At 42.1% G+C, this 135,287-nt stretch overlaps 2 protein-coding genes across 2 annotated transcripts; both read left to right on the top strand.

Moving 5' to 3' along the window:
• Positions 1–14,346: 14,346 nt before the first annotated feature.
• Positions 14,347–86,525, top strand: LOC307131915 (uncharacterized protein). Its single transcript, XM_079825953.1, has 4 exons — positions 14,347–14,466; positions 74,433–74,569; positions 76,007–76,192; positions 85,481–86,525. Exons 1-3 carry the CDS (start codon positions 14,440–14,442, stop codon positions 76,095–76,097), a joined length of 255 nt encoding a protein of 84 aa, XP_079682079.1. The 5' UTR covers positions 14,347–14,439; the 3' UTR covers positions 76,098–76,192; positions 85,481–86,525.
• Positions 86,526–100,793: 14,268 nt separating this feature from the next.
• LOC307131221 (HHIP-like protein 1) lies at positions 100,794–133,605 on the top strand (the record flags this gene model as incomplete). The annotated part of the gene is made up of 9 exons (XM_079824744.1): positions 100,794–101,054; positions 112,462–113,108; positions 117,906–118,049; positions 122,234–122,562; positions 123,873–123,999; positions 124,096–124,241; positions 126,379–126,460; positions 130,905–130,987; positions 132,953–133,605. The coding sequence occupies 9 exons, from the start codon at positions 100,794–100,796 to the stop codon at positions 133,603–133,605; spliced, it is 2,472 nt and encodes an 823-aa protein (XP_079680870.1).
• Positions 133,606–135,287: the final 1,682 nt, after the last annotated feature.

Below are 135,287 nucleotides of genomic sequence, written 5' to 3'. Positions count from 1 at the left end.
GTAGTAGGCCTACACAAGTCAGCAAAATATATAATATTGTGCCACTGGTTTTTTGATATTTTAATCCAAAAATCTTACATATTGTACATCCCAACTGCATCCCAAATGTTTACAATGCATTGCCTGTCAATGACGTCATACCCACGTCACCCTCGATTTCCGCTTTTAAGACACTTTAATATATTAATGCCTAGGGCCCTATGTTAACCATCTGAGCACATGGGCTGAAGCTCTCTTAGGTCTTGTCCGAGTCCACTTTTGCTAGTTTAAAGGTGCACTATGTAACTTTTCCGTCCGCTAGAGGTCACCTGTTCAAAACAAAGGTGTAGTTTGATGACGGCATGTTTGATCGCAGACTCATGTGTCATGTGGTCTTCAGCTCACAGCCGGTGGTAAAGAATCGGGACAGGACTCGGGCAGAAATCATGTTGATGTGATTATTATCGTTACTGTAGTGAAGCAGAAGCAGGAGCAAGTGTTGTGGAGCTGAGGAACCGCTGGAGCGATTGTTAATAAGATGAACGCGACACACGCCTCGCGAGCAGCGGGACTTTTATTATGCCACAGTCGCCACTTCCGCTCCTCCGCTCATGAGTGTGAGGAAACGCAGCTCTGCTGATCATATTAGAGTCGTCTGAGTGTGTTGATGATGGGATGGCGTTACTCTGTGCGTTCTCTCAGCGGCTGCTGTGACACTTGTTCACACTGCAGTGAGAGGAAAGCGTTTCTGCAGAAATCGAGGGGAACGCGGATATGATGTCATCGACAGGCCACGCCCTCACACGTCCCGGTTCCTCGGTTAAAAGAGCATCTCACCATTTACAAATAGTGGAAACATTTGGGATATTGTAAGTACTCAACTCAACAAAATATAACACTGGCCTAGTGGTGTTTGGATATTTTACTGCAAAAATGTTACATAGTGCAGCTTTAACCACGGGAAAAATGGTCAGCGCAAAAGTGTCCAAAAGTGTTGTCCCTCGTCTCTTAATGAGTCATGGGTGTGCTTTGGGCGTTAAGAGCAATAAACCAATCAGAGCCTCATCTCCCTTTCCCTTTAAAAGCCAGTTGTGCTCGCGCCATGGAGGATTCACTATTTACATGAGAGTGGAATATAGACTCAATCAACCTGACCAGTCAGTTTAAATACATGTGTGTATTGCCCCGATTGGTCAAATAAGTAGCCACTTTCATTCGTCAATTCTGATCCATGCAATGACTATCCATTATGACATGTAGGCATTTTTATCTTTATGTACACAATAATAATCTTTTAAAATGTAATCCTTTTATTTTGAATATTTGGCATGTGTGTGTGCTGCTGTGCATCCCTGTGTGTGTAATAATCAGAGTGTGTGTGTGTGTGTTGTGCACCGCCTATAGCAGGGGTGGGCAACAGTTTTAGTCTGAGGGCCACAGTTACTTTGGCTAATTAAACGGAGGGCCACACTTTGGACAATTGCAATTGAACATAGTTACATGATTAAATCGTACAAATTAATTAAATGCAGATATGTATAAGGCTACAGTTACTTTGACTTTTACCAGCCTATTTCAAGGCCTGATATATATTTTTGCTAGGCCTGTCTGACATAGGCTACTCTAAGGTTACAATAACTGGATTTACTTAAAAGTATTCATTTACACTACCCTGCATATTGTTTAACTGTCATTCATACCAGCTGTAGCTATTCAAGATCGAAAACTATTAACAAAACTGCAAATGTATGTGTGCAGGTTACATTAACATACAGACTTCAGGCAATCTGGCTTGGAATTATCAAATTTAATTGGGGATACCTTCATCACTGAATGAAAAACATATTCAGCTTATTTCACTTGTTTTTTTGTAATTTCTTTTTTTAACATATGTTGTTTAAATCTTTTATAAAATATAACACAATTTAAGTGCAGATCAACTTCATCACGCGTATGTTTGCTTGAAAGAAAGAACAACATGGAATAGTCCTATGCGTCTCACAAAATGTAAATTTGATTTAGCTGTATCATCATCACCATCTACAGGACATGCATAAGAAATAGCAACATGAAACTGAACAATGTTGTTTAACTTTATACCATCAATGATCAATACACACTGATAACTAGCTTAATAAAAAGATAAGCCAGCGTCCCCAGTGAGTTTTTTCAAGGCGGTTCCTATTTTAGATTGTTGCCCCTTAATGTTTCCATGGCGATGCGTCATATTTGTCACGTGACACCGCACCCACAATAACACTGTATTACAGATGCATCGTTTTTATTCCGAGAATCAGGGTCATCAGTTTCCCGAAATACGTGCAAGAAAGTGGCCGGTGAACTGTGACAAGAATAGAGTAGACTTAAAAGTTACTTCCACTATGTTTGTCTGATATAATATCACTTCGGAAAAATTATATTTGAATAGATTGTTATTGCTGCTTCCACAGACATCGGAGTGTATTTTACAAACTCTAAAGGTATTGTTTTACTCGTGCTTATGTGTATTGAAATGTCTGAAACCTAAAATAAACATTATGAGGTTGAACAAAAACTGCATAGTTGTGATATATGACAGCGCTGAGGCTAAGCTCGTCCGTCTCTGGCTCAGCGCCAACCAACACGCAAAAGCACAGTTTGAATCCGGCAGTCATGCGACGTCACTGAACATTCAAATACCATGTGGGACCGAACTCTCAGGGGCACAGAAGTAAAAATCCCATATATGCGACCATAACGACCAAAAGCTTAAACATTTAATTTGTAATCCTGAATACAAAAATTCAACTTTCATCCAAATTGCCAGCACATCGAGCGCATCGCGGGGGCCGGATTGAAGCACTATGCGGGCCGGATCCGGCCCCCGGGCCGTATATTGCCCATGTATGGCCTATAGGCTCATATATAACACACCCTTTAAATAACACAAAAAATACTGCACTATTGACTTTAGAGCATGTGTGTGTTGGTCAATGGTCAGTTGTTTTCAGTTCCTCACAATAGCAACAATCCAACAATGCTCCTGATCACACCTGGTGTTCAGACCAGATGCCCATGGGGGAACAGATGAGCAGTGCATTTGACATTTAAACAACGAGGAGCTGGACGTGAACTTGAGAAATGCGTCCGGCTGAGATTAGCAGAACTCACTTGCGTTGCTCCTGGTTTCACAGACGGCTTAGATTAAGCCAGCATTAGGCCTTAGTTCAATAGGACATTTAAGTGTCTTTTATAAACACGCCTTAGAAAGAAAGAAAAAAAACATTACTGGTGTGCATCTTGAGACAAAACAATGGGCTTTATTCTGGACGTCACATGCACAAACAGGAAAACTGGTCTCATTGCGTCCGCTTGCATTCTTGATTTACTGCGAGTAACATGCTTGCCTCAACACTATTGTCAAGTGGCTAATAGCAGAACCAGAAAGAACAATAATACAGCATTTGCTCCACCACACAATACATTTCCAATTTAATTGCATGTTCATAGAACATACTTTTGGGGCTTTTTCTTGTGACAGAAATATCGATTGAGCTGTTAAGCAAGGGGGCAGAAGAAGTCGTGCGGGTAGTTGAACCAGCGAGTTTATAGATGACAAAAACTCCTTTTCTTTCTCATTTATCTCTGTCACACACATGCACACACACACACACACACCGTCGTCTACTCACGCGGGGTCAGAACACACACCTGCGCCTGAAGCTCTGGAGTCCTGTTCAAAAGCAGAACCGCTGAACGGGAGATTAAACCTGTTTGACGTGACATGACATCTGAATGAGCGCTGAGAAGGTGAAGCACAGGAGACCCGCAATACAGTCAGGAATGAGTATGTGCCCACAATGGGCTTAATCCTGTCCCTAATAAAAGAAATCTGTTGTCCACTGTTACATTATATAATGTTGAGTGTGTTTTATTGAATATTATTGAATTTGAAAACTATTTGTCCATGCATTAGTTGCAGTCTAGTGCTTAAAGGCACAGTATGTAAGTTTGGCTGCTAGATGGCGCTCATTCAAAACTACACAGGCGTAGCTTGATGATGCCGGATCATGGGAGTTATAGTCTTTATTTCCACTGCGGATGGAAAGCAATCCGACAGGACTCAGACAGAGATCATGTTCATCTACACTCACCTAAAGGATTATTAGGAACACATACTAATACTGTGTTTGACCCCCTTTCGCCTTCAGAACTGCCTTAATTCTACATGACATTGACTCAACAAGGTGCTGAAAGCATTCTTTAGAAATGTTGGCCCATATTGATAGGAGAGCATCTGCAGTTGATGGAGATTTGTGGGATGCACATCCAGGGCACGAAGCTCCCGTTCCACCACATCCCAAAGATGCTCTATTGGGTTGAGATCTGGAGACTGTGGGGGCCATTTTAGTCCAGTGAACTCATTGTCATGTTCAAGAAACCAATTTGAAATGATTGGAGCTTTGTGACGGTGCATTATCCTGCTGGAAGTAGCATCAGAGGATGGGGACATGGTGGTCATAAAGGGATGGACATGGTCAGAAACAATGCTCAGGTAGGCCGTGGCATTCAAACGATGCCCAATTGGCACTAAGGGGCCTAAAGTGTGCCAAGAAAACATCCCCCACACCATTACACCACCACCACCAGCCTGCACAGTGGTAACAAGGCATGATGGATCCATGTTCTCATTCTGTTTACGCCAAATTCTGACTCTACCATCTGAATGTCTCAACAGAAATCCAGACTCATCAGACCAGGCAACATTTTTCCAGTCTTCAACTGTCCAATTTTGTGCAAATTGTCGCCTCTTTTTCCTATTTGTAGTGGAGATGAGTGGTACCCGGTGGGGTCTTCTGCTGTTGTAGCCCATCCGCCTAAAGGTTGTGTGTGTTGTGGCTTCACAAATGCTTTGCTGCATACCTCGGTTGTAACGAGTGGTTATTTCAGTCAAAGTTGCTCTTCTATCAGCTTGAATCAGTCGGCCCATTCTCCTCTGACCTCTAGCATCAACAAGGCATTTTCGCCCACAGGACTGCCGCATTCTGGATGTTTTTCCCTTTTCACACCATTCTTTGTAAACCCTAGAAATGGTTGTGCGTGAAAATCCCAGTAACTGAGCAGATTGTGAAATACTCAGACCGGCCCGTCTGGCACCAACAACCATGCCACGCTCAAAATTGCTTAAATCACCTTTCTTTCCCATTCCAACATTCAGTGTGGAGTTCAGGAGATTGACCAGGACCACACCCCTAAATGCATTGAAGCAACTGCCATGTGATTGGTTGATTAGATAATTGCATTAATGGGAAATTGAACAGGTGTTCCTAATAATCCTTTAGGTGAGTGTATGAGCTAATGTATTCAAGTTTTATTAATGTTACTGTGGGATGAAGCACAGCACGGACCGAGAGCATGGGACATTTTATGGGATGTTATTATAATGTGTATATGCCACGAGCGGCTGCATCTTTTATTTTGCTGTTTGTGTTTACGTTTAACGTTCACCTCTTCCCTGAACTTGATATGAGCTACAGTTATGTTTAAATTACAATTTACATGATTTTATTTCATATAATGAAAGAGCAGTGAGTGCTGAATTACATACAGGTCACTTTATCTGACGAATTACAATTGAGCCTTTGCACAGAGCATTCTAATGAACTTCTGTATTCATTTAGTTATTCAAATGTAAGATGATATAAAAAAGACACTTTTGTTTTAAACTTTCATGTGAAAAAAAACATCAACACACTGTACATTAAAGATTTATTGTGAACTTTAGTCAGATTCATTGAAAAGAACTGGAGTGTGGCGATATCAGTGAGCTTGCACTGCTCTGACTGACAGCTTCAGTCCGTGATTAGAAAAGTTATTGTTTTTCATGAGACTTTGTGAGTACACTGACAACATTTTTTTTTAAACCATGTTTAATATTAATTCAAGAGCGAAACGTGTGAAAAACATACTACAGGAAATGGCTATTATGAGCCAATAAATGCTCCTCTGCCGCCATCTACTGGTTATAGTGGTCATTAGTGTCTTTTTTATTTTTTTTAATCAAATGTTGGATTTCCTACATCTTGAAAGTTTAGTTTTACGAATGGGGACAATCTCAGAAGGATGAACAAATAACATTTTTGGTCATTGGAATACAGTTCATAGATATGGGAAGGAGGCGGGAACCGGCAAACGTTCAACACGACTTTAATAAAATAAACAAGCTCCTCACGGACAACTGACGTGCACACACACATAACAAAACAAACACAACGTAAAATCCAGGCTCGTCCTTAAATGTAATCGCTCCTCCTTTATTCGTCCAAGCTCCTCCGTGAGACACGAGACTCATTATCACTCACAACCGGCCTCGCCCCGTTCTCACGGTCCCTCTGCCTCGCTGCTTGCCACAGTCATCACATTAAAAATAACATTGAACGTGCTGGAAAAATGTTGAGTGTCCAATTACAGGCACCTATACTTGGTAAACTCAGCCGATCTGCCAGTGATTTGATTTCGCCCTGCAGCTCAGGCTGGAAACCTGTACAATTTTCTATCCTGCTTCCGTTACACATCTGCGGGGACCAATCACAAACCGGCTTATCAACCTGGAGCGCTATTGGCGGGTTTAACACGATGACGATAGTGAAGCAGCTTTCCTGCTACAAAAGTTTCCAGCTATTTGTAAATCGTGAGAAATTGCTATTTTACCCGAGGAACCGGGACGTGTGAGGGCGTGGCCTGTCGATGACATCACATCTGCATTCCCCTCGGTTTCTGGTTTTATTCTGCAGAAACGCTTTCCTCTCACTGCAGTGTGAACAAGTGTCACAGCAGCCGCTGAAAGAACACACAGAGTAACGCCATCCCATCATCAACACACTCAGACGAGTCTAATATGATCATCAGAGCTGCGTTACCTCACACTCATGAGCGGAGGAGCGGAAGTGGCGACTGTGGCATAATAAAAGTCCTGCCAGCGACTGCATCATAATAAACTACCATTAACTACCATTTTACCCTACTATGGTAGTTAATGGTTGCTCCATCTGCTTGGTTACAAACATTCTTCAAAATATCTTCTTTTGTGTTCAGCAGAACAAGGAAACTCATACAGGTTTGAAACGACTTGAGGGTGAGTAAATGATGACAACGTTTTTTATTTTTGGGTGAACTATCCCTTCAAGCCTATAGTCTCAGATTAAAATGCATGTTTGAGCTGTTTTAAAGGTGTCATCAACTGACTTTTTAAAAAAATGTTATACTGTTGTCTGAGGTCAACTTATGGCGTTTGCGTGGTTTTTACATTCAGAAGCATCATAATGAATCAGTAATAGGCTATTTTCTGCCCTGGTTTTGAGGCTCTCTGAAAAACGCTCGGTTTTGATAGGCGTGCCGCACTGAAGACTTGGAAGTAAACACCCATGGCTAGGATTGGATAAGATTTGCATATTTAATGAGCTTCAGCTCCTCTCATGTGTGGATTGTTTTGAAAGCGTCTGGGGAAACGCTCACAGGACTCGCGAAATGCCTTCATCAAACAAACACAATGATTCATCTCTCATCCACCCGCGATTGATTGGAATGTTATTTTTGTATTGCCCGATCGGTGAATATAACCACGAACCGTACACACACACACACACACACGTGCGCGTGCGCAAGAAAGGAATGTTATTTAATTATTTAAGATAGCCCGTCAGTAGGCCGCTGATATGTTTTGGTAGCCCATCTGAAAAACACACAGTCCCGGGACGTTGGCCTTTGCGAGCACTGCCGTTACAAGTCCAAGTCTGATCACAAATGAACCAATAACAGCTTCTCCAGCCTGTGACCGCGTGCTATAAGAGCAGATATCAAACGATCTGTAACAATGCAATACTAACACATATAAAAAACATGTTTTACTCACATAAGTGTGTTGCACCGTTCCTGTCAGATCCAGAAGGCACAGCTTTGTGTTTTAATCTCAATATGTCTGCAAATCCAGTCTCGACCTGTGTCTTGTTTACAATCGATTCTGCGGTGAAATGAAGCGAACAAAAGCAACGTGAGCTGGAACCGGCATGTTTATTGCGCGACCCGTTTAGCTCCACGAGTCGGTGGGCGGGGCTTGAGGCGGCACTTCGGCATTCTATGACGTCAGTGGTCGACATATTGTGAGATCTCTCGTTTTCTGAGCCTGGTGTCAATAAAAGCTTTTCTTTGACTAACAAGGAAGATTTCAGCTCTGAAACTTACAGGTTATTCTTATATCACAATGAACTTTAATATATCAAAAGCTTAAGGGAAAGTTGATTTCTCAATTCATCACCCCTTTAACTGAAGGCAAGACATATCTTAAAACATATCAGTGCATTGTTTTGTCTCAAGATGCACACCAGTAATGATTTTTATAAGTCACGTTTATAAAAGCTACTTAAATGTCCTATTGAACTAAGGATAATCCTGGTTTAATCTAAACCTCATCTGTGAAACCTAGACATTAAAGCATCAGAAATCGAGGGTAATGCGGATCATTGACAGGCGGCCCTGGTTAAAATAGTTGATTTCTCGGGATTTAAACATTATTGGAAGCATTTGGGATAATGCAAGTACAACAAAGTAACACTGTTCTAGTGCTTTTTGGATATTTTAATCCAAAAAGATTACATATTGCGCCTTTAAACCAATAAGCAAACTAATAAAGGGTGACAAACGTCTAAAGTTTGTGTTGAAATGACATATACTCTGCTTTCTACAGTGCTCTGGGGCAGAAAATGTGAGTTTTTCTCTTTCCACTGATCGTGATGCATCTGTTCTCATCAGCCTCGAGCAGATCCTCAGCTTTTCTTATCACTTAATAAAGCAAACGTTCAAAAATAGCTTCAGCCAGAAGGTTAATCATATTTAACATTTTGACGTGATTTCAGGCTTGGAGCAATAAGACGTCTGTGAAGGACAGATTGCATCAAAAAGAATAATAATTCCTTCTTGCCCAGAAGAAGCTTTGTTTCATAAAATAAAAGCATCACTGCACATTTTACATACGTAATAATTTTTCATATATTGGAGTATTTCTATTTTTCTGTGCCATAACATGGACTCAGGACTCAGTACTGCTCGACAGAGACATCTGAATATCTCTAAATGCTATGTATTTAATAATTTGAAAGATTTTGTAATGTGATGTTCTGGCCTTTAAAGAGGAAAAGAGGACATTCATAAGGTGAATAATTCAGTAGAAATGTCATCTTGGATGATGAATCGTGATAAGGTGAAACTGGGACTGTTTGAAGAGCCGTTCTTAAACATGGCTAAACTATTATTATCATTATTACTTATTATAGTTGTTTTATTATCTGTAAGCTTACTAACCGTTTGCAGTTTGCACATAAATTATTCAAGAGTTTCAGGACAGCATTTGGTAGGCCTAAAATAAGCCACCTTTTGAGCCTAGTAATGTCCATAACTCAGAAGCACATAATGTAAAAATATATGGCTATACATGCGCATAAAAACTCTTCTCATTACTGGTCATTGCATCATTTGAATGCGTGAAATGATGCAACGTTATTTGCTTACGTCCAAAAAATTAAAAAAGCATTTGTGCGTCATTAAACCTGATTGTGAAAACCGACGAAGAGAAATTGTGCCAAAATATCTGTGAAATTAATGGAGAATAAGATGAACCTCCCCCATCTGATATTGTGTTGTATAATATCAAAGTTATTTGTCTATTTGTTAATGATGGATTTGTGGACACATTAATGTTTTTTATATTTTGTGGAGTAAAAGTTATAGATTATATTTTGAAGTAAAAAGTTAAAGATTGGACAATTGGTGTAAGATGAGCCACCAGAATTGTCACAGAAGGCCCCAAGTGGCATGTTGTTACTAGTGTTATTATTTTTAATTGTAATAATTGTTGTAATTAATGGGGTTATTATTCAGTATTCACATGAATTAGATGTTCATTTCAGACATTTCTACATGTCTTTGTGACCCCCAGGTAGGGGGCCAACTTACCCCAGGCCAGGGTAAGATGGCATCTTTGAATAATTGCACATTTTATTCTATAACATTTAGCAAATGTTTTTATTTATTTCCTATAATAACACATTGGCTGATGCATCATCATCATCCTGCAAATGCTAAACTTATATAATATAAGTTATATATGTTACAATTTTAAAGTAAATGCACATTGCTCTTAAAGGGGACATGTTATACCCCTTTTCACAAGATGTAATATAAATCACCCAGAATGTGTCCCCAGAATGTGTCTGTGATGTTTCAGTTCAAAACACCCTCTAGATCATTTATTATAACTTACTAAATTTGCCCCTATTTGGGTGTGAGCAAAAACTTGCCGTTTTTGTGTGTGTCCCTTTAAATGCAAATTAGCTGCTTCTCCCCGCCCCCTTCCAGAAGAGGGCGGATCCTTCACACGAGCTTCGGATACTCTGGGTGGGTTCCATTCGACCATAAGTGGACTGCAAAGTGGACTTCACTGTGTATTCCGCCATCTTAAGTGAGATTCCAGTCCAAAGGGAGCGAACATGTTCAGTTCAAAGGGCACAGCGAACGGCATAGGGAAGAAGGGAACGTCGATACATCACTTCACAGGAAGTGGAGAGGGAAAATCACCCAACTGTCATTGCACGTCACCTGCTCTGCGATGGAGTTTATGTATGAATTTGAATATTCATAGCTAGTTATTATACAAATTAGAGTATTTATGAATGGTTATGGCAATAACTGTTACATTCGCATATAACAAAAAGTATTGCTATACGACGATACTCCATATGTTGTCCCACGGTGAGTCATTTTTCCCTATTGCACCAACACAAAATATGAGGGTTCCCCCACCTGCCAAATCCCACTTTAACCACTGCGCATATTATATTTTATGAATATGTAAGCTGAGACCTGTCATTTTTTTATATTTGACTTTATTTACTCAGGAATGTTTTCTATGTAGCTGCACTTGGGAAAGAAAGCGCACGAGATGAGACTGCTACAAAAGATCATTGTTTTTTTTATTCACAAAAAACAGCAAAATACAAAACTCTCGTAGGGGAAAGAGAGTATACACACACATGTAATTACAAATGTAGTCAAAATACAAAAGTTAATTACTAAACAGAAAACAACAACAGAAAAAAAAGAAGTCATTGTCAAAAAGGCTATTTTTTATTTTTTTCCCCTTCTTTTCCTTTTTTCCTTCTCTTTTTTGACTTTATACACATAATTCTGACTTTATACACACAATTCAACTCTGACTATCACACAATTCTGACTTTATACACATAATTCCGACTTTATACACACAGTTCAAATCTGACTATCACACAATTCTGACTTTATACACACAATTCTGACTTTATACACACAATTCTGGCTTTATACACACAATTCTGACTTTACACACACAATTCTGACTTTATACACAGTCCAAATCTGACTATCACACAATTCTGACTTTATACACACAATTCTGACTTTATACACACAATTCTGGCTTTATACACACAATTCTGGCTTTATATTACACAATTGAAATCTGACTATCACAATTCAAATCTGACTATCACGCAATTCTGACTTTATACACGCAATTCTGACTTTATACACAGTTCAAATCTGACTATCACACAATTCTGACTTTATACACGCAATTCTGACTTTATACACACAATTCTGACTTTATACACACAATTCTGACTTTATACACACAATTCTGACTTTATACACACAATTCTGGCTTTATATTACACAATTGAAATCTGACTATCACAATTCAAATCTGACTATCACGCAATTCTGACTTTATACACGCAATTCTGACTTTATACACACAATTCTGACTTTATACACACAATTCTGACTTTATACACACAATTCTGGCTTTATATTACACAATTGAAATCTGACTATCACAATTCAAATCTGACTATCACACAAATTATTTTTTTCCGTTTTTTCCTTTTCTCCCCTTCAACAGACAGACCAAAATAGTGCAGTAATAAACAATCTAGTAATAAACAATCTAGTAATTCCATAAGTCCAGAAGTGAAATAAAAATGTGTAAATGTATAGGTGTGTGGGTGTGAGTGTGTGTGTCAGTGTGTGTGTGCATAAGCAAATTAACCATGAATTATTTATTACCATACCATAAAGACCATTGATTAAGAATATATACATAGTGAACCATATCAAAATGTATTTCATATTGAATGACAGGTGCAGCTTCAAATCTGTTCATAGTCAATAAAGGTATATGTAAACGAATAAAACGAATGGACAGTGTTTTGATTATACTTTTTAGATACATACTGTGTGTTTTGTAAATGTATATGGTTTTAATTTGAAAGTAAAGTAAATTAAAACATACATTTATGTTATATCATAATTTGCACGACCCCGTTTTTGCCTTTCTTTGATGACGTTGCAATGCAGGGCGTTCCGAATGAGCGATTATTGTCAGCGAAGTCCACTTCAGCTGAAATACCGTACTCAGGGAGTAGGGAGCAGTGCACACTGCAAAGGGACCTTGCCGAATGGAACGCTCTGTCAACAACAAAACAGGCTAATCTCACTCAGCCAAAATGTCAGAAATAAGCAGTTGTGGAGCAGCCGTACATGTTTGAACCGCAATAGGACACACATGAGACACTCAGGAAGACGTTGACACTTTTAGACGCTCCTGGACGTTTCTGAATGGGTAGTGGATGCTACGTTGATTCAACTCATCAACTAGCATGTGCCCTCATGTGGGAGAAATGGAGGGTTTATATTTTGCGTAGAAGACCAGATTTGGTGTGACTGTTTTTCCTGTAACTGTGTCAGTGTAATTCTGTAATATGTACACCCTGTGTTTATTGTTCATTATGTTTGTCATATACACAAATTCTTGTAAAAAAAACTAGCATGTACCGTCATGTTAAAGGACAACTCCAGTGAAAAACGAACCTAGGGGTAATTAACACATGGTTACCGAGTAGATCGTTCTCTGGGATGCGTTTTCATGAAAATCGAATGTAAAGAGTTTTATCTCTAAAAACAGATTTGTGTTAATTACCCCTAGGTTCATTTTTCACCAGAGTTCCCACATGAAAAAATACTATAGTATATTATAGTAAAATTACTGTAGTAAATACTATAGTGTTTTTGAACCGTACTATAGTAAATATACTACAGTAAATTAACAAAGTGTAGTAAATACTATACTACAATTTACTGTAGTATCTTTACTATAGTATGGTTCAAAAACACTATAGTATTTACTAGAGTAATTTTACTGTAATTTTTCTATAATATACTATAGTATTTTTTCATGTGGGTTGTCCTTTAATCTATAAATTATTGCATAGGTGTTTGTGTGGGAACGTGACACATCACCTGACTATGCAATGCATAATAGATAAGTGCATTTATGAATTACGCAGGCGGTAACGGGACAGCTCTATTCTCTGTGAATACAGCCAGAGATTATGGTAACTTTAGCCATATTAGCCGTACAGCTAATATATAAAATTTTACCCACATTCCTTAAAAAATGTAATTAATTCACAGTGTCCTCAGTGGCTCAGATGCCGGAGTCTCGTGTGTTCTTTGGTACATCCAACAACAGAACATTAGTAATGTTTTTGTTTTGAATACTCAAGCTAGTTGATAGGGCGAGTAAACAGAAATGGCGTCTCTGTGTTTTCACTCAGGGGTGTGTCTATGCTAAAATGGCAGATCATCAACAGTCATGGCCGGGGTTATGTAGGAGTAGGGGGAAATATGAAATGAGAGACTAATAATTATTGATGGGGATTATGAAAAAATGTAGTGTGTGTGGAATTACCATTAGGCTGGTTGTTTACACACACATCTGAACATCTTATAAAAGTGAATTTTGCATAATAGGTTCCTATATTTTGCATATAGATGCATGTTACCTAAACATTAATGAGTAAATGTTTGTAATATATTGTGATTCTGTTGATTTACTAAGGGATTGGAGAGATTCGGGTCATTAGTAATCAAGGCTATTTTTAATATTTCAGGGGGTTTTATCATCAGTGTTTCATAACTATCAGCAAATGTAAACTCAATAGGCTAGTTTGGTTTCAAACACACATTTGTGTAATTGGGCTTTTGTCTCAAAACCTTATAGTTACTGAGATATAGGCTAGTCTTCTGTGCTGATATGCTAATTAAACTAGCTTCCACTATAATTCAAAATGCACAAAGGAAAATAGTTTACAGCCCAAATAGTTGTGGCAGTTCAAGTGTCAGTGTGTTTGACTGTCAAAGGAAAAAAAGTTGCATAAATAATTCTGCGAGGGTGGCGTGCACGTGCATGCCTGCAGCTGAATTCGTCAGCAGAAGCGCGCCGGGCAGCCACGCGCGCACAACAGCGACAGTCAGCGACGCGCGCGAGCAATAGAGTTCAGCTCATCTCAACGCAACAACAACACATCACATCCACAGACGGGAAACACCTGGATGGATATATCACTCATGGCAGCACAGGTAGGATTAACGTTTTGGTCATGCAATGGTTTTCTGTGCGTAACTGAGAGTAATTAGTGGAGTCCCAGATTTGCTGTGGAATTGCGTGGTGCGACACTGCTCGTTTGGCTTAATCATAGCAGTGTGTTTCAATGTAGCGGAACTTTTGGTAGCTGATGTTTGAGTGTTTTAAAACTACATTATTCGAGTTAAAGGGAGACACTTTCAGACTTAGGGTAATAATGCATTTCAAATAGACTTTAAAACATAGCCAAAGTAAAAAAATGTAATCAATAACATTTAGAAAATTGGGGATATTCTGAAGAGTATCAGTGCAGTTTGCAATAGAATGAAAGGGGACCCAAACAAATGCCTTCCATTAATTCATTAAGTAGTTTCAGTTCATTTGTTTTAAATTGAAACATAATACATTATGAATAGTACACCTGGAAAGGCTCAATGAGTGTCATGAAGCATCTGGTGATGATGCTGATTAATCAACCTGCTTTTCCTTGGGCTCTTTATTATCAAGTGTCAGAATGCTAATTATAATTGGTTACCGGTCACATCTGTTCCCCAACTCATACAGTCCCGGTCAGAGATGATAATGCATGAATCTGAGTATATGTTTGGTGTATAAGCTTTCCACTGATGTAAGGTTTGTTAGGATAGACAATATATGGCAGAGATACAACTATTTGAATATAATCTGGAATCTGAGGGTGCAAACAAATCTAAATATTGAGAAAATCACCTTTAAAGTTGCCCAAATGAAGTCCTTAGCAATGCATATTATTACTAATAATACATTTTTGATATATTTACAGTAAGAGATTTACAAAATATCTACATTGAACATGTATTCTTATTTCACTTATTTCTGTGCCATAGTTATTATATTGATTAATAATAGATAGCTAATCTGTGTGCTTTGTACATGTGCATTTCAGAAATGCATAACATGTACAAATCAATTTAAATTGTAATGTTGATGCATTTTCTGTGAAGCTGCTTTGAAACGATATGTATTGTGAAAAGCGCTATACAAATAAATTTGAATTGAATAGAACATGATCTTCACTTAATATCCTAATGATTTTTGGCATGAAAGAAACATTTATAATTTTGACCCATACCATTCAGAGAACTTAGCTGGTAGATGTGAAACATTCGTAACACTAACTATGGCAAGCTGGGACCCACTTTATATTAAGTGGCCTTAACTACTATGTACTAACATTTTAATTAATTATTTAATACAATGCACATATTGTGTACATACATGTCTTTACATTGTACTTACATTTTTAATACATACCTGCATGTAATTACATCTGTAATTAATTTCTTTAAACTTACCCATACCAGCACACCTGTCCCTAACCCTACCCTTAAACTTACCCACACCACCACACCTGTCCCTAACCCTACCCTTAAACTTACCCACACCACCACACCTGTCCCTAACCCTACCCTTAAACTTACCCATACCACCACACCTGTCCCTAACCCTACCCTTAAACTTACCCACACCACCACACCTGTCCCTAACCCTACCCTTAAACTTACCCACACCACCACACCTGTCCCTAACCCTACCCTTAAACTTACCCACACCACCACACCTGTCCCTAACCCTACCCTTAAACTTACCCATACCACCACACCTGTCCCTAACTCTACCCTTAAACTTACCAAACCACCACACCTGTCCCTAACCCTACCCTTAAACTTACCCATACCACCACACCTGTCCCTAACTCTACCCTTAAACTTACCCAAACCACCACACCTGTCCCTAACCCTACCCTTAAATTTACCCACACCACCACACCTGTCCCTAACTCTACCCTTAAACTTACCCATACCACCACACCTGTCCCTAACTCTACCCTTAAACTTACCCACACCACCACACCTGTCCCTAACCCTACCCTTAAACTTACCCAAACCACCACACCTGTCCCTAACTCTACCCTTAAACTAACCAAACCACCACACCTGTCCCTAACCCTACCCTTAAACGTACCCATACCACCACACCTGTCCCTAACCCTACCCTTAAACTTACCCATACCACCACACCTGTCCCTAACCCTACCCTTAAACGTACCCATACCACCACACCTGTCCCTAACCCTACCCTTAAACTTACCCATACCACCACACCTGTCCCTAACCCTACCCTTAAACTTACCCATACCACCACACCTGTCCCTAACCCTACCCTTAAACTTACCCACACCACCACACCTGTCCCTAACCCTACCCTTAAACTTACCCACACCACCACACCTGTCCCTAACCCTACCCTTAAACTTACCCACACCACCACACCTGTCCCTAACCCTACCCTTAAACTTACCCACACCACCACACCTGTCCCTAACCCTACCCTTAAACTTACCCACACCACCACACCTGTCCCTAACCCTACCCTTAAACTTACCCATACCACCACACCTGTCCCTAACCCTACCCTTAAACTTACCCACACCACCACACCTGTCCCTAACCCTACCCTTAAACTTACCCATACCACCACACCTGTCCCTAACCCTATCCTTAAACTTACCCATACCACCACACCTGTCCCTAACCCTACCCTTAAACTTACCCAAACCACCACACCTGTCCCTAACCCTACCCTTAAACTTACCCACACCACCACACCTGTCCCTAACCCTACCCTTAAACTTACCCATACCACCACACCTGTCCCTAACCCTACCCTTAAACTTACCCACACCACCACACCTGTCCCTAACCCTACCCTTAAACTTACCCATACCACCACACCTGTCCCTAACCCTACCCTTAAACTTACCCACACCACCACACCTGTCCCTAACCCTACCCTTAAACTTACCCACACCACCACACCTGTCCCTAACACTACCCTTAAACTTACCCACACCACCACACCTGTCCCTAACCCTATCCTTAAACTTACCCATACCACCACACCTGTCCCTAACCCTACCCTTAAACTTACCCATACCACCACACCTGTCCCTAACACTACCCTTAAACTTACCCATACCACCACACCTGTCCCTAACCCTACCCTTAAACTTACCCATACCACCACACCTGTCCCTAACCCTACCCTTAAACTTACCCATACCACCACACCTGTCCCTAACCCTACCCTTAAACTTACCCATACCACCACACCTGTCCCTAACCCTACCCTTAAACTTACCCATACCACCACACCTGTCCCTAACCCTACCCATATCCCACCTCAATATCAGCAAAAGTGTTTTGCAATACAGTATGAACACAATAAGTACATTGTACTTATTTTTTTTGTAAATACATAGTAGTTAAAGGGTTAGTTCACCCAAAAATGAAAATTCTGTTATTAATTACTCACCCTCATGTCGTTCGACACCCGTCAGACCTCCGTTCATATTCGGAACACAAATGAAGATATTTTAGTTGAAAGCTGATGCTGAGAAAGGCTTCAGATTGGCCTCCATTGGCATTCAGTACATTCACACTTCCAAGACCCATAAAAGGCACTTAAAACGTCATTATAAAGTCCATCTCACCACAGTGACTCTACAATAATTGTACGATGCGACGACAATAGTTTTTGTGCGCAAAAAAAATCAAAATAACGACTTTATTCAACTTGTTCTCCTCTTCCGTGTTTGCCTCCACGACGCATGCGCGAGAATATGACGTAGCGCCGGGGTTCGGTAATCCATGAAATCCACACTTTAGTCCCATTTTGAGAACTACGCCGAGACCTAAAGCTCGATCAATGTAGAATTCATCAGCTTAGACACGCGCGTCTTCCTCTGCTGTAAACTAATCGCTTCTGGGTCATGTGTCCGAACGCCGGATCTGCGTCATATTCTCGCGCATGCGTCGTGGAGGCAAACACGGAAGAGGAGAACAAGTTGGATAAAGGTGTTATTTTGATTTTTTTTGCGCACAAAAACTATTGTTGTCGCATTGTAAGATTATTGTAGAGTCACTGTGGTGAGATGGACTTTGTAACGACGTTTTTAGTGCCTTTTATGGGTCTTGTGAGTGTAAATGTACTGAATGCCAATGGAGGCCTATCTGAAGCCTTTCTCAGCATCAGCTTTCAACTAAAATATCTTCATTTGTGTTCCGAATATGAACGGAGGTCTGACGGGTGTCGAACGACATGAGGGTGAGTAATTAATGACAGAATTTTCATTTTTGGGTGAACTAACCCTTTAAGGCCACCTAATATAAAGTGGGCCGCAAGCTGTGCAACATTTAATCCTTAAAACGTACTAGTATCTATTTTCATGCTACTAGTACACATTTTTTAGATACAAATATCTATCCCATTAAGTACTAGTGCTTATTCATGAGCTACTAGTGCTTATTCATTATCTACTAGTGCGTATTCATTATCTACTAGTGCTTATTCATTATCCACTAGTGCTTATTCATGATGTACTAGTGCTTATTCATTATCCACTAGTGCTTATTCATGATCTACTAGTGCTTATTCATTATCTACTAGTGCTTATTCATTATCTACTAGTGCTTATTCATGAGCTACTAGTGCTTATTCATGAGCTACTAGTGCTTATTCATTATCTACTAGTGCTTATTCATGATCTACTAGTGCTTATTCATTATCTACTAGTGCTTAGTCATGAGCTACTAGTGCTTATTCATGAGCTACTAGTGCTTATTCATGATCTACTAGTGCTTATTCATGAGCTACTAGTGCTTATTCATTATCTACTAGTGCTTATTCATGAGCTACTAGTGCTTATTCATGATCTACTAGTGCTTATTCATCTACTAGTGCTTATTCATGATCTACTAGTGCTTATTCATTATCTACTAGTGCTTATTCATGAGCTACTAGTGCTTATTCATGAGCTACTAGTGCTTATTCATGATCTACTAGTGCTTATTCATTATCTACTAGTCCTAATTCATGATCTACTAGTGCTTATTCATTATCTACTAGTGCTTATTCATGAGCTACTAGTGCTTATTCATGATCTACTAGTGCTTATTCATCTACTAGTGCTTATTCATGATCTACTAGTGCTTATTCATTATCTACTAGTGCTTATTCATGAGCTACTAGTGCTTATTCATGAGCTACTAGTGCTTATTCATGATCTACTAGTGCTTATTCATTATCTACTAGTCCTAATTCATGATCTACTAGTGCTTATTCATTATCTACTAGTCCTTATTCATGATCTCATGAGCTACTAGTGCTTATCCATGAGCTACTAGTGCTTATTAATGAGCTACTAGTGCTTATTCATGAGCTACTAGTGCTTATTAATGAGCTACTAGTGCTTATTAATGAGCTACTAGTGCTTATTCATGAGCTACTAGTGCTTATTAATGAGCTACTAGTGCTTATCCATGAGCTACTAGTGCTTATTAATGAGCTACTAGTGCTTATTCATGAGCTACTAGTGCTTATTAATGAGCTACTAGTGCTTATTAATGAGCTACTAGTGCTTATTCATGAGCTACTAGTGCTTATTCATGAGCTACTAGTGCTTATTCATGATCTCATGAGCTACTAGTGCTTATTAATGAGCCACTAGTGCTTATTCATGAGCTACTTGTACTCATCCATTATCTACTAGTGCTTATTCATGAGCTACTAGTGCTTATTCATGAGCTACTAGTGCCTATTCATTATCTACTAGTGCTTATTCATTAGCTACTTGTGCTTATTCATGAGCTACTAGTGCCTATTCAGTATCTACTAGTGCTTATTCATTAGCTACTAGTGCTAATTCATTATCTACTAGTGCTTATTCATGATCTACTAGTGCTTATTCATTATCTACTAGTGCTTATTCATGATCTACTAGTGCTTATTCATGAGCTACTAGTGCTTATTCATTATCTACTAGTGCTTATTCATGATGTACTAGTGCTTATTCATTATCTACTAGTGCTTATTCATGATCTACTAGTGCTTATTCATGATGTACTAGTGCTTATTCATGATGTACTAGTGCTTATTCATTATCTACTAGTGCTTATTCATGATGTACTAGTGCTTATTCATTATCTACTAGTGCTTATTCATGATCTACTAGTGCTTATTCATGATCTACTAGTGCTTATTCATGATCTACTAGTGATTATTCATTATCTACTAGTGCTTATTCATGATCTACTAGTGCTTATTCATGATGTACTAGTGCTTATTCATGATGTACTAGTGCTTATTCATTATCTACTAGTGCTTATTCATGATCTACTAGTGCTTTTTCATGATGTACTAGTGCTTATTCATGATCTACTAGTGCTTATTCATGATCTAGTGCTTATTCATGATCTACTAGTGCTTATTCATGATCTACTAGTGCTTATTCATGATCTACTAGTGCTTATTCATGGTCTACTAGTGCTTATTCATGATCTACTAGTGCTTATTCCTTATCTACTAGTGCTTATTCATGAGCTACTAGTGCTTATTCATGATCTACTAGTGCTTATTCATGATCTACTAGGGCTTATTCATTATCTACTAGTGCTTATTCATGATCTACTAGTGCCTATTCATTATCTACTAGTGCTTATTCATGAGCTTCTAGTGCTTATTCATTATCTACTAGTGCTTATTCATGATCTACTAGTGCTTATTCATTATCTACTAGTGATTATTCATTATCTACTAGTGAATATTCATTATCTACTAGTGCTTATTCATGAGCTACTAGTGCTTATTCATTATCTACTAGTGCTCATTCATTATCTACTAGTGCTTATTCATGAGCTACTAGTGATTATTCATTATCTACTAGTGCTTATTCATTATCTACTAGTGCTTATTCATTATGTACTAGTGCTTATTCATTATCTACTAGTGCTTATTCATGAGCTACTAGTGCTTATTCATGATCTACTTGTGCTTATTCATTATCTACTAGTGTTTATTCATGAGCTTCTAGTGATTATTCATTATCTACTAGTGCTTATTCATTATCTACTAGTGCTTATTAATTATCTACTAGTGTTTATTCATGAGCTTCTAGTGATTATTCATTATCTACTAGTGCTTATTCATTATCTACTAGTGCTTATTCATTATCTACTAGTGCTTATTCATGAGCTACTAGTGCTTATTCATGATCTACTAGTGATTATTCATGATCTACTAGTGCTTATTCATGATCTACTAGTGCTTATTCATGATCTACTAGGACTTATTCATTATCTACTAGTGCTTATTCATTATCTACTAGCGCGATCCCTCAAGATGGCGGCGCGAGTAGTTCGCGAGGCTCCGGGTCTCTCCAGATTCTGCAATTTTGCGGTATTTTTCCTGCTCATCTCGGGTCTGTTCGTTCAGAATAGTTGTGCCTTAACATCGTACACCCGTGGTGAGATTTTGGATATTGGTTTGCGAATTTCCGACAGTTTTATGGACAATCTTCGACTCCTTCCTGAGATCGCTAGAACACCCGAGGCTATGCACTCTGCCCGGCCGGGCGGAAGTGCTCGCAGGCGGCGCCGAGATCGTAAACAAAGGCGGGGAAGACGCGGTGGTCTGAGAGCTAAGCTAAGGCTAAAGCTAAGGCTTACCCCACATCGGCTCTCTTTACCCAGTATTTTCCTTGCCAATGTACGGTCGCTAGTGAACAAAATGGAGGAGATTCGACTCAGCATCACACACAGCAAGAAACTTTTGAACTGTAACGTCCTAATCTTCACGGAAACCTGGCTAAACGGCGGAATACCGGACACCGCTATTGAGCTAGCGGGATGCCACACGCTCCGGGCGGATAGAACATTAGATGGCTCCGGTAAGACCAGAGGTGGTGGATTGTGCATTTACATTAACAAAGCCTGGTGCACAAACTCTGTTATTGTTGGCAGTCATTGTTCAGCTAACCTGGAGTTTCTCATGGTTAAATGTAGACCGTTTTATCTGCCGCGAGAGTTCACTTCCACCATTATAACTGCAGCCTATATTCCCCCGGATGCTGATGCCAAGCTTGCTATGAAAGAACTTCATGCAGCCATCAGTAAACAACAGACTGATCACCCGGAAGCTGCTTTTATTGTTGCAGGTGACTTTAATCATTCAAACTTAAAGTCAGTGCTACCCAAGTTTCACCAGCATGTTTCCTGCCACACCAGAGGAAACAAAACCTTAGACCACGTGTACACAAACATGGCGGGAGCTTACGTTGCGACACCCCTCCCCCACCTGGGACAGTCAGACCACATCTCTTTGTTCCTCATCCCCAAATATTCACCCCTCATCAACCGTGTGAAGCCATCAGTGAAGACCATCAAGGTGTGGCCTGCGGGGGTTGATTCCACACTCCAGGAAAGGTTTCTACACACAGACTGGAGTATGTTTGCTTCTCAAGCCACCAGTGGCGCTCACACGGACATTGACTCCTACACCTCCTCTGTATTGGATCATATCAATACCACCATTGACAGTGTTACAACCCAGAAACAGATCACCACATACCCAAATCAGAAGCCATGGATGAACAGGGAAGTGCGACTCCTGCTGAAGTCACGCAATACTGCCTTCAGATCAGGAGATGCACAAGCCTACAGCGCATCCAGAGCAAACCTGAAGAGGGGCATCAAAAAGGCCAAGCACTGCTACAAGCTAAAGATAGAGGGTCACTTTTCCAACTCTGACCCTCGACGCATGTGGCAGGGCATCCAGGCCATCAGTGACTACAAACCCACCCACTCCACCCCCGCAGCCACTGATGTCAACTTCCTGAACGAGCTAAATCACTTTTACGCTCGTTTTGAAAGAGACAACAGAGAAACTGCCACCAAGCTCAAACCCTCAGCTGACCCACCAATCACACTCTCCTCCACAGATGTCTGCAAGTCACTGAGCCGGATCAGCGCGCACAAGGCTGCTGGACCAGACAACATCCCTGGTCGTGTTCTCAGGGCATGTGCGGAGCAGCTCGCTGAGGTTTTTACAGACATTTTCAACCTGTCTCTTGCCCAAGCAGCTGTACCTTCATGCTTTAAACGCACGTCCATTGTGCCAGTGCCAAAACACTCTAACCCGAGGTGCCTTAATGACTACCGCCCTGTAGCACTCACACCCATCGTCATGAAGTGCTTTGAGCGGCTGGTCCTGGAACACCTAAAAGACTCTCTACCATCCACATTGGACTCACACCAGTTTGCCTACCGCAGCAATAGGAGCACAGAGGATGCCGTTTCCATGGCACTGCACTCTGTGCTCACTCACCTGGACAATAAGAACACTTACGCACGCATGCTGTTTGTTGACTTCAGCTCAGCATTCAACACTGTCATCCCAACCAAGTTAATAGCCAAACTTGGAGACCTGGGCATCAATACCTCAATGTGCAACTGGATTTTGGACTTCCTAACTGACAGACCCCAGAATGTTCGTTCAGGATCCACCTGCTCCACATCCATCACACTCAACACTGGTGTACCACAGGGCTGTGTGCTAAGTCCGTTTCTCTACTCCCTCTTCACCGCCGACTGCAAGCCTGTGTATGGATCTAATTCTATCGTCAAGTTTGCGGACGACACAACGGTGATTGGTCTCATCAGCAACAACGATGAGACTGCCTATAGGGAGGAGATCCAGCACCTGGCCACATGGTGCGCTGATAATAACCTGCTCCTCAACACCACCAAAACGAAGGAGCTCATCGTGGACTTCAGGAAGGAGTCAAGAGGCACACACGACACCATCCACATCAATGGAATGGCTGTTGAACGTGTCTCCAGTTTCAAGTTCCTGGGGACCCACATCTCGGCGGACATGTCGTGGACGACCAACACCTCCAGCCTGGTCAAGAAGGCTCACCAGCGCCTCTTCTTCCTGAGGACACTGAGGAAGAATCAGCTCTCCTCGGCTATCCTGGTGAACTTCTATCGCTGCGCAATAGAAAGCATCCTGACCAACTGTGTGGCAGTATGGTATGGGAGCTGCTCTGTTGCGGAGCGCAAGGCACTGCAGCGGGTGGTGAAAACTGCCCAGCGCATCACAGGGACTCCACTGCCTGCCATCGAACACATCCAGAGGAAACGCTGTCTGCATCGAGCTCGCAGCATCCTCAAGGACTCCTCGCACCCAGCCCACAGACTGTTTTCTCTCCTGCCCTCCGGCAGGCGTTTCAGGATCCACCGGACCAGGACCAGCAGACTTAAGAACAGTTTTTTCCCCAGAGCTGTCTCTTTACTGAACTCAAACCCCCGCTGATCCACTCCCCTCATATACTGATAACTCTCCTACCTCACATCCACCTTCACTTTGTTATTTGCACTACCGACTCTTTATTACAGTAACAACTGTTTACTTATTCATTTTGCACTACCACACCGTAACTGGATTATGCTCATTTGCACTGCCGACTGTTATTTACAGTACCTACTGTTTACATTTGTATTTTGCACCGTACTTCTAACTGTAATATGCAATCACTTCCACTACACTTTTACACTTTTTTTCGGATAGCTTCTGTCCATAATTTATTGCACTACCTTAATCCACTGCCATATTCCTCATTTTAGCCTAACATATCATTGTATACCTCTATCTGTAAAATTCTGTTTATAGTAATAGCCATCTGTATATTATATTATATTCATAGTACATATCCACCTGTAAATTCTGTTTATAGTATTAACCATCTGTATATTATTCACTGTACATATTCACCTGTAAATTCTGTTTATAGTAATAACCATCTCTCTATTTATAGACATATTTATATATACTCAGTACATATCCATGTCCTGCACTTATGCAAACGTTGTATATCCTGCACTTGCTGCTATTGCACTTCTGGTTAGACCTAAACTGCATTTCGTTGCCTTGTACTTGTACTTGTGTAATGACAATAAAGTTGAATCTAATCTAATCTAATCTTATTCATGATCTACTAGGACTTATTCATTATCTACTAGTGCTTATTCATGATCTACTAGGACTTATTCATTATCTACTAGTGCTTATTCATGATCTACTAGGACTTATTCATTATCTACTAGTGATTATTCATGATCTACTAGGACTTATTCATGATCTACTAGTGCTTATTCATGATCTACTAGTGCTTATTCATGATCTACTAGGACTTATTCATTATCTACTAGTGCTTATTCATGATCTACTAGGACTTATTCATGATCTACTAGTGATTATTCATGATCTACTAGTGCTTATTCATGATCTACTAGTGCCTATTCATGATCTACTAGTGCTTATTCATTAGCTTCTAGTGTTTATTCATTATCTACTAGTGCTTATTCATGATCTACTAGGACTTATTCATTATCTACTAGTGCTTATTCATGATCTACTAGGACTTATTCATTATCTACTAGTGCTTATTCATTATCTACTAGTGCTTATTCATTATCTACTAGTGCTTATTCATGATCTACTAGGACTTATTCATTATCTACTAGTGCTTATTCATGATCTACTAGGACTTATTCATTATCTACTAGTGCTTATTCATGATCTACTAGTGCCTATTCATTATCTACTAGTGCTTATTCATGATCTACTAGGACTTATTCATTATCTACTAGTGCTTATTCATGATCTACTAGGACTTATTCATTATCTACTAGTGCTTATTCATTATCTACTAGTGCTTATTCATTATCTACTAGTGCTTATTCATGATCTACTAGGACTTATTCATTATCTACTAGTGCTTATTCATGATCTACTAGTGCCTATTCATTATCTACTAGTGCTTATTCATTATCTACTAGTGCTTATTCATGATCTACTAGTGCTTATTCATGATCTACTAGTGCTTATTCATTAGCTTCTAGTGTTTATTCATTATCTACTAGTGCTTATTCATGATCTACTAGTGCTTATTCATGAGCTACTAGTGCTTATTCATGAGCTACTAGTGATTATTCATTATCTACTAGTGCTTATTCATTATCTACTAGTGCTTATTCATTATGTACTAGTGCTTATTCAGTATCTACTAGTGCTTATTCATGAGCTACTAGTGCTTATTCATGATCTACTAGTGCTTATTCATTATCTACTAGTGCTTATTCATGAGCTTCTAGTGATTATTCATTATCTACTAGTGCTTATTCATTATCTACTAGTGCTTATTCATTATCTACTAGTGCTTATCCATGAGCTACTAGTGCTTATTCATTATCTACTAGTGCTTATTCATTATCTATTAGTGCTTATTCATGAGCTACTAGTGCTTATTCATGATCTACTAGTGCTTATTCATGAGCTACTCAATGTCAACAGTAAGAATAAGCCAATTTAAGTGCAAAAAGTTCCCAATATAAGATATCGGAAAAAGCAAAGTATTTAACAGGCATTTCACACACGTAAATGCACACACCACTGCTAAAATGTGTCATTCATTGATAATGTACAATAATCCGCCAACAAAAACAACAACAATGCGCTTACCTTTGTGTTGCGCTTTGCTTTGACAGAACTACAGTACACCTACGGCAGCTGACTCTTCCTGGGCCTGTGTGTGTCATGATGACTGATTTTATGAAGTACATGCTCACTTGAGTTTTGTTTATTAAGCAATTAGTGTAACAAACTGCTCTGAGACGTGAAGGCTGAGGATCCAAACGCAGCTTTATTAAAGGCTAATCCACACTCGTAGTCTTCAAACAGTTTTTTTTTTGTTGACTTCAGATGAGCTCACAGAAATAGTTTACTGACAACTTGTAAATGTTTTATAACTACCTGAATTTAGGGGTGCTCCGATTGATCGGCAACCGATCTCGATCGGTCGATAATCGCTTTGGGATGATTGATCGGTGGTCTCCAAAAAGGCTGATCTCATGAACCGATCGCAGCTGACGACACATAAAACCTGCACCTGCCGTGAGAGCGAGGGCATGATATGCAGCGACACATTCTCATTCTCTTTCCAGCGCGGGTAAAATAATTATAATGCTGAAGGTGAGGTACAATTCATATTTCTATATTAAATAACTTACGCAGTCATTTGAAAACTTTCTGTGGAATGTAAGTTCACAAACAGCGCGCGTGAATCACCGCGTACGCGCACTCTCTCTCTCTCTCCCAAAGCTCAAATGGCTTCACATCAGCGCATCGCATCTGCACTAAAATCGAGCTGCACAGTTGACACAGGATTGGCACAATCGAGGCAGTGTCGCACCGTCACTAAAGTTGATAATTTGCATTTATTTTTAAGTCTTGCCAGTGTTCAAACCGCTCAGCACTCGCGCGCTCTCCAGACCGTGAGCGCGCGCACACACACACACACACACACACACAGGCCATCTCACAAAAAACTTGCGAGAACAAATTGCGCTGAAATGGTCAGATACACACAAATGTATGTACTAAATGACCGTCTTGACGAGTGTGCACGTAAACCCCGTCGTGACTCGCGAGTGAACGTTTGTGCAACTGTAACCGTATCCGTGTTCGCTCTTAAAGTGACAGCTGTCGAATAAACTGCTGCTGTCTCTGAGTTTCTCTGTCTTGTGTTGTTTGATGAACCTTTATGACACTCACTGCTCTTGAATGACTAACTTTTGCAACCTTAAGTGTAAGGATTAATCTAATTTAATTTATTCAGGGAAGACTAATATTAATTTACATTTGATTTCTTATTAAATGTCTTTAGTATTTCTTACCTCAATACTAATGTTAGACCTACCTGAAAATTTGTTATAAAAACAAAAATGCACTGCATGATCAAATATTTAGGTGAGATAATAATATACATTTATTATATACATTTATTTGGGAAAGATGGCCTACAGTAGCCTTAAGTTATCTAATTTTCTAAAATAAACACTTGGTGGTTCTTCAAGATCTTGACTCAGTTAATTTAGAGTTAGTTTCATTTCTACAAATGGTGCAAACTCTGCAAGATTATAGATAAAAGATTGCCATTCCCCTGCCATTCTGTGATCGGCAATCGGCAGATCATGATCTTGGTGATCGGTAATCGGCCCCAAAAATGCTGATCGGAGCATCTCTACCTGAATTAATCATGAATTACAGTAGAAATACATTTTAATAAAGCATTTATTAACACACTGAGTAACTATTACTATATGTCTAAATAATAAGATGTATAAATGTATATTTAAATAGTTTATTAATCCTTTACTTACACTTTCTAAATGATCTGATGAACCACTGACAACTCCTAAATAACTGGTTTGTAAATAATGTAATACTTAATTTAGAAATTATAAATTGATCATTTATAAAGTATGAAAATACAATTATTAAACACATTATAGATATGCTTATAAATCAAGAATAAAGCATTTATAGCTGTATATATAAACTGCTTAGCAATGTCTATTAATGCTTTATAAATGATGAATTAACTATTTACTAATGCTTAACTAATGCTTCATAGCGTGTAGTTATTATAAAGTGTTACCAAAAAAAAAAAGAAGAAGAAGTCGGCTAAGTCCTTCAACAGCAGAGCAAATCATATTTTTGAGTAAAAATGTTATGTAACAAATGTGACACATTGTGGCTTTATTTATTTTTATTAATCTTTATTTTCATGACCAAAAAAACCTATAGTTATTCACAATGAGTAGGCTACAGGTTAAAAAACCAAGATCATGTAGTTGTCGGACAGATGTAAATTTATTATTATTTTTTTTTTACATGGCTCGTCAAGGTTATTTCAGATCAACACATGCAAGTGACCACTAGGTGTCACCGTAGAGATGGGTGTCAAATTGATTCGAAGCTTCGAAAACAATATGGCACATTTGCTTCAACTGTTTCTGTGCTTCATGAATAGGGTTGGGTACCGAAATCCGGTTCCAATATGGCACCGGTACTTATATAACCGGTATGTACCGGATCGAATCAGAACGCAGATTTCGGTTCCTCGTTTCGGTGCCAAAATTCAAACGTGCTTTCGCGCTTTGGCTGAGCACCGAGCCAGAGACAGACGCTCAGCGCTGGTCACATCACAACTCATAACAGCTATTCAGTGTTTTCAACCACATCATGTTTATTTCAGGTTTCAGACATTTAAATGCTCATAAGTAGGCTACTAGCAAAAAACACACCCTGATGTCTATGAAAGCGGCTATGACAATCCTTTCAGACGATTATAATTTGACTAACGTTACATGTTTTATTCACATCAGATACATGCACATTATATAGTAACTATAGCGTTTACTCTGTTCATCTTCCAGTTCACTGGTCACTTACTTTCATGTATTTCGTGAGACGAGAATGCTCTCAAGTGTTGTAAATCCGACAGATCCGATTCTGAGACGCAAACTAACATGGCGCCGCCCATTGCGCTTTATAGATCAACTCACACACATTCACTCACACATTTGAACATCAGATAGTTCGTGACACAGTTAAGAAGTTTGTGAATATTTCGAATAAAAAGAAAAAACGAAATAAACCCGATACAGCGGAGCTGTCAGCGCTATTGCGGCTGCTGTGTGTCATGTGAGAAACATGACGCGTCGCCATGGAAACATTAAGGCGATGCGTTCTAAAATATTTAGCCAGAGAATATGATCATATTTCAAAAAAGAGCTGAAGCTCGAAGCTGGTTTGTAGCAGAGCAAGAACACAGACTACTGCTGTTATTATTGTAATTAAGAGTTATATTAGGCTTGTTGTAGTTGGGTTAGGTGGCTTAGGTTTTACTGTGAATTTGTAAATAAGTCAATTATAATTTGTAAATAAGTAAATTGTGTTTTGTATTTATTTATATTCATACATTTAAGTATACATTAAACTTTTAATAAATGGTTCAATTTAAATAAAAAATAAATAAATAAAAAGCCATTTAATGTCATCCACCTCGTTTTGTGGCCTTTTTAAAAAAAAAAAAAGTATCGGTTCAGGCACCGTTTAGGCACCGGAACCGTTTTAAAAGTATCGGTTTGGCACCGGAATCGAAAAAAACCCAAACGATACCCAACCCTATTCATGAAGCCTCGGTCGGCCCATCACTACATCAGTCCAATCAGGCAAACAAGACGAGTGAGAAAGGCAAACTGGTAATCCACGGAACAGGCACGAAATCCAAAACCAAGAGACAGGAAACCAGGGAAAACTCAGAATTGCAGTGTGAACAAAACAAGACTTTGCAGTGAATGACAGAGTGAACATGGTGTATATATAGGCAGAGGTAATGAGATAATGAGATACAGGTGCAAACAATGAGTGATGATGAGTCCGGGCAAAGGATTATGGGTAATGTAGTCTATGATAGAATGACAGTCCGGGTTGGAGTGCCCTCTGGTGGTGATCACGGGCACTCACACTGGTGAATTGTGACAATTAGACTATATAATTAAGATTTTTGAAAACCGCTGAACTGACCCCAAACCACCCCAAATAATTTTGTCCAATCACAATCAATTTCTTGGGCGGGAACCCTTGGCACATGCGTATTGATGAATGCAGAAGCGCAGAGGATAGAGCAAAACAAAACACTGGTCATGAATTAGAGTCCAAAATGAGAATTTTTAAAGAGAAATGGCGGAGGATTTTGATATAAGAGAAGAGGAGCTTGAGTCTGTTCCATAAGATGCGTCAACGCTTGCGATGCTCCTGTACATCGCCTCAGGGGAAACTCTTTTGCCGCAAGTCGAATTGTGTACAGCTTTCCGCCGGAAGTTAGTTATTTTAGTCTATAAAGTTTTAAATATGGATATTTTTCTTACACAAACGCACCACTTCGCTTCAGAAGGCCTTTATTAACCCCCCGGAGCCGTGTGGAGCAGTTATATGATGGATAGATGCACTTTTATGGACTTCATAAACGAGGCAACAATTCACTGCCATTATAATGCTTGGATTAGCCTGGACTTTTTAAATATAACTCTATAATTTTATTCGTCTGAAAGAAGAATGTCATAAACACCTAGGGGTGAGTTTTTTTTTTTCGATTTTTGGGTGAACTAACCCTTTAAAGGAATAGATACTTGTATCTAAAAAAAAGTACTAGTAGCATGAAAATAGATACTAGTTCGTTTTAAGGATTAAATGTCAAAACGTATGATTCAATTTTATTTCATGACAGAAATGCGTGATTCTGATTGGATAGATATTTTTGTATAATGACGCTAGACTGTGAAACTGACTGTTGTGGGCTGCTTCTCTAAACATAATACATAATTTCAACTCGCATCAATATTTCATGACCATTTAGGTTACTTGTATATTTTTTTATAGGCTATGCTTTTATAAAGTGTTACCAAAGCAGTTTTGTAGGGATGTTCACGGCTTAGAGTCGACAGTAAACAATCTCAGTAATGCAAGGTTTGCCGTTTCTTGTGTATTTGTGAATCAGGAGTGATGTTATAGGGCATGTTTTCTGCTCATATTTAATGTACGGTCCAAGGCCTCGAACATCACTCAGCCCTTTGGGAGTCACATTCCTTCAAGTTAACTTGAAAGGCATTTCCTAAACAAGATGTGTAAAGAAATGACAGTAAGAAGCCGTGTCATCCTGCTCTACAGACAACCAATAAAACACAGACCTGCAACACTCATTACAGACACATGAATATTAAAATATGACCATGGAGAGAAAACAAACTGAGTTTAGGGCACTTTAAGCATTTAAAAAATACAACCCTATCAACCCTAACAAACTGAGGGAGAAACACAGAAGACCATTTAAAAGGATATTTTCAGTACATTTAAAGGGTTAGTTCACCCAAAAATGAAAATTCTGTCATTAATTCCTCACCCTCATGTCGTTCGACACCCGTCAGACCTCCGTTCATCTTCAGACACAAATGAAGATATTTTAGTGTAAAGCTGATGCTGAGAAAGGCTTCAGATAGGCCTCCATTGGCATTCAGTGCATTTACACTCCCAAGATCCATAAAAGGCACTTAAAACGTCGTTACAAAGTCCATCTCACCACAGTGACTCTACAATAATTTTACGATGCGACGACAATAGTTTTTGTGCGCAAAAAAATCTAAATAACACCTTTATCCAACCTCTTCTTGTCTTCCGTGTGTGCCTCCACGACGCATGCGTGAGAATATGACGTAGCGCCGGGGTTCTGGAATCCAAGAAATCCACACTTTAGTCCGATTTTGAGAACTACGCCGAGACCTAAAGCACGATCAATGTAGAATTCAACAGCTTAGACACGCGCGTCTTCCTCTGCTTGTAAACAAATCTCTTCTGGGTCATGTGTCCGAACGCCGGATCTGCGTCATATTCTCGCGCATGCGTCGTGGAGGCACACACGTAAGACAAGAACAAGTTGGATAAAGGCGTTATTTTGATTTTTTTTTACGCACAAAAACTATTGTCGTCGCAATCCAACGCTCTCCATTGACTTTGCATTGCGTGAGGCGGCATCCTTGCCATTTCGGACTTATAACAAAAAACAGAACAATGTCTAAAAGCTGATATGTGACAAGGTGTACAGCAAACAAGCTAAAAAACACAGAAATACGTTTTTATAAGCTGTCGACCCAAAAAAACGAGCGTTTAAGAAGATAAAAGTGGATACAGGCAATAAGAAGTGAAGCTTCAGCAGGAAGAATGGGTACATTTTGGGATCCTGACACTCAATATGTCTGTGTGTGCAGTAAATATGTTGTCACTTTTAAGTCAAATATCCAAATGTCAGTTTAATATATTATATTTACTGTCGCTGATTACGTTACCCTCTAGTCGCTGTAGTTCTCAGTGTAATATGACCCGTCACGCTCTGTCTCAATGGCCTGAATCCACTTTTTTGTCCTTAAACGCTTGTTTTTTGGGTCAACAGCTTATAAAAAGTTCTGGGTGTTTGGTTTTGGGTTTTGTTTAGCTTGTTTGCTGTACACTTTGTCACATATCAGCTTTTATACATTGTTCAGTTTTTTGTTATAAGTCCGAAATAACAAGGAGGCAGCCTCACGCAATACAAAGTCAATGGAGACAGTTCGATTGTTTTCCCCCCCGGTGGGCGTGGCCTTCAGATTATGGCGTGTGTCGCTCTGTCTCTATGGAATGGGTTTCCATGGCTGAGCAGCTCATCCAAGCCTTACAGCACCAAGTGCAATGCAAAGTGTGGGAACAGTAATTTCCCTTTCAAGGGAACTCGCGCTGCGTCAAGCGCTGCGGGAACGCCCCTGCGTTTGCGTCATGAAGCACTCGTAAAATCAGTCCAATGGCGTGACAGGACGTCATAGGCGGGTGACGTCAGCGACCAGGAAACTATAAAGCACCCCTGAACCAAACAATGTCAGCTTCTGTGTCTTCACAAGCGCTCCATGTGAAATCGTTTGTCCAATATATATATCAAAGTGTGTGTGTGTCTCTCTAAAAGAAAAATAATGGCGAATCTACAACAATTCAGACAGTGTGCTTCTCCCTGCCCTCGTTACATCACGGGTGGGGATACACATCTGCTGTGTGTTGTATGTCTGGGATCGGAGCATGCACAGTCAGCTCTCGAGAGAGCTGACTGTGAGCACTGTGAAAAGCTCCCCATGAGAACTCTCCGATCCCGCCGAGCGCTCTTTGAGGAGGGCGCTTCGGCTCGCGTTCCCCAGGGTGCAGGTCCCGCTGTTGCTGAGGCACAGCGAAGGCTTATGTCCTGGGGATCGCAAAGGGATCTAGCGGAGGGGTTAGAGACGGGTGATCCCCTATCTCTGCCTTTACCCGCTAGATCTGACGCTTCAGCTGCCGAGTTAGAAGCACGCGCTGCGGTTTCTTCTGCTCGCGCTGAAGCGCAGGCTCAGCATCATTCCAGCTCTGAGGAGTTGGATGTGGTGAGCCTGGATTATTTAGATGAGGTTTCGCCGCCTCATTCACACGCTAATGAGGAGCTGTTGGAGGTTGTGACTCGCGCTGTTGCCAGGCTGCAAATAGACTGGCCAGCCGAGACGCAGGTGGTTCGTCAGCCGAGTAAATTAGACGAACGCTTTCTGCCATCTACATCGCAACCTCCAAGGCGGGGCTTGCCGTTTTTTCCTGATCTCCACACCGAGGTGTCGAGATCATGGATTAAACCAGCATCTTTTCGTCCATTTAACCCTACAACTGCGTCATATTCAAACATTGTGGGGTTGAAAAAGCACGGTTATGCGGCGATGCCTCGGGTAGAAGAGACGCTCGCGAGCTATCTCTCTCCCGGGTCTGCATCATCGCTAAAAGCCCCGCAGCTGCCCACTAAGCCGGTCAGAACAACGTCGGCTTTAGTGGGTAGGGCATACTCGGCAGCAGGTCAGGCGGCCGCCTGTTTACACACTATGGCGGTGCTTCAAGCATACCAGGCTGACCTGCTGAAAGACATCGATGACGAATGTGTAGAAGTGGGGAGAGAAACGATCGCGGAGATTAGGAGAGCTGCAGATTTGTCTCTTCGGGCTACCAAGGAGACGGCCAAATCCATCGGCCGTTCTATGGCAGCCCTGGTGGCCACGGAGAGACATTTGTGGTTGAATTTATCTGATATCACAGAGAAGGATAAAAAATTTCTGTTAGATTCTCCTATCTCCCCTGCTGGCCTCTTCGGCGACTCAGTTAATGCGGTCGTCGAGAGGTTCCAAGAATCAAAAAAGCAGGCGGCGGCGTTTCAGAGGTTTCTCCCTAGAAAGTCTCATGTCTCTGGGGCTGCTGGGCGGGAGCAGACCCAGCCGAGTACGTCCTCCTCATATAGAGCGCAACAAAAAGAGAGTGTTGCTACCCGCGCTCCCCCACAGAGAGACTGGGGGCCGGGGCAGCGCTCTCAGCCGAGGTCTTCCCGAGGTAGAGCGGATCTGAGGACCGTCCTTATCTCTAGGAAGGCCTCGGCGAAGAAGTCCTGACGCCAAGGGTGTCAGGCTTCTGATGGCAGTCCCCTCCAAGGGGAAGCGGTGTGCCGAGGCACCCGTATCCTCTCGGTGCCATCAGGGGGCCGTTCTGCCAACCCTGCCACCTCTGGTGCTTCAGGGCGCAGCGGTTCTCGGCGAGCGCATATCTCCACGTCCGCCCGGAAACGTAGCGGCGCGGGGATGCTCGCTCCCTCCATGGAGGGCTCAAAGTGGGTCAGTTCGGTTGCTTCCTGCCGGCGCGCCGTTTCAGGACACCAAACTGCCCGCACAACAAAATCCAGAGGCCAGCCCCGAGGGGCTGGTTCCCTTAGTAGATTTTCTGGCAGCGTGGAAACTTCTGCCGAATATCTCAGAGTGGGTCCTGCGTACTATAGAAAAAGGGTACAGAATACAATTCGGGTCACACCCACCCAAATTCAACGGGGTACTACCCACGGTAGTAAACTCCGAGCAGGCTCTGGTAATGGAACAAGAAGTACAGACTCTTCTGCGGAAAGAGGCTATAGAAAGGGTTCCTCCCCACAGCAGAGAGTCGGGGTTTTACAGCCGGTACTTCGTAGTTCCGAAGAAGGATGGAGGACTGCGTCCTATTCTGGATCTGCGCCAGTTAAATCGGGCGGTAAAGAAGCTAAGATTCAAGATGCTTACGCTAAAACAGATCGTGTGTCAGTTCAGGTCCAGGGACTGGTGTGTCACAATAGACCTGAAAGACGCGTACTTCCATGTCTCCATCCTTCCTCAACACAGGAAGTTCCTCAGGTTTGCTTTCGGGGGCGAGGCATTCCAATATCGGGTTCTTCCATTCGGCCTAGCACTATCACCCCGCACCTTCACAAAATGCGTGGATGCAGCTTTGGCTCCGCTGAGACTCCAGGGCATTCGCGTGCTGAACTACATCGACGACTGGCTAATCTTAGCAGAGTCGGAACAGCTAGCGGCTCAGCATCGAGATGCTGTGCTCGCTCATATGAAGGCGTTGGGGTTGAGGTTAAACGCAAAGAAAAGTGTGCTATCTCCACAACTGAGTACTACTTTTCTCGGCGTAGTTTGGGACACGAGCACCATGAGGGCGCGCCTGGCGCCCGCCAGGGTGAATTCGATCCTACACTCAGTAACCAGGATGAAGCTAGGCCAGTCAGTCACTGTAAGGCAGTTCCAGAGACTGCTGGGTTTGATGGCAGCAGCGTCCAACGTAATACCTTTTGGCCTGCTGTACATGAGACCCTTACAGTGGTGGCTCAAGACCAAGGGATTCTCCCCGAGGGGAAATCCGTTTCGCATGATCAAGGTCACGCGGCGATGCCTACGTGCCTTAGTCATGTGGAAAGATCCTTGGTTCTTGTCCCAGGGTCCGGTGCTGGGGGCTCCTTGTCGTCGCTTAACGCTAACGACGGATGCATCTCTCACCGGCTGGGGGGCGACCATGAGTGGCCGCCCAGCTCAAGGTTTGTGGAGCGACCATCAGCTCTCCTGGCATATAAACCAGTTGGAGCTGATGGCCGTGTTCCTGGCGCTCAGGCACTTTCTCCCAGACCTGAGGGGCCATCATGTGTTGGTTCGCTCGGACAACACATCGGTGGTCTCCTATATAAATCGCCAGGGGGGGCTACGCTCGCGCCGGCTGTGGAAATTGGCTCATCGAGTCTTAGTTTGGACCCAGGGCAAACTGTTATCGTTACGAGCAGTGTACATTCCGGGGTATCTGAACACGACGGCAGACTCCCTGTCGAGGCAGGGAGTGGTGCCAGGGAACTGGAGACTCCACCCAGAGGTGGTGGAGCTCCTATGGAACCACTTCGGTCAGGCTCAGGTGGATTTGTTTGCGTCTCAGGAGACAACGCACTGTCCCCTATTTTATTCCCTCACACATCCAGCCCCTCTGGGGTTGGATGCCATGGTGCAGACGTGGCCGAGGCTGCGTCTGTACGCCTTTCCCCCTCTGGCGTTGCTACCAGGAGTCCTGGAGAGAGTACGCCGGGACGGGGTTCGTCTGTTGCTAATAGCCCCGTTCTGGCCGGGCCGGGTATGGCTTTCGGGCATTGTGTCCCTTCTAGAGGGTTCCCCGTGGGAGATTCCCATCAGGAGGGACCTTCTCTCCCAGGCGTCGGGGTCGATTCTGCACCCGAGGCCGGAGTTATGGAAACTGTGGGCCTGGCCCCTGAGGGGGATCAGTTCACAGACTCAGGTCTCTCTGCCGAGGTAGTGGAGACCATGTTGCACTCCAGAGCTCCTTCTACGAGGAGGCTGTATGCCCTTAAATGGAGAATCTTTGTTGCATGGTGTTCCAACCATTCTCTAAATCCAGTTAACTGCCAAGTCAACTCAGTGCTGGATTTCCTACAAGAGAAGTTCTCTTCGGGTTTATCCCCTTCCACCTTGAAGGTTTATGTGTCGGCAATATCTGCCTATCACGTTCATCTGGATAGTGCATCGGTGGGGAGACACCCATGGGTTACTCGCTTCCTTCGTGGTACTCTGAGGCTTAGGCCTGCGGCACGCTCGAGGGTGCCGACCTGGGATCTGGCCTTGGTGCTAGAAGGTCTAGCATTGGCCCCCTTTGAGCCGATCGAGGAGGTGCCAGAGAAATTTCTAACACTAAAAACTGTATTTCTCTTGGCTATTTCTTCTCTAAAGAGAGTAGGGGATTTGCAAGCTTTGTCTGTTGCCCCTTCCTGTCTTGAGTTTGCGCCAGGGATGGTGAAAGTATTCTTGTTTCCAAAAGAAGGATATGTCCCCAAAGTTCCCACGAACGTGGCAGGTCCTATCATGCTGCAGGCCTTCTCTCCGCCTCCCTTTCAGAATTCAGACCAGGAGAAATTAAATCTGCTCTGCCCAGTGAGGGCACTAGATGCTTATGTCCACAGAGCTGCCCTGTGGCGAAAATCTGAGCAACTGTTCGTCTGTTTCGGGTCTCCAAATAAGGGGAAACCCGCATCTAAGCAAACGCTAAGCAAGTGGATAGTCGAGGCTATTTCACTCGCATATGAGTCGGCCGGCCAACCTTCACCACTAAAGGTCCGAGCCCACTCTACTCGGAGTATGGCTGCCTCTTTGGCTCTTCTGTCAGGAGTCTCCCTGCAGGAGGTCTGTGATGCGGCAGGGTGGTCCTCTCCGCACACTTTTGTGAGGTTTTACAACCTAGATGTAGCTTCTACTCCAGGTTCTCGGGTGCTTATAGCTTAAATGTGCGCTACGACTTCACATGTACGGGCACTTGAGAATTATGGCGACGTGGGTATTGAGTTCCCGCAGCGCTTGACGCAGCGCGAGTTCCCTTGAAAGGGAACGTCTCAGGTTACATATGTAACCATGGTTCCCTGAGAGGGAACGAGACGCTGCGTCGCTTTGCCATACTCCCGGCATGCCCGTGACCGACTTGTTCGACTTTTTCAGAAGCTGACATTGTTTGGTTCAGGGGTGCTTTATAGTTTCCTGGTCGCTGACGTCACCCGCCTATGACGTCCTGTCACGCCATTGGACTGATTTTACGAGTGCTTCATGACGCAAACGCAGGGGCGTTCCCGCAGCGCTTGACGCAGCGTCTCGTTCCCTCTCAGGGAACCATGGTTACATATGTAACCTGAGACGGTTTAATGAGGAACGCAAAAACGGAAACATTAAAATATCGATTCTGCTCGGAGTGAACCAATTGATATTTTTTGTGCTAGATTAACTGAGACTTTTTACAGCACTTTCATACTGTTGCCCTTGACTGTTCTAGTTGCTTCTTTTGCTCTCATTTGTAAGTCGCTTTGGATAAAAGCGTCTGCTAAATGACTAAATGTAAATGTAATGTAAATTTCTGTCAGTAGATCCTCATAAATCCTACACACTGCACCTTTAAGTAGAGCGGTTTAGACAAAGGTGTTTGAGTGAATAATTATCAGTATCGACTTGACGAAAAGATCTTCATTCAATGTTATCCACATTATATTTTCATCTGCAACAGCATTGTGAACTTTTGCAAAGATACGTTTGGCAATTAACTTTTAAATGCATCATTATATTTAAATACGAGGAGAGTCTCCGCAATGCAGCTGCATTTCTCTCCGGTACGGTAGGAAATGAAATGAAATGAAATTGAATGTGGAGGATTTGAATTGTGACAAGATAAGAGATTGACAGGGCAGTTTAAATGGTGACAGGATGCACGTAATGATGACGATGACTGTTAAAGATGACGAAGTAGTATGTCCCAAAGCTTGCCTACTCTTTTTTGTGACCTTTTCTTCACAAAAATAGTACATATTTTAGAGCGTAGACTAGTACATGTAGACGAATTGGGACGCAGCACAAGACTGGTGACAGAATGGTTTGATGAACATGAAAGTGAAGTTCTCCCATGGCCTGCAGTCACCAGATCTGAATATTATTGAGCCACTTTTGGGGTTTTTGGAGGATCGAGTCAGAAAACGTTTTCCTCCATCAGCGTCACACAGTGACCTGTCCACTGTTCTGGAAGAGGAACGGCTCCCTCTGGCCACTGTGAAGGACTTTTATCAGTCATGGCTCTACACCAGGGGTGTCCAAAGTCGGTCCTGGAGGGCCACTGTCCTGCAGAGTTTAGTTCCAACTTGCCTCAACACCTGTCTGGAAGTTTCTAGTGTGCCTAATAAGACCTTGATTAGCTCGTACAGGTGTGTTTAATTGGGGTTGGAGCTAAACTCTGCAGGACAGTGGCCCTCCAGGAGCAGGATTGGACACCCCTGCTCTACACCATGATGTTTCAGTTTCATAGTCTAACCTGTATATACTGTATATATCTATATATATCTGGTGGGGGGTGGGTGTAAATGTGTTAGTAATTTGAACATGTTATTTTTTACCATAAATAATTAATTAAATGAATGCATTAAATCGATGGGGTTGTTATTGGAGTAGAGCTCAACGATAAAGGATTTTTAAGGCCGATACCGATACAAATATTTATATTCTGATTTAAAAATCAGATATTCCGATATATCAGCCGAGATATATATATATATATATATATATATATATATATATATATATATATATATATATATATATATATATAAATATTAGGGCTGTCAAAAGATTAATCGCGATTAATCGCATCCAAAATAAAAGTTTGTGTTTACATAATATATGTGTGTGTACTCTGTTAATTATTATTAATAAATAATATTTTTTTCTTAAATATATACATGCTTGTGTGTGTATTTATATATAAATAATAATTAACAGAGTACACACACATATATTATGTAAACACAAACTTTTATTTTGGATGCGATTAATCTTTTGACAGCCCTAATATATATGTATAAAACAGAAACGCGTAAAAAAACCTTTCCCTTACATTAGTTATTTGTAGTTATTCATGAATCTCAAAAATAATTTGATAATAAACTATATAGCTACTTAAATGGTTTAAATTTTAATTATAACTATAAAAGAGACTGTCATACTTGCATGTATATAATTAAACAACATACAATATATGTGGTCTTAAAAGTTTTGTAGGCCATCCTCAACCATAGCACAGGTTCTACTCTACAAAACTAACATAACAGAACCCCTGTAAATCCCAACACAACACAACATTACACACTAGTGTGTGTCCCCCTATGTTCATCTTGTGCAAAAACACTTCATTTCATCATTTATTTTCCTTATGATGCAAAGCATGCTGGGAATTAGAAATCTGCCTTACCTCAATCATATTAAGTTCAACTTTTTTCTATTAAGAACAATGAACATTTATTACTATTATTTATTATTATTCAGTTTTACAGTGCAGAAATAAATGAGGAAAGTCTCTTGAGAACTCTGAGATTTCACAATATTATTGCTCATTTTCATGTCCTTGCAAACCTGTATTACTTTGTGTGGAACATAAATGATGACGGAATTAACATTTTGGGGGTTTTATCCATAGTTTAGCGATGTGAAATGTTGTACCAAATATCTGGGCATGATTTAATTGAGACTAATATTTTCTGTAATGCGAATGTCAGAACAGCCGGAGACGGATTGATTTTTCATGTTTGGCTTAATTCCCTCTTGCAATCTGAGTGCTTTGTTGTCTAAATGGAAAATACTCTGGTCGTGCCTTAGAACTGGATTACAAAGATGGATGATATTTGATGAGCTTCTCACGCATTAGCGTGAATCTGAGCCAGTTTATAAACAAATAAACTAGAAGAGAGAAATATGAGTTTTAGAAACAAATAAAGGGCCACAGAAACATCTTTCAGATGTTCACATGTGTTCCCTGCGATCGATCCCACAATCACATGATTACATGAATGTTGTATTTAGCAATGCTCTATAAATTGAGCTACGCAAAACCAGAAATATGACGCAAATAAAAGGAAACAAAGCATTAAAATGAAAGTGTCCTGCTGTCGATAGGGGCACAACTTTAGTAACAAATGACCTATATGGGCGTATTGGTTGGAGGACATGTTGGTATTGTTATATTGGTTTTGCGGGTCCGTGTGAACAGGGATGGTTTTGAGTGCTGAAGAGCTGAGGGAGGTCAGAGCTGATCATGGCCAGATGTTCCCTTTCGTTCAGTCACTACGACGTACGTTAGTGACTAACGAATGGGGGTTTCGCTTAGAAGCCAATCATCTTCATCGTATTCAACAGCGCCCAATGGCAGTGCCAATGCCATGGGCATGCGGAATTTGCATGCGTAACTCCGCCCCACCTCGTGGGTATATAAGGAAGTACGCTGCGAACATCGCATTATGTTTCTGCTTTGGAGCCAAGAGGATCTCTTCACTCCTACAAGCCTGATCTGAGTCATCGACAGCTTTCGAGACGAGCAGCTTTCCAGAGGCGTTGGTGTTACGGCGCGTTCCAGTGATCATCATACTGCCTGCCTGCTGATCTGCGCAGTGGTCCGCTAGACAGCTGGTGTGTGGTCCCTGGGCGCTTCGGCGTTCTCTGCGAGGCTTCCTCTCATAAAAGAGCTTACACGTGACGCGTCCTTTTCAGGATGTCTCGTCCGTGTACTTCTGGGTGTGGTCGGTTGCTTTCCTCTTCTGATGGGCACGAACACTGTCTGATATGTTTGGGCTTTCAGCATGCTCAGACAGCGTTCGCGGATGAGTCATGTTCTCACTGCGGGAACATGACCATCGCAATGTTGCGGTCAAGACTCCATGACCTTCGTACTGAAGTGAGAGTCCCCTCTACCACACCCCGATCTACTGAGTCCCAGAGGCCCAGTACCTCGGCTGGTGGTCAGGGTGACTTGATGGTTACGGTGTGGAACAAAGCCCCGACGCTCATGCCTCGGGCCACACCCCCGTCTTGCACATTGCAACCCGCGAGTGTTCAGATGCAGATCGCGGGGCCGGCTCCGGCCCCCCCGCGCATCTCATTTGGCGCTCCAGAGGAGGATGCGATGTCGATCACCGCATCACAAGGTGGGCTCGAGTCCTCTGGAGATGATGACTCGGCTGTGCTGCCGCCCTCGGGCGTGCCAGCATTGCCCGAGTCAGATCCAGAGCTGACAGCCATGTTGTCTCGGGCAGCCGCGAGTTTAGGGATCGAGTGGAACCCTCCACCCTGTCCCGAACGCTCAAGGCTCGACGATTGGTTTTTGGGGGCTCGCGCTGACACCCTTCAGTCCTTGCCCTCAATACCTTTCTTTCCCGAGCTGCATGAGGAACTCACGCGGTCCTGGAAGTCCCCGTTGTCTTCCCGTGACCGTTCGGTGACTTCCTCCGCCTTCTCCGTCCTCGATGGGGCGGCAGCTAAAGGGTACACTGGGGTCCCTCCAGTTGAACGTTCTGTTGCGATGCAACTGTGTCCTCAGAGCGCTTCAACCTGGCGTGGTGATCCTAAGCACCCCTCCAAAGCCTGTCGATTCACATCAACCTTGGTGTCGAAATCGCACAGAGCCGCGGGGCAGGCTGCCGCTTCGCTGCATGCCATGGCGATCCTCCAGGTCTACCAGGCCAGGATCCTCAAGGACATGCACGAGGGTGGAGTTGATCCGGGGCTCTTAAATGAGCTGCGTGCCGCCACCGACCTCGCTCTCCGGGCGACGAAGGTGACCGCACGCTCCCTGGGTCAAGTGATGTCCACAAATGTGGTCCAGGAGCGTCACCTGTGGCTGAACCTGGCCGATATGCGGGACACCGAGCGAACCCGGTTCCTCGATGCCCCCATATCCCAGGCCGGCCTCTTCGGCGGGGCGGTTGAGGACTTCGCCCAACAGTTCTCAATCGCCCAGAAGCAGACTGAGGCTATTAAGCACGTACTGCCCCGGCGGCCAGCTGCTGCCTCCACCCCGCCGCCGGCGCAGTCAACTCAGTCTGCTCCACGCCGAGGACGCCCTCCTAAGGCTCCTGCCCCTCCCACCCGGTCCAAGCAGCAGCCTTCACCCGGGCCGGGTCGCGGAGGAAGCCGTAGGAAGGCGTCCAAGTCCCCTCAGGCCGCCCCGCGCCCCGCTAAACGCCAGGCCAAGCGGCGCTCCTGAGACGGACGGCTCAGGGATGGGAAATTCTTTCAAGGAGATGGTAGCAGGACCACTCCTTCCCCCGGTGGAGGGCCGGGGGAGAATCCTTTGTTCAGCTGCTGGCCCCCGGGTCAGCAGCACCCTATGTTGGTCAAAGAAAGAATTTACACTCCCATCCCTGAGCCCACAGAGTCCGGTGATGACGGTGCGCGCCACCCACGGGTCCCGCCACTCGCATCCCACTCTGTCGCCAGCCTCCTGGCAGAGCAGACCCCAGTGGAACGCTGGTCCTTCCCTGGTCTCCTCTGTCAGGACGCAGCTGTCAACCGTGCCCCCGCACCGGGACGCCCCACAGCCTCCCATGTCCGGGCCGGTGACGCTGCATCGCTGCAAGCCCACACCGGGTACGTCTGTACACCGTATGACCCCGCTGGTGCAGTTTCTGGATGTCTGGCTTCAGCTTCCAGGGCTGTCCCGCTGGGTCGAGCGGACCGTCAGGCGCGGCTATGCGATTCAGTTCGCACGGGTTCCTCCCTGCTTCCAGGGAGTCCGTTCCACCATGATCGGGGCCAACGCCCCCGTCATGCGAGCGGAGATTGCCACCCTACTGGCGAAGGGTGCGATCGAACCTGTCCCTCCAGCCGAGATGAATTGCGGGTTTTACAGCCCGTACTTCATTGTACCCAAAAAGACCGGTGGGCTACGGCCAATCCTGGACCTGCGCATCCTGAACCGTTACCTTCACCGGTTTCCGTTCAAGATGTTGACAGCGAAACGCCTTTTCGAATGCGTTCGTCCACACGATTGGTTTGCAGCGATCGACCTGAAGGACGCCTACTTCCATGTCTCCATTTTGCCTCGACACAGACCGTTCCTACGGTTTGCTTTCGAGGGGCGGGCATATCAGTACGCAGTTCTACCATTCGGGCTATCTCTGTCCCCTCGCGTCTTTACGAAGATTGCCGAGGCAGCCCTTGCGCCCCTTCGGCAGCACGGGGTCCGCATCCTGAACTACCTCGACGACTGGCTCATACTGGGTCCCTCTCGAGAGCAGGTTTGCGGACACAGAGATCTGGTGCTCCATCACCTAGCCCGTCTGGGCCTTCGGGTCAACTGGGAGAAGAGCAAACTTTGCCCCGCGCAGAGGATCTCTTTTCTCGGTATGGATATCGACTCGGTCGCCATGTGCGCGCAGCTATCGAGCGAGCGCGCGCAGTCTCTGCTGACTGCCCTTCGACAAGTCGAGGGCCAGAGTGCGGTTCCACTGAAACATTTTCAGAGGCTCCTGGGGCATATGGCATCTGCAGCCGCGGTAACGCCGCTCGGATTGCTTCATATGAGACCGCTTCAGCACTGGCTACGCGATCGAGTCCCGAGATGGGCATGGCGGTCTGGCACGCTCCGGGTACTAGTGACTCGGGCCTGCTTACAGACACTCACCCCGTGGTCGAACCTCAAGTTTCTACGGACCGGAGTGTCCTTAGAACGAGCTTCCAGGCATGTTGTTGTGACAACAGATGCATCATCCACGGGCTGGGGTGCCATGTGCAATGGACAAGCAGCCGCGGGCTCCTGGACAGGACCCCAGCGCCTTCTGCATGTCAATTGCCTCGAGTTACTGGCTGTACGGTTCGCCCTGCACCGCTTCCGAGCGTTGCTGAAGGGTCAACATGTGCTAGTCAGGACAGACAACACGGCCGTAGTAGCGTACATCAACCACCAGGGCGGTCTACGCTCCCACCGTATGTCTCAACTCGCCCGCCATCTCGTTTTGTGGAGTCAGAAGCGCCTGAGGTCCCTTCGTGCTGTCCACATCCCTGGAGACCTGAACTGTGCAGCCGACGAGCTGTCACGGTTTCAGCCTCTCCCCGGAGAGTGGAGACTCCACCCCCAGACGATCCAGCTGATATGGGAACGGTTCGGCGACGCACAGGTAGATCTGTTTGCCTCCCAGGACTCTTCCCATTGCTCCCTGTATTATTCCCTGACCGAGGGCACCCTCGGCACGGATGCACTGGCGCACAGCTGGCCGTCCGGGCTACGCAAGTATGCGTTTCCCCCAGTGAGCCTTCTTGCACGGGTACTGTGCAAGATCAGGGAGGACAAGGAGCAGGTCGTCTTGGTCGCCCCGCTTTGGCACGGCCAGACCTGGTTCCCAGAACTCTTACTCCTTGCGACAGCCCCTCCCTGGCCTATCCCTCTGAGACCAGACCTTCTGACTCAGAGACGGGGCACCTTTTGGCACCCGCGTCCAGCGTTCTGGAAGCTCCACGTGTGGCTTCTGGACGGGACACGGCAGGTTTGAGTAGCCTTCCACCTGCGGTGGTCGCTACCATCACTTCCGCTAGAGCTGAGTCTACACGACGTCTCTACGCGTTGAAGTGGAACCTCTTCGTCACATGGTGCTCTTCCCGCCAAGAAGACCCCTGGAAATGCCCGATCGGGTCCGTGCTATCGTTTCTCCAGGAGGGGGTGGAGCGAAGGCTGTCTCCCTCCACCCTGAAAGTGTACGTGGCCGCAATATCTGCCTACCACGATCTCCTGGGAGACAAAAAGGTAAGTCAGCACGACCTGGTCATCAGGTTCCTGAGGGGAGCGAGGAGACTGAATCCTCCTCGCTCTCCTCTCGTTCCCTCTTGGGACCTCTCAGTAGTCTTAAGTGCTCTGCAGAGGCCTCCCTTTGAGCCTTTGCGGTCGGCCGAGATTAAGTTCTTGTCTATGAAGACGGCTCTGCTGACCGCATTGGCCTCGCTTAAGAGGGTCGGGGACCTGCAAGCATTTTCGGTTGACGAAGCGTGCCTTGAGTTCGGGCCGGCTAACTCTCACGTGATCCTGAGACCCCGGCCCGGATATGTGCCCAAGGTTCCTACCACTCCGTTCCGAGATCAGGTGGTGAACCTGCAAGCGCTGCCTTTGGAGGAGGCAGACCCAGCCTTGGCATTGCTCTGTCCAGTACGCGCTCTCCGCGCCTACGTAGACATGACGCAGTGTTTCAGGACCTCAGACCAGCTCTTTGTCTGTTATGGTGGAGAGCGGAAGGGAAGTGCTCTCTCAAAGCAGAGGTTGTCTCACTGGGTGGTGGACACCATTGTTTTGGCTTACCAGCAGCAAGGTCGACCATGTCCCCTTGGTGTGAGGGCACACTCCACCCGGAGTGTGGCCTCCTCTTGGGCTCTAGCGCATGGCGCCTCGCTAACAGACATCTGCAGAGCTGCAGGCTGGGCGACACCCAACACATTCGCCAGATTCTACAATCTCCGAGTGGAGCCAGTGTCCGACTTTGTACTCGCCCCCCCGAGGGGCCGGTAATGGACCACGCTCAGGTGTCTTCGCTTGCTCGCCATTCCACTCCCATGACTGGATACGTGCGATATTTTCCTCAGGTGAGCTCTCCGAGAGCCCTGAGCTCCTCCAGCACTGTCGACGCCGACATCAGTTCAGTCTGCCCTTTCGAGCCCAGACCCTCATGTCCGGCCAGGTGCTCCGTGTGCATGGTTCCCCTCTGGCGACCCCCACACGAGTATTCCCACCGTAAGCCTCCTCAGTGAGCAGGTGTCTTTCCCTTGGCAAGTCCCTGCCACCCCTAGGGTTAAAAATCCACCTTCGGCTGGTACCCTAGAGATCTTCCATATGCAACCCTCAGCGGGTCATATGTGTATTCTCTAAGTCCTCCCTACGGTAGGCATCTTGGCATTCCCTCACTGGGATATGCTTCCCAGTGTACCTTGGTAATCCTGTGATAAGTGGGAGTCCTAGGGCCTTAAGTGGCGGGATCTCACACTTACGCAGGGCACTGGATGACAGCTGAGTGGCGCTGTTTTACAGGTTCCCCCATTCGTTAGTCACTAACGTACGTCGTAGTGACTGAACGAAAGGGAACGTCCGGTTACGTATGTAACCCTCGTTCCCTGAGGAGGGAACGGAGACGTACGTTTCCTTAGCCACGTCAGCTGTGCTGCCTGGAACGCGAGGAGTTCAGTCTTGGCTCCTGCAGCAGTAACATAATGCGATGTTCGCAGCGTACTTCCTTATATACCCACGAGGTGGGGCGGAGTTACGCATGCAAATTCCGCATGCCCATGGCATTGGCACTGCCATTGGGCGCTGTTGAATACGATGAAGATGATTGGCTTCTAAGCGAAACCCCCATTCGTTAGTCACTAACGTACGTCTCCGTTCCCTCCTCAGGGAACGAGGGTTACATACGTAACCGGACGTTCTCCGTCATTATCCATGACCCTCCTGATAAGAAAGACCCAATCTGATAAATAATCTCAAAGGCTTAATGCAGGGGTTCCCAACCTGTTTTACTCGAAGGCCCCCATCCTCTCCGAATAAAAACTGCAAGGCCCACCGACCCCCACCAATGTTATTAAAAAAATAAATAATAATCACGATATTTTAACATTCGGTGTTCTTTTTTGCAAACATACTTTGCAGACATTAGGTGCGTTTACATGGAGCACTGTAATCGGTTTAAAAAGTCCAATCCGAATAAAAATACTCCATATAAACACCTCAATCGGAATAAAAATGGTCAAACCGAATGAAATTGTAATGGGTTTGAGAGGGGTGGGATAAACCTTTTCATGAACCGATCAAACGTCTTTCTGTGACGTGATATACAGCGCGAGCGCCTCCACAACTGAAGAGGTATACAAACCAGGCTAATGTTGACAAGAGAGGAAAGTACATTTTTCTGAGGTATTAAACTTTTTATTTCAAAACATGTTATGAACATGATGATGTTTGAATAATGACACAGACATAGCCCGGCTACACCATCTCATCTTGACAGCGTTTGTCCTGAGCTTCAACTGCGCCTGACCGAAGAATTTATTTTTCTGAGGTGATTCTTACACTTTTCGACAAATAATTAATAGCTTTTATAAAACTGTACAAGTCCTGGTGGCCGCTGAGAGTTGCCATGGCAACGGGGAACATTCAAGCTGCTGGAGAGGACGGGTCGACATTTCTCTGTTTCCCGTTAGTTAAGTTAGCTATAAAAAAAAGTTCAACAACTGCTTCAAATTGGTTGAGTAACATTACCCACAGTCTACTTTAATTACTTTTGTTCATATTTATACCTTTGTGATTATGGTATCTTTCCTTAATCATCTGAAATATATATGTTTAGTACTACTAGTAATGATGCTGAGCACGTCTTGAATGCTTCATTCATGTTTCACCGTACATCCTATGTTTTTATTAATAATTTGAGTGCATTTTATTGTTAATTTTGTGTTGTTCAAAATAAATGAATTGAATTCATTTTTGATTCCGCATTCATCATTCACAGCTGTTGAAATAGCCATTGTATAGGATATAAATTAGGTTAAACTACTGCATGTCCGCCCACAGAAAAATAAATAAATATAAAAATTACCAACACAGAACTATTGATCCACGATAGTAACGTTACGAATCTGATGCGGCAGACAAACTGTGTTTGCATGTCACAAAATCAGGGTGTCCGCGGGGTTGTAAAAGGTAGTAAAAGGTAGTAAATGAAATTAGCCAAAATTAAGGGCATTAAAAAGTATTAAAAAGTAATAAACGTCATCTGACGAGGTATTAAATTTTCGAGCCCAATTTTTTTTAGATACATTTTCAATTTGTGTTAAGTACAGGTCTTTTTTTCTAAAATTCGCGTGGATTTATTTATATGTTGAGAGTAGGACCTGCACGATATCATGTGAGGTGTTCGTTCGCGCGCGCGCTGAAACAAACTGGGTACTGGCTGGCTTGCTGCCAAACATGTACGCGAGCTCGCTTCCATTCAGTAAGTAAAGCATGGAGAAATGCAAGTTTTCGGACCTCTGGCTGGAGGACTCACGATTTAAAGACTGGCTTAGGCCAGTAGTTTGCAACAGCCGCGAGGCTTATTGTCACGTCTGCGAGAAGACAATTAAAGTCCCTGTAAAGGCAATTCTGAGATTTGTTTCTAAACACATTATAAATGTTAGAAATGTATTGCTGAAACACATTACAAAGACTGTGAACTATGTAGTACTGAATTCAGAAGTTAGACCGTTAAACAGTTTTTCACCGTTGCTGTGTTCAGGATTTTCTGGGCGGGGCTAAAACGGTGGCTCGATGACGCACTGGAGCCACTGAGCCTGGCTCCTCCCCTAACACGATCATAACTAGAGCACATTCGCATCAGTTTGGCCGCTCGATCGCGAGTTACTGTCAGTACTGTTAGTTACTATAGTCTACAACTTACATAACAGTAGGGCTGTGCAATTAATCGAATTTCGATTTCTATTTCGATTTCGCCTCCCAACGATCACCAAAATAGTACAATCGAGAAAAAACGATTATTTTGCCTTGCGTTCTGAATGAAACGCGCACGCGCTCATCCGCCCCTCCCGAAGCCACAAACTTTCTCAGATCGGGAGTCTCGTGTGCATATCATCCGCTGGAATTTAAAAACTCGGCGCGAGTAAAGATGGCAGAAGGAGGGCAGTTACAGCAGTGTTTGGTGAGCAAAAAAGGCAAAACCAACTCCGTTGTCTGGGAACAGTTTGGCTTTGAGGAATCAGACGACGAGCAGAAACATGCTACGTGCAAGATTTTCTACATGGTAGTGGCTGCAACGCAAGGGAACATCACGAATTTGTTTAACCACTTGAAAATTAAACAGAGTGACCTATGACAATCTAATAAAGAAACAAAAACTGACGAGAGCAGGGGTGCCGTGTAAACGTCCTTTTTTCCCCTCATATTTTTCAAATAATTCTCTCTTTGTAAACTTTGTTCAATGCATGCGAGTGCTGCCGTATGTTTGAATATGACCAGTCGTTTTCACCGTCATCACCCGGGTTTAGTGCCAGAAGATGCGAATGAGAAGCCGCGCGCGCTGTGAGGAAATGTATCTCTGTGCGCTCATCCGAGAGCGCGCACACGTCTCTCAGCGCGCAAATACTGAGTTCTCTTTCAAGTCTTGCTCTTGAACGGACAAACTCACACAAAACGTATGTCAACATGTCCATCTTGATGAGTATCCTAGCAGACATAGTCTGTATATGCCTTAAGTGAACTTTATACATTCGATAAAGACGACGCATATCCGATCCGGATTGAATAGCTTTTGTAAGTTTAATAGGATTCATCTTTAATTTATGCACTCAAATATGCAATGTTATTTTACATTTGAGACATTTCTGTACCTGAAAACTAATGTTAGACGTACCTGAAAAGCATATCTAGCCGAACCATATTGTTGATCTTATTTATTTGTGATTATCATTTTTACGTGAATACTTTTATACTTTGATTTGAATATATGTTATATTATTTATTTTAATAGTTCAAAAAGTACAACAAATGTTACAATTTCAATTGAATTGTTGAAAGGTGTATTTTTAATAAATACAACACATTCCCAAAGTCATGTGAAATAATCGTGTTACATAATCGTGATTTCAATATTGACCAAAATAATCGTGATTATGATTTTTTCCATAATCGAGCAGCCCTACATAACAGCTTACAAAACAAAAACGATGAAGAGGTGTATTAATTTTGTGAACAGCAACCTTGATGGAGAGCTGAGGATCATCACCGACACCTGCCTCTGCAGTGACTTTACACCGGATCGTTTTAGAAACTTTCACCGGAGACAACTGAGATTCACTGATAATCCGCTGCAGAACCGACTATCCCCCGTCCCGGCCTTCATCCTCCCGTCCCGCCGACATCTGGTGCGTCGTGATCATAGCCGCTCGTGATCAGTGAGTGTTGTCTTGTGTGCTACTGCCGCTTTCCCGCGAGTGGGCGTGGTTTCGGCACCGACAGCGGACACACCCCCAGCGTTTGAGAGCAGAGAAAGGTTTTTGATAAGCTATTTTATGTACTTCCCAGATTTTTTTATGATTCAAATTTGGCTGGGTGGTTAATAACACATTTATCTGTGGTGTGAGGAACTCAGAACACATATTTAGTTTTGACTTTACAGGGACTTTAATATAACCTGGGTGGGGGTGAATGGCGTCAAATCGCTTATGTAATCAAATAGCCACCAAGCTAGGATGCGCGGACGTAGCGAGCAGCTTCCCATATCAATGTTCTGCGCTACGGATGCATCAACGACCTCAACCTCCACTGCTTTGCCCTCAACCCCGACTGCTCTCCCGATTCAAACCACTGCCAGTAGCCTAACGTTAGCCTAGCAGCTTCATCAACAGGTGCGTGACAGACGTCAGACAGCAGACGCTATGCCCCATCACCACCGCTACATTGCGAGCTGATGCTGTGGTGTTTAGACCTTGCAACTAAACACCACTTTTTCAATTTGAACAATGGCATTGAAGAGCTGTTTCGAAATATGCAAGTTGCTTAAAGGGTTAGTTCACCCAAAAATGAAAATTCTGTCATTAATTACTCACCCTCATGTCGTTGGACACCCGTAAGACCTCCGTTCATATTCGGAACACAAATGAAGATATTTTAGTGTAAAGCTGATGCTGAGAAAGGCTTCAGATAGGCCTCCATTGGCATTCAGTACATTGACACTTCCAAGATCCATGAAAGGCACTTAAAACGTCGTTACAAAGTCTATCTCACCACAGTGGCTCTACAATAATCTTACAATGCGACGACAATAGTTTTTGTGCGCAAAAAAAAATCAAAATAACACCTTTATCCAACTTGTTCTTGTCTTCCGTGTGCGCCTCCACGACGCATGCGCGAGAATATGACGTAGCGCCGGGGTTCGGGAATCGATGAAATACACACTTAAGCCCCATTTTGAGCACTACGCCGAGACCTAAAGCACGATCAATGTAGAATCCAACAGCTTAGACACGCGCGTCTTCCTCTGCTCGTAAACAAATCGCTTCTGGGTCATGTGTCCGAACGCCGGATCTGCGTCATATTCTCGCGCATGCGTCGTGGAGGCGCACACGGAAGTCGAGAACAAGTTGGATAAAGGTGTTATTTTGATTTTTTTTTGCGCACAAAAACTATTGTCGTCGCATTGTATGATTATTGTAGAGCCACTGTGGTGAGATAGACTTTGTAACGACGTTTTAAGTGCCTTTCATGGATCTTGGAAGTGTCAATGTACTGAATGCCAATGGAGGCCTATCTGAAGCCTTTCTCAGCATCAGCTTTACACTAAAATATCTTCATTTGTGTTCCGAATATGAACGGAGGTCTTACGGGTGTCCAACGACATGAGGGTGAGTAATTAATGACAGAATTTTCATTTTTGGGTGAACTAACCCTTTAAAGCTGGGCATACACTGTGCGATTTCTGTGCGATTTCAGCAAGGTTATCTACTCACACTGTACGAGTAGATCGCGTGCGATGTAAAGCCAAAGCTCACGGTTTATGTGCTCACACCATGGCTCGGATCGTCGAGCGCGACTTGTCTGCTCACTGTTTGAGTAAAGATTTAGCATTTACAATTTATGTATATAAATTATTATTATTATTATTAGGGTAGGCCTACTTTTATTATTAAATTGATAATACATTTAATTTGCCCCCGTGATAATTTCATAATGCATCAATGCATAACCGACATGCTGCATAATAAAAGAATAGATAGATTATCTTACTCCTCATTATTTAAATACATTTTGCCCAATTAAACAAGGAATTATAGGCCTATAATTAAAATGATTATCAGTCTATAATATGTCAGAACACTACAACAATATCAGTATTATCAGAAAGTAAGAGCAGCTTTATTTCAACATATTTCAATAACTTGTTTAACACGAAATGGGCCTATACTTTTCTTCTAATTTGTTTCACAATATGGGCCACAAGAGAAATATTAAGAATATAAATTCAGACAGTTATAGGCTATACGTTATCAGCATATGTTAAAGCAGATTTATATAAATAAAGAGATATCTCTTGTCTCTGTGAGAATATGCGCCGAAAGCTTGTCAGATTTTACGTTCACTTTCTGTAGTGGATAATTGACCAGGTTTGAGACTTCACCGACTCTCGCGCACATTGCATTTTTGTGTGATATCCACTGACTCGCCTTCATGATTTAAAACGAAAAAGAAAAAAAATCTATATTGCGCCGTGAAAATTGCTCTCGTTTCCCTCTGTACACTGCACGAACTATGAAGAAGATGTCTCCTTCCTCTTCTGTCTTTATTTCTATTCTCATCTCTGTGGGCAGCTGATGTTAAGTTATAATGACCTCGTTACATTGGGATGCAATATGTTATTCCATTTGGAAAGATATTTCATTTACGCTACTATAGTTGCAGCTTGAAGTCGCGCTGGTATTAAAAAATATTTTGAAGGTATTAAAAAAGGTAGTAAAAGGTATTAAATTCAACTTAAGAAGTTCTGTATATACCCTGAAAATGATCCCGACTGAAAGTCAGCACATGTAAACACCAGATCGCTTTAGATAACGTCTCATGTAAACAGTCCACCGAATCTTTCAATCTGATTTATTTTAATCGGAATGACAAAAAAGTGTGCATGTAAACGTGGCTAGTCTTTACAACTTAGAAGTACTTACTCTGCTCAGTTATACAGTACAATAAGTACAAATACACAAAAGTCAACCTGCCATACCAAACAAGACCACAGGGAAATGCCAAATGACCTCAAAGAACTACTATACGGGTCCATTCATAATTAATAAACACTAAAATACAAATGAAAAATAAAATGATTCTGAATGTGTGGAAACGTAGCCATCTGAAGTCGATGTCATCAGTGAACAGTTCCTCTGTCAGAACAAACAATATGGAGCTGATGCCGTGTAACACCACTGATGCTCACAAACTTCTCCAAAGTAAAACACTCTTGGTCCATTCATTTTGACAACTACGTGAATATATTGTAATGCGTTCATGCAGAAATACGATGTTGTATCGATCAATTAGCCGAGAGCTCCCATCTTTGTTTGAGCATCAATAACATACTCGCGTGTGACTAATGTATGACTCCTGCATGTCACTGTAATCGCCTTTACCTTCATTACAATCGTCACTAGGGTTGGGAATCGTGAGAAATTTTCCGGTTCCGGTTCTGGTTCTGGTTCCGCCTAACGATTCCGGTTCCGATTCCGGTTCCATTAAAATTATTAAACAAATAGTGGTAAAGGAAAAAGGCACAATACGCAACACAAACAATCCATTTTGTGTTTATTACTTGCTCTAAAATGTATTTACAGGTTGGCAATGTCAAAAAAGTCCTGTACTGGACATATATTACAGTATTAATTAAGCCATTCTTGCAACACATTTTTTTCAAATGAACACCTCTGAAATTGTCTTATTACATTTTATCTCTCTGTCTCTGAATAAAACCAAGTTATAAATTATATTTATTAGTTATATTTATTAATTAGTAGTATATTAATTTAATAGTAATTCAGTTATTCAGTGAACTTGTAAATAATAAATTGCAATTCAGCATTACAAAGGTAATTGTGCCTAAAATATATATAGGCCTTTCACCATAAATCTAGTATAAGCCCTGGGGCACTTTGTGCTGTAGCAAATGTTTTGTCAAATTGCTAGTGCAGCCTCCTTTGCATGTTATTGACTTTTCACATGTGTTACATTTTGCTTAATTATCATTCATTCTTTGGAAATGAATCCATACTTGTGACTTTCTCTTCGCCATGCTGGTGGTCAACGAGAAAATATCTGACGCAAAACCGTAAATGTGTAGCGCGAGGGCTTTCAGTGCTGAACTGCGTTGCACTCCTGGAAGCGGCAGGCAACGTAATTAATATTCATGATGAGGTGAGCCAGAGTTGCCAGGTTTTCACAACAAAACCTGCACAATTGCTACTCAAAACTAGCACAAAACAAGCCCAATTGTGTTTCAGGGGGGCTTCTCCGGTAAAAATCGCATTTCCGGGGCTAAATATCACATAATTGGGGTCGCTTCAACCCGTGGACATGAAACACAGCCCGCGGCAACAGTGTTGAAGTAGCCCAATTCTGCGGGAAAACCACGGACTTGGCAACACTGGCTGTCATTCGCTATTAAAGGATACGCTTCCAGCGCTTCGCACACACATTACACCAGAACCGCTTTCGGAACCGAAACTTAGGAATTTCGCGCGTTTCTGGTATTTTTCAAAAATCAGTTTCGGTTCTGCATAAGAACCGGTTCTCGGTTCCCAACCCTAATCGTCACCCAAACAAAACTTTATTCAGTGATCCGAGAGCGCACAATTACAACCCCAAATCAGAAAAAGTCAGTTCAAGTGACAGTCGGTTATGTGATGCTTAAATACTTAAAGGGTTAATTCACCCAAAAATGAAAATTCTGTCATTAACAGAGGTGTCAAAAGTATTCGCATTCATTACTCAGGTAGAAGTATAGATACTGGGGTTTAAAAAGACTTCTGTAGAAGTTGAAGTATCAACTCAAGATTTTTACTCAAGTAAAAGTGTAAAAGTAACTGGTTTCAAAACTACTTAAAGTATAAAAGTAAAAGTAATGTAAGGGGAAAAAATGCCATTAAAGGGGTAGTTCACCCAAAAATTAAAATTCTGTCATAATTTACTCAAATTGTTCCAAACCTGTATGAGTTTCTTTGTTCTGAAGATTGAAGAATTTTTGTAACCAAGCAGATTATATGCAACCATTGACTGCCATAGCATTTTGCCCCTACTATGGCAGTCAATGGTTGCTCTATCTGCTTGGTTACAAACATTCTTCAAAATATCTTCAGAACAAAAACTCATGCAGGTTTGGAACAACTTGAGGGTGAGTAAATGATGACAGAATTTTCATTTTTGGGTGAAGTATCCCTTTAAGGACAAAAGATTAGGCCGCGCCACAGTGCATACCCCACCTCCTCAAAAAAACATTTTTCTGAAGGCCATAATGACTATAATGTTATATTAAAAAGTTAATGTTGAACATTTTTAGATGCACTTGGCTACGCGTTTCAGCCGCATATATTCCCATTGAAAATGAACGCATTTTAGGACAATGCAAATACATTAAAGAACCATATTGTGTACTACTGAGCATTAACGTGTTTCATGGAGTGGAAGATTTGATGACTAGTTGCCTATAAATATTGTAAAGGTGCAAAAAGTCAAAATTCAGAGGCATGTTATCAATAACCATTTTTTGAATGTGTGATCAGTGTGGCCAGATTGGGTCAACAATTTCCAGCCCAAAAACCTCACCAAATGTACATTTATATATATATTTTTAAAAAATGGTTATTGATAACATGCCTGGTTATTGATAACAATTTTGCACCTCTTACAATATAGGCAACTAGTCACTCCAAGAAAAAAACCCAAAACTTTAACTGCCAAAATAATGTGATATTATTTTATTGCCATACCAATCAATGTTGATAAGTAAGTTACCATTTTATCTCCTTAAAGCATAACATTGATGATTAAAAAAAAAAAAAAAAAAATCCCAGTACAATGGTTCAAATATGACTATATGTCCAGGTAGAAACTGTCAAAACGGCACTCCCTTAGAAAAACACAAGATTTTCAATGTCAACAGTAAGAAGCATATTTACTTGCAAAAAGTGCCCAATATAGAGATTGGAAAAAGCAATGTAATTAACAGGCATTTCACACGTTAATGCACACACCAATGTCAAAATGCGTAATTCATTTATACTGTACAATAATCCGTCAACAAATAAATAACAATGCGCTTACCCTTGTGTTGCACTTTGCTTTGACAAAACTACAGTATGTCTTTCGTGAAGTACATTGCACATGCACTTAGCACAGTCAAAATGGATTAATCGTTGATTTGAACCTCTTTCAGCATCTGTCGGGGTTGCTAGTTGCAGATGTCCTAAGTGTGTGTATATGATGATGGACAGGAGTCGCGGTTATATTTAAAAAGAGTCTTCGTGTCACAGGTGTAATTCACGTTTGAGAGTTGAGTCACTCTCCCACTCTTTACTGTAGATACAACTTACTGTATATTTATGCCACTGGCATAGCGATCACTGGAATATACAGCTACGAGTTATCGCGCTAAAAACCCGGCTAAAGTCATGAATGAGGCTGAGCACGTCTGCCTGCTGATCGCTGATTGGCTGAAAGTGCGTGCTCGTCGGTGAGAACCCGCCCTATCTGGCCAGATGGTGTGTGATTTGTGCAGGTGCAGGCGTGATTGATCGCGTACAACCCAATAGGGTGTCGGAATGGTTTGTGTTTATCCTTCTCATCCAACCACAATCAAATTCACTCTGTCCGGATGGCGCGATTTGTCTGGATAGTTTTTTTTTTTTTTATGACAAGCCGTAATGAAAACATGCAGAAATGGAATAGGAGTAACGAGGCTATTTTTAAAATGTAAGGAGTAGAAAGTACAGATAATTGCTTGATAATGTAAGGAGTAGAAGTAAAAAGTAGGCTGAAAAATAATTACTCCAGTAAAGTATAGATACTCAAAATTTCTACTTAAGTAAGGTAACGAAGTATTTGTACTTCGTTACTTGACACCTCTGGTCATTAATTACTCACCCTCATGTCGTTCGACACCCGTCAGACCTCCGTTCATCTTCAGACACAAATGAAGATATTTTAGTGTAAAGCTGATGCTGAGAAAGGCTTCAGATAGGCCTCCATTGGCATTCAGTACATTCACACTCACAAGACCCATAAAAGGCACTTAAAACGTCGTTACAAAGTCCATCTCACCACAGTGGCTCTACAATAATTTTACGATGCGACGACAATAGTTTTTGTGTGCAAAAAAAAATCTAAATAACACCTTTATCCAACTTGTTCTTGTCTTCCGTGTGTGCCTCCACGACGCATGCGCGAGAATATGACGCAGATCCGGCGCTCGGACACATGACCCAGAAGAGATTTGTTTACAAGCAGAGGAAGACGCGCGTGTCTAAGCTGTTGAATTCTACATTGATCGTGCTTTAGGTCTCGGCGTAGTTCTCAAAATGGGGCTAAAGTGAGCATTTCATGGATTCCCGAACCCCAGCACTACGTCATATTCTCGCGCATGCGTCGTGGAGGCACACACAGAACAAAGAACAAGTTGGATAAAGGTGTTATTTTGATTTTTTTTGCGCACACAAAAACTATTGTCGTCGCTTCGTAAAATTATTGTAGAGTCACTGTGGTGAGATGGACTTTGTAACGACGTTTTAAGTGCCTTTTATGGGTCTTGTGAGTGTGAATGTACTGAATGCCAATGGAGGCCTATCTGAAGCCTTTCTCAGCATCAGCTTTACACTAAAATATCTTCATTTGTGTCTGAAGATGAACGGAGGTCTGACGGGTGTCGAACGACATGAGGGTGAGGAATTAATGACAGAATTTTCATTTTTGGGTGAACTAACCCTTTAATGTATTACAATTTAACTAAACTTTTAGGATTTTAGGAGACTAAAACTAGACTAAAACTAAAAACAATTCAGGTGACTAAAATATGACTAAAACTAAATGGCATTTTAGTCAAAAGACTATGACTGAAGCTTGAAGCTTAAACTAAACAATTCTCATGTTTTGGGCACTTGGATGACGTACCTTTCCTTCATCAGCTCACTCTGTTTGCACTCCACTATTTCTGGATGCACATTTTGTCCATTTTGGCGCGACTGATGGAAGCTTTGCGTACAGAGAGCAGACCCGACTAATCGATAATGATAATCGTTTTCAATGATTTTCATTATCGATTATTATCGATTTTATCGATTAGTAGTTGCAGCCGTAATTATAACGGACATGCGCGTGCCTAATGTATGTCTTTACCTTCATTACAACCATCATCCATCAAAACTTTTTCTCACAACTCACACTGAAGCACTTGAATGTTCACACAACTCGAGAAACCTGATGGAGTGAACAGCAGGAGACATATTTGGCTGTTTTGAATTGCCAGTATCTGAATAGTGTGTGATTTTGTCTGATTTGCTGAGAGAGTAAAAGCAGATCAGTTCAGACGGACTCTAATCCTCCACAGCAAGATTACTCTCTCTCTGTCTCTCTCTAACACACACACACACACACACACACACACACACACACACACACACACACACACACACACACACACACACACACACACACACACACACACACACGTGTGCAATCTGTGCAGTGTGAGTGATGTGACTGCTATAAAGACACTTTATCCGTCAGTCAGCTCTGGAGCAGAAACCTAGAGGTACTCATTCTCTTTATTTGTTGCTTTTCTTCATCCTCTCACATCAGTGAACCTCGAATTGATCTTTCCATCCATCTAACATATTAATACTGCATATATTGATAGGAACAGGTTTGATATTTGCATCCTTCCTGAGTTTATCCATCAATGTCTTGATGTGTGATTTAAAGCTGACTGGACTTGTGAATGGAAACATGGCTTGAAATTGTGTTTAAGTGGTTCAACGGTTATCCAGGTACATTTATTATCATTTGCAGCTTAAAAAAAACTTGCAGCTTGTTCCCAAATTAATATTTTATTATATTATTGCCGTTTCATAATTTGGGAGATTCCCAGCTAACAGGGAATGTTCTGGCAAGGTTCTCTCAAAGTTACAGTACATTAATAGAACGTTTATTCAAAGTTTTCTGGTCTTTAATAATGTAATAACTACATGGGAACACTAGCAAAACGTTATTAAAGCATATTTCTCGAGTAGCTATGTTTGTTTCTGGTGCTTCTCAAAATTAAAATAAACAATTAATGTCACAAGAGTATAGAGCTGTTGGAAATGTATATATTTATATTAGAGCTCCTACAACAGCACACATTAGTGAACATGAGTTCTTGTGCGGGGTCGCATGTGCCTGTTGACCTTGTAATATCCAAATGTGCCGACATGTGTCAGCGGGACGCCTGATTATGCACATGACTTCAGGAGCAAAATGTTCTTTGTATTGTAATGAGATTTTACCTTGTGCTTCGCCCAAATGTTGCCTATTTTACTTGATATGTTTTGCTTCATGCACCTTCGGTTTGGTCTGCTGTGAGCTGGAAGTAATGAAAAGCCATTTCACCGCCTGCGAAGAGGAGAAAATGAGAACTTCAGAAGGCGACCTGCAGCCTGATTTATTAAATATACATATTACGAGGCTCATGGTGATTTTAATGCAAGCTCAGTCATAAATTATTCTCAGCAGTTATGGTTATGGTCCTTTTCATGTGAGTTTGAGCATTTGAATCTATAATGATGAGAATATATAAACAGCATTGTCTTATTTCAGAACTATGTTGTTGAAATTTTGTTGTGGTGTTTTTGCCGGATTAAAATGGAATATTTTAATTTCTTGTCACTTATGATGCATAATATGCATTAAAAAAGCCTTTTAGTAAATATTTCCTTTTAACATCAGGTATGATGTATGTATTAAGACTATTAATAATACAAATAGTAAAAATATATTTTGATTTCTCCTTAGAACCCTAAATAAATAGATAAATTATGTATGATTTTATTTTATTATATATTTTATAATTGTATGTTAGTATAATAGGGATGGGCGATATGGACTGTAATGGCAAAAATTAATTCGTCGACATCACTAATAAGAGACAAACCATAATCCAATTGTCTTTATAAAGATTTATTTTCCTTGCAAGGAAGAGCCACGGTCAAACGCAGCCGCTCGAGGCTACCTTGAGTGTGAACTGGAGACACAAAGAAGCCACAAGCTTCTTATACCCCCAATGTCTAAATAACCCCCTCAGTAATTTCCCATACATCTGGCGAAACCCACTGAAGGTTTCGCCTTGAGCAATTAAAAGCAAGAAACACAATGGTCCTTCATCTGTAACAACAGACAGAGTATCACCTACTCTTAATCAGCATATCTATTCAAACGCATAGATGCTAGTCAGGAATTCCAATTCCAAGAGCCATAATAGATAAAAGGGACAATGTATGGCTTCCACAGGTGAGGCCTCTTTGATCTGACTCATTTAAAACACAATAGAGAAAACAGGTCTGGAAGATTAAATCTTCTGTGATTAAATTTTTCCCCAACAATTTCCCCCTTTTATCATTCTTTGATAACTTGCAAAAAAGAAAAATTTTAAATGTGTATATAATAAAAATAGAAGTAGTAATAATAGTCACTCATCACATTCATTAAAGCTGGGTAACAGCAACCTGTCGAGTCTTTCTGTGGCATGAAATGGTTTCTGTCACCACAAACCCAAATTACAGCATGCGAAGTGTCACTTGGTTTGCTAAACGTACAGGTAAAACCTGTTGTGATACTGCCTATCACCGCTGTGCAGTTCCCTGTGGTCGAATTCTTGATTTCTTGATTCTTGAATTCTTCTTTAACTTGAAAACTGGTTGGCTCAGCACCACGTTGTGCCAGTGTCTCTGCTCCTGAGATGATAACGGCAAATGATGTTTATATATCTGCCCGCACAGACGTTTTCCTCCTGCTTCTCTCTCCTCTCGGCTCCTCCTCCCCGATCACTGGTGGGATCTTTCTGCAATGGCTTGCATGCACCCACGCCGATCTCTCTCCGCTTCTTTGACGGCAGTGTCGTCAGAAGCCTGACAAAAGGCCCTAGCCACCTTTCCGCCTTCCAGCTCTTCGTACTCAGGTCCTGTTTTACCACGTGATCTCCTGGCTTGATGTTGTGCAAGGGAGTCTCAGCCGGTTTCCCCTGTAGCAGCTTTCGCCTGCACACAGATATCAGACAACAGAGAAGACATTTCTTTGCAATAATTCACAATTCTATTGATGCAAGCTATTGTTTACCCCCTTCCATTCCCATGAATGGTGGTCTTCCAAAAAAAATGTCTCAAACGGGCTCAGATTTACTCAAGGCCTTTTCTCGTTTTCATGTATTTCAATATGCATCAAAATGCGAAATTTTCAGCAAATATTGTAATCCCCTTATAAACTTCATTCATTTGAGTACCATTACCATTACCATTCCCCCTTTGGCTGCAGGCTCGCCCATGCAGCCATTTATCATAATCATTGAAAATATTGTTGGGGTAAACAAGGCTTGCCATCACTTCTTGTCTAGACGCCATTTTGCACATTCACACATCATTCATAAGTTTCCAGCCACGTCTCCACAGGTGCTTCTCCGCTGCTGTGGCAAATGCCTGCATACTCTGTAAGGAAATCAAAGCATTTGTGTTAGTTTCAGATAATAAAATACATTCTGGTTCCTTTGACTGCTGTGCTGCCGTGGCCTTCGCAGCCACATCTGCTCTCATGGTTTTCTGTTGAAATAAACTCTTTGTTGTTAGTTACGCTGCGCATTTAAGTCTTAACTTGAAAGTTTCCCATAAACATACTGAAAATATCCAATAAAATGGAAGACAAATCCGTATTTCATCTCTGTAAGCCGGGCTAAGTCAGTAATCACTGTCACTGCTCTCCCATCATGTTAGGGGTGTGTGATACCTCCAAAATTCAAACATGCCAACTTTCTGCTATCAACCGTTTGACGACACACACATCCCTAGGCCAGACCCACAGTCACTCCTCAGAGACTAAACACTTTAGAAAACATATATGAAAAACAAACAATCAGTGGTTCTTTTGATTAATCAAAATCATAACAGACCTTTTTGGCATTCACTCAAACTCAAACTAAACAATACAAATAAGTAAGATAGATAATAATCCATCTTAGCGCTTTAAATCTCTACATAAAACATCCTTCAGTTTACATTTTGTGCTTTGCCCACAGTTTCTCACTGTGCATCACATTCTTATCAACCTTCCTTCAGTCAGTCATTTCAACACAATTCTTCACAAACTTCCCTACTTACTATTTCCAACAGACCCATTTTCACTCATCATAGCCCACCTCATATTTAACCATTAACAAATATAAATCTAAATTTGTTAATGTTAAATATACTTCATCAAAATGACAAAATTATCAATTCGTATTACGTTCAATCAGCTCGTTCACTCATCTTTATCTCGTGACATCATACTTAATCATACTCAATACCCAATTCTTTATCAAAATCTTTTCAGCTCCTGTTATCAATAAACAAAATTAATTAATTAATTAATTAGGATTTCTTTTAACCCTCAGAGCCCGACGGCATCGCCCACGACGTCACACGGCACCTCCGATAAATATCTATATTATTTCATGAAACATTTATCGATTTTCTTACCGTTTTTTCCAGCAGAAAGCTAACGAGCTAGCCATCACGGGGGTGTCTTTGTAGCCTTTATAGAAGGTTTTCTATCCAGCCTGGAACATGTGCATCTTTTTGGAGTTGTTCAGCAATAAATCAAAACGCTTACATCCAAGATATATCTACTTGATGTCCATAATTTATAAATTTTCCGTCATTTTTGCCGCTAGCGCGATGCTAGCTGCCATTTTGGGATAAGGGTTTGACCAATGACAGGCTGATCCGTCATCCACGTTGGTGTGCGTCATTACGCATGAACCACAGCTCTTTTATTGTGAAGAGAGAGAGACGCGCTGCAGTTTTTAGTAGTTTTGTGGAGAAAGTTTGAGGAAAAAGTTTGAGGAGAAAGTTTGAGGAGAAGTTCCTGATAGGAACTGTTTTGAGGCTTGGCACCAGTAAATATCCAAAATCCAAAGAGGCCAAAAGCGCCTGGACTTTTTTTGGAAAAATGTAAATAGTTTTGGTTCTGTATAAGTTATCATGTTTATTCCTGAGTTCCAGGACTCTAAAGACTTGAACAAACTGTTTTCCAGAGGAAATATGCATAGCTTTTATTTATTTGTGTGTGTTTTCAATAAATATTTGAGTGATTCAATTTCCGTTTTATGTTTTCATTTGTCTTTATGGTCCCATAACTTATTTTACATTCAGGTGACATCAATGCAACACAAATATACTGACAGAGCAACTTGTCTTGAAAAAAAAGAGGTGTGTCAATTGTCTGTGCACAACAGGGTTGATGTTTTACAAGCTTTTTTAGTAAATAACACCAGGCGGAAAATTAATTGTAAAAATACCCTTAGGTCTTAAAGGGTTAAAGTACCCTTTTCTCCATGCCCTGTCCATTAAAACTCCTCTTATATCATGTAATTTGGCAGTGATTCTTATCATCAAACTTGCCACATCAATTTCTTTAACGCTGGTTAAAACCAGTCTCTATTTTAAAAAGCATTCATATTTCAATGTCCATTTTAGCCTAATTTGACTTTGATTGTTCACAATCCCTGTCAGAAATCCTAATTTTTTATTTTTATTTTCTATTTATTTTTTTGTTTCCTGTATGAATCAAAATATGTCTAGAAGTTATCTAGATATTCTTTTAGAAGTTATCTTTTTGGTTCGCCCTCCGGCCTTTCATAAATATGAGGGAGTCTCTAGATCATTTGGATAGTGACTTCGGTTAAATTGTCACTTTGTCTCTTAATTAATCCAAAGATAAATTAAAATAGTCTTCATCCATGACAAATTTGGTCATAATTACTAGTGACAGACAGAGCTGGATGTCCAATCCACTTAAAGCTCGTCCCATGTTCTGATCATCTTTTCATCAGTTTCACTCAGAATAATCAACTTCCTCTAAAGTTTTTTTGTTTTGTTTAACTTAACTCATCTGTAATGATAAAGACACTAATTCCAGAGGTTACTGACACACTACACTCAATCATGACACATAAATATGAACTGCTCATTCTCAAGATGTGCTTTTACATGGTCTCTTAACCAGTTTCAAATATGTTCGTTCATTAGTTGTTTATTTTTAGAAAAGTCAGCTGGGTTGTTTTGTTCTGATATCATTGTTTTTGTGTAGTCTCAGCTTTAACTGAGCAATAACAGATATAGTACAATCCCTGTTTCCAGCCTCTCTCTCTCTCTCTCTCTCACCCAGATAATCTTTTCAACAGTCTTCTAAGACTTTAACTATAATGTTAAATTCATTAACCCTTAAATCATTAATCCTTCACAAAGTTTTAGAAATTTCATAGTGTAACTTATTGTTTCAAGTTATCTTTAGTTTAGATTTCTTTGTTATTCAGACCTTCTCTTTAAACTTCAAAAGCCGTCCTCATCTTAAAGCCATCACCATGTCTCCAAATTATCCTCTGCCATCCTAATGACCTGCAGGATTAAGACTATGATAGAGACATATTAGTTCAATATCATACAGTTTTACTAATCCAAATAAATTTTGTTCTGCTCCACAAAGTTATCAATCACAATCACAGCATGGTCTCAGCTGGCTCTTGAATGCCGATCTCATTCATAGCTCTTTTCCTTCAGGGTGTTTCCTGGCTCTCAATTTATGCGGTATTTGGTGAGCGGTATAGAGGGGCCAATATTAGGGCAGGGGCTGCTGTGTCCAGTCTTGACCTTGGCCCTTACGAAACACAGCTTCCCCCCCCAACAGAGATGCTGCTGGCCTCACAGACATCTGCCTCACCTCTCATACACACCTCACATAAAACCCCCTCCTCCTTTTTTTTTTTTTTTTTTTTTTTTTTTGGTAGGGGGTCCAAGGCGACTTATCGTGATTCCCCTGGCTTGGGTTGCTATCCTATCAGGCCGTAGGAAGTCTTACCCGTCATCGGGAACAACCACATCGTGCTCAACCTCGTCATCGCTTTGAGATCTTTGACCCTAAACAGGATCCGATATTTTCTGGAGCCTTTCGGAAAGTGCATTCAAGAGTCATCAGAGCCATCTGGTCTGCTTTCAAATTAGCAAAAACATGGAGACAGGTTAATTATAACACAACTTAATCACTAAAATCCAGCATACTTCTTCAAAGCTGCCCCATAGCAGTGCTTAGATTATTTTCAGTGAATTTAGCCAAAATACCTGTCCATTCATTTTAATGTTCTGCTACATCTGTGACCAAGGCCATCAGTTCTGTACATGGTGAAGGCTAAAAGCAGACAGAAGTTACTGGTCATATCATACATTAGTCAAACATTTCAGTTCATTAAAAGTCTGTATTTTTAAAACATGTCTTATTGCCCTCTTGATGGCACCTTTTTCTATCTTAACAAATAACTGTCTATTATGTTCACATGATACCCTGTGCCTTTACTCATCAATATCTTCTATCATCTGTGGCACAGGCTCATATATCAGCTTTGAGCTGGTCTGGGATCAGAGAGAGACTTTGAGGCCTTCAGGGCTGGTACACTGCATTTTCATAAACTTCTCACTCTTCACACTAGCTCAGCGTAAGATCTGGCTTTGTTTTCAAATAAATGAGACATTTTCCTTTTAACTCTATCCTTAGACAGAAATCACATTTTCAAATGATCATAACTTTATATTTGTCTCTTGCCCCCAAAATTAATTCAGAAACTTTAATTTCCACTCAGATTGAGTCTCTGTTACTCAAATTAGGCCACGTGGTGGCCGGATTGAGATTACAAATGGTTTATTTCAGATCAGCACAATCTTATCTTTTGAAACCAAAACATCAATTTCTAGGGTTTTCAACATTTTAACACCTATAGTTATTTCAACAACCCAATATTCAGTCAAATCATCATTATCAGAGTTTTGCAAAGGTGAGAAGAGCAAGAACATATTTATTATATCTTTTTCATTTAACTCGGTTAATCAGGATTTATATATTTTATATATATCTTTTACAACATGTTTTATCATCTTTAACTTTAATTTTAACCTCATATTAAAATTATCTCAAATCCTTCCTTCAAAAATAATCACTAAAGAATTTATCAAGCTTATTATTTTCTCATTTTCTTAGTGTAAATCTCTGTTTTATTCTTTTTTTTTTTTTTTTTTTTTACTGATTTCATTTACAGAATTTAGTCTGGTGGCCTGATTTGCCACACTTTTTACACCTTATGGGTGTTCAGACACAGTTATGTGCAAAATCAATGGCCCAGCTGACCACAATTAAAACACTCTCATCTTTAGCTTATGGAGCAACGTTCAGCAAGCTGTGTGCTCCAAAAGTGGCAGTCTGTTTGAGAACAGAGCTCGCTCGAGGTCCAATAAAACAGACAATGGCTTGCAATTTATGGTGCTTTATCAAAGTTTATCTGCTTTTTCACCAACATTATTTTTAGTTACTCAAATTGTATATCTCCCTTCGGTTATGGCACCTCCCCCATTTTATAAATTAATGAATACGCACAAACATCTACAAATTTGAATTCTCTTGTTCTCTCTTTGTTTTTAGCTAGTTAACTTCCAATTACAATAAAAACATTTCTGCCAATTATCTTCATCAGTCCAGCAAATTTCTTTGAAGTCAGGGTTTCAGAGCGGAGCTGCTTACAGCATTTGCTCTTGTTCATCTTACAATCTTTATACCGACTAATCAAATTACTGATCATATCACTCAAATTGTTAGCTAAAATTTAGTCAAAGTTCATACTCACCAGCGATCTTTAAACAGCTGTGGCATTTTAATTTCTCCGTTTCATTTCTCCACAGTCAATGCCTCTCACACCCAGCATTTCGGTGTCTGCTCACAGTTCTCACACGCGTTCTCACAACAGCCCATCGATTTATCCTTTTCCTTCAACTGACTCTTTCACAGTCCCAGTCCGGTCACTCAGCGGTGACACTCAAATCATGACATTTAATGAACTTCGTATACGTTGCATGCATTTCTGGCCATATAATTTTCTCATTTGATAAAATACCGGTGTCTCATATTCAGCTAGCTTGCTTTGGATTTCCCCATATTGGCAGTCTGATTCTGTGGCTTTTTCGCGCGCGCGCTATTAATCTGTTGGACGTCTCCGTACAGATCTGATCTCTTCACCCAAGATCAGCCGGGCGGACACTCGCAATAGTGCCCTTTTCGGGACTGCACACAACTCAGTCCCCGGACCGCACACAACTCAGTCCCCGGACCGCACACAACTCAGTCCCCGGACCGCACACAACTCAGTCCCCGGACCGCACACAACTCAGTCCTCCAATTCGCCCACGTGATTTCAGTTTCTATCCCATAAACATATCAACCACGTTGCATTCGTCACAGAGTCAGACTCCCCCTATGGTTTATCCCTATCAATTCAATTTTCAATTTAACCAAATTCTAAAAAATAAAATAAAAATTCCCCCTGAATTTTTTCAAGAGTTTGTCTCTTACCAGAAGCGCCCCGTTGCCATCGGATTCGTTTTCTCTGATTCCAGTGTCTGGACCCTCCGGACACCCCCAGAGCAGTCAGGCCCTTCTCCCTCAATCCTTCGGGGTAAGGCTGTGACTCTAAGTCCAGGATGATCGGGTCACTGTCTGCTCTCGGGGTCCAGAAGGCACATCCAAGGAATCCCACTTCTGACACCAACTGTAATGGCAAAAATTAATTCGTCGACATCACTAATAAGAGACAAAACATAATCCAATTGTCTTTATAAAGATTTATTTTCCTTGCAAGGAAGAGCCACGGTCAAACGCAGCCGCTCGAGGCTACCTTGAGTGTGAACTGGAGACACAAAGAAGCCACAAGCTTCTTATACCCCCAATGTCTAAATAACCCCCTCAGTAATTTCCCATACATCTGGCGAAACCCACTGAAGGTTTCGCCTTGAGCAATTAAAAGCAAGAAACACAATGGTCCTTCATCTGTAACAACAGACAGAGTATCACCTACTCTTAATCAGCATATCTATTCAAACGCATAGATGCTAGTCAGGAATTCCAATTCCAAGAGCCATAATAGATAAAAGGGACAATGTATGGCTTCCACAGGTGAGGCCTCTTTGATCTGACTCATTTAAAACACAATAGAGAAAACAGGTCTGGAAGATTAAATCTTCTGTGATTAAATTTTTCCCCAACAGGACTTAAAAATGTATCCCGATATTTTCTAGTATTTATTGCGATAACGATATCAATGATGATGAATGTAGTATCATTCCCCATGTTTTTGGATACAAGTGAGAGCTGCACGCATTCTTTCGAGTTTCAGAAAAACAAACAATGATCTAAAGTAAAACGTACATGTCATCAAATAGGCTCCTATAATACATAAAATAAAATAAAAATGATATATATATAAGTGATAATCAGTTATAGGGATCGACCGATATGGATTTTTTAGTGCCGATGCCGATACTGATTTTTTTTCATCAGCCTTCGCCGATGAGCGATACGGGCTGCCGATTTTCTTGAGCCGATATTTGGAGCCGATACTGCTTTTGCTCCCTCAATTTACAACATAAAAATGACACAATGAACATGATGATAACAATTTACAATTTACAATTTAAAAAAGGAACATTTATTGAACTAAAAAAAACTATATTTAACAAATAGTAAAAACAGGTGAGGTAGAACAAGAAAAAAAAGAGTTGTGAAAATAAATTCTGAAAATAAATATTTAAGCATAAATAAAATAATTACACTATTGCACACAGTATCAACAAGCAAGCAGCAGAATAAAGTGCACACTGACTGGACTATACTTCATTTAAAACTATTTACAACCTATTCATTTAATGGTTACACTCTAAAAAATGCTGGGTTAAAAATAACCCAAGTTGGGTTGAATATGGACTAACCCAGCAATTGGGTTGTTTTAACCCAGCAATTGGGTTGTTTTGACCCAGCGGTTGGGTTCAATATTTGCTTAAAACAACCCAATTGATGGGTTAGTCCATTTTCAACCCAACTTGGGTTATTTTTAACCCAGCATTTTTTAGAGTGTAGGTGCACTTCACTGAATCTCTTGTAGAGCAACACCAGCGGTAATTCAGGAAAAAATCTCCCAATGCTCCACGAGAAACTTCAGTCTTTCCACCTTTCACCATCGTGTCAATTCTCAATTGATTTTGATTAATATGCGCGAGGGAGAGCAAGAGAGTGTGAAGACGGTGAGAGCTGCCCTGTGAACTCCTGTCTGTAAATAATGCAGGGGAAAAAATATCGGCCCGATATATCGGTCTAACACTAATCAGTTATTCACTTCATCGGTCAGTGGTCATAACATTATGACCGGTGAAGTGAATAACACTGATGATCTCTTCATCACCTGTTAGTGGGTGGGATATTTTAGGCAGCAAGTGAACATTTTGTGCTCAGATTTGATGTGTTAGAAGCAGGAAAAATGGGCAAGCGTAAGGATTTGAGCGCTATTCCCTGGTGTCTGTGGCTCTTTCAGCAGATAATGCGCCGCCACAAAGCACAAATGCTTCAGGTTTGAGGAGCACAACAACGAGTTTGAGTCCAAATTCCCCAGATCTCAATCCAATCGAGCATCTGTGGGATGTGCTGAGCAAACAAGTCCGATCCATGGAGGCCCCGCCTCGCAACTTACAGGACTTAAAGGATCTGCTGCTAACATCTTGGTGCCAGATACCACAGCACACCTTCAGTGGAGTCCTTGCCTCAACGGGTCAGGGGGACCAACACAATATTAATGTGATGTCTGATCGGTGTATGTAATTTAGATTTTTGACCTGTTGTAAAATCAGTTTTTTGTTGTTGTTGTTGTTTTAACAGATGCATTTGCTCAAATTTACCAAGGTTGCCAGTATTAGTTGAGGGCACTGGCTTGTCTTTGACCCATATATATTGTTCCTTGTTGATCCTATATTACTTAGATTTCTGTATTGCAAACAGAAGTTTGAGTTGAGTTGATTTGAGGTCTTCACTGTAGACTCCAGCAGCTCAAGGATAGCAGGGACTGTATGGTTCAAATCCTATATTCCCTTTATGGCGGTGCTGTGAAGATCTGTTGGATTAATGACGTGTGTATTCCTGCTGGTGAACTCCAGCCAATACATCTGTGAAGCTTGACACAGAGTTAATATGACAGAGGCTGTTCTTACTTTCTAAATGAGCATGCAGATATACAATAAAACACGCAAACATGCGAGAACGCCTCATTAGAGAACGGCGTACCGCTGATAACAGCCTTCAGTTGCGACAAACAACACAAGTCGCTGATTCCAGTTGACAAATGTTACTCGTTTGTTCATAACTTTGCCAGAACATTAGCCAATGTTCCCTGTGAATATTCTACTGACTTTGAATACATAATCTGATCATATTAAGACTAGAGTAGCAGTAATATTCAGTAATCGTAATAGAAAACGATATATCACTTTAGATTATCTTCAAAGTGACACATCATTAATTTGATTAAGAGTAAGAGGGATTTCTGCATGAGATTCGTCATGCTTTTATCCCCAAGCATCAGATTTACTTTCACACTAGTTTTTCTTCAACCTTCAAACAGCTGTTCTCAGGTCAGAACAAGAGCGATGAATGAGATGAATGGAGCTAGAGCGGGAATGAGGTGATGAAGAGCAACACTACCCAGAATGCACCTGTACACCGCCAGACTGGTGACATCAGACGCCAGATGGGAAAATCGCATGATAAATAGAGAGGCTTTTTTAAACCAGATGCTACCATCAACAACATTCAGTCACGTATGCAATATGATGTTATTGGCCAGCTATATATATAAAGTTGGATATATATAAATAACAGAGCGGGGTCAGCGCATGCTGAGGGTCACTTTCTGCAGAGTCAAGAGCTCCAGACTTCTGTGGCCTTCAGATGAGCTCAAGATCAGTGTGTAGAGCTTCAGGGAATGGGTTTCCATGGCCGAGCAGCTCATCCAAGCCTTACCTCACCAAGCGTGGGATGCAGTGGGGTAAAGCGCGCCGCCACTGGACTCTAGAGCAGTGGAGACGTGTTCTCTGAGTGACCAATCACGCTTCTCTCTGGCAATCCCATGGACGAGTCTGGGTTTGGCGGTTGCCAGGAGAACGGGACTTGCCTGACTGCATTGTGCCAAGTGTTAAGTTTGGTGGAGGGGGGGTTATGGTGTGGGGTTGTTTTTCAGGGGTTGGCTCAAATCTGTGGTTTATTTATAAAGAGAGCGCCTAGTTAACAAAATAATAATATTGTGTTTTTGTAGTTGTGAGATCCAGAGCAGCCTTTCCTCGGCCAGTCCTTCTGCCGTCTGCCGCTGGCTCTGATGTCCTGTAGTGGTTCATTTTGTGTGGAACAAATTAAAAATAAAAATATATTTTTTCATTATTAAATTAATGTGTGTCTGAACATCTCTAAATTCAATTACTGACTATTTCAGTATGTTAAAATTATATTTCCAGAAAGAATGTGGTTATTTTTTGTGAGGCTGAGCTGTATTTTCATCATCTAAACGCATCAGAGCTCCGTGGACCAGCACTAATACTATAGCTAGCCTTCAGTTGAAGCTGCCATTTTCCATTTTTGATCTATGTGAAACGAGCTATGGCCGCTGCAGATGACGGGCTGCGCGAGCTTTGTGTGCATCGCTTGTTGTGTTAGGCCGATATATCGGGCCGATATTTGCGATTTTTACATGTATCGGCCGATACAAGGCTGCTGCGATCGCCGATATTTTTTTCAAGAGATTAAGTTAAGTGCACCTAAGCATTAAATGACTAGGTTGTAAATAGTTTTAAAAGTATAAAAGTTTTAAGTATAGTACAGTCAGTTATGACGCTTGCTTGTTGATACTGTATGCAATAGTGTAATTATTTTATTTATGCTTAAATATTTATTTTCAGAATTTATTTTCACAACTCTTTTTTTTCTTGTTCTACCTCACCTGTTTTTACAATTTGTTAAATATTGGTTTTTTTTGGTTCAATAAATTTTCCTTTTTTAAATTGTAAATTGTTATCATCATGTTCATTGTGTCATTTTTATGATGTAAATTGAGGGAGCAAAAGCAGTATCGGCTCCAAATATCGGCTCAAGAAAATCGGCAGCCCGTATCGCTCATCGGCGAAGGCTGATGAAAAAAAATCGGTATCGGCACTAAAAAATCCATATCGGTTGATCCCTAATCGCGTGCATCCTGATGTCAAGCCGGTAACGTTAGCTGACAAGCTGTGTTTTTCTGGGCTTCTTGATGTTCTTGTTGGTCTGTGTTTTTTGTTTGTTTGTTTGTGTATTTGTATTTGTGTCAGTGAGTTGATTTTGATTAATTCCACCAGTTGCCTAAAAGGTGACGCGCGAGTGCAGTGGTATCAATAAATAGTTAAAGGGTTAGTTCACCCAAAAATGAAAATTCTGTCATTAATGACTTCCCCTCATGTTGTTCGACACCCGTCAGACCTCCGTTCATCTTCAGACACAAATGAAGATATTTTAGTGTAAATCTGATGCTCTGAAAGGCCTCCATTGGCTCAATGCACTTTACACTCTCAAGACCCTTAAAAGGCACTAAAGACGTCGTTACAAAGTCCATCTCACTACAGCGGCTCTACAATAACTTTATGGAGTGACGAGAATAGTTTTTGTGCGCAAAAAACCCCAAAATAACGACTTATATAGTGATGACCGATTTCAAAACAAGGCCTCATGAAGCTTCGAAGCGTTATGAATCAGTGAGTCGATTCATGATTCGGATCGCGTGTCAAACTGCTGAAATTTGGCGATACAAACCGCTGAATCGACTCACTGATTCATAACGCTTCGAAGCTTCATGATGCCGTGTTTTGAAATCGTTCATCACTATATAAGTCGTTATTTAGGGTTTTTTTGCGCACAAAAACTATTCTCGTCACTCCATAAAGTTATTGTAGAGCCGCTGTAGTGAGATGGACTTTGTAACGACGTCTTTAGTGTCTTTTAAGGGTCTTGAGAGTGAACCGTGCCATTGAGCCAATGGAGGCCTTTCAGAGCATCAGATTTCAGCTAAAATATCTTCATTTGTGTCTGAAGATGAACGGAGGTCTGACGGGTGTCGAACGACATGAGGGTCAGTAATTAATGACAGAATTTTCATTTTTGGTGAACTAACCCTTTAATGTCGAGCCCTGTATAGTATAGCAGGGGTGGGTGGAAGTAACTTTTTTTTTTTTTTTTTTTTAGGACTGAGACTAATTACATTCTCCATGTTTTCTCCCTTCTCTCACAGCATTTACCAGCAGTCAGCGGAGCCCTAATGGATTCTCCACACAATGTCAACAAGTCCCCCCAGAACCCCAATGCCATCGTCGCCAAAACAGCCCAGCAAGAAGAGGAGGAAAAATACGCCAGCGAGGAAGTCTGGATGTGGGTGGCCGTCATCGCAACCGTTAGCAACATTGTGGTGGTAGCGGTGGTGTGCGCCTGCGCCTTTTAGACCCCATAATGTGCAAGACCACAGCCTGAACTCCAGATCCGTCACCCGTTTGGCCCTTAGCACAGTATGTAGTATGCAAGCAACAACCTTCGGTCTCCTTTCTCCAAAGATGCATTTGAGTGAACTTAAAGGCAGCCGATTGAGCTTTTATTTCAAATGAATGACATAGCACTTATTCTTCAGTAGATTTGCTTTGTAACTAAACAAAGTACGGGTTAATTTCTTTATCAGAAGGGCTCGGTACAGTTTGCTTTGTTATATAAGACAGCATTGCGTAACATCTGTCAGCTGTGCAGTTGTTGATCAACATGATAAAGCAAATCCCTGGGATAGGACTCAAATAAGTGCATGTTTCTGAGGGTCAGTGCATGCTAGATTAGACAGATGGTGGTTGACCGACGGCTCTATGCCTCAGCTTCCGGTCATTCTGCCCATTTCTCTTCATTTCTGCCTCTACCGATGGAGTCAACGTTTTTTTTTTGGCAATCTAGGGCCGATATATGACGCGTGTTAGCCATAGCTGTATTCAAGTCATGTCAGAAAGATCGTATTTAACGAAAAACATCACCATTCAATTTTCTGAGTTTCTTCTATAATGCCAACCAATTATCAGCGCGACCCACTTCTCTCCCATTTAATAGTTTTAATGCTGTCTCTTTTATAAAAAAACAGCCCGAGTTCATAGTTTAGCATGTGCAAGATAATATTAGTGCGTGAATGATATGGTATGCCACCTCATTAATTCAATCATAGCTCATTTTTCAACTCCCAAAAGTCTTTATTCTGGCCTGTTGATGGTTCTGGATCTCTGAACCGAGACATGACTTTTGTTCCAGCACATTTTGTAGGGCTTTAGTTCAGAGATGATAGATAGTGTTCTGCGAGTCTTCACCCTCTATTGCACAACATTGTCTTCATATATATATATATATATAAGACAAAAGACATTTTTTCAAATAAATGCTTCAATTCATTAAAGAAAATCACAGTTTCCACAGAAGCAGCACAACTGTTTCCAACGTTGATAATAATCATAAATGTTTCTTGAGCATCAAATCATCATATTGAATGATTTCTGAAGGGTCATGTGACTCTGAAGACTGGAGTAATGATCCAGCTTCGATCACATCTTACTATCTATTCACATAGGAAACTGTTCTTTTAAATTGTAATACACAATACTACTATTTTTACTGATCAATTAAATGCAGCTTTGGTGAGACTTCCTTCGAAAATCGAGTTCTGTATTAATCTCTAAATCTTCTGATTTGGTCAGGCTTTACAGATATCCATCGCTCAGCTTTGCTCTGTGGTGAAGCCGGCTGAAGGGCTGAATCGTGTCTCCCTTTCCCTGTATTTTCCTTCAGGAGTTTAGCATCAGGGCTGTGGTATTTTTCTGGCTGTTTGATCTCAGAAAGGTGGCACAGCCTTAAAGCAGCTTGTGTGCTTGACTTCTGAGTCAAAGGAGACGCAGGCGTCCATCACGCACTCAACTACACCGCAATGTGCCTTAGGGAACGCAATGCCGCCGATCCGCGCATCTCATTTTGGAGGTGAGTTTTTTTTTTTATTCTTTATATTCAATTTTAAAGGGATAGTTCACCCAAAAATAAAAATTAGCCCATGATTTACTCACCCTCAAGTCATCCTAGGTCAGGGGTGTCCAAAGTCCGGCCCGCGGGCCAAATGCGGCTCATGGATGAATTTCAAACGGCCCGCATCGCGTCTATTAAAATGTATTAAATGTGGCCCGCCACGAATCATTTACAAATCATGCAGTTTCACAATGTCACTGCAAGGTGGCAGTACTAGACTTTAGGCCAGGGAAACAGCGGCCAAAGCGGAACGAAACCCGTGAGAAGCGTTCGAGTTCGGCACTGAGGTCTCCGGTACGAGCTGCGAATCTCTCTGTGATTTGATTTAATTTAAATCCAGTTAAACAGCGCTGACTTAATAAACAACACTAACATGCAAATCAGCTGAGCCGATTCAAAATTAGGGATGGGCATTTTTGTCAATTTCTCATTTCGATCATCGATAGGTCTCAAAAACGAGTACTCGAGTACTCGGGGGTGGGGCATGTGCAGGGGGCGGGGCTTGTCAGTCATTGAGATAATGAAAACTGTTATGAAAATGGTTGTTGACAAATACAAACGTGACATGAAAACAGGTATATGAAAACATGAACATATAAAACAAAAAATAACTGCTAGAAACTTGAAAAAGAAACATCTTTATAAAATGACCGTCTCAAATAACCAAGTCAGTAATATCGAGCATTGCCTTTGAGCGGAAACTGTGGAATAACACCACCCTGCAGAGCTTGCTAGCTGGTTAATAAACTCAACCAAACGCACCCTATATCAATATTAATATGAAGATTATTATGAACCTATTACGACATAAATCAACACAAAAGGACGTGAATGCGCACGTGAACTTCAGCGTGCTAGATTTTACAGGCTATGGTTTGAAACGGAACATTTTGAATGCGCTCTTCCCTTAACAACGCTGATACACGGACAACGAAAGCACAGAAACAACATTTTATTAAAATCGTGTTCTCATTATAATGCTATGACAGATTGACTCTGCACATCATGCACTTAATTGTATTATTCATGATCGAACCGTTTACAGACATCACTGCGCGTTTTCGAACTCATAACGAAAAACAACTTTAAATAAACTAGGTCTACTGTTAAAAAATACGAGAACAGTATAGCACTGCTTCATTACTAATATCAATGATTCTGAGAAATAAATAGCCTATCTAAAAAGAATATGACTGTCTCTAAACCATCATGTCGAGCATGAAATATGCGTTTGCGCTGAAACTGAAGAGAATGAACAACAGCCGGTATAACGGCAGCGCTTTGCTAGCTTATTAAGCTCAACCAAACGCTTCTTATATTAGATGAATCAGATATAGACAACATAAAGGTAATCTTACAACGTGCATCTGCAGAAAAGGACGCGAATGCGCAAATGAACTTCACGCGCTAGTCTGAGTGTTCCCGCTAGTTTCTCTATGGATCAGCTGATACACGGGGAACTAAGCACAGATCATTTACAGCATTCTAATTTCCATCGTGTTCTCATTATAATGCTATGTAGGCTATGACAGATTGGCGCTGCACATCTTGCACTAACCATGTAATGATCACAGTGATTCCAGACATCACTGCAGTGCACGCCTCAGTTTCACTTTATTTCTCCGCGGTCTGGAGGCGTGCTGTAAAACGCTAACCAATCAGACCTCCGGTACAGCGCAAAACGACGCAATAACCAATAAAAAAAGAGACAAATATTTTTTTTTCAGGGCGATCATCGTTCTCATGATCGATGATCGCTGTCACGTTCGAGTACTCGATTACTCGAACTCTGTTGCCCACCCCTATTCAAAATCATTTTCAAACAACAATTCGCATTTCGAATTTATCATGGATTTACTGTGGTAACACCTGTAACCGTGGTAATTTGTCAGAAATGTAGGTTAATATCTAATTTTATTTGTAATGTAGACATGTATTAAATGAGTAATAAAGGCCAAATTGCAGACTATTTCTTGTCATAAACTTGCAGTTTTGTGCATTTGTATTTATATGTCTATAGACTAAATACCATTCTAGATATAGAAATTTATAATGTATGTATTACTTTTTGCCTTGTGTGCACTGCAAAAAATGCTGTCATTTAGTATTTTTGTCCTGTTTCTAGTCTAAATATATCTATCCATCCATCCATCCATCTTCTTCCGCTTATCCGGGGCCGGGTCGCGGGGGCAGCAGTCTAAGCAGAGATGCCCAGACTTCCCTCTCCCTAGACACTTCCTCTAGCTCTTCCGGGGGGACACCGAGGCGTTCCAAGGCCAGCCGGGAGACAGCGTGTCCTTGGTCTTCCCCAGGGCCTCCTCCCGGTTGGACATGCCCGAAACACCTTCCCGGGAAGGCGTTCAGGAGGCATCCGGAACAGATGCCCGAGCCACCTCAGCTGTCCCCTCTCGATGTGGAGGAGCAGCGGCTCTACTCCGAGTTCCTCCCGAGTGACTGAGCTCCTCACCCTATCTCTAAGGGAGCACCCAGCCACCCTGCGGAGAAAGCTCATTTCGGCCGCCTCTATCCGGGATCTTGTCCTTTCGGTCATGACCCAAAGCTCATGACCATAGGTGAGAGTAGGAACGTAGATTGACCGGTAAATCGAGAGCTTCGCCTTACGGCTTAGCTCTTTCTTCACCACGACAGACCGGTACATCGACCGCATTACTGCAGAAGATGCACCGATCCGTCTGTCAATCTCCCGTTCCATCCTCCCCTCACTCGTGAACAAGACCCCAGGATACTTGAACTCCTCCACTTGGGGCAGGAACTCTCCACCAACCTGAAGTGGGCAAGCCACCCTTTTCCGACTGAGGACCATGGCCTCGGATTTGGAGGTGCTGATCCCCATCCCAGCCGCTTCACACTCGGCTGCAAACCGTCCCAGTGCATGCTGAAGGTCCTGGTTAGAAGGGGCCAACACGACAACGTCATCCGCAAAGAGCAGAGACGAAACCGTGTGGTCCCCAAACCTGACACCCTCCGGCCCTTGGCTGCGCCTAGAAATTCTGTCCATAAAAATTATGAACAGAACCGGCAACAAATGGAGTACTCCCCCCCTGCCGGAGTCCAACATGCACCGGGAACAAGTCTGACTTACTGCCGGCAATGCGAACCAAACTCCTGCTCTGGTCGTACAGGGACCGGACAGCCCTCAGCAAAGGACCCCGGACCCCATATTCCCCCAGCACCCTCCACAGGACACCGCGAGGGACACAGTCGAATGCCTTCTCCAAATCCACAAAACAAATGTGGACTGGTTGGGCAAACTCCCATGAACCCTCCAGCACCCTGTAGAGGGTGTAGAGCTGGTCCAGTGTTCCACGACCAGGACGAAAACCACACTGTTCCTCCTGAATCCGAGGTTCCACTATCGGCCGAATTCTCCTCTCCAGTACCCTGGCATAGACTTTCCCGGGTAGGCTGAGAAGTGTGATCCCCCTATAGTTGGAACACACCCTCCGGTCCCCCTTCTTAAAAAGAGGGACCACCACCCCGGTCTGCCATCCCAGAGGCACTGTCCCCGACCGCCACGCGATGCTGCAGAGGCGTGTCAGCCAAGACAGCCCCACAACATCCAGAGACTTGAGGTACTCAGGGCGGATCTCATCCACCCCCGGTGCCTTGCCACCGAGGAGTTTCTTGACCACCTCGGTGACTTCAGCCCGGGTGATGGACGAGTCCTCCTCTGTGCCCCCAGCCTCTGCTTCCTCAATGGAAGACGTGACGGCGGGATTGAGGAGATCCTCGAAGTATTCCTTCCACCGTCCGACAACATCCCCAGTCGAGGTCAACAGCCGCCCATCGCCACTGTAAACACCGTTGGTAGGGCACTGCTTCCCCCTCCTGAGGCGCCGGACGGTTTGCCAGAATCTCTTCGAGGCCAGCCGATAGTCCTTTTCCATGGCCTCACCGAACTCCTCCCAGGCCTGAGTTTTTGCCTCCACAACCACCCGGGCTGCAGTCCGTTTAGCCTGCCGGTACCTGTCAGCTGCCTCAGGAGTCCCACAAGCCAGCCAGGCCCGATAGGACTCCTTCTTCAGCTTGACGGCATCCCTTACTTCCGGTGTCCACCACCGGGTTCGGGGATTGCCGCCTCGACAGGCACCGGAGACCTTGCGTCCACAGCTCCGAGCAGCTGCTTTGACAATGGAGGTGGAGAACATGGTCCACTCGGACTCAATATCTCCAGCCTCCCTCGGGATCCGGTCGAAGTTCTGCTGGAGGCAGGAGTTGAAGATCTCTCTTACAGGAGACTCGGCCAAACGTTCCCAGCAGATCCTCACAGTACGTTTGGGTCTACCGAGTCTATCCAGCTTCCTCCCCCGCCATCGGATCCAACTCACCACCAGGTGGTGATCAGTTGACAGCTCCGCCCCTCTCTTCACCCGAGTGTCCAAGACATACGGCCGCAGGTCAGATGAAACGACCACAAAGTCGATCATTGACCTACGACCTAGGGTGTCCTGGTGCCATGTGCACTGATGGACACCCTTATGCTTGAACATGGTGTTGGTTACGGACAAACTGTAACTAGCACAGAAGTCCAATAACTGAACACCACTCGGGTTCAGATCAGGGGGGCCGTTCCTCCCAATCACGCCCCTCCAGGTTTCACTGTCATTGCCCACGTGGGCGTTGAAGTCCCCCAGTAGAACGACGGAGTCCCCAGTCGGAGCACTCTCCAGCACCCCTCCCAGGGACACCAAGAAGGCCGGGTACTCTGCACTGCTGTTTGGCCCGTAGGCACACACAACAGTGAGAGACCTATCCCCGAGCCGAAGCCGCAGGGAAACGACCCTCTCGTTCACCGGGGTAAACTCCAACACATGGCGGCAGAGCTGGGGGGCTATAAGCAAACCCACACCAGCCCGCCGCCTCTCACCATGGGCAACTCCAGAGTGGTGAAGAGTCCATCCCCTCTCGAGGAGTGTGGTTCCAGAGCCCAAGCCGTGCGTGGAGGTGATTCCGACTATCTCTAGTCGGAACCTCTCAACCTCACGCACAATCTCAGGCTCTTTCCCCGCCAGCGAGGTGACATTCCATGTCCCAAGAGCCAGTTTCCGCGTCCAGGGATCGGGTCGTCTAGGCCCCCGCCTTCGACTGTTGCCCGATTCGCTTTGCACCGGCCCCTTACGGTCCCTCCCGTGAGTGGTGAGCCCACGGGAAGGTGTCCCCACGTCGCTCCTTTGGGCTGAGCCCGGCCGGACCCCGTGGGGGAAGGCCCGGCCACCAGGCGCTCGCATACGAGCCCCAACCCCAGGCCTGGCTCCAGGGTGGGGCCCCGGCTGCGCCGTACTGGGCGACGTCACGGTCCTTGTTTTTGTTTTCTTCATAAGGGGTTTTTGAACTGCTCTTAGTCTGACCCGTCACCTAGGACCTGTTTGCCTTGGGAGACCCTACCAGGGGCATATAGCCCCGGACAACGTAGCTCCTAGGGTCATTCGGGTACTCAAACCCCTCCACCACGTTAAGGTGGCAGTTCATGGAGGAGATATAAATATAAATATATCTAAAAATTCTTAAATCAAGATGTTACAGGATAAGTTAAATGACATTAAATATTTGTTCTTGTTTTCTGGAAAATAAAATTTAATTTAAGTGAGTTTTTGTTTAAAACAAGCAAATATATCTGCCAATGGGGTAAGAAAAATAATGTTTCTCTTTGGAATCTTTAAGGAAGATTTTGGAAGATTGTTTTTCTAATCCATTGGCAGATAATTTAGTTTGTTTCAAGCAAAAACTCAATTCATTTAGATTTTTTCCCCCAGGAATCAAGAAAAAATATGTAATTTTCCTTAGTAAAAGCATCTTGATTTAAGAATTTTTTGATATTTGGACTGGAAAAAAGACAAAAATACCAAGTCAGAAAAGCATGTTTTGTAGTGTGGTTTTACCTGTGGTGATCTAAATAGAGCACTTATTAAATTTAAATAAGAATAGAGAGAACTAGAGTTCTAAAATTTCACCCATTAAAACTTTTTGGTTGATGAAAGTTTAACAGATATTGTTAAATATCTATAAATATTATAGTGTCCTATCTCAAGCTACTCTACTGTCAGCTCAAGCTTTTGTCAAATATATATATATATATAAATAGAAAAGGGACCGGCCCCCGGGTATGTCCACAACATCGAATCTGGCCCTCTTTATAAAAAGTTTGGACACCCCTGTCCTAGGTGGATATGACATTCTTCTTTCAGACGAATAAAATCGGAATTATATTACAAATGTTCTGGCTAATCCAAGCTTTATAATAGCAGTTATAGTTTCTCTGTTTTTGAAGTCCATAAAAAGTGCATCTGTCCGTCATATAACTGCTCCACGCGGCTCCGGGGTGTTAATAAAGGCCTTCTGAAGCGAATCGATTGTGTAAGAAAAATATCCATATTCATAAAGTAACGTTTCGGCCGATCGCCTTCCGTGTTCAATTAATGGAAAAAGTGTGGAAAGGTCCTCTTTCCGATCGAAAGACTAAAGGCCTTTGCACACTGAGTCCGAAATTTTGCCATGCGTTTTTCGTATATTCGTGATCCGAAAAATTCGTCACGCACAGAGACCTTGCACACTGAGTCCGATGCGTATTAATGAATGCGTTACGAAAAAAAACGCAAAACAACACAAAATGCCGTCTTCCACCTCATTATCAAGGATCTGCGGGATTATCCAGACCGATTCAAAGTTTACTTTAGACTGTCAGTGGCTCAGTTTGATGCTTTGCTAGCGATACTGGAGCCACATATTAAAAAGAAGACCACCAATCTCCGTCAATCAATTGATCCTGAACAGAGACTAGCAGTATGTCTAAGGGATCCGCGTGCGCACACACACACACACACACACGCACACACGGTTTACAGGACTTGGTGTGCTATAATTATAGCTGTGATATAATAATATTAGTAGTATTTTTGATACAATAATTTTTATAATTGTAGGTATCTGATCACTGGCGATTCATTCACCAGTTTTAGGTTGGGCATCAGCACTGTAGATGTGGAAAACGGATGCGAAAAACGCAGAAAATGGAACCTGTTCCGATTTTTTTTTTGACGGACGAAAGTTTCGGAGGCAGTGTGCAAGCGTGATTGGCATAACGTGAGGTCGAATTTATTTTTTGACGCGCGAAAATTTCGCATGCGAATTTCGGACTCAGTGTGCAAAGGCCTTAACGCGACCAGGTCCGCTCGTCATGACGTCACAAGCGCATCTTGAGTTTCACTTTCAACATTCAACACTTTTCCATGGAAGGCGGTCGGCCGAAAGTTTACTTTATAAGTTTTAAATATGGATATTTTTCTTACACAAACGCATCAATTCGCTTCAGAAGGCCTTTATTAACACCCCAGAGCTGTGTGGAGCAGTTATATGACGGACAGGTGCATTTTTATGGACTTTAATAACAGAGCAACTATTACTGCCATTATAATGCTTGGATTAGCCTGGACTTTTGTCCATCATGTTGAAATAGTAAGGTTTGAACAGTCCGGTTTTATTATTTTATAGATACCAATGCAACAGCCGCTCTAGCGCCCCCTGGTTTCCTCCCAAAATGGCGGAGTTTAGGCTGCGTGACGTCAACCTCCAGACCTCTATATGACAGACTTTACCGTATTTTCCTTTTTGAAGTGATTCCAATCACATTTCAAGCAATTCAAAACCATCATGGTGAACAGTGCGCATCTAAAGTGAATAATACATTATTTATCGGCCATTAACGGGGCCAAGCGCAACAGAAGCAAACAAGGAAGATAGCAGCAGACCAACTGAAAAAATGAGTGAAGACATTTGAAGCAAAACCGTTAAAACACCACATTAAAACATTGAGTTGTATAGTGCCAATGTCATGTTTTGTTCTATTATAGCGCCACCAAGAGGCACAATCCTACAATTTTTTTTATGTGTCATCGGAGTGAGCCCATACATGTGTGTGTCAATTTTGGTGAAAATATCTCATTTCGTTTTGGAGTTATAGACATTTATATGAAAAAACATATAAAAAATTACTGACACCTGACTTTGATTGGATTTTACTAACCCTTACTATCAATATTTTGACATTTGGGCTACATCATTTTGCTATTGACCTATGTTTCCGGTTTTCTGGCGCTGGTTTCGTCTCGATCGGACTAGCGGTTTCGAAGATATCCGCTAACGTTTTTTAAGCACTAAATTACCGCGCTGCACAAACCATACGCCGAAACCTGGCAAGTCTGGTATCATTGGACTCGGCAAGGATTCAGGAGAAAAAAAGTTTCTCCCATGAAAATAAGTCAACCCCACCCAAAGTTATAAGCGTTTGAAAAAAAAAATCCTCTAGGTGGCGCTGTTTCGAAACTTGTCAGGTTACTTCAGGTTCTCGTGCTGATGACCCATACCGAGTTTCGTAACAATCCGTTCATGCGTTCATAAAATACAGCATTTTAGTACATAATTCAAAATGGCCGACAGTCAAAATGGCCGATATGGTAAAAAAATAGCCATTTTTCATATCTCCGGAGCAGTAGGTGGCGCTGCGCCGAAACGCTGCATGTTGCCTCAGTTCATGCTTGTGATGACATGTACCAAGTTTGGTTTGAATACAATAAAGCGTTGCAGAGATATTGCCTTAAGTGTGTTTTGCAAGCGTTACGTAAAATTTGTTTGTGTGTTAATCGAAAACGATTTGACGAATCAACTTGAATTCCATGTTGTTTTGTCAACACTGTCCGGAGATGATCTGGTTAAATTTTCGTGTGAATCGGACCAACGGCCCAGGAGGCATTCGAAAAAGTTGGGTTTTGGTTAATTAAAAATGGCGGGAAAATTGTCATGACGGAAATGACGTCATAGGGTGCGATCGAATCGGCTTGAGCCAAGGAATCGAAGGAAAACAAGGATTTTGTTTCTATCTCTTAGGGTTCAAAAGTTATTAGCAAAAATATGAGTCAAACTTTGGACAGGTGGTGGCGCTAGAGGGATTGAGTTAGAGACTCCAAAATGGGCGTGGTTACTTTTGGTAATGACCTCTATCAGTGTACCAAATTTCATCATTTTCCCGCAAATGGTTCTATGGGCTGCCATAGACTTCCATGGCGGAATAATAATAATACCGATATATATCGTGCATCCCTAATCAAAACTGTCTAATCTGATCATCCGCATGTGTTTGTTGTTGGATTTTCTCCCATGATTTAAAACACATGTTTGCAGGGAGATGTGTGTGCGGTCTCTCCTGACCCCACGTCTCTTCTTGTCTTTCAGATTGAAAGGAACATGTTGCAGCCTAAAGGATGTTTGCATTGAAGCATATTCTCCCGAGAATAAAATGCTTTGAGACACTTTGCTGAAACAGCACAATGGGAACCTGCTCTAAAGACACTCGGAGGATTTCTGACGATTCCTGATGGGGAAATAGAGCAGATTCATGATGTCAACATGCTCTGAATATCTGTAAATGTTACGATCAGTACAATTATTTTTTTCGTTTGTTTGTTTTACGGTTGAATCACAAAATACATGTGGGTTAAACTTTACTTTTAGGTTATTTGCGTGTGGTGGAGACCGCTCCATCTCTTCCAAAGCGAGTAAACAATTAAAAAAAGACACGAAATATAGTTTTAATAATAATAATAATATGCATCTAATTGTTGTATGTGCATTTAGAAGGGGTGAAGTGTGTGCATAGTAGATGCATTTGTATATAAATGGAGAAGATGCACTTTATTTATTTATGCTGGTCGGTTAAAGAGTGAGTTTCATGATGACTTTCATTCAAGCATCAGCTGTTCGCACATTGCATATCCATCCGCTTGAATGAATGAGTAACAGCGAACCTCTTTGTAAACATATACCTGACGCCAGCACAACATTACAGAAATCCAGGCATCACAGATACTGTACTGATAAGTGTGAGAGGAACATATGGACAGATGAGCTCGTCTATCATTATGTAAATATGGTTGGGAATGGGATGGCACAGATGCAAGCATTTCTCTCATCTTATAAACAACAGCAATAGTGTCAGAATGTGTGTATTCAGAGTGATCCGAACTGACTGGATGTCATTATAGTCATTATTGTTTTCCCTTAACTATAGCATTATTATAGCACGATGCACACTTTGCAAATCTTGATAATTGTACCCATTTAATTCATGACTATAAAACATAAATGTGATTTCCTTTTATGAATCCAGCCACTCATGCGTTTAGATGTGATTGATACTGTCTTGCATGTTTGCGTAAATCTGCTGTTATTTTTCTGCAAGTATTATTGTATTGTATTATACTGTACATAAAAAATGTGTAAAAATGATGGACTCCATGCATTTTCTTAAAATACTTATGGGACAATTACGTTTTACTCACAGTACAGTATTTTGGATAAGCTTATTTTAACACAGATCAAGCATAACATTATGACCGGTGAAGTGAAGAACACTGATTATCTCTTCATCACCTGTTAGTGGGTGGGATATTAGGCAGCAAGTGAAATCCTCCTAATCCTCCATCCATGTGGATGTGACTTTGACACGTACCACCTACCTAAGCATTGTTGAGACCATGTCCAGCCTTTCATGGAAACAGTTTTCCCTGTGTCTGTGGCTCTTTCAGCAGATAATGCGCCGCCACAAAGCACAAATGCTTCAGGTTTGAGGAGCACGAGTTTGAGTCCAAATTCCCCAGATCTCAATCCAATCGAGCATTTGTGGGATGTGCTGAACAAACAAGTCCAATCCATGGAGGCCCCACCTCGCAATTTACAGGACTTAAAGGATCTGCTGCTAACATCTTGGTGCCAGATACCACAGCACACCTTCAGGGGTCTAGTGGAGTCCATTCCTCGACGGGTCAGCAAAAGGGGGACCAACACAATATTAGGTCATAATGTTACGCCTGATTGGCGTATGTCATTTTTATTTTTGACCTGTTGTAAAATCTGTTTTCCCTTGCGTGTAGAGTAATAATCCAATTATGAGCTTAAAAAAAATGCTATTTAAGGAAGTTTTATCAAGGCTTTTTATCTGTGTCTGTAACTACAACAAGTTCGTATTTAGGACACAAGTGTCTACTCTTTATTGATGATGCCTTTCTGTGCAATTGTTTGTTGGAGAACAAATGCATAATGTCCTCTTTGACCTGGAATGACCCGGCTGTGTCCGCGGTTCTGTTTCTGGGAGGCTTGAACATCTGCTGCAAAATTGCTGTCTCTGCATTTCATGGCCACAAAATCGTAATTAAGGACCACAAGCAAGCCAGAGATCACTGATAAAGGAGCATTAAATTAAATGGCTCTCTCTCACACACATTCTTGTCCCCTCGTACACAGATGCATTCATTGACCGCCATTAAGAAGATCTAGCAGAATGAAACCATTTCCGTCTGCCCCAGAATAAAATGGTGTTTTGTAGTTTGTCAGCAGGGACTAACTAGCCTGCTGTGACCAGCCAAACCACATTATCCTCACAATTTGTCTTCTAATTGACTTACCCAAGACATGTTCATGAAACTGCTGGACCAGACCCGGTCATCTGGTAAGGGATCAACAGAAGGATGCAATCTGCTGATTGTGTGCAGTGAAATTAAACTACAGTCATTTCTGCTCTCTGTAATCACAGAGCTGCTTTAACAGGACGTTTTACCTCATCTGATTTTTGTTTTTCTTTCCCACAGCGCTACTAAATATAGAGCCGGGAGCCAATTCTAATTACAACATGATGGAGGATTATTATGAGGATTACGATCTTTAGCATTTTCAAAACAAGTTAACCTGCTAATGATGGGTAGGAGGACAGTATTTACCCAGTTATTAGCATTTAAATGTGTGAAATTCTAAAATTATGTATGAAGTTTCAAGTATTTTCCTAATTTTTATCATTTTCTTAACCCTCTGGTGCTCTTCGGTCATTTCTGACTGGAAAATTTTCTGTTTTGAAATGTTAAAAATCACTGCTTCATCAGAATGATATGAAACTTGGAAAAAATTCTATATTTCTAAAAAATATAACTAAAACTTTATAATAAATAGTCTTTGAGATTTTTTAAATGTATATTAAAATCCATCCATCCATCCATCCATCCATCAAAAAAAAAAAAAACATTAAATGTGTTCAAAACAGAACTAGGGAATTCTCCATAGAGACCTCTTGTGGTTACACCCATGGTTGCATGATTTCTTAAATAATTCCAAAAGAGGGCCTTCAAAAAAATTATTTTGAAGGCCTAGTCTCTATTTTAACCTGAAATACTGCAATAATAATAAAAAAAAATGTTTGTATAATTTTCAATGGAAAAAATTGACCATAATTATTGCATAAATATAAAAAAATACAATCAAATCATCTCAAAATACAAAATTAAAAAGAAAAAATATTATTGAAGAAAAATAAATTGCATTGGTTTTACTGGGGTGGAGGAAGTTTAATTTTTAGGTGTCCGGTCACTTATAACCGGGAAGACAACCAATGCAGCCCCTAAACGAAGAGCACCAGAGGGTTAAAAGGGTCCTATAATGCCCCTTTTTTACAAGATTTAAGATAAGTCTCTGGTGTCCCCAGAGTTTTAGCTCAAAATACCCCACATATATTTTTTATAGCACGTTAAAACTGTCACTTTTTGAGGGTGAGCCTTTTTGTGTGTGTCCCTTTAAATGCAAATGAGCTGCTGCTCCCCGCCCCCTAACTAGAAGAGGGCGGAGCTTCAAGAGCTCGTGTTAGCAGCTCCGATTACCTCACACACACACACACACACACACACACACACACACACACACACACACACACACACACACACACACACACACAATGAACATGTCAGAAACTGTTCAGCCTTTTATGATCAATCCGGAGTCGGACAATGATGGAGAGACTCAAGAAGAAGAGACGACATGTAGAATGAGACAGGACGATTCTGAAGGGATAGTTGATGATTTTATGAGTTAACTATCTTCAAGTCATTGATTAGCATACTCTGTCATGATAATCTATAAAGCGCTGGTGTGGGGTAAGATGAGCCAGAGAATATCTGCTGATGGAGAGAGAACAGGGATAGTTTAGTGTAATTACGGTTATAACTGATGATTTCAGTCTGCGTTTGTGTTCGTACTGCATCAATAAATGTGAAAGACGGACTCGACTACAGCAACTCTTCCTCTTCTCCACATGTTCCCGGGGGCGGGGTTATGTAAATGTAAATGTTAGGGTTAGTGATGTCACTGACTTGTTGTAGTCCCTACCAGCCGTTTGTTGTAGTCCTTAAAAAGTGATTTCTGTAAAAGAAAATATCTCCCTTTGCTTTGAACTTTGAGCATCGCAACTTTGCAGATGTTGTTTATGCTCAAATAGCGACGCTACACACTCACTAAAGTTACACAATCATAATCATAATCAACCACCCCTTTAAAAAATCCAGATTTATTCATTTATTGAGTTTCTATTCATTCTTTGATATAAAAAGTTCCCACAAAAGGTTGTTTCTGGAATGATCTGAGTAGTTGAACCAACAGCAGAATCTTTCCATCCTCCACTCATTCCCGTTGTGTCATCATGACCTCTCAAAACACTTTATCTCCAGCCTCTTATTATGCAATATTATGTTTATTCCCCATCCTCAAGGACCATCTGAACTTCTCGTCATAACTCAGACAGTGACTCAACAGAGTTTACAGCATTTTCCCAAGGTTTATCTCACTCCTCTTAATCTCTATGATAACGTTCAGCCGTCCTCAACAGACTGGAACATTTAAGCTGCGATCACATTAGCGTGCTAAATAGTTGTCTATTGTCAATAGTGTAGTGATGTGAGCCAGACAGCTTTCTGTTGGTCCTAATATGCCCTTTTACAAAGTCTTGATTTTGTTTTTGGGGTGTACTAGAATATGCTTTCATGCTTGATTTTTCAAAAAACATTATTTTTCATTATTTTGTATACAAACAATGTAATAGATTATGGCCAGGGACAAAACCAGCCGTTTAGGAAATACGCCATGGCCAATGAGTGATGTGGATGTTGTCATGTGACTGCATTTTGGTTCGTTTCAACTGGTTCGGACCAAAGCAGTCAGTGTGGTGTGAAAAGGAACCAAAAAAGCTGAAAAATGCTTCAATGTATAATTGTTTGCGCTTGGTTCGGACCAAATGAACCGAACTAGAGATGTGAAAGCACCCTAAAATTTGGCTTGTAATCATAGGGAACCACTTTAAGTGCTGTATAGCACCAAATCTTGTTGCTTCAGTGGTTCTTCAGTGGTTCTTTGGGATGACTGAGGTGCTATATACTATAGCACTGTGACCATATACAGAACCTGTAAAGCCCCTGTATGGTTCTTCAGTGGTTTTTCAGTGGTTCTTTGGGGTGGATAAGGTGCTATATAGCAGCACTGCCATACAAAGACCCTTTAAAAGCCCCTTTGAAGGTTCTTCACAAGCCAAAAAAACACTGTTGGTGCTGTTTAGCACCATTTTTGATGAAGAAATAAAATGTGATATGGCACCTCTAATGGGTTCTACATAGCACCATTTGACAAAGGTGGAGCACCTTTAAAGATAAGGTGCTACTGTATAGCACCAAAATTGGTTCCCCTATGATTACAAGCCAAGAATCACTTTTAGTGCCATATAGCACCATTTGCATGTAAATATTAAGGACGGTGTCAATTTTAAACCAATTTAAGCCTGGTTCAGACTTCAAGGGTTAGTTCACCCAAAAATTAAAATTACCCCATGATTTACTCATCCTCAAGCCATCCTACGAAAAAAAGTGTAAATGGCGTGACGTATGACCAGTGTTGGGGGAAACGCATTACAAGTAACTTGAGTTACGTAATCAGATTACTTTTTCAAGTAACTAGTAAAGTAACGCATTACTTTTCAAATTTACAACAAAATATCTGAGTTACTTTTTGACATTTATTTGACTGACAGCTCTCCTGCCCCCATGTTGAGAAAAATCGAGAGTAAGTTGTGTTGTAGTTCTAGACTAAATGTGAGCATTTATTGATCTCACTTGCACAATAAAGATTCAGTACTCCTCAAAATTAATAAAATCAGTCAAATGCTAAATCTGAGTACTATGCAAACCTCAAATATATAAATGTTAAATAAAACAAATATTTTTATGCATTTAATCTACCTTTATTGACCAATGTCTTGCTGGTGACCTTCAATGATTCAGTTAAACCATGAGCAAATATTACTAGATTTTTTGTTTTTATTGGTAAAACTTTTTCTCTTGTGTTCTACTCTTCCATTATCCAGAATGGAAGCACATCTTTACCTAAGCCTGAGGCTTATTATTTCAAATTTGGTATGAAGAGGTCTTTACATTTGCACAAATACAGAACTTTTTTTGCTATAAAAAAAAAAGATGAGAAAAAGTAACGCAAAAGTAACGTAACACATTACTTTTCTTAAAAAGTAACTCAATTAGTTACTTTTAAAGGGAGTAACACAATATTGTAATGCATTACTTTTCAAAGTAACTTTCCCCAACACTGCGTATGACGTTGAACTGTAAGCTTCTTCATAAGTTGAAAATGGAAGGTGGTCTGGCAGAAGCCAGATATTTTACTTTATAAAGTTTTAAATATGGATATTTTCCAACACAAACCCGTCGATTTGCTTCAGGAGGCCTTTATTAACCGTGTGGAGCACTTTCATAATGGATGGATGCGCTTTTTTGGGCTTCAAGTTTTGGGTTCCCATTCACTGCCTTTATAAAGCTTGGAATAGCCAGGATATTTTTTAATATAACTCCGATTGTATTCGTCTGAAAGAAGAATGTCATATACACCTAGGATGACTTGAGGGTGAGTAAATCATGGGATAATTTTAACTTTTGGGTGAACTATCCCTTTAAGAATGTTAACAAACAAGAGGATTGTCAAGAATGGATTTCACAGGACGTTTCATGTTTTTTTGTAATTTTCTTATACATTTTAGATACAAAGTTATAAAGCATTTAATCATGATATTTGTCCGAAAACTATGGTAATTAACCACAAAACCATTGTTCGTTTTCCTAACACCCTGTCCTAACTACACGCGATGCGCGATAAAAGGCGTCTTTTAAACGCGATGATTCTATTTTAGAAACGGTTTCTATTTCTGCAACGTTGCGGAAACATAATCTCAGATAGTGTTTATGTGCTTTATTTAATGTTAAAAGTGTTTTATGTGACTTTGAATATCATTTAGTGCTCAGCTTTGTAACATAGTCGTACTAAAAGCAACAATGGCAACAAAAGCAACTCTGTGGACACATACGCATGCTTTATGCAAATGTACATTTATTATTAGTGAAACCATACTCAACAGAGCATGAAGACTAGACATGTATCAAAGGTCATAGATGTTTTTCAAAGAACTTGTTCATGTCTCTCAACTATGGGCTAGGCCACGGATCAAACAGAAAATGTGCGCTGCGTGTTAATAAAAATTAGTGCCGTTAAAATGAATTTGCGTTAACGCGTTAATTTTGACAGCCCTAATTTTTAGTAATGTTTAAATGGTGTAATATTTGTAAATTTTATTATATCTGGTGCCGTACACTTGCCGCTAGAGCCCGCCCACACGCTGTTCTGATTGGCTGTGGTTTTTGATTGACTTGTCGCACCTCGAAGTCGCGTCTGGTGTGGACAGAAAAGTTGCTTGTCGCTGGACTCTTATCGCATCGCGTGTAGTTAGGACACGGTGTAGGGGGCGGTGAACAGTCTTACAAAACTCACCAGGCCTCGCCCCCTTTTTGGCATTTTCCGTGGGTGGAGAATATTTAACATTGTGACTTCACTGTAAAAAAAATCCCTGTTAAATTTACGGTCAAAAAACGGCAGCTGTGGTTGCCAGAACTTTACCGTCAAAAAAACGGCAGTAACGTTTTAGGTTTTTAGGGACAGCACCATATAATTTAAAGGTTTATAATGTAATAATTATGGTTAAAATATGTTTTATTTTACAGTTCAAAACCGTATAATTTAAAGGTTTATAATGTAATGATTATGTTTACACTGTAAACAATTTACGGTAAAAAAACATATTTCATTACCTGAAATAATGTTAATTTACCAACCTATTGAAATACTAATATCTGTTATGTACCTTTGATATATACGGACAACCACCAATCACAGTGGAGATGAGAATCACGTGATGAATCAAAGCTCTTAAGAGGACAATACTAATATATAGAAGGTGCTCAGTGTCATTCACACACACACTAAACACCATCATGGTAAAACACATGACATTTAAAAAAATGCAATAAACATTAATTTAACATAAAACCCTAATGTACATAACTGATTAGAAAAAACAACGAAGAAACATAGTTATTGCAATGAAAATACATCAAATGCGAAGTGTCACGCAGGGAATTCTGGGAATGTTTTCACTGTAAATTACACAATGACTTGTTCTTTTTCACTTCCAAAAACTGTAAATGTAATGGTATTTTACTGTAAAATTAAATGATATGTAAGGTTAGATCTATTACAGTTATTCACTGTATATAGTACGGAAACTTTCTGTTAACCAATTAACTGTTTTTCACCGTAGCATTTTTACAGTAAAATACCGTTAAAATCACAATCATTTTTTACAGTGTGGAAAAAAACTCATTGTAGTCCAAACGAGTCGTTCGTTGTAGTTCTTAGAAAGGGGATTCTTTTAAATAAAATATCTCCCTTTGGCGTGGACTTTGAGCCTTACAGATCTTTTGAATGCTTAAACAGCAACATTACACAAGTTGAACAGGTGAAAAAGCATACACTCTAAAAAATGCTGGGTTAAAAATAACCCAAGTTGGGTTGAAAATGGACTAACCCAGCAATTGGGTTGTTTTAACCCAGCGATTGAGTTGTTTTAAGCAAACATTTAACCCAACCGCTGGGTTAAAACAACCCAATTGCTGGGTTAGTCCATTTTCAACCCAACTTGGGTTATTTTTAACCCAGCATTTTTTTTAGAGTGTAATAGGACCCGTAATAGGATTTTTTTCCCTCACGCAAAGCTCCAGATTTCTATTTGAATGACTGATTTCCCAGCGTAATTTCACACACAGACGTTTTTTTTTATTGAGTCTCGTTTTCTTAAACGTTGTGGCATTGTGCATTGTTTGCTTATTCACATACAGTATATGTGATTTATATTACTGTATATTATGTACAGAAAGTGAATGTTGGCATAACATCACAAGAGTGGCTTCAAAGAGAAAACCCATTTGAAACTGATCGAAAGAAGCTTTTCATGACCAGACAATGAACATCCTCCATGTAAGGACACAAATGCGAAGCGGACCAGCTCTTATTATTCAGGAAGTCCTTCTTAGAAAACGCTGCTCTTTAAGTGTGGGCCAAAACATACCACTGCCACGTTCATCTCCTCTATCTGCTGCGTTTAGGACTGTTGGTCATGTTGACAGCAGTCATTAAGTTACCCATAAGACGCAGTTTCCCAGAAGGTCTCCACATGGTGTGGCGCTGAATCACCAGGTTCAGTTTACTGGACTTCCTTCCACGAATGCTCTCTTGCCTCACAGACACACTGAGATATGGATCAAACTTTGTTATGCTCTTCAAGAGTCCAAGTTTGTTAAGCCCTTGGCTGACAGTCATTGGCAAAGACATTCAAAGCAACTCGAGCTGGATTAAAATGAAAAAGTGCTCTATTTTATTACTTGCACACACTCTTGGAAATGTATTGGAATTGATGGTTCAACGAAGAACCTTTATGGAATCTTTCCACTCCACAAAAGGTTCTTTAGATTATTGAAATGGAACTAAAATGATACGTTGGATTTAACATGTTCCACGTAACTGGGTTATGTTGAATTTAATTAACATTGTTTATTTCAGTAAACTCATGTTTTTTTACATACGGTTAATTCAATGCCATTTAGTTAAATCAGCTTAACATTCTCAATTTAGTCCAAAACTATTAAGTTCAATTATTCTAAAATGAATATCAAACAAAAAAACTATTTTTATTTAGTGAAATACAATTTTTACAACATTTACAACTGTTATCTAAGAAGAAAACCTTTTACAAAATCTTATTGGCTAGCCAGAGGATGGTTTTGTTACATCGATGGCATGCCCAAAAAAAGTTTTTTTGTATTATTAAAACAACGTTAATTGTTATTAGCAGCTCCTCACCCCAAGCTCTTAAACCTCCAAAAACACTAACATAACTCTTTTAAATACCAACATAAAACGTGAAACATTAAAAAATGCCTAAAATAGCACTTTATTAAAACATTTACTCTCCGAATTCAGCCCCTTTGCAAAGCATGATGGGAAGGGAAAGTTCTGTTTGATTGGGTTACCTGATTGAAACATGTTATTTCAAAATGAAAACATTAAGTTGTGTCAAAGAGTAACAGTTTCAAGTCAGTTTAACATTAATTAATCACCTGTTAAATCAAGACGAATTGCTTAAATAAAGTGAAAAGCATCAAAATCATTTTTTTGAGTGCTGGAAGGTTCTTTGCGAAACCAAAAAAAAAAAACCTTTTCGATCCTTTATTTTGATCCTTATATCTGACAAATCTAATATCATATCCTGAGCAACAATATGAAACGTGAAACTGGGTTTGCCCTGCCAACAGCACAAAACAAGGCTGAACTTAATCAAAAGAGTGATTTATCCACATCGGCATCGATCCTTTCAAGGATGTGACACTAACAACTCCAGTGTTTCCACTATGTCAGATAAAGAAACATAACAAACCCCCAACACGGCGTACACACTACAGCCCTCAACAGCTTGTGTTGCTTTACTCGTCTTTGTGATTTATGTAACCACTGCTGATGCAGGGAAGGATCCTCGAGCTCTAGATCTGTGCTTACGTGAGAGAACAGATGATCCTTATGGCTGTCTGACATGGGAATCAAAAACAGATGAGAGACACATTCACATTTATATATACTATATATATATATAGTGCAGGCAGAGGTTTTCAACAGAGCTGACGAACATGAAGCTGCCGTACAGTATTTTAAGACATCATATGCTTTTTTGACTCAATTAAGCAGGACTTCTTTATCCCAGTGAAGTGATTGTACTATATTTTAGTTTGATAATATTTTTTATTGTATATTTTTAGGGGACTGTATGGTACTAAATTATATTTATGCAGTAGTTATAATACAGAAAATGACATTTCCAACGTAAACGGTCATACATCTTTAATGCTTTGATCACAGACTTAAGTTTGGTCTCATTTTAAAGATAATCGGCAGATTATTGCTAAAGAAAAAGTTTTGTTTACATTTATTGTTATGAAAAATGCACAAAAATACCCTTTTAAATTTTTCTATAAAATGTATATTTTCCAAAACACGTTTTACCCTAAACTCTCAAACCAGACGTGACTTTAGCAAATAAATTGCGCCATTCGCGCGTAGTTGGACGCTTGAACATTTTGAGTTTACTCGCTTCATTCGCGCGTGACATTCACTTCACAGACGCGAATTTGTGTCATGGGAGGGGCTTCTGCCGAATAAGCTCAATTTGCCGACTTTAGCTCGCTTGTAGTCTCAATATGTATATATTTATATATATATAGCTCAAATTGAGTAAAGAGCGTTTTTTACAACTTACCAGACTGTTCGACCTCCTCACTCACTTTCTTCCAAGCAAGATCCTTTTTATTCCTGTTTCTATAAAGTATGAAGATGTATCGTACAGCTCCGGGTATCCACATATGATTGTGTCCTCATTGTTGTCACTACTAGAGCAAGCTCCTGATTGGTTAACGTGGCGCGAATATCTGCCAAACTTCAGATTTTTCAACTTGCGCAAATCACGCGGTACGCGCGCCAAACGTGTCATTTGCGCGAATTGCGCCATTCATGCCGGCTCATTCGCGTGAATCGCACCGGAGAATGTCTATTCGCGTCTTTGCAGGTAAATCACTCGCTCGAAACGCTTCATTCGCGTCTGGTGTGAACGCACCATAACTCTAAACAAGCTGTGTTCCAAATTTGAGCTTGATATCTCTGAAAATGAGCTTTCAGTCAGATTTTGTTTGGCCGCAGTACCAAATGCTTCCACTAGATGAAATTCATCTCCCATTAATTTCCAATGGGCTCAATTTTGACCGCAAACAATACAAGTGTGACCGTTTAACCTTTTCGAATCATGTCCATGATTGTGTGTGTGTGTGTGTGTGTGTGTGTTTATCACACAGCAAGTGCCTAAACCTTTACCAAGTTTCGTACCATTCCGATGAAGTACAAAAAAACTTACATTTTTTCGTCCAAAAATGATCGATCAGACCCAGAGGGTTATAGTAGTCTCGCGTAGCCAGAGCTTCAGACTGACGGCCGAATGTCTGGACTCTATCTCAGCTTTCATTGGTCAAGGACCGCCCAAGAGGACGTTTGACTGACATGTAACACAACCAATCACAGTTTGTTTTGTTCCGCATCATGTTTAGGGGCGTGAAAATATAAAGTCAATGTCCCTGCAATAACAGGCTGGTGTGCATCTGTAAATTATTCATTCAAGGACGCAAACTTCACTTACTTGTGAAAAATCCAGCGTTTAGTTGATCCTGGTAAGCGCTCACTGTCACAGTTGTAAACACACCGGCGTTCTTCTTGCATGAGGGAGTTTGGCGACACAGCATTTGTTTCCAGGCGGACCGTTAAAGAACGCGACACACACGTCTCACGGACATCCTGTAGAATTCAACCAATCAGGGGACGACTTCTAAACTCCTGAAGTGCTTCCAGAGAAGTCCCATATGCTTCAGACGTTCAGCCAATGGTCTGAAGCTGAGACTAGGGTTATAGTAATTTCATATTTTTTTATATTATATTATATTATAGCTTTCCTATAGCTCAAACAGTAGAGCATGGCGCTAGCAACGCCAAGGTCATGGGTTCGATTCCCAGGGAAAGCAAGAATTGACAAAATGTAAAATGTGTTCCTTGAATGCAATGTAAGTCGCTTTGGATAAAAGCGTCTGCCAAATGCATAAATGTAAATGTAAATGTAAATATTATGTACTGGCGAATGTACTAACAAGTATTTAAAACCTATTAATTGTTAATTATTACAAAGTGCACTTCTAAACAGTCATGAAAGTTTTTACACTTAAGTGGCCTTTTCTTTCATTCATTTGATATTATCTTCAAGTACAGTTTTTAAAAAATATTTTCTTTAAAAGGGTTATAGATCACCCGAATTAATTCATTAATTGTCATTAATTACTTCCCCTCATGTTGTTGGACACCCGTCAGACCTCCGTTCATCTTCAGACACAAATGAAGATATTTTAGTGTAAATCTGATGCTCTGAAAGGCCTCCATTGGCACAATGCACTTTACACTCTCAAGACCCTTAAAAGGCACTAAAGACGTCGTTACAAAGTCCATCTCACTACAGTGGTTCTAAAATAACTTTATAAAGCAACGAGAATAATTTTTGTACGCAAACAAGAAATGAAAAAAGCGACTTTATTCAACTTTATTCTGGGCCTCAGACGTGAACTCATGACGCATGCGCGAGAATAGAGCCGGCGTTCCGACACATGACCCGGAAGCGAGGAGCTTTGTTTACAAGCAGAGGAAGACGCGCCGTATCTGAGCTCAATTCTACATTGATTGTGCTTTAGGTCTTGGCGTAGTGCTCAAAATGGTGCATTTCATGGATGCTGAACTGTGCTCGACGTCATATTCTCGCGGATGCGTCATGGTGCTTCGTGAGTTCACGTCTGAGGCCCAGAATAAAGTTGAAAAAAGTCGCTATTTTCATTTTTTGTTTGCGCACAAAAACTATTCTCGTCGCTTCATAAAGTTATTGTAGAGCCACTGTAGTGAGATGGACTTTGTAACGACGTCTTTAGTGCCTTTTAAGGGTCTTGAGAGTGTAAAGTGCATTGAGCCAATGGAGGCCTTTCAGAGCATCAGATTTACACTAAAATATCTTCATTTGTGTCTGAAGATGAACGGAGGTCTGATGGGTGTCGAACGACATGAGGGGAAGTAATTAATGACAGAATTTTCAGTTTTGGGTGAACTAACCCTTTAACCCTCTGGGGCTCTTCGGTCATTTCTGACCTGAATTTTTTAAAATAAAATTTTTTAAAAATCGTAAACTTGGTGACTTTATTGGTACTTGGTATATGAACACCCCAAAAAAATTGGGGACAGGATTTGAAAAGTCTAGTGGTCGTAAAAAAAATAGTCACACTCAGGACCTTCGGGTCAAAAATGACCCGCATAGAAAATGAATGGGAAATTGGCAAAAATATGAAAATACCGAGTTTTTTTGTGCATACAATCTACAAATCAGCCAGGATGCAGAAAAAAGGACTCAACAGTGAAGATCTCTAAAACATCAAGAGTGCAAAACAGACAAAAAAACTCACACACACACACACACACACACACACAAAAACACAATTAGCTTTTGGAATGGCACGCGTTAATTTGTGTGTGCGTGTGTTTTTGTGTGTATAAGTGTGTGTGTTTTTTTGTCTGTTTAGCACTCTTGATGTTTTAGAGATTCACCCCTTCACTGTTGAGTCCTTTTTTCCGCATCCTGGCTGATTTGTAGATTGTATGCACAAAAAAATGAATTTCCCATTCATTTAATTATTAATAATAAATCAAAAAATTATCTCAAAAGAAAGAAAAGATATTATTGAACAAAAATATATTTCATTGATTTTACTCAAATCTTTTTTATCTTAATCTTGTCCTCCGGGTCATTTTTAATAAAATAATAATAATAATAATAATAATAATAATAATAATAATAATAATAATAATAATAATAATAATAATGATACATTTTATTTGTACTGCACTTTACATTTGGAAGAAAATCTCATTTTGGACCCGAAGGTCCTGAGTGTGACCCATAAATGAAGAACCCCAGAGGGTTAAGTGTATGTAAGCTGTTCCAAATCACCAGGATTTGGATGTTAGGATGCAACAATCAAATCAGACAGCGAAACAGCTCACACGTGTTTGGAAAAGAGCCGTAAAATCAGTAGACAGGACACCCGAATCCTGCAGAGACAAAACCCACACACACACACACACACACACGACTATGCAGAGAGCAAGGTATGAACACACATAAAGCCATGTTGCATCATACTGAAAATGTAACACGGGAGGTTGAGAAGCTCGGTTGAAGATCCACACAACCAATCAAAGATGCACAGCGAAGCAAATTACACAGGACTAGCATATGCTCTGTGTGAGAAAGCACGGGTTCATTCGGGGGAGGGAGGCTGAGAGCGCGCAGGCCGGCCGCAAGAAGAAGGAATGCATCTGCCGAAGAATCAGAGAAAACGAGGGAAAGGCGGAGGAGGAGACAGGGTGGAAAGAGGGAGGGAATAGAGAAGTGTGTGTTGGTGAAGATGTGTATGTGTGTGTGGCATGGCTGTTGAATGAGTGGGCCTTGTGTAGCAGTATTCCGGCTGATCCTCTGCCCTAGAGCCACATGTGTGTGTGTGTGTGTGTGCATTTGAAACACATGTTTGCGGGAGACACCGCTAACTGAGGGAGAAACTCAGCACAAGCCACCTTTGTAGGCAGACACGTCTGAGTTTTGGCCTGTGCAATGAGAGGAATGACGCTGTGCTTGTGTCTGGTGGTGCTCCTGGTCCCTCTGCAGGGAAATGCCCACCCGCAGTGCCTGGACTACAAGCCTCCGTTCCAGCCTCCAGAGCCCCTGCTCTTCTGCAAGGAGTATGCCAAGTTTGGATGCTGTGACTTAGACAGGGATGACCAGATCTCCCGCCGCTTCTACCAGATCATGGACTACTTCGATCATACGGGATTCATGGCCTGTGGGAAGTACATCCGCAGTATTCTTTGCCAGGTGAGTCTCAGGTCAGGATAATTCTGCCGTTGGATAGCAGACTGCAAAAAATGCTTTTCTTACTTAGTATTTTTGTCTTGTTTTCAGTCCAAATATCACAAAAATCTTACATTAAGAAGCATTTACTAGACAGGCAAAGTTTTTGTCTCGTTTTGGGGGAAAATAACTCAAAATTAAGGGAGTTTTTGCTTAAAATTAGCAAAATAATCTGCCAATGGGGTAAGCAAAATAATCTTGTTATCTGTTTGAATTAAGATTATTTTGTTTACCCCATTGGCAGATTATTTTGCTTATTTTAAGCAAAACTCCCTTAATTTGGAGTTATTTTCCCCCAAAATAAGACAAAAACTTTTGCTTGTCTAGTAAATGCTTTGTAAGAGTTTTGTGATATTTGGACTGAAAACAAGACAAAAATACTAAGTAAGAAAAGCATTTTTTGCAGGATATTTAAACTTAAAAAAAAAGTACAATCAACAGTCATTTCAACTTTAAACTGACTTAAAAAAGTTGAAATTGCTTAACTTATTTTGATAAATACTTACTGATCTCATATTTTTTTCCCATTGTACAGTCAAACCAAAATGTATGCAGACATTTTCTCACAGTTTATTCGCTATAGTTTCTAAAAACTGTTCTGAGTTAAACTGTCAGAACAAACTCATCTTGATAATGTCAGATAACTTTGATAGAAAGGGATGTAATGGATTACAATCAACCAATCAGCTGTTAGATTTAAGAACACAATTAGATAATACCAGTTTAGCTCAACCAATGACCAAGCAACGCTTCATTTTGTTCAGTCTGTGGGGTCAAAGGTCGCATTAGACATTAAAGAGAAAACACTTCAGCAAAACATGCTCAGTTCAAAGTGTCAGAATCATTTTGGACCCAAATTTAGTCACTGTATGAAGAATATTTGGGTGTATTTGCTCTCCTCACTGACAGAAATGAACTATAGGGTCCTCACACACTAGTAAACATTACATCTGTGTCTGAATCACTTTTGGGTTGACTTTAACATCGAATAAATAACACCAAATGTTAATATTTAATTAGATTATTAATTCAGTTTTGATGTAAATGAGGAGATTTTGTAGTACGGACTGTGTCTCGTTCATTCAGAGGAAGTTACATCATTGCGTTCGTTACATCATTTTTGTTTTGACTGCTTTTAGACGGATGGATGACTTCTGCATTAGCAATGACTGCGCTATTTTTAGGAATGGTGACATCAGTTTAAAATGCGAGATAGCTATGGTAATCTAATGTGGATTTTACTCTTCAATCTTAAAAATAAAGCCAATCATGATTCTTAAACCCACAAATTAATATTTGTGTCAGCATACAGAACATACCAACCATACCTCATGTCTGAATGTTGGTCATCTACTTACATCACTGTAATTTCAAGGCTGCCGGGATTAAATGCTGATATTTGACCATATGGTTTTGAGATTGCAGTGGGATTGAGGTTGGCGAAGGGAACACCTGATTTATTTGACTACTTAGTGGTGAGGCTGAGCTCAATGATTGCCTTTGTTGGCACATTTATCCCAGATACAGGAGCTGCTTGTGTTTCTTCAACCAGTAGAGAAGCAAAATACTGTACATGCTTCCTCTTGGACTAGGCACAGGATGTATCGTTTTACTGAGCAAAGGTCAGGGCGACAGTGATATTAAAGGGTTAGTTCACCCAAAAATGAAAATTATGTCATTAATGACTTACCCTCATGTCGTTGGACACCCGTCAGACCTCCGTTCATCTTCAGAACAGAAATGAAGTTATTTTAGTGTAAATCTGATGGCTCTGAAAGGCCTCCATTGCCTCAATGCACTTTACACTCTCAAGACCCTTAAAAGGCACTAAAGACGTCGTTACAAAGTCCATCTCACTACAGTGGTTCAACAATAACTTCATGAATCGGCGAGAATAGTTTTTGTGCGCAAAAAAACCCTAAATAACGACTTATATAGTGATGACGATTTCAAGACAAGGCATCATGAAGCTTCGAAGCGTTATGAATCAGTGAGTCGATTCATGATTCGGATCGCATGTCAAACCGTCAAACTGCTGAAATTTGGCGATTCAAACTGCTGAATCGACTCACTGATTCATAACGCTTCGAAGCTTCATGATGCCTTGTCTTGAAATCGTCATCACTATATAAGTCGTTATTTAGGGTTTTTTGCGCACAAAAACTATTCTCGCCGATTCATAAAGTTATTTTAGAACCACTGTAGTGAGATGGACTTTGTAACGACATCTTTAGTGCCTTTTATGGGTCTTGAGAGTGTAAAGTGCATTGAGCCAATGGAGGCCTTTCAGAGCCATCAGATTTACACTAAAATATCTTCATTTGTGTCTGAAGATGAACGGAGGTCTGACGGGTGTCCAACGACATGAGGGTAAATAATTAATGACAGAATTTTCATTTTTGGGTGAACTAACCCTTTAAATAAAGAGAGAGAAAGAACGAACAAGAGTAGAGGATAGGCTACTAAATATAATACATCAGATTTGAACTGATCTGATTGGTCGAACTGCTTTCCAAGTGCAAGTGATTTCTCACTGTGTGTATCAGCTTGTTTGTGAGTTTCGACATTTTTTTTTTGTTATTGAATCGTTCATTTATAATTTGATTGTGAAACATAACGTGTTGCATAGGATGAATAATTTTACTGTGCAAAGGTAAGGGCGACAATATTCATAATTCATACTCAATATTCATAATACATCACATATGAGCTGATCTGATTGGTCGAACTGCATTCCAAGTGCCGATTTTAGTTTCAACAGCGCTGGGATTTTTCACTGTTTGTATCAGCTTGTTTGTGCTTTTCAGACTTTCGCCAGTAGATGGCGACACATTGCTGTTTTTTTTGTTATTGAATCATTCATTCAGTAGATTCGTTCAATTTGCTGATTCATTCAGGACCAAAACACTTGCCCTGTCCAAATACCCACACTTGTGTGACCTTAATGGACACTAAACCCACGCTTCGGAGCTGTATTCGAGGCTAAGCGTATCCCATCACGCATTATGTTCGGGAACTCACATGCTCCGAAATCGCGAGATGTTGAGGAAAACGTTCCACTGTAAGGTAAATTAATTAGAAATGACATATAATTTGGAAGTAAAACATAAAGTGCACATTTTATTTGCGCAAAGATGTGTAGGCTATGTGTATTTTATTTTGTACATCATTTGTAGTCTCAGCCTTACGCCGCATTCACACGGGGCTTCGGCGTCAACGCTTGACGGAGGGCGTGGCTGAAGCTTGGTGCTGACGCGACCGTCATAGTGACAACAGCTAATCACATTACTTGCCGCTTGGACCACAACACAACACAAAAAAAGCGCCTTTTTTGACAGCTAGTCTGTGAGACTATTTTGTGTATGAAAACTGATCACTTTAATATTTGATTCCTCATTTGGCTGGGGGATAGCGCCTATTTGAACCACACATGATATGATATGCTGCTGTCATTCAATGATAAACAGAGTACACAGACGGAATACAAGCATGATACATTCCAGATTCTCCAACCGTCTCTGCCACCTCCTTCCAGGCCTGGTCTCTCCAGTTTGTGTCCCGGTATGTAAATAATGATTGGTAGTAAAGGACCGGGTGATTATCCACCGCAATTATTAGCTTTTCCTCCATTTTAGATCGTTCTTTACTCTTCATTCACTCTTCATTCACCGGCGTTTTAAACGAACGCGATTGGCTAGCGTCTGCTCTAGGATATTTGCATAGGGTGATCTGATTGGATGACGCCTGCGTTGGCGCTTGAAAAGTTGAGAAATCTTCAACTTTTGCCGCTTGCAACGCGAGTGAAGCGCCGCGACGGAACCCACAATTCAGTTCGGCAACGCATGACGTCACCCATTCAAAGTAAACGAGAAGCGTTGACGCCGACGCCCCGTGTGAATGCGGCGTTAGACGTCACGCTCACAGACCATTGGCTGAACGTCTCACTTCAGGAAACACTTCAGGAGTTTAGAAGTCGTCCTCTGATTGGTTGAATTCTACAGGGTGTGTGTGGCGTTCTTTAACGGTCCGTCTGGAAACAAATGGCATGTCACCAAACAAAGAAGAATGGCATCGTGTTTACAACTGACACTAAACTAAACGCTGGATTTTCGGAAGTATGTGAAGTTCACGGCTCCATTGTAAACTTACACAACGTCCTTGAATGAATAATTTACAGATGCACGCCGGCCTGTTATTGCATGGACACCGACTTTACATTTTCACGCCACTAAACATGACACAGAACAAAACAAACTGTGATTGGTTGCGCTACATGTCAGTCAAACGTCCTCTTGGGCGGTCCTCGACCAATGAAAGCTGCGATAGAGTCCAGACCTTCTGCTGTCAGTCTGAAGCTCTGGCTACACGAGACTACAACAATTGCAACTGTTTTTTTTTTTTACTTAAATAAAAGCACCACAATAGAGGGTATGCGTGTGACTTCATGTCGGCCGGATTGACTGCGATTACGCCCACAAAGATGTGAATGCCGCGAAACACACAAAACACATCTAAAACAGGAAAGAGCTTTGAGATTGATTGTACAAATAGATTTTACAAGAAATCTGAGGTATAATTTTACAGCCTGCTGTAAGCTACAGAGAAGAGAAGCAAATGGATCACTGCAGTTCACAGAAACAACGTGACTCCAGGCAGCAAAACGGATTTGCAGTTATCATTATGTCTCAGTATGTTGAACTTTGGGGTAAACTCATACCCTATATATTGTATTGTTAAATATTGTATTGAAAACTCATCAATTAAATATTTACCATCGTATATTCTGCATAATTAGATGTTTTTAAATAAACACTGACAAAACTATAAAGTTTTAGGGCTGGACGATATGAGGATAAATTAAGACTTCAGATGCAAAAACCTCTAAGTCCGTCTGACGTTTTTCTTTAAAATAAGAATTTTTGTCAAGCTTCTATGTATTGGTTTCTACCTACGTACCAGTACTTCTGAATGGGCTGAGGCTGGGATTTAGTGGGTTTGAAAGTATTTTATGAACGTATACTATATGCGGAGAACATTCACTCAGTATCGTTATCTCATTTTTGACCAAAGTGGCTTTTAGAGGCTTTTGCATCTGAACTCTTCATATATAACTTTGATATAAGTGATCACCCAGATTTAGACATGCCTATATTCAGCAAATTTGCTTCATTTCTCCAGCGTCAAAATTAGGCTCATATAAATGTAAGGAAACGCGATTCCTGGCTGCATGTCAATATCCATGGATCACTGGAAGTTGGACAAGATGTAATGAACACTATATCGAGTTCCAACCTTTAGTTTCAAACTGACAATTGTTCGTTTTACTCACATTTTCGCAGTTTCCCCTATTAAAGTAGTCCCGCTGAGGGGGCGTTCCGGTGGGAAAGTGGGGTCGATGCATACCCTCTATACTTCTGTTAGTTATATAGCGACTATTGAACAACATTTAAACGTTTTTTTTAAAATGCAAAGTATTGAAAATAAAAAAATTCTCTGTGAACACTTGCATGATCTAGAACGCATGGTCTAAAACACATGGCACAGGTGCATTTTGGGCGTGTCCGAATTCACTTTTGCTAGTTTAACTACGGAGAAAATGGTCGGCGCTCCAGGCGCATGGTCAAAAGGGTCGTCCCTCGTCTCTTAATGAGTCATGGGTGTGTTTTGGGCCTAATGTGCAATAAACCAATCAGAGTCTCATCTCCCTTTCCCTTTAAAAGCCAGTTGTGCTCGCGCCATGGCGGATTCGCTATTTACATGAGGAGAGACTGAACATTTCTTCAGAGAAGAATCCTTTTATTTTTAATATTTAAAAATGTGTGTGTGCTACTGCACGTCCCTGTGTGTGTAATAATCAGAGTGTACTCGCGTTGTGCACCGCCTATAGGTTCATATTACTAGCACACCCTTTAAATAACACACAAATACTGCACTATTGACTTTAGAGCATGTGTGTGTTGGTCAGTGGTCAGTTGTTTTCAGTTCCTCACAATAGCAACGCTCCAACAATGCTCCTGATCACACCTGGTGTTCAGACCAGATGCCCATGGGTGAACAGATGAGCAGTGCATTTGATATTTAAACAACGAGGAGCTGGATGTGAACATGAGAACTGCGTCCGGCTGAAACCAGCAGAACACACTTGCATTGCACCAGGTGTATGATAGGGCCCTAAGTGTGTCCCATCGGGTAATCAAAGTTATATACACACTTCACACAGTCTTCACGCCTACTTGAACACTTGGGCCAAATACAGGAAATACGTCATGTAAGTAGACAAGTGGTCAAGTGGTCAAGACCACAACTGTGGGTATTTGGACAGGGCATGTCTATAAGAGAGAATCATTCACTTCACCAATTAATTCAAAAAAAACTGATTCGTTCTGGATTATTAATAATAAATGTGGCTGCAACCAAAAGCACATACTCTGTTAAGTTCTTACTTTGTGAGTATGTTCTATAGTATGGACTACATTCGCCTACCAAAGTCAGTTGCGTCGACTCACTGCCATTCACAAATCCTCTCCCGTTGGCTCATGGGATAGTAAAGTGTCCATCATATGCACACTTCAGAATCTCACTGGAAGTAATAGGTCATCCGGGTACTTTTTGCCTATATACTCTTTTATGTGTACTGTGAATTCAGACTTCATACTTTGTATCGCCCCTATATAGGGAAGTATGCAATTTCAGACACAACGGTGACTGGCATAACTGGCTACTATTTTCACATACAGTTTTTTTCCTACTATATAGTAGGGAAGTATGTGATTTTGGATTCAGCCACTGGCTTTATGAGTGAGTCATTGAATCGTTCACTCAGCCGTTTCGTACAACATTTCTGATTAATTTGGGAACATAACGCTGTTACTTTTTGTTGCTTGGAGAAGTACTGGAAATATCTGTGTCTAAAATGTAAGTTGCTTACCTTCTTTTTTTGCTGAAGTGTTATATAACTTGACTGGGCAATCCCAGCCTGATCTGTTGACGATTTGATTTCACCCTGCAGCTGTATGTCACCCGGATTGTTGGTCTGATTGGTTGAAGGACTATCCAATTGTGTACAGAGTCATTTGAGCTATGCCCGTTGATCACACCTCTTGTGCAGAAGAAAATACAGAGCAGACTCCCAAGACTAATGCTGCATTCATACCAAACGCGAATAGAGCGTAAAAATCGCGTCTAGTAATCCATTCGCGTGTCCACAGCGAATTGGACACGCATATAAATCGAGCATTTGAAGCGAAATAGACGCACGTTCAAGGCGCTCCAGGAGAAATATGTCATAAAACACCTCTGCCTCTTTTCATTTTCATTAAAAATATATATTAAACATTAATAGCCACACAAATGTGGTCCAGGCAATGCCTACATTATCTTCACTGCATGTATATTTAAATATCCTTAAAAAATAAAGTTATGAAACTTCTCTTTGCCCTCAGTCAAAACGATTTTGGCAGACAACAAATACATTCATGACACCAAAGATCGCCCGTCAGATCCACACAAGACGAACCACTACAGGCCATCAGAGCCAGCGGCAGACGGCAGAAGGACTGGCTGAGGAAAGGCTGCTCTCACTGGGGTTAATGAGCACTGAGCGCTGCTGATCCACTGGATCTCTCAACTCCAAAAACGGCAGATTATTTTTTTTAAATAGGCGCTCTCTTTATAAATAAACCACATATTTGAGCTTTAAACAACTACATTCTCACCCAAAAAAGTCTTAAAACTACATTTTGTGACACAATAGTAGTATTTTTAAATTATGCAGGGTTTCTCATCATGTCACTTTACCATGTGACAGGAGCGAGCAGGCTCCTGATTGGTTAACAAGGCGCGAATTGACGCCAAAGTTCACATTTTTCAACTCGGGCGTCAGACGCGAATTCACTTCAAACATATGAATGCACAAAAAGCACCACTCGTGCATAACGCGCAAAACGCTCAATTCGTGTCATTTGCGCAAACTGGACGCGTGAATGAGGCGAAACGTGTCTATCGCGCGGCACGAAACACGTCTATCACGCCGCAGGACCTCCAGACGCACGTCAACGCACCTTTACATTGACTTAACATTGAAATCACTCGCTCCTGACGCTCTATTCACGTTTGGTGTGAACGCAGCATAAAGTTCAATCTTAAAAGATTGAGTTTGGTCTGGGGATAGTCAGACAATTATACAACATCAGTATCACACTCTCAATCACGTTGCTGGTCTTGGCTGCGATTCAGAGGTTGCAAAGCACTCTTGCCTGCATTATTTGCATAATAATATATACAGTATATGCAAAATAATGAATATGCAATCAGTAATCTCAGATATGCCATGTTCTTTAGGTCATACCTTTGGACACCCACTTGAGGTTTATAATGTCACAGACCAAATCAAAACCAGATACAGTAGAAACTTTTATTTCATAAGGCATTTCCTGTTCTGTTTCAACAGAGAAAAGCTTTTGCTAATGAGTGACGGGCACAAACATATAAGCTGATGGATTGGAGGCGCAGTAGAGTGGAGCAAATGTGTTGATGAGTGAAACCCTGCTGAGACCATCTGTTGAGCCGAATCCATCAGCGGTTTGATAACAGATCATGATCTCCTACAGAGTCTCATAATTACAGAACCATATAAACACAATTATACGGGGGATTGAAGAAAGAACACAACGACTGGACAAAAACTCATAATAGGATCAGAAGGTATGGAGGATTAGCCTAGAAATCTAGACGCACCCTAGCGGAAGCAGATGTAATTTGCAGTCAGGGTTGTCTAGCAACTCTCCGTTGGCTTGTGAGCTGGAAAAACCAAACTCTGGTCAGGCCAATCACATCGTGTATAGAGTCGGTGGGCGGGCTTAACATAATGACGGCAGTGTTGCGCCGGTTCCGCATGCTACTGTAAACAAAGAAGCTGGCAAACAGCGGTCTTTCGAATCGGCTTTGGCCGCGACTCTGGAAGACTTGGAGTTCAGCTTCTCTTTGAGAAAAGAACAAAGAACGCCACTGAAGTCATTCTTAGGAAAGGAAGATGTGTTCAGAGTTTTGCAGACCGGATACGGCGAAAGTTTAATCTATCAGCTCCGCTTCACCTTCTTCGTTGCTCTGGTTGGTTGTAGCGCTATCCTATTGTGTGCAGAGGGAATCTGAAAGACAGCCGTTTATCCCCGGATTGAGCCCTGCCAAAGGTGTGTTCCCAGACCCAACATCTTGATGTGGGTCTGGCTTGTCAGGCTAATGGAGGACAGAAATACATCTGAAGAAAAGAGAGCATGGGAATTGGTGCTTTTCCCAGCATTGTTTAAAAAAGTAGGCAAACATGCAAGTTAAACATTCAATATAATACCTCAACTCAACTCAACTCAACTCAACTCACCTCAAGATGATATCCATGAAGTCTTTTATTAGTCATTTGAGAATTATATTTTGCCACATGTCCTCAGAAATCATGACTTACAATTTTTATTAAGCCTGAAAACTGATGACATTTTGCAGATTCAGAAGCTCATTTCAGAACTTTCTGAGTTTTTTTCTCTCTACGCTAACAGGATATTACATAACTGTGTTGTTTAGGAAATGCTGGACGCATTTATACCTCATAGCCCCCTCAGAGAGTTTATATTTTGTTTGAATTGCATTCAAACTTCATTAGAGAGACCTGGAACATTATTCATCCACATCTTGGCTGCATTACAACGTCTGTAATGTGTTACAAGTGAGATACCCCTTCGATCCAAACCACATTCTGGTCCATTGTTTGTTTAATGTCATTGTAGTAATCTCAGATGATTTCCAGTCCCGAGCTGGCAGTATCGTTGCCAAGGCTGGCTCGGTCCTCTGATGGGTGTGGTGTTGTGGCTAAGGCATAATGAGAGCTTGGATAGTCCAAAATGTCCAAGAGTGACTGTATTTATAGCTCAACCATCATCACCAGCTGCTGGATTGAATCCCGGGATCCCGGCAGCAGAGAAGACGTGCAGAGTGCCACGTTTGCCAGACCATGTGGAGGAGAGAAGCGAAAAGGCTTACACAGCAAATACGTTTCAGATTTGAGACGTACAAATACGTTTGAGCATTTATAGGGTTAACTGAAGGTTTATTGATGAAGGCAGCAAGTCGGTGTTTATGGGCCAATGACATGACACATCAGTTTATTGAAAAAAGAAACTCACGCATTTCAAAAATCAAGGATTTTTTTACATTCAAAATCTATTCCTATTCCAAATAAAAGTTCTTTATTGGTATATATGGTTCTATGAAGAAGGTGGAAAAAGTGGCTGGTATTAAAGCTCAGACGACATATACTTACATGTTTATCACTTTTATCAGTGTTTTATGAAACTTTACAGGGTTTCCTGTAAAATGACACCAAAATATTGTATTTAGAGACCACTTTATGTGTGTATGGGAAGCTTTTCAATTTGGGTAGGCCAAATCCAGGCGGAAATGGTCCCGGTGTAATTTAATGTAAATAAGTTACTTTGTCTAAAACAAATGCCAAAGTGATGCATATCTCCAGAAAGTAGAGACTCTAAGCTTTCAAATGGTGCCACATATGAGGGTCTGCAGAGTTTAAGTGGTTAAATGGTCTTGCACCTCCAAATCTGTCTGACCTACTCCTCTCCTACTTTCCTGCCCGCTCCCTCAGACCATCTGAGCTTGGTCTTTCGTCCATTCCTCATTTTCGGTTGTCCACTGTAGCTGGTAGGTCATTTAGTGTCAATGCTCCTAAATTATGGAATTCGCTTCCCCTACCATTAAGTAATATATCATCTCTAATATATCATCTCGCAAATGTACTGTATAGCACTATGTAAAGCGACCTTGAGCTATGAAAAGGCACTATATAAATAAAACTTCTTCTTTAAAATGGTGGATTCGGACTGGCTATCATGTCGTTTTTATTGTTCATCAGTTAAGAAATATCTTCCTGAAAGTGATTCCAACAATGTCGTTCCTCTGTGCCTTTATCGCTATATCTCCCTTGCTTTATAACAATTTTTAATACATTAAAGTTGTAGTTATCATCATCTTAAGGTGCAGTCTCATGTACAGTATTCTACATATTTTCGTAGACGAAATCCAGTCGATTCAATAAAAAATCCAACAGGTTCGTGCAAAAAGTTTGTCATGTGCATATTTTCTGTGTTGATGAACAGAAACGGCTTGGTTTGAAAGTGACTTCTGTGTAAGATGTGCTTTAAAAAAATAGGCAATGAACCTCTTTTGCCAGCGAAATTCTGCTAAAGTGATTGCAACGGGCCTTTGAAGCTGCTTAAAAGCCAAATCTTGGTGTCCTTAAGTAATTTTGATCTGTCTTTGGGAAACTGCCAGAGACTACTGAGTAAATGCTTTGATTTGCTTGTTTCAGGAATGCTCCCCTTATGCCGCGCATCTGTACGATGCAGAAGACGCCAACACGCCGATGCGGGAGCTTCCCGGCCTCTGTGGAAACTACTGTGGTGATTACTGGCTCCATTGTCGTTACACTCTCAGCCTTCTGACCGAATACAATGAAACATATGCTATTGAAGAGGACCGAAGCAAGTTCTGCAAATACCTTGAGCTGAAAGATCCCGAGTACTGTTACCCAAACGTCCTCTCTAACGACGAGCTCAACGCCAACCTGGGAGACGTGAAGGCGGATCCGCAAGGCTGCATACAGTTATGCCTGGAAGAAGTTGCGAATGGTCTTCGCAATCCTGTTGCGATGGTACATGCGAATGACGGTACTCACCGCTTCTTTGTAGCCGAGCAGCTGGGTTACGTGTGGACTTACTTGCCGAATGGTTCTAGAATCGACAGGCCCTTCCTGAATCTGACCAGGGCGGTTCTAACATCCCCTTGGGCAGGAGATGAGCGAGGCTTCCTCTGCATCGCCCTGCATCCTCGATTCACCAAGGTGAAAAAGGCCTACGTCTATTACTCTGTGTCTGTGAAGAAGCAGGAGAAGATTCGCATCAGTGAGTTCACCGTGTCCGATTCAGATATGAATATGCTGGATCACTCCTCAGAAAGGTGAGAGTCATTCAAACACAGATAAAGAAACCATGCCAGAAAACATGGCAGGGCAGTCTGACTTGGTCTGACATAGTCATGTTGAAATATAAAGCTGCTTTTCCACTGTCGGGCCGAACGGTTCCAGTTATATTTCCACCGTTCTCAGACTGGTATTCTCAGCACTTGCTTGGCTAGCAGTTTCTCTGCAGCTGGCCAAAGTTGCTAGTGTGGGTATCTGCAGGTCGTAGTAGCGGGAGTGCTGAAAGTTAGGGAGCGTGCTGAAATGTAGTGGCCATGCTAAAAATGTAGGGGACATTCCTCAGTTGTAAGTCGCTTTGGATAAAGCATCTGCTAAATGCATAAATGTAAATGTAGTGGGTGTGCTGAAAGATGGGGGCGTGGCAAAATGGGTGTGCTGAAAGGTAGGGGCCAGGGGCCATGCTGAAAAAAGGGGGCATGCTGAAACGTAGGGACCAATGGGTTTGAAGAAATATAGGGGGCAATTTGAAAGGTAGGGGACATGTTGAAATGTAGTGGCCGTGATGAAAGATAGGGGGTGTGCCGAAATGTTGTGGCTGTACTGAGTGGTAGGGGGTGTGCCTAAATGTGTTGGCTGTGCTGAAGAGTAGGGGGCGTGCGTGTCAAAATGTAATGGGCATGCTGAAATGGAATGGAAGTGGAAATGGTGGTCCAGTGGGTTAAACCACTGAAATGGAAGCTTCAGCTTAAGTTCTGCCAGGAAGACTTAATCACTTCGTCACTTATTTATTTCATCTCTATCCAATCACGTCTTCATATTTTCTGTATAAAGGTCGTACTTACACATGTTTGAGTTCGCAGATGCCGATGCGACAACAACCTCCACCCTCCCCACCACCACCAGGATGGTTCCGTCCATACCTCTAAAGGGGGGTCGGCTGCGCCCCTGCCTTCATCTTCAGGCAGGGATATGCTGATCCGCTACCCTCGGATTACTAACTATGGACGGGGCCTATGCCAAAACTTTATTATGCTTGCTGGGCTGTTAATAAATGTATGCTTCATTCATCATCCTATCTCTGAGTCTTTCTGGTAGAACTGATATGCAGAAGGTTGCTGGTTCTATCCCAGCGGTCACCACCAGTGTGTCCTTGAGCAAGGCACTTTACTCCACGTTGCTCCAGGAGGATTGTCCCTGTAAAAAGTGCACTGGATAAAAGCGTCTGCCAAATGCATAAATGTAAATGTAATGTAGTTACATAAAAATGTAAAAACGCCAGGGGGCATGCTGAAAGGTAGGGGGCATGCTGAAATGTAGGGGCCAGGGGGCATGCTAAAAGGCAGGAGCCAGGGGGCATGCTGAAAGGCAGGGGCCAGGGGGCATGCTGAAAGGTAGGGGGCATGTTGAAATTTAGGCAGCGTGCAAAATGCAGTGGCCACGCTGAAAGATAGTGCCGAAATGTAGTAGCTGTGCTGAAAGATAGGGGGTGTGCCGAAATGTAGTAGGTGTGCTGAAAGGTAGGGGCTAGAGGGCATGCTGAAATGTAGGGGGAATGCTGAAAGGTAGTGAGCATGCCAAATTGTAGGGGGCATGCTGAAATGTAGTGGGCGTGCTGAAAGATAGGAGGCGTGCCAAAATGTAGTGGGTGTACTGAAGGGTAAGGGGCGTTCCGAAATGTGGTGGGTGTGCTGAAAGATAGGGGGCATGCTGAAATGTTGTGGGCGTGCTGAAAGATAGGGGGCGTGCCAAAATGTAGTGGGCATGCTGAAAGGTAGGGGTGTGCCAAAATGTAGGGCACATGCTGAAATGTAGTGGGCGTGCTGAAAGATAGGGGGCGTGCCAAAATGTAGTGGGCATGCTGAAAGGTAGGGGTGTGCCAAAATGTAGTGGGCGTGCTGAAAGGTAGGCGCCAGTGGGTGTGCTGAAAGATAGGGGGCATGCTGAAATGTAGTGGGCGTGCTGAAAGGTAGGGGGTGTGCCAAAATGTAGTTAGCATGCTAAAAGGAAGGGGCCAGTCGGCGTGCTGAAAGATAGGGTGCGTGCCAAAATGTAGTGGGCGTGCTGAAAGGTAGGGGGTGTGCCAAAATGTAGTGGGCGTGCTGAAAGATAGGGGGCATGCTGAAATGTAGTGGGCCAAAGGGCATGCTGAAATGTAGGGGGAATGCCGAAAGGTAGTGAGCATGCAAAATTGTAAGGGGCATGCTGAAATGTAGTGGGCGTGCTGAAAGATAGGGGGTGTGCCAAAATGTTGTGGGTGTACTGAAGGGTAAGGGGCGTTCCGAAATGTGGTGGGTGTGCTGAAAGATAGGGGGAATGCTGAAATGTAGTGGGCGTGCTGAAAGGTAGGGGGTGTGTCAAAATGTAATGGGCGTGCTGAAAGGTAGGGAATGTGCCAAAATGTAGTGGGCGTGCCGAAAGATAGGGGGCATGCCAAAATATAGTGGGCGTGCTGAAAAATAGGGGGCATGCCAAAATGTAAGGGGCATGCTGAAAGATAGGGGGCGTGTCAAACTGTAGTGGGTGTGCTGAAATGTAGTGGGCGGGCTGAAAGATAGGGGGCGTGCCAAAATATAGTGGGCGTGCTGAAATGTAGTGGCCGTGCTGAAAGATAGGGGGCGTGGCAAAATGTAGTGGGCATGCTGAAAGGTAGGGGGTGTGCCAAAATGTAGTGGGCGTGCTGAAAGGTAGGGGGTGTGCCAAAATGTAGTTAGCATGCTAAAAGGAAGGGGCCAGTCGGCGTGCTGAAAGATAGGGTGCGTGCCAAAATGTAGTGGGCGTGCTGAAGGTAGGGCGTGTGCTGAAAGATAGGGGGCGTGCCAAAATGTAGTGGGCGTGCTGAAATGTAGTGGGCATGCTGAAGGATAGGGGGCGTGCCAAAATGTAGTGGGCGTGCTGAAAGATAGGGGGCGTGCCAAAATGTAGGGCGCATTCTGAAATGTAGTGGGCTTGCTGAAAGATAGGGGGCGTGCCAAAATGTAGTGGGTGTGCCAAAATGTAGGGGGCGTGCTGAAATGTAGGGGGTGTGCCAAAATGTAGGGGGCGTGCTGAAAGATAGGGGGCATGCCAAAATGTAGTGGGCGTGCTGAAAGATAGGGGGCATGCCAAAATGTAGTGGGTGTGCTGAAATGTAGGGGGTGTGCCAAAATGTAGTGGGTGTGCTGAAATGTAGGGGGCATGCCAAAAATGTAGTGGGTGTGCTGAAATGTAGGGGGCATGCCAAAATGTAGTGGGCGTGCTGAAAGATAGGGGGTGTGCCAAAATGTAGTGGGTGTGCTGAAATGTAGGGGGTGTGCCAAAATGTAGTGGGTGTGCTGAAAGGTAGGGGGTGAGCCAAAATGTAGTGGGCATGCTGAAAGATAGGGGGCGTGCCAAAATGTAGTGGGTGTGCTGAAAGGTAGGGGGTGTGCCAAAATGTAGTGGGTGTGCTGAAAGGTAGGGGGTGTGCCAAAATGTAGGGGGCGTGCTGAAATGTAGGGGGCATGCCAAAATGCAGTGGGTGTGCTGAAAGGTAGGGGGTGTGCCAAAATGAAGGGGGCGTGCTGAAATGTAGTGGGCGTGCTGAAAGATAGGGGGTGTGCCAAAATGTAGTGGGTGTGCTGAAAGATAGGGGGTGTGCCAAAATGTAGTGGGTGTGCTGAAAGATAGGGGGCGTGCCAAAATGTAGTGGGTGTGCTGAAAGATAGGGGGTGTGCCAAAATGTAGGGGGCGTGCTGAAAGATAGGGGGCGTGTTGAAATATAGTCACCATGCTGAATTGTAGGGGCGTGCTGAGAGGAATGGGGCGTGACGAAATGAAGGGGGCGTGCTGAAATGTAGTGGGCGTGCTGAAAGATAGGGGGCGTGCCAAAATGTAGTGGGCGTGCTGAAATGTAGTGGGCGTGCTGAAAGATAGGGGGCGTGTTGAAATATAGTCACCATGCTGAATTGTTGGGGCGTGCTGAGAGGAATGGGGCGTGACGAAATGTAGTGGCATTATGCATCAAATGTTGAGGTTCAAGCTAAAAGTTACACTAAGGGACATTCTTTTTTTGTTAGAAATCAATTTTTACATAGGCTATTATCGGCATAGGCTATTTATCCTTGCGAGTTTAGAGATTATGGTGGCAGACAGAGACTGCGTAAACAACAATTATGTTTTGTAGGCAGTGCTGAATGTCTTGTAATGACTGGTGTAATTATTCAGATCTGATCAGATGTGGTGACACTCAGTCAACAAAGGGGAACCACAAACCGTACGTTTCACAAATAGCAGGAGTTTCACAAGTAACTTGCAATGTCATGTCTTACATACAGATGTCAATAGAGAGCCCAGAAAAAAAGTTATGTGTTTTATATTTTGTATCCTACTTAATGCATCAGGCTTTTATGGCTCATATAATATTATATATAGTGAGAATACACTCTAAAAAAAAAAAGGTTCTATATTGCACCAAAAATGGTTCTTGGCTCGTAATCATAGGGGAACCTTTTTTAGTGCTATATAGCACCATTTTTGGTGCTTCAGTGGTTCTTCAGCGGTTCTTCAGAGGTTCTTCAGAGGTTCTTCACCGGTTCTTTGACTAAGGTGCTATATAGCACCGCTGAAGAACCACTGAAGCACCAAAATTGGTGCTATATAGCACTAAAAAAGGTTCCCCTATGATTACGAGCCTTTTTTTTTAGAGTGTATGGAGCTCAAACTTAAGGTGGAAGAAACGGCTCAATTTTATTCAGAGACCCAAACTGAACAACAAACAGCTCAAAAATACATGACTTTCTTTCAGATGTGTGATTTTCACCCATTTTTGTCAGTCACTGTGAAATAGTTGGACTATTGATGCTTATTTTGGTTCACAGGACACTTCTAGAAGTTGATGAGCCTGCATCAAACCACAATGGCGGTCAGCTGCTGTTTGGCTTGGACGGCTATCTGTACATATTCATAGGAGACGGTGGCAAAGCCGGAGACCCTTTCGGAAAGTTTGGGAATTCTCAAAACAAGTGAGTTATCTTCACACTCTTTAAAAATCTTTATTTGACAAACTTGCTTTACTGTTATATTATGTTTTCAGAATAGAGTACAGTTTTTTTCCTAAAACATATTTTGGCTGTAATTTCACGACATGACGTTATCATATCTGCACTTATGGTAACCTAAAATATTGAAGTCAAAAATATTATTTAATATAGTTAAATCCACCTAAATAGATTAATTTATACCAACACAACTAGTTTTTATGGGTTAAAACGGGTATAAGCGGCTCTTTAAAAGCTGTATTTAATTATACTTCAGCATAAACATACAGGTAATCAACATAATAAATAGATGAAGTAGTAGATTCTGAAGAGCAGTTTTGAAGCGTATTTAGCGACCCGGATCTATATCTAACACAGATGGATCTCTACCTGTCGCGATAATATATAAAACTCCTGATATTAGAGTAATAATTACAGAAAAATAAAATAAAACATATTTTGTTACCTGTTGGAGCTTGTAAGGGTTCAGTTTGAGCAGATGTTTTATCCCATCATCACTGTCCTCGTCAGAACTCATTTCCCAGTACATTCAGCATTTCCCTCATATTCACCATCTCACGCATATTCAGAAAACTCATTTTCAACGTCTTCAAAATAAATATTTTGATCACTGACAGGTTCCTTCATCCACCATCAGTGACAGTGACACTAATATTTGAATGTGTTCAGTTCTTGCTCTGCAGTAAATCGCTGAGCCATTTCAAGTTTTGCAGATTATAATTATTATTGCTGCGATAACTATGAGTGTATCGTCACTTCATCATTGTGTATCAGACATTGCCACCGTGTGGAATAAAGCTGAATTGCACTTATTTCGTCATTATAGATTAATTTATTATTGTGCAGAAAAAAAATATTCGTACAATCTTACACACCTCGGGTCGTTAGTGACCCTGTACTATTTTTACAAAAAACGATAGCGAATGATGTCCTGGGTCGCTAAAGTCCTTTAAGGGTTAATTATGCAGAACTTTAATGGTGCGTTCACACCGGACGCGAATGAAGCGCTTCGCGCGAGTCATTTACATGTTAAGTCAATGCAAAGGTGCGAATAGACATTCTGCGGCGCGATTCGCACGAATGAGGCGGCACGAATGACGCGATTTGCGCGAATGACACGGCGCAAATTGAAGGACTGGCCGAGGAAAGGCTGCTCTCACCGGGGTTAATGAGCGCCGCTGATCCACTGGAGCTCACAACTCTGAAAACGCCAGATAAAATGTTCAAATAGGCGATCTCTTTATATAAATAAACCACAGATTTCAGCTTTAAACAACTACATTATCGTCTGAAAAAGTCTTAAAACTACGTTTTGTCACACATTAACAGTAGTATTTTAACAAAAAAGACGTGTAAACACAGCCCATGTCAGCCATTTCTCAGCGAGACGAGCCGCTGGCAGAAGCTCCGCCCATGAGGCGAATTCACGTCTGTTGTGAAGCGAATGTCACGTGCGAATGAAGCGAGTAAACTCAAAATGTTCAAGCGTCCAACTTTGCGCAAATAGCACGATTTAGTCGCGTCATTCGCGTCCGGTGTGAACGCACCATAAGGATTTATATAATGTAAACGAATGAGTTTTAAAACATCCCCCCCCCTCACAGTCATCATGAAGGGCAAAATTAGCCGTATAGACCAAAACCACAATGTGTAAACATGTGTTCTTCTGCTGTAAAGTTGGGCATTTTAACATGAGCTCAATGAGATTCTGCTCCTTCTGGAGTCTGTCTCTAGTGGCCAGTCGATGAATTGCAGTTTAAGTCACTTCCGCATTGGCTTCAAGAGAAACTGGAGGAGGAGCTGCTTGTAATTTACTCATTCTCATGCTGTTCTAAATCATCCGCTGCTCTTTTCCATACTGGGGCTGTTGCACCATAAAAGTGCTCCATGCGAAAAATCTACCACTGAATATAGTGAGGACCACAAGCCTTATGGATCCCTTTCATGGCGTTTTTGTCATTTTTGGAGCTCAAAAGCCTAATTTAAGGAGTTTACCTCTAGAAGTTTGGCATGCATTTGCCCCAGTTGAGTAATGCACATTTATCCAGACAGACACACAGCCTCAAAATATTAGCCTTGGCCTGCTTTACCCTCCTGTCCCCATGTGACATAAGCAGACCTGGCAGTGCCTGCCGAATATACAGAGAAACTCACAGCTTCACAACCGCACAGCAAGCCTTTCATCCCTATAGAGAAATCTGCCATAGCCACAGAAGTCTTGGAGTGCTGGTGTCGGGTATATACTGGGATATATTGACACGACATGTCTCATTGCTGTGTTGTGTAGTTACTGAGGGTCTTCTGTTCCACACACATTATTTAAAAGCTTGATTTTATTAAAATCTCTAAGCTGCGAGCCTGTAGAAGTTGATCAGCAATCACAGTAACGTAATTACTAATGAAATGAGCTCTGATTTCTGGTTACTTTTGAATGCGTGTCAGTGCTTGAGCTACTTTTGAATGGCCATAAATAAAGCAAGATGCATTTATCTCTCATAATGGTGTTGTTATCTGTGAGCAGAGGTTAACTAGAGCATGCTAATTTAATTTCTATTATTATAATAAAAGCCTCAAATTCAATGTAAAGTCTGCATTCTGATCAATATACTGTTAACACTTTAACTTTGACAACCCTGATAATATTGCAAGTGTATGGATGAAACGTGTTTCATTGTTTTTATCTATTTATTTATGGATTTATTTATTTATGTCTGTAGCAGTATTATTAGCTGATATACTATTATAGTTTTTATTAATATTTTTTTATTGGTTTTTGTATATATTTTTTTGCATTTAATATAAATTTTTTGTTTTAATTTTCATTTTAGTCAAAAGTTTAGTAATTTTGTGTGCTTTTGTCATTTTTACTTTTAGAATGTCCAATCAGTTTTTATAAATTTTTATTTCATTTTTATCATAATTTTTTTTTTGTATTTTAGTTTTTTGTTATCAAAAATGATTTTGGTTTTAGTTATCAATAATGACCAAGTGCTGAAGTTGATTGGTATTAACATAATCCATAAATCAAATTCACAGTGAATGTGTGTGTGTGTGTGTGTGTGTGTGTGTGTGTGTGTGTGTGTGTGTGTGTGTGTGTGTGTGTGTGTGTGTGTGTGTGTGTGTGTGTGTACACTCTAAAAAATGCTGGGTTAAAAACAACCCAAGTTGGGTTGAAAATGGACAAACCCAGCAATTGGGTTGTTTTAACCCAGCAGTTGGGTTGTTTTAAGCAAACATTTAACCCAACTGCTGGTTTAAAACAACCCATTCACTGGCTTAAAACAACCCGCTGAGGTTGCTGGGTTTGTCCATTTTCAACCCAACGTGGGTTGTTTTTCACCCAGAATTTTTTAGAGTGTAGGTGTGTGTGTGTGTGTGTTAGAGAGAGAGAGACTGTGTGTGTGTGTGTGTATGTGTGTGTGTATGTGTGTGTACACTCTAAAAAATGCTGGGTTAAAAACAACCCAAGTTGGGTTGAAAATGGACAAACCCAGCAATTGGGTTGTTTTAACCCAGCAATTAGGTTGTTTTAAGCGAACATTTAACCCAACCGCTGGTTTAAAACAACCCAATTGCTGGGTTTGTCCATTTTCAACCCAACTTGGGTTGTTTTTAACCCAGCATTTTTTAGAGTGTAAGTGTGTATGTGTGTGTGTTAGAGAGAGAGAGAGAGAGAGAGAGAGAGAGAGTGTGTGTGTGTGTGTGTGTGTGTGTGTGTGTGTGTGTGTGTGTGTGTGTGTGTGTGTGTGTGTGTGTGTGTGTGTGTGTGTGTGTGTGTTATATCTTTTAGGCCTGTAAATTTGACAAAAGTGACAAAACGGAAAAAAGCTACATTGAATGAAGGACAGATGTAAGCCAGGGGTAGCTGTAGTTCTTTTCACAGGAGGGAAAACGAGCCTCTTCACAGACAGTTCAAGCCCATGCCAGTGTCAATATTGACATAGGGCATTGTGGGATATGAGAGGCCTAGTCTGAGGTTAGAAAGGATGCGGTTGAGAGAGAAAAAGAGCAGACGGTGTGAATGTTTACAGGGCAGGTTTACATGACTACAGTCTTACGAGTGCAATCTTAGGGATTCATTATTTGCATTACTGTAATGTTATACAAACTCATCTAGTAAAACACAAATGATTTCTGTGATGTTACAGGTCCACTCTTCTAGGCAAAGCCCTGCGAATCGACGTAGACAACAATGATTATGGCGCCCCCTACAGTATCCCATCAGACAATCCTTTCGTGGGAGAGAGGGACTCGAGGCCAGAGATCTACGCCTTCGGTGTGAGGAACATGTGGAGATGTTCAGTCGACAGGGGGGATCCAGTCAGCGGCCAGGGCCAAGGCAGGATGTTCTGCGGGGATGTTGGACAGAACAAATATGAGGAAGTGGATCTCATCGAAAAAGGAGGGAACTATGGATGGAGGGCAAAAGAGGGCTTCTCCTGTTACGACAAAAAACTATGCTCCAACTCCTCACTCAGTAAGCAAGCCTTTCGATTTTCAAACTTAATTTCAGCATGTACAGTAGTGGCCAAAAATGATGTACAAGGAGGATAATATGTTTTTATGAACCTACACGTTCAATTGAACCATCAAAATCTGAGGAATACAATAAAAAATACAAAACATTAAAGAGGTGGTTCTGTGTTTTTTTTCTAGGCTTGGTTGTGTTTATGAGGCGCAGTATAACATGTCTTAATACTTCTTTTTTTTTTTTACGCCATATTTTTCTTAAATTTTACATTTATTTTCCTCACCACTGTCTCCACTGTCCTTTGAACGGCTCGTTTGCTTCCTGCGCAATCCCATCCCTCCGAAAAACGCAATGGTTTTAGATTTGTTAGATGGCCAAATGTAGTTAGTAGTTCTGCAACAGCTCTCTCTCTTTCGTAATGACTGCGACGTGGCCCCGCCCACTTTGTTGCGTGTTCGCGGGGGCAGTGTTTGTTAATAGCAGGTGTTTATGATATCACCAACCTTTGAAGAAGCTCGTTGTAGTCCAAACCGGCCATTTTTGAAGGCAATAAACTGCCATAACTTTAAAAGACAATATCTCCGTTTGCATTGAACTTTCAGCGCTGTAACTTTGCATATACTGTTTATGGTCAAGCAGCAACATTACACACTAACTAAAGTTAAAAAAGTGAAATCGCATGCAACCACCCCTTTAAACTCGGTTCAGGTATTTATCTGATAAATATATTTGGCAAAAAAAGTCAAACTACAGCTACAGGCTTTATTTTACTATGCAAAAGTTTGATTTTAATGCCGCGAACATAGACAGAATCTCAACTGTACCTGCTTGATGCACGAGAATGAGCCTCATTGGTTCTTGCCCCACATGAAAAAATACTATAGTATATTATAGTATATTATAGTAAAATTACAGTAAAATTACTCTAGTAAATACTATAGTGTTTTTGAACCATACTTTAGTAAAGATACTACAGTAAATTGTAGTATATTATAGTATTTACTACACTTTGTTAATTTACTGTAGTATATTTACTATAGTATGGTTCAAAAACACTATAGTATTTACTAGAGTAATTTTACTATAATATACTATAGTATTTTTTCATGTGGTCAAACACATGAGATTGGTATTAGACAAGACAATCCCACATGTAGAAAATATGTATTTATTTATTTTTCTCATAAATTATCCTTTCTTCATTTATTTGAAATTTTTTAATGAATTCAGCTCCAGTTTTCACAAACTGCTGTTGGTTCCAGTTGAGTTTTGAAGAGTATATTACAGTAAATATCTTTATTTCCCTTTTTCCATAGATGATATCCTTCCAATATTTGCTTACCCACATAAAATGGGCAAGTCTGTAACGGGCGGCTACATCTACAGAGGCTGCCAGATGCCCAATCTGAACGGTCTGTACATCTTTGGGGATTTTATGAGTGGGTATGTACATTTTCTCTAGTTCATGAATTATAGTCCAATATAATAAAATTACTATGCACAGAATAAATCAGACTTCTCCCATTGTATGCATCCTAGGCGTCTGATGTCCCTAAAGGAAAACACTGAGACGGGAAAATGGAGCTATAAGGAGATTTGTATGGGCGCTGACAAAACGTGCAGCTTCCCTAAACTTATCAACAGCTACTACAAGTATATCATATCATTTGGCGAAGATGAGGCAGGTAACTTGAGAGCAGCTCTGTGTGTGACTATTTTTAGGCTCACCAACAGATTTAGATTGTTCTTCCATATACAGTCATCCATATTAACTATTAGAAGAAAAGGTTTGAGTGCAACTGTCGGATTCTGGAAGTAAAAACTCCATTCATTTCCTCCATAAGGAAATTGATTTTGAACGATAACTTAAAAAACCCTTAAAGACAGACCTGCTGTGAGCTAAAAGTTTGTTAATTGGTTGTTATTGCGTCTGCTGAAGCCAGAATTCCTGGTAATAACTACATTACCCATGATGCTGTACAGAAAATTACACCAATCAGAGTTGGGAAAAGCCACTAAAATAGCTATTTAGCTCCGCCCACTCCCATGAAGCGCTGCAAATGATGTAGAGTCGATCTCGCTACACTCAAAAAAATTTCATAACCATATTTTGCAATAAACTTAAAAGGTTAGTTCACCCAAAAATGAAAATTCTGTCATTAATGACTTACCATCATGTCGTTCGACACCCGTAAGACAAATGAAGATATTTTAGTGTAAATCTGATGGCTCTGAAAGGCCTCCATTGCCTCAATGCACTTTACACTCTCAAGACCCTTAAAAGGCACTAAAGACGTCGTTACAAAGTCCATTTCACTACAGTGGTTCTTCAATAACTTTATGAAGCAACGAGAATAGTTTTTGTGCACAAAAAAACCCAAAATAACGACTTATATAGTGATGACAATTTCAAAACACACATCATGAAGCTTCGGAGCGTTACGAATCAGTGAGTCGATTCAGTGGTTTGGATCGTTAAGAATCAGTGAGTCGATTCAGTGGTTTGGAGCGTTATGAATCAGCGAGTCGACTCAGCGGTTTGGAGCGTTATGAATCAGCGAGTCGATTCAGCGGTTTGGAGCGTTATGAATCAGTGAGTCGATTCAGCAGTTTGGAGCGTTATGAATCAGCGAGTCGATTCAGTGGTTTGGAGCGTTATGAATCAGTGAGTCGATTCAGTGGTTTGGAGCGTTATGAATCAGTGAGTCGATTCAGCGGTTTGGAGCGTTATGAATCAGCGAGTCGATTCAGTGGTTTGGAGCGTTATGAATCAGCGAGTTGATTCAGCGGTTTGGAGCGTTATGAATAAGCCAGCCGATTCAGTGGTTTGGAGTGTTATGAATCAGTGAGTCGATTCAGTGGTTTGGAGCGTTATGAATCAGTGAGTCGATTCAGTGGTTTGGAGCGTTATGAATCAGTGAGACGATTCAGTGGTTTGGAGCGTTATGAATCAGTGAGTCGATTCAGCGGTTTGGAGCGTTATGAATCAGCGAGTCGATTCAGCGGTTTGGAGCGTTATGAATCAGCTAGTCGATTCAGCGGTTTGGAGCGTTGTGAATCAGCGAGTCGATTCAGTGGTTTGGAGCGTTATAAATCAGCGAGTCGATTCAGTGGTTTGGAGCGTTATGAATCAGTGAGTCGATTCAGCGGTTTGGAGCGTTATGAATCAGCGAGTCGATTCAGCGGTTTGGAGCGTTATGAATCAGTGAGTCGATTCAGCGGTTTGGAGCATTATGAATCAGTGAGTCGATTCAGCGGTTTGGAGCGTTATGAATTAGCGAGTAGATTCAGCGCTTTGGAGCGTTATGAATCAGTGAGTCGATTCAGCGGTTTGGATCGCCAAAGTCACGTGATTTCATCAGTTTGATGGTTTGACACGCGATCCGTATCATGATTCGACTCACTGATTCATAACGCTTCGAAGCTTCATGATGTGTGTTTTGAAATCGTCATCACTATATAAGTCGTTATTTAGGGTTTTTTTGCGCACAGAAACTATTCTCGTCGCTTCATGAAGTTATTGTAGAGCCACTGTAGTGAGATGGACTTTGTAACGACGTCTTTAGTGCCTTTTAAGGGTCTTGAGAGTGTAAAGTGCATTGAGCCAATGGAGGCCTTTCAGAGCATCAGATTTACACTAAAATATCTTCATTTGTGTCTGAAGATGAACGGAGGTCTGACGGGTGTCCAACGACATGAGGGGAAGTAATTAATGACAGCATTTACATTTTTGGGTGAACTAACCCTTTAAAACATATTGTTTATATATATATATAACCTGTTTCCCCTAAGAGTGTCCAGTCATCACTGCCTGTGTTTCAGGTGAGCTGTACTTCCTTGCGACGGGAGCAGCGAGTGCCACGGCCAGAGCAGGAGTGGTGTATAAGATAATGGATCCCTCGAGGTACACATGCAGTTTCACACTCATCATACGGACACAGGGGATTCCGCTCTGTTAACATCCACTTCAAAAAACTTCACAGTTATGATTTTTATACCAAATTTAGGCTGTGTTCACACTTGTCAGGTTTGGTTGGGTTAAAGCGAACCCCGGTGCGATGCTCTGTTAATACGAAAGTATACTTCATTTTTTTATTGCGTATGCGAGCGTTTGTGCACAGTCGAACCCTGGTGCACACCAGACAAGCGGACCAGACGCTGAAAAGATGGATCTCGTTCTACTTGCAAAGGAATTGTGGTTCAAATAAAATGTAAACACAACACACACCAAATACATGTAAATAAACCAGATAACAGGTCATGATGTCACAAGAAGGAAGGACCAGTGGAGAACCGGCCACAGGGTCATGGAGGAACAGTGGAGAACCGGCCACAGGGTCATGAAGGACCAGTGGAGAACCGGCCACAGGGTCATGAAGGACCAGTGGAGAACCGGCCACAGGGTCATGGAGGACCAGTGGAGAACCGGCCACAGGGTCATGAAGAACCAGTGGAGAACCGGCCACAGGGTCATGGAGGACCAGTGGAGAACCGGCCACAGGGTCATGGAGGACCAGTGGAGAACCGGCCACAGGGTCATGAAGGACCAGTGGAGAACCGGCCACAGGGTCATGGAGGACCAGTGGAGAACCGGCCACAGGGTCATGAAGGACCAGTGGAGAACCGGCCACAGGGTCATGAAGGACCAGTGGAGAACCGGCCACAGGGTCATGGAGGACCAGTGGAGAACCGGCCACAGGGTCATGAAGGACCAGTGGAGAACCGGCCACAGGGTCATGAAGGACCAGTGGAGAACCGGCCACAGGGTCATGAAGGACCAGTGGAGAACCGGCCACAGGGTCATGAAGGACCAGTGGAGAACCGGCCACAGGGTCATGGAGGACCAGTGGAGAACCGGCCACAGGGTCATGGAGGACCAGTGGAGAACCGGCCACAGGGTCATGAAGGACCAGTGGAGAACCGGCCACAGGGTCATGAAGGACCAGTGGAGAACCGGCCACAGGGTCATGAAGGAACAGTGGAGAACCGGCCACAGGGTCATGAAGGACCAGTGGAGAACCGGCCACAGGGTCATGGAGGACCAGTGGAGAACCAGCCACAGGGTCATGAAGGACCAGTGGAGAACCGGCCACAGGGTCATGAAGGACCAGTGGAGAACCGGCCACAGGGTCATGGAGGACCAGTGGAGAACCGGCCACAGGGTCATGGAGGACCAGTGGAGAACCGGCCACAGGGTCATGAAGGACCAGTGGAGAACCGGCCACAGGGTCATGAAGGACCAGTGGAGAACCGGCCACAGGGTCATGGAGGACCAGTGGAGAACCAGCCACAGGGTCATGAAGGACCAGTGGAGAACCGGCCACAGGGTCATGAAGGACCAGTGGAGAACCGGCCACAGGGTCATGAAGGAACAGTGGAGAACCGGCCACAGGGTCATGGAGGACCAGTGGAGAACCGGCCACAGGGTCATGGAGGACCAGTGGAGAACCGGCCACAGGGTCATGAAGGAACAGTGGAGAACCGGCCACAGGGTCATGAAGGACCAGTGGAGAACCGGCCACAGGGTCATGGAGGACCAGTGGAGAACCGGCCACAGGGTCATGGAGGACCAGTGGAGAACCGGCCACAGGGTCATGAAGGAACAGTGGAGAACCGGCCACAGGGTCATGAAGGACCAGTGGAGAACCGGCCACAGGGTCATGAAGGAACAGTGGAGAACCGGCCACAGGGTCATGGAGGACCAGTGGAGAACCGGTCACAGGGTCATGGAGGACCAGTGGAGAACCGGCCACAGGGTCATGGAGGACCAGTGGAGAACCGGCCACAGGGTCATGAAGGACCAGTGGAGAACCGGCCACAGGGTCATGGAGGACCAGTGGAGAACCGGCCACAGGGTCATGGAGGACCAGTGGAGAACCGGCCACAGGGTCATGGAGGACCAGTGGAGAACCGGCCACAGGGTCATGGAGGACCAGTGGAGAACCGGCCACAGGGTCATGAAGGACCAGTGGAGAACCAGCCACAGGGTCATGGAGGACCAGTGGAGAACCGGCCACAGGGTCATGAAGGACCAGTGGAGAACCGGCCACAGGGTCATGGAGGACCAGTGGAGAACCGGCCACAGGGTCATGAAGGACCAGTGGAGAACCGGCCACAGGGTCATGGAGGACCAGTGGAGAACCGGCCACAGGGTCATGGAGGACCAGTGGAGAACCGGCCACAGGGTCATGGAGGACCAGTGGAGAACCGGCCACAGGGTCATGGAGGACCAGTGGAGAACCGGCCACAGGGTCATGGAGGACCAGTGGAGAACCGGCCACAGGGTCATGAAGGACCAGTGGAGAACCGGCCACAGGGTCATGAAGGACCAGTGGAGAACCGGCCACAGGGTCATGAAGGACCAGTGGAGAACCGGCCACAGGGTCATGGAGGACCAGTGGAGAACCAGCCACAGGGTCATGGAGGACCAGTGGAGAACCGGCCACAGGGTCATGAAGGACCAGTGGAGAACCGGCCACAGGGTCATGGAGGACCAGTGGAGAACCGGCCACAGGGTCATGAAGGACCAGTGGAGAACCGGCCACAGGGTCATGGAGGACCAGTGGAGAACCGGCCACAGGGTCATGAAGGACCAGTGGAGAACCGGCCACAGGGTCATGAAGGACCAGTGGAGAACCGGCCACAGGGTCATGGAGGACCAGTGGAGAACCGGCCACAGGGTCATGAAGGACCAGTGGAGAACCGGCCACAGGGTCATGGAGGACCAGTGGAGAACCGGCCACAGGGTCATGGAGGACCAGTGGAGAACCGGCCACAGGGTCATGAAGGACCAGTGGAGAACCGGCCACAGGGTCATGGAGGACCAGTGGAGAACCGGCCACAGGGTCATGAAGGACCAGTGGAGAACCGGCCACAGGGTCATGGAGGACCAGTGGAGAACCGGCCACAGGGTCATGAAGGACCAGTGGAGAACCGGCCACAGGGTCATGGAGGACCAGTGGAGAACCGGCCACAGGGTCATGGAGGACCAGTGGAGAACCGGCCACAGGGTCATGGAGGACCAGTGGAGAACCGGCCACAGGGTCATGGAGGACCAGTGGAGAACCGGCCACAGGGTCATGAAGGACCAGTGGAGAACCGGCCACAGGGTCATGGAGGACCAGTGGAGAACCGGCCACAGGGTCATGGAGGACCAGTGGAGAACCGGCCACAGGGTCATGGGCGGCCGAGGCTCATTGATGCCCGTGTGGTCCGATCAAACAGACGAGCTACTGAAGCTCAAACTGCTCAAGAAGTTAATGCTGGTTCTGATAGAAAGGGCTCAGAAAACATAGGTCATCTCAGTTTGTTGTGTATGGGGCGGCACAGCCGCTGACCCCTGACCCCGCCCAAAGCACCAACAGTGGGCATGTGAGCATCAGAACTGAACCACGGAGCAATGGAAGAAGGTGGCCTGGTCTGATGATCACGTGTTCTTCGACATCACGTGGATGGCCGGGTGTGTGTGCGTGGCTTACCTGAGGAACACATGGCACCAGGTGCACTATGGGAAGAAGGCGAGCCGGCGGAGGCAGTGATGCTTTGGGCAATGTTCTGCTGGGAAACCTTGGGTCCTCCATCCATGTGGATGTGACTTTGACACGTACCACCAACCTAAGCATTGCTGAGACCATGTCCAGCCTTTCATGGAAACGGTTTTCCCTGGTGTCTGTGGCTCTTTCAGCAGATAATGCGCCGCCACAAAGCACAAATGCTTCAGGTTTGAGGAGCACAACAACGAGTTTGAAGCGTCGGCCTCCGAATTCCCCAGATTTCAATCCAATCGAGCATCTGTGGGATGTGCTGAACAAACAACTCCGATCCACGGAGGCCCCACCTGGCAGCTTACAGGACTTAAAGAATCTGCTGCTAACATGTCAGAGACCACAGCACACCTTCAGGGGTCTAGAGGAGTCCATGCCTCGACGGGTCAGCAAAAGGGAGACCAACACAATCAGCCCAGTCTATTCTGTTACGTTAGTGATACGCAGAGTTTTTTGCACATTAATCTGACAATAAATGTGGCAGTTTTTCTGATGTCTCTTTTCTGGCTACGCTATTGACCAGGACTAAATTTTTTTTTTTTTTTTTTTCGGGACCAAACCAAGTGAACCGAACTACAAGTGTGAACACACCCTTACTAGAGGTAAAAAAAAATTAAGATATAGTGATAGTTCTTTTAAGGGGAAATATAAAAAGGAAAAATCCTCTCATTTATTCACTCTGATGAGCAACAGTAAAAGTTTTTTTTTTCTGTTGTTGTTCTGTTATGTAGGGTGTAAGGTAGGTTTGTACTTTTGATTTCAAAAGCTCTGAAATAACAATTGTACATCTTCTTCATTATTTAGGAGGGCTCCTCCAGGGAAATGCAGCTTTAAGCCCACTCCAGTCAACATCAAGGGCAAACTGATTCACTTCAGCCCTAAAGAAGGTAAGAGAGCAAACAAACACTCCTTCTTCCTTTTTGAAAAATAAAAGCAAAATCGCCATATGCCTTAGTGCAGGGGTGGGCAATTCCAGTCCTCGAGGGCCAATGTCCTGCAGAGTTTAGCTCCAAGTTTTATCAGGGTTGGAGCTAAACTCTACAGGACAGTGGCCCTCGAGGACTGGAATTGCCCACCCCTGCCTTAGTGCATATGGATGATCAAATCTCAAAGGCTGCGACTGAATTAAATGAATGCGCTGCGTGTTTCAGAGTGAAGCGCAACACTGTGTTTATTTGCACGTGAGCAGCTCTTGATCTGCCAGTGTTTTCTGCGTCTCGGTTCACAGTATATGTTGATGTGTCTGTGGTGAAGTATAGGGAAGTATAATGTTATTTGGGAGTGTGACCATTAGAGGGCGTGCTTGTATAATGTTGCAATGTTGTACCATACTGATAATCACAAAGTTCTGGCCAAATCGTGCAGCCTTACAAACAAGTAGGGGTGGGAGAAAAGGTTGATGCATCGATGCATCGCGATTCGTTATCCAGCGATTCAGAATCGATTCTCAAAAATGGGGACACTTTTACCGGTGAGAGGGTTCAACACCTGCACGTTTATGGAGTTTTTTCGCAGTTTTGCACAAACGCCTTACAGCAGTCGCTCCTCCGTTTCTCTGGCCGCTCTGAGTCTGCGCTGCGGCTGCCTCTCCATTTCAAAAATTTATTTTTCCTATTAAATGCAAAGTTTTTAATTTCAAAAGCACTTCTAAATTAAAGGGTTAGTTCATCCAAAAATGAAAATTCTGTCATTAATGACTTCCCCTCATGTCGTTGGACACCCGTCAGACCTCCGTTCATCTTCAGACACAAATGAAGATATTTTAGTGTAAATCTGATGGCTCTGAAAGGCCTCCATTGGCTCAATGCACTTTACACTCTCAAGACCCTTAAAAGACACTAAAGACGTCGTTACAAAGTCCATCTCACTACAGTGGTTCTACAATAACTTTATGAATCGGCGAGAATAGTTTTTGTGCGCAAAAAAAACCCTAAATAACGACTTTTATAGTGATGACGATTTCAAAACACACATCATGAAGCTTCAAAGCGTTATGAATCAGTGAGTCGAATCATGATTCGGATCGTGTGTCAAACCGCCAAACTGCTGAAATTTGGCGATCCAAACCGCTGAATCGACTCACTGATTCATAACGCTTCAAAAACTGATTCAAAATCTTCATAATCATTTTTAATATGGCAATACTGTCAAACAGATATTCTTACTAAGAACAAAACACATTAGCTCCAATTTTGGTTTAAATGTAAAGCTCATGTATTTGCACAGCAGGATAATTAGTTACCAAAATGGTAGGTTAAGAATCGTTTTGGGAATCGGATCGTTACTCCCAGAATCGGAATCGGATCGAATCGTTAAGTGCCTTAAAGCAACACTGTGTAACTTTTTTAGTTTATTCTTAGCTAAAAACACTTTCTTTCAAAAATATATGTGCTCATTAATGTATATTTACTTCTTTCAAGTAATAAAGTATTCTCGTAAGTTTATAAAATGCCATTGAAAATACATACGGGTGAGGGGTTCGAATGCGGGTCGCCATGTTGCCCCTCCATCTTGAAAGTACATCAGCCAAAGAGGGACATACCCGTAAATTCAAGCTTCGCCTTTGGCGTTTTAACACTCGATGGCACCGTGTCGAATGTAGACGAGGACGAACTGGAAGCCATGTTAATCTTGGACTAAATCGGCCACCGTAGGAGTTAAAACAAAATCGGAATTGAGAGGAAGAGAAACTAATATTCACTGGATGGTCATATACCTTTTCACCGCTAGATGGGGGAAAATATCACACAGTGTAGCTTTAAGATTCCCACCCCAACAAACAAGCACGGCAATTTTGATCAGAGAAGGTGTTTGTTCTGCTAGTTGTTTACTCTGTTTGATTTGTTCCACAGAGTTTGTGATTAACAAAAAACCCTCTACGACCGCCATTCCCAAACCAAAACCAACCAAACCCAGTACAACCCCACGACCACGAGCATCACAGATGCCGACTCGCAGAGCCACCACCATCCGCCCATCTACACCACGGCCACACATTCTCCACACGACCCTTCGGCCCAGGCCTCCATCTCTAACCACCGCCAGGCCCTCGTACTGGACCCCGGCACCCAAAACCACCGCAAAGACCCAGACAGGCCGACCTGGCAAACGAGGTCGAGGCAAACCCCGGAGGAAAGGAGACCGGCGGGGGCGGCCTCGAGCCGGGACAGCGAGGCTGGTCAGCGCTGATGGACTGAAGGACCGCGGCCGGGTGGAGATCTTCGTGCGAGGCGAATGGGGCACGGTGTGCGATGACCTGTTTAACATGCCGGCGGCGGCGGTGGTCTGCCGGCAGATGGGATATCCCGTGGCCCTGCGGGTGGCGAAGAGAGCAGAGCTGGGCGCGGGGGGCAGCGGCGTCAGGATCCTGCTGGATGACGTGGAGTGTGAAGGGACGGAGCGGAATCTGTTACACTGCAAACACGCCAAACTCGGAAAAAATAACTGTTCTCATGACGAGGATGTAGGGGTGGTGTGTGGCCATTATGAACATGCAGTGGAGTGAAAGACAGTGATGCCACATGCATGCAGGACAAAAATACAACTGTTTACAGAAAAAAGGTCGTTTATGACCTGCTATACAATTGACCTTTGGGTAAGCCCCGCCCCCCTTAGTTACTGTTGCTAACTCGGACAAACAAACGGAGTTTCTATATCTTACAGTGACAGCCGTCAGTGTGAAAACCTTATCCCAAGATGTTTTTGGACACGGATTGTGGCGTATATCCCGTCAGAATGATGGCCAAACTTTACTGATGGTTTATCAAGTTTATTGCATCGTTATTCACTCCAAAAAAATCATCGTAAGAGCTGAACAAACAAAGCATAAGTGCGCATTAACGTCTCATTCACAAACTCTCTCTCTCCGTTGCATTACCATTAACAGACACAGCAAATTACACAAAAACACACATATACACAGAGCTTATGACTTTTCGAGGGTGCAGTTAATAACTGGTAAACTTTGTATCTGCAAAACAACTCAGATAAACTGACTATAATACCTTATAATACCTAATAAATACCTTATAGGACAGATAATGTAGACCTTAAACATATCTAAAATTAAATACATGTACATATAACCAGTTTAATATGGAGAGGCACTGAAATGTAGACCTTCGTGTTTTTGACCTACAGTGTTAAGTTACATGACGTGAGAACAGTTAGTTATTACGGTTTGTATGTTAGCAGGGACTTTAATCGTAACTTAATGAGAGTTTGACAAACAGAAAATCCTCTCAGGACACCTGGAGTCAGTGTTACAGTCCCTCAAACACAACATTTTAGTATTTTTGTAGCATAAACACCATCACACCAATGAGAGCTTCGGATTTTCCAATGTTCCTCTATGGCGCTGAAACCTAAAGATGTCCGAGTTCCGGTCCCAGCGCAACTGATACTCAACTGCTATTGGCTCATCTGCGCTCGAGGGGAGGGGCTTACCGATAGGTCAATTATGACAAACTGGAAATGCCCCTATCACACACTCAAAAAAAAAAGGTTCTATTTGGCACCAAAAATGGTTCTTGGCTCTTAATCATACACTGAAAAAATTATTAGTCGAATTTACTAAAATTTTTATCGTAAGTGGTCGCAATCAATTTATTTTATCTCAATTTAAACAAAAACACATGCAATTTCCATAAAACCAATTCATTTTTTAAAATTAAAATCAAAAAACTAAATTGAATTTATTTAAACGAGCACAAGTTAATTATGCTTAATTTAATTGGGCCATAATCATTTTTTTCAGTGTAGGGGAACCTTTTTAAGTGCTATATAACACCAATTTTGGTACTTCAGTGGTTCTTCCGCGGTTCTTCACCAGTTCTTTGACTATTGTGCTATATAGCACCACCACCATACACTCTAAAAAAAAGGCTCGTAATCATAGGTGAACCTTTTTAAGTGCTATATACCACCAATTTGGTGCTTCAGTGGTTCTTCAGAGGTTTTTCACCGGTTCTTTGACTATGGTGCTATATACAATAGCACCGCTACCATATACAGAACATGTTAAGATATGGTGCTATATAGCACCGCTATACTCAAAAAAATATCTCTTTGAATGAACATAAAAAAATCATGGAAAGTATTTCCACATGATTAACTTGCTTTATTTCAGCATTATGCAATATGTTATTCCAATTTAATGTACTTACGTTGGGTCAACTTAATTTATTA

Source organism: Gobio gobio (assembly GCF_949357685.1).
Source record: "Gobio gobio genome assembly, chromosome: 9".
Classification (NCBI taxonomy): Eukaryota; Metazoa; Chordata; class Actinopteri; order Cypriniformes; family Gobionidae; genus Gobio; species Gobio gobio.
The sequence above is the reverse complement of the archived record's forward strand: the minus strand, read 5'-3'. Positions and strand labels throughout refer to the sequence as shown.

What these genes read in the sequence shown, in the direction of transcription:
- LOC307131915 (XM_079825953.1), top strand. Translation starts at nt 14,440, where the DNA reads ATGGATATATCACTCATGGCAGCACAG. An exon ending in TATCACTCATGGCAGCACAG is followed by an intron (nt 14,467 to 74,432) that starts GTAGGATTAACG and finishes CTTCTCTCACAG; the next exon opens with CATTTACCAGCAGTCAGCGG. An exon ending in GCCAGCGAGGAAGTCTGGAT is followed by an intron (nt 74,570 to 76,006) that starts GTGGGTGGCCGT and finishes ATTTTCCTTCAG; the next exon opens with GAGTTTAGCATCAGGGCTGT.